The 144,179-nt window shown below is 41.9% G+C and overlaps 2 protein-coding genes across 11 annotated transcripts; both read left to right on the top strand.

Moving 5' to 3' along the window:
* Positions 1–46,243: 46,243 nt before the first annotated feature.
* On the top strand, positions 46,244–82,546 carry GCC2 (GRIP and coiled-coil domain containing 2). 4 transcript variants are annotated; one of them, XM_072135831.1, is made up of 23 exons: positions 46,244–46,431; positions 48,307–48,363; positions 49,860–49,944; positions 53,875–53,942; positions 55,035–55,139; positions 55,484–58,375; positions 59,302–59,362; positions 62,102–62,202; positions 62,697–62,795; positions 65,307–65,426; positions 67,115–67,279; positions 67,444–67,548; positions 67,995–68,157; positions 69,276–69,376; positions 69,468–69,545; positions 71,290–71,427; positions 72,519–72,640; positions 73,109–73,285; positions 73,949–74,166; positions 75,646–75,840; positions 77,849–77,994; positions 79,118–79,319; positions 79,582–82,546. In XM_072135831.1, exons 1-23 carry the CDS (start codon positions 46,426–46,428, stop codon positions 79,650–79,652), a joined length of 5,475 nt encoding a protein of 1,824 aa, XP_071991932.1. In that variant the 5' UTR covers positions 46,244–46,425; the 3' UTR covers positions 79,653–82,546. The 4 variants fall into 4 exon arrangements, with proteins under 4 accessions (XP_071991932.1, XP_071991933.1, XP_071991931.1 ...); XM_072135832.1 differs by lacking the exon at positions 46,244–46,431 and adding an exon at positions 46,479–46,514 and having other exon boundaries at positions 55,484–58,360; XM_072135830.1 differs by lacking the exon at positions 46,244–46,431 and adding an exon at positions 46,479–46,514.
* Positions 82,547–91,598: 9,052 nt separating this feature from the next.
* On the top strand, positions 91,599–143,390 carry LIMS1 (LIM zinc finger domain containing 1). Of its 7 annotated transcripts, none has more exons than XM_072135823.1 (11): positions 91,599–91,822; positions 129,521–129,680; positions 131,258–131,324; positions 132,529–132,649; positions 133,369–133,518; positions 133,620–133,770; positions 134,788–134,880; positions 135,113–135,161; positions 139,358–139,433; positions 140,604–140,773; positions 141,997–143,390. In XM_072135823.1, exons 1-10 carry the CDS (start codon positions 91,611–91,613, stop codon positions 140,743–140,745), a joined length of 1,221 nt encoding a protein of 406 aa, XP_071991924.1. In that variant the 5' UTR covers positions 91,599–91,610; the 3' UTR covers positions 140,746–140,773; positions 141,997–143,390. The 7 variants fall into 7 exon arrangements, with proteins under 7 accessions (XP_071991924.1, XP_071991925.1, XP_071991930.1 ...); XM_072135829.1 differs by lacking the exon at positions 91,599–91,822 and adding an exon at positions 111,099–111,158; XM_072135827.1 differs by lacking the exon at positions 91,599–91,822 and adding an exon at positions 116,504–116,672.
* Positions 143,391–144,179: the final 789 nt, after the last annotated feature.

Here is a 144,179-nt window from a genome sequence, read left to right as displayed (position 1 = left end):
CTGTAGCTTTCCAGGTTGTAATTGAACATTACTAATTACTAAGCCACAGTTAAATGCAAAAATATGTTAAAAAAAAAAGACAGTTTCTCTGAGGAGAAGCAGACAAACTTTTAAAACATTTTTAATAAGGTTCTGCTGTACATTGTTTCCTGCCTCTGTCTTTTCCCTAAGGAGCCCCATATTAAGCTCTAATACATGAGTGGTACAAGATTTTGATACCATCAAAACAAAATCTGGCATGTAGTCACAACAGAATCTATTTACTCACCAAGCCAGGCACCCTTTCTGCATTTCAGTTTTTTTCTCCCCTCCTTTCAAATTTCTACTTTTCTTTACTTTTTGTATGATGGCTTGTTTTCTGCTAAACAAATGGTATTCCTAGTGTCAGTATTTAGTATTCCATGCAACGAACTGGGAAGTTAAAAAAAATCCAAATGCGGCGACATTTTCTTGTAGCATTTTTCACTGTCCGTTCCTAATGTAGCATCTTGTTTATGCATTCATAGAGATACCAAATTTATATAAATTGTATTATATTTTTAAAAAAATGTAAATCTGAAAAATGTGCAATTTCTTTCCCTCAACAAAATAACTTTTCCATACTCCGATGTACGGAACTGTGTAAAGTGTACATTTTTTGCACAACAAGCAATATTTTTATTGCTACCATTTTGGGGACTATATGAACTTTTAATCCGTTTTTATTAAAAAAAAATTATGTGTCACAAAATAGTGAAAATTATGTGATTTAGATATTTTTTTTTCATTAGGTAGTTAAATGTCAGGAATAATTTTTTTATATTTTGATAGATCAAGCATTTTTGAACAGTAATAACTAGCATATTTATATTAGTTTTTAGGGTCTTTAATTTTTTTATGTTTTTTATTTTTTTGAAACATTTTTACAGTTTTTTATGCCCCCTAGGGTCTAATTTAGAGTGCACTATGACACACATGGGAGCTTCAGAAATGGATCTGTTCCCCCTATGACACCATGGGGGAGACGATATGAGCTAATATGGTGGTGTCCAAGCACTCCCAGCAGTGTATTTGAGGGGTGCGGATCTTTTTAAATAAAAAAGTAAGATACATTGATATAAATGCCCCCAAAGCCCTAATACATATAAAAGTATAAAAACTACAGGCAGTCCCCGGGTTACGTACAAGATAGGTTCTGTAGGTTTGTTCTCAAGTTGAATTTGTATGTACATCGTAACTATATATTTTATAATTGTAATCCCAGACAATTTTTTTTTGGTCTCTGTGACAATTGGATTTTAAAAATGTTGGATTGACATCAGAACCAGGATTAACAATGAAGCTTAATTACAGACACCTGTGATAACTTTTATTGATGTTTATTGTAGCCTGAGACTAAAGTACAGGAAATTATCCACATCCAGATGTCTGCTTGTGACTAGGGGTCCTCTGTAAGTCGAGTGTTCTTAAGTAGGGGACCGCCTGTATACATGTTAAAGTATCACCATATCCATAATGACCTGTACAATTAAATCATTATTGAACCTACACAATGTTATGCCACTTAAAAAATGGTGATGCAAAAATGATGATGTTTGTTTCCCCACATTTGGTTTTATTCTACAAAATTTGTAAAATTTAAGAAAAAATACAGAAATTTAGTATTACCATAATTGTACTGACCCATAGAATAAAGATAACATAACTTTGAGTATACAGTGACCACCAAAAAATGCCAAAAATCTATTACAGATTTTATGTTTTTTCTACTCCCTCCCACAAAAATAAGTTAATGCATTTTCATAGGCATAGACACCCCAATATAGTATCCCTATGCAGAGCACCGACTTAAATGGAAATTGGTGGTACCGGACCAGATCTGAGAGGATTTGTCCACTGACCGAGGATATGACCAAAGTTTTTCGAGAAGAACCACGGCTTTGTGAGACCGTGGCATCCACAAAGTTCCTTGCAGAACCAGGGTCCAAGAAAGCCGAGACCTAGATGTGAGTGCATGTGCCAGGAGCATGGGAATAGTCAGACGTGGAGAAGCTTTGCTTACACCTAGAGACGCTTCTTCCAAGAACCCTAGGTGTTGGCCTTTTCCGGATATTGGGGGCGAATAGGGAAAGTCCCAATGAAGTGCTCTGGGCTGGCACAGTACAGACAGATGATACACATCATCTGGAATGCTCCTGCATAGGTTCCTAAGCAGACGGTACAGGTGGAGTCCAGAGCGGCTTTTGGAGGGCAGATGCAAAGCGAGGAAAACGTCTAACATGGGCTTGAGGTTGCTTGAAGCATAGTTGTTCGGCACGCTCCATAACCCGTATGTCAATCCGAGTGGCCAGTGTGATGAGAGCACTCAGAGTAGACGGCAAGTCTCTGAACCACCGCGGATGATGACACAAGCCGACACCTGGGACTGGAGTCTAAGTGGTACCTGGTTTTCACCAGAGCCCGCCGCAAAGTGGGTTGGACTTGCTGCGGCGTGGTACCACCAGGTTGTTCCACAGGTGTGACTTGTCCGTGGGCAGGAGGGGCAGCACAGGATCAAAGTCGGGGACATACTAACAGGTCAGGGCATGCGTTAGAGGACCGTAGTCAGGAACAGAACCGGGGTCACAACGGGAAATCTCAATAACAGCACAAGGCATCAGACACAGCTTTCTCTAAGGCACAAAGCATGAAGATCTGGCAGGGTGTGATGGAAGAAGCAGGTTTAAATAGCTTTCTGGGAAAATGGGCAGCGCCAATTAACAAGCGCTGGCCCTTTAAATTTCCTGAAGCAGACGCACGTGCCCTAGGGGACGGGGATGCACGTGCACGGACCGTGGATGGGAATCTAGAACGGGGACAGGTGAGCCTACGATATGGGTCGTCGGGAGCACCCGTGACACTGAGCATACTGTGTATTCTCAGATACATACAGCTGGGTCCAGCCAAAAGGCGGAGCCCGATAAGAAGAGGAGCTGGTAGCCTCGGGGCACTTGCTGGACCCCAGGGCTGACGCAGAATGGATCCAATCCCCCGGGGGAGTCCGATACATGGGGGACACACTTACACGCCGCAGTCATGCTTGACACCCAGTATCGGAGATCGGAGATGTCACTGCCCGACACGGCACCATGGAGAACCGATTTCCCCGAAATCTTCTTCTGATGCGCCGCCATGGAAAGGCCTTAATGACCGTCGTAGAATCAATAGATCAATAGAATGATCAATGGAATGCTACACGGGGACTTATACCTTTTGAATAATGTGTAGGTGTTAAATCGTGTTCCTTCTATCATTTTATATATTATCAGATTAATTTTATTTTTAACTTACCGTATATACTCAAGTACAAGCCGAGACCCCTAATTTTAACACAAAAAAACTGGCAAAACCTATTGACTCAATTATAAGCATAGGGTGGGAAATGCATTGGTCACAGCCTCACCAGTATATAGCCAGCAAGCACATGACACCCCAAACATCATTCTGCAGGTTGTACCAAATATGGTAGTACCCCATAAGTGGCAATAATAGTCTGGACACACGGCAAGGCTCAGGCGGGAAGGAGGGAAATTTAGCTTTTAAAGCTCCGTTTTCACTAGTTTGGTTTTGGAGTGCCATTTCATGTTAGCAGTGTCCCCAAGGTACCAGTACAATAGAAACCCCCAAAGGGTGGCATCATTTTGGAAACTACATCCTTAAATATATTCATTTAGGGTTTTAGTGAGCATTTAAACCCCCGAGATACAGGCTCAAATTAAATTCAAAGTGAATGGCGCAGAGTAAAAATTAAATTTTTTCTCAAATATGCCAAATTAGTGCCAATGTATTTTGCCCAACTTATGCCACTGGAGACAAACACCCCAAAATAATGATTCAGGTTTCCTGGATACAGTAATACCCTATTTGTGGCAATAATCTACAGGATGCTCAGAAAGAACAACTGGAATTTTAAATTTTTTTGTACATCATGAAGCATTTGTAGATTCCCTTAAGGATCAGTACAGTAGAAACACCTGATAACTAACCCTTTTTGTAAACTACACAACTCCATGAATTAATCTAGGGATCTAGTGAGCATTTTAACCCCATAGGTGGACCCCAAGGATGATACATAATGAATAGTGCACAGTAAAAAATATCCATTATTTCATCTTGTGACCAGCTCCTGCCACGGGAGAGAAACTGCAGTGAAAATGATGCAGGTTCTCCCGGGTAGTCTATACCCCATATGTGGCAATAATCTGGGCTGGGCACATGGCAGGATTTAGAAGGGAAGGTGCGGCATAATGTTTAACCTGTGGAGAGTACATGAGGGTAAATCATCCAGGAAATTAAAAAATTACATATCCAGGGAGTGATAAATTGTCACACTGGTAAATGGTTTGCCTCCTTATACCTTTTTTGTGTCCATCCCTAGCTGGCAGTTTAGGGAACTTCTCCTGAAAACTGCTGCCCTGGTACAATACTTGTGGCCCTGCTTCCAGAACTGCTGGCACTCTGGTCTCCAAAAATCATATACTTGACTAGCACCTCTTGCAAATCTAGAAAAGTTCCCCTTTGGCCGTCACATCGATGTAACACGTATGCATTATATAGTGCTTTCTGAATGATGTGCACAGCCAACTTCTTGTACCACACTCTCGACTTTTGCATGGCGTTATATGGCTGAAGCACCTGGTCCAACAAGTCAACCCCTCCCATGTACATTTTGTAGTCCAAAATGCTGCCAGATTTTGGGGTTTCTTTACTAGTAACTCGTACTGGGACATGGGTGCTTGTGTGCCCATGAATTGTTGTTAATACAAGGACGTTTCTCTTGTACTTAACACACAATCAAGAGTTGCTGCATAGTGCTCGGCTCCCTGTGCCTTCTGAGTTTTTCCCCTAGCAGCGACTTAGGAGACCTCTTTGATTCCTTCTAACAGTATTGCATGCTCAATTTTTCTGGAAGTGAGGCTCTTGAACATTGTAGTGCTGGTGTAAAAATTTTCTACGTAGAGGTGGTAGCCCTGGTCCAGTAGTGGGTGCACTAAATCCCACACCACTTTTCAAGCTATTCCCAGGAAGGGGAGGCATTCTGTGGGCATTATTCTTGCGTCCTTCCCTTCATACACTCTTAACTTGTGTGTGTACCCTGATGTACCTTGACATCTTACAACTTATACATCTTCATCTTTAGTCATTTAAAAACAGAATATATTACTGATAGTACTGCAGCCAAAGGGGTCAGATACTGCATGGTTAAAAAAAGGATTGATTGTCTGTTACCACAGTCAGGGAAAGTGGCCTTGTGAACTGAATTATCTGTTGTAAGCAGACATACTGCATTCACTCTGGGGCACATTATATTTTTCAATAATGTTGTGAGGCGAGAGAAGTCTATTACCTATCATCAGATGATGTAATTGGTATGCATTGGGGCTTATCGCGTATCGCACTTTCGTTGGACTGTTCGCCGTTTTGGGGCATTGCACAGCTTTGACAGGTATTTAACAGGTGTCTGCACTGGGATTGTGTCGCACGCAATCTGTTTTTGTCGCAGCTGTGCTGGCTTTCATAGGACACATAATGGGGGCGTGCCATTGGACGATCCAACTGATTCTGACTGAGTGCGGGATTTAACTTTCAAATTGTGTTGCAAGACAATGCACTTACATGCACCACGAAGAAGAAGGTGAACTCATGCAGGATATTGGGCGCACAATCTTAGTGAATCATGGCAGAGTGCATTATCGTCAGACAATGCACTTTCGGTAAATACCGGGTACAGGTTAGTTAATGTGTCCCATTGTCTTGAAGCCACCCCATAAAGCAGTTAACAGGCAGTACTCCATTAAACCAAAGGAAACCTTGTGAAAAGACTGGGACCAGGAAGGTGTGCACTTGAGAAACTTTGAAAAGTTGTGCAACCTGAGCTGCTCTAAAGTATAGGGTACAAGATGTGAGATGTGGGAATGGATTCCTTTAAAGGTCGTGTGGGCCAAATATTATTTTAATTTCTCTGTAACAAAAGAATCATGATAATTGTCCAATATAAATATGTCTTTAATGGGTCTAGACCATTCAATATTCCAAGGAATCTACTAGGAATCTGGATATAAATTAAAAATTGTGCCTAAATTGATAAAAAAAAATTGCATTGTTATCTTATGGGCTTTATTTTATAGGTTGGTACAATTTTGAAGCTACTAATTTTTATAGCTTTGTTAAGTATTTACAACTTTAAAAAAAATTAAGGTCACTATTTCTCACCACACAAAGCTGTGTGAGGTACAATTTTTCTGAGGGACAACCTGATGTTTTCATTGAAACAGTTATGAGAATTGTACAATGGACAGCGCTCAATCTGTTAATGACCATGTGCCATTTTTCTTAAAAAGCAATGCATAATACTAAACCTCTTAGTAAAATTAGAAGCATGCAGAGGTGCAGTAAGGGTATAAATTATATGCTACAGAAAGAAAATACTTCATTTGCATTTCTACTAAATTGTTAAAAAAACATCACCAATTGTACTTATATTCTTTCCCATCCTACATATTGTATTAGTAACACTGCCACCTACTGGCTTTACTTATATATACCATCCAAAACAGAATTAACAATAACAATTATTTGTCTGGTCGAAACTCTGCATTATATTTTGTTGTCTGATCTGGTATTTGTATCATAGTATCATAGTATATAAGGCCAGAAAAAGACACAAGTCCATCAAGTCCAACCTTTAAGAATTAAATAAATGTTTTATCCTCATAACCCGTGATATTTTTTCTCTCCAGAAAGTCATCCAGGCCTCTCTTGAACATGTACATAGAGTCGGCCATAACAACCTCCTGCGGCAGAGAGTTCCATAGTCTCACTGCTCTTACAGTAAAGAACCTTTGTCTATGTTGATGGTAAAATCGCCTCTCCTCTAGACGTAGAGGATGCCCCCTTGTCCTGGTCACAGGCCTAGGTATAAAAAGATCTTTGGAGAGATCCTTGTACTGTCCGTTGGTATTTGTACATTTTTTGTAAGATCAGGGGTCTTTATTATTTGGAAGGTCAGGGATCTGTATTATTTACATTGTCTAATGGGGGTCTGTATCATTATTTATTGTCTGTTCTTGGGTCTGAATTAGTTGTTTTGATACCAGAATGAAAAAACACAACTTCTACTGAACTTTGGCTGATCATTGTCCCAGCATCCGAATACAATCCAAGCACAGAGGGGTATAAAATACAATAGAGATGTGTATATATAGCATGGCAGATGGATCAGAAGGGCTGGTCAATTTTGTCTAATGAAAAATCTGGACTTTGGTCAATTTTTTGTTGGTGTTGCCGTTGTTTATAGCACTGAAAATATAACAATGTAATCAATTCTTTTGCTTACATAAATAGCTTTACTTTGGAAGATACTGCTAGTTTATATGGGGAGGATGTGGATCAGGGACACATGTAAAAGTAATCATTGTATGCAGTCGTTATAGGACATCTACGACCAGGATCAAGCACATTTAAACAAAGCACACTGACATACTGGTGTGTGACCCCTCTGGTAGAAGCTAAAAGAAGAGCAGAACCTGCCAGAGGGGGCACATACCAGTATGTCAGTGTGCTTGGTTAAAATCCTTCTTCCTGGTGGTAGATGTCCTTTAAGTGAAAGTTCACTGGATGCCCAAAAAAAATAGAGGTAAATAATGTAAACAAGCAAATAATGATTTCACAGCCTAAGACCACATAAGCATTTGGGTTTGTGTATAACAAGTGGATATGGGTCATGTAAATATCTCAAATACAATATGTGACCGCACAGGATAAAAATAAATTGTACCATTCTACAATAGTTGTTATTTAATAAAGAAAATATATGCAAAATTATAGATTGTACTGCTGCTTTTAAACTTTTTACATAAACATATTCTACATGGTAAAAAAATATGTTAACAGATGCAGAAAATTTACTCTGCCCACTGGAGCATCATCTGGCTACAGTTTCACATCTTATAATTATATGCATGTACAACCACCATCTGTCATTGCTGGATCTAATAATTTCCACAGCTCAGAGCAATCCATATTTAAATGGTTAGTACATCTCTTATGGTCTTCATAAGAAACTTGCTTTACAGGACAAGCCCTTATGAAGCACAATTAGTTCACATCTCAATATTCTGCATGTTGGTGGTAGAACTTCAGCAATATTTTCCAATGTGTGTCTCTGTTGTTATTATATGGCCCAATGCACCCAGCATAAGCCAAAAGAGTGTATTATCAGCATACACTGGGCTTTTTTTAATCAGAAATTCCTATTACATTGTATAGGAGAGCATTTGTCAGCTGTAACGACATGTGTAGAAGGACACTGTAAAAATGTGTACTGAACATCCTTTGTTACAGGCTTAAAGAAAGGACCAGAGCCTAAAAGTAAAGCAGTACACATACCACTACATAAAATTAGGCAAGGAAAGTCAATGCAGGGACTGAATAGTTATTGTTTAATCCTTATTACTTTAGGTCAGGGCTCAGGAAAATTTGTTGAGATGAACGCCACATATTTTAAAATGTAGTTCCATTAAAGCCATAAAATATGCACATGCCCCCAATAGATAGGGAGCTACAGCACCTGCCCTAAGTAGACAGGGAGCTACAGCACATGTCCCCCAGTAGATAGGTAGCCACATCACATGCCCCCAAGTATATAGGTAGCTACAGCAGATTTCCCCCAGTAGATAGGTAACCAGAGCACATGCCCCCAGTAGATAGGTAGCCATAACACATGCCCCCGCAGTAGATAGGTAGCACATGCCCCCCAATAGATAGCCAGCTACAGCACATGCCCCCCAGTAGATTGGTAGCCACAGCACATGCCTCCCAATATATAGGAAGCTCAAGTACATGTCCTCCAGTAGATAGGTAGCCACAGTACATACCCACAGTAGATAAGTAGCCACAGCACATGCCTCCAGTAAATAGCGAGGCAAAGCAAAAAAAAACATTAAAGGGGTTGTCCACTTTAAGCACATTCTAGAAAATATGTTTAATGGCAGGTTATACATCTTTCTGTATCAATTCTTTATGGTTTCCAAGATCTCTGCTTGCTGTCATGCAGTAGAAAGCTTCATTATTTACTTCCTGTAGATAAACACCAGTCCATGGTCATGTAATGTCACACAGATGTATGGCTCCTCATAACACACAGTGTAATCAAAGCTGTTTGATGCCAACAGCAATACACCTGTGTGACATCAGATGACCAGGGATTTAATGAGGCCTGTACCTATGTGACATCACATGACCATGGACCGGTGTTTATCTATGGGAAGTAAACATAAAAACTTCCTATGGAAGACAACAAGCAGAGATCAAGGAAACCATGAGTAACCTACACAGAAAGAATGTGCTTTAATAATCACCTACCTGCGCTCACTGCTCTTTTGTGTGCAGTAAAAAAGGATGATTTACCAAATATACTCGAGTATAAGGCCGTGTCAGCAGGAGCACTTCCATGCAATCTGCTGACGCAAAAACTATGACATGGCAGTGTTGCCTCCTGCTGACGTCATAGTTTGTGAGCCGGCAGATCCTATAGATGTGCGTCTGGCGGGGCACTCTGCTAGACCTTTTATTAATGGGGGCACTCAGCCGTAACTTTAATTAATAAGGGCACTCTGCTGGACCTTTTATTAAGGGGGGAACTCTGCAGCACATTTTATTAATGAGGGCACTCTGTTGGACATTGTATTAATTGGAGGGGCTGCTGGGGACATATTATTCCTGGGGGGGAGACTACTGAGCATTTTATTAAAGAGTAGCTGCTTTGTTTCCCACCCTGGGCTTATATGCGAGTCAATATTTTTTCACAATTTCTTTGTGACAAAATTTGGTCTGCTTATATTCAAGTATATACAACATGCTATGTGGGTGTCACAAAGTTATCACTATGTGTGATATTATATACAGTATAACTGTACTCTACTGTATTATGCTACAATAAAACACTGTTAAAAGTCCAAACAGAATGGAAAATTTGTACCAGAGGGTAACCAGAGGGTAAGTGTCACACAAAGGTTTATACTCCAAAACATAAATCCATGTCGATGCTGCTTAAATTATCTTTTCTAAGGTCCCTTGCAAGCAGACGTTTTAATATGGCCACGTGCTACCAGTTTAAATGGGGGTAGCATATGGTCGCATCCATTTGAATCGGCAATAAGGTCATTAATTTGAATGTCTGTATAGCCAACCGCAGCGCTTTCTATGGACATAGGAGGGGTAAGGAGGGCCCCCTTGCACCTAGTTATGTGATACGCCAGGATAAGGTCCAGATGAGCACACAGCCATCTGCAAGGGGTCTTACATTTTACCTATGTACTTAAATACAAATGGTTAATTTATGCATTGATGTTTATACTGCACTAGACTGTACAATTTACTCATTATATACATAAAATGGTTTTCCATGAACAAAAGTTAGGTGCTGAGACCTCCACAGATCATGAAAACGAGGGGTCTGATGGGGTTCCATGCACCTCCGTCTGACCCCTCGTTGCTCCGTGTGACTAATGGAGAAGATGGACGTGCATGACCGTTCTGCTCCATTAATCTCTATGAAGCTGATGGAGCTGACGGTCATGTGCGGCCGTCTGCTCCATTAGTCTGACGGAGCGATGAGGGGTCCAACGGAGGTTCATGGGAACCCATCGGATCCCTCATTTTCGTGATCTGTGGGAGTCTCAGCACTGAGACCCCCACTGATCAGCAAGTTAGGCCCTATCCTGTGGATAAGGCCAAACTTTTCTTTGTGGGAAAACCCCTTTAAGTTGCATTATCATTTATTCAAGGTTAGTATGACATCCACAGTATCTAAAATGAAATTGTTATAATGCTTCTTGGTTGGTGGACTGCATCTTTATAGTAAATGAAGATTATATTATATATTTTACTCATTCCTGGGATTTATGATGCTTTTATTTTTTGAAATATTTATGCTATAATAGTACCACTATAGCATATGCATACAGCATGACTATACTGTACACAAAATCTACTGTACATGCCAGATTTATTTGGGCTTGTGCCCTAAAAACTACACTGTCAGTTTAATACTGTGGGCAACAAGCTATTAAAATAAATGCTGTGTAGACTATAGATCCGCTTTAACCATCTGCATGAAAAGACTATGTCCACCTTGTTAAGCATTTGTTTTTATAGATTAAAAGCAGCGATAATGAATAATAAGTAAACATTACGATCAGACAAAGGGGTCAATGAAAAGCTTATGACAAATTGGTTATGCACTGTGACAAGAATAGGTAAAGAAAGACTTTTTTTTATCATTAATGTAGCATTCATTCTTCATCTCTCTCTTGTGCACGGTATCTCTTTTTCATTTTCTTGGCATGTCATTTATGTTGACTTATAGATTTTTACCTTTCTTCCTCTTAACTTATGATTAGTTACATTGACAATATAACAATTATTTTAGCTTCTTGGTTTAATAATGACATTTCTTATTTATTTGCTGTTGCACAACCTGTTCAAATAGTAATTTTCAGCTGATGAAATGTCATTTACATAGACAAAAAACTGTAAAAGTCATTAGTGACCCAAAGGAAACGTATTGACTTCAATATGACAGAAGGTAATGAATTTCGGTCAACATTCCAAGCTATTGCTGTTGTCTGGTATTAAGAATAGGTTTTAGTTAAAACTGTGCTTCCAAAATGTCATAAAAAGTTGCATTGCTTAAGGGTCGCACTGGTTGAATTTGTAAATCTCCTGTAAGTCAAAAGCAACAACAAGCCCCACTTATAGCACTGTATCTCTTTTGATGTCTGGAAATTTAAGTACCGTATTTTTCGGCCTATAAGGCGCACCAAAAATCCTTTCATTTTCTCAGAAATCAAAGGTGCGCCTTATAGGCCAGTGCGCATTATATATGAACTTATACAGAAATGTACTACAGACAAAATGTACTGTACATTTACCAGTGTTTAATAGCTCCATCCCCAGAAATTTCCTGCACTTTCCCACACAGTATACAGGGTCCCTGGCTCCTGAAGTGCCCTGGCACCACAACTAGCATTGTGCCCATCCTGCCCTCCCCTAGCACGGAGAGACCAGAGCTGCCATAGTGCCGACCACGAGGCAATCATCATCATCATCAGTAAACAATCCCCCATACCTGACAGCCCCGTAACAGGGGGAAGAGAAGGAGCCACAGGGAACCCCACAGGAATAACACCCTGCCTGAGGAGGGAAGGAGAAGGGGCAGAGGGAGACCACTTAACCCCTGCTGCATCACCCTGCATTAACCCCCAGCAGCCCATACCTCTGAGATCGGAGCTCTCTGACACGCTGAAGACAAGTTTCCTGGGAAGTGTAGCTGGCTTGAACTGTGCACAGGTCTGCCACCTGCTGGTCATTTTTAGGTACTGCATTTGATCCTGCGCCTTATACTCCAGTGCGCCTTATATATGAACCTAGATGTCTTAGCAGGCATTTATTAGAGGTGCGCCTTATACTCCGGTGCGCCTTATAGGCCGGTGCGCGTTATATATGAACTTATACAGAAATGTACTACAGACAAGATGTACTGTACATTTACCAGTGTTTAATAGCTCCATCCTCAGAAATGTCCTGCACCTTCCCACATTGTACACAGGGTCCCTGGCTCCTGAAGTGCCCTGGCACCACAACTAACATTGTGCCCATCCTGCCCTCCCCTAGCACGGAGAGAGCGGAGCTGCCATAGTGCCGACCACGAGGCAATCATCATCATCAGTAAACAATCCCCCATACCTGACAGCCCTGTAACAGGGGGAAGAGAAGGAGCCACAGGGAACCCCACAGGAATAACACCCTGGCTGAGGAGGGAAGGAGAGGGGGCAGAGGGAGACCGCTTAACCCCTGCTGCATCACCCTGCATTAACGACCAGCAGCCCATACCTCTGAGCAGGGGCGAACTGGGAATTTAAAATGGCCCTGGAAAAAACTATAAAAGTGGCCCCATTTTATGGGCAGAGTCAAAACAAGTGGGTGTGGTCAGATAATGTGGGTGGGGTTATAACAGAAAAAGTGTTGGTAGATGGCCTTAATGCAAAACAAGAACATCTTTTGCTAGTAAGTGAATCTAATGTGCAAAGAATGTGACCTGTCGATCAGTAAATGATGCAAACACACGACCCGGTAAGCCTTAAATACCTTTCCCCTGTGCCATACATGTACAATTCAAAGAAAGAATATATTGATACTGCCTCCTATGTACAGGAATAATGCTACAATAACACATTAAATCCTGCCTTCTATATACAAAATAAAACTACTACAATACCTTCTCCCATATACAAGCCAATTACTATAATACTGCCCCCTATGTACAAGGATATAACTACCGTACTACAATACTGCCTCCTATGTACAAGAATATAACTATTATAATACTGCCCCCTATGTACAGGAATATAACTGCTATAATACTGCCCTTATATACAAGAATATAACTACTATAATACTGCCCCCTATGTACAAGAATATAACTACTATAATACTGCCTCCCATGTACAGGAATATAACTACTATAATACTGCCCACTATGTACAAGAATATAACTACTATAATACTGCCCCCTATGTACAGGAATATAACTACTATAATACTGCCTCCTATGTACAGGAATATAACTACTATAATACTGCCCCCTATGTACAGGAATATAACTACTATAATAATACATATATACACAGAAGAAAACATGAAAAAAAAATCAGTATTTATCATATACAGCTATAGAAAACACATGAGAGATCCTCACCTATTGCATCCACTGACATCAGGTGACGTCTCCTCGGATTAGACTCGTTCCTCATCTTCTCCATTAGTTCCACGATCACCTTGTCTCTTCCTCCAGGTACACAGCATTCCTGCAGAGTTTACCACACAGACGTCTTTCCCATTGTCCCTTCTTCTGCTACCACCAATACTGTGTCCCAAATACTGTAATAGAGCCCCCTACAATATTAGTACCACACAAATAGCGCCCCATAATGTAACATACTGTAATGGTAAGGATAATTTATTTCTTCTTTCTCTCCTTTCACCAACCCCAGTATTGATAGAGCTCCTATTATGACCCAGGTGTAATAATAATTGCCCCAGCCTACCCCAGACATAGAATTAATGGCCCCAGCCTACCCCGGGCATAGAATTAATGGCCCCAGCCTACCCAGGGCATAGAATTAATGGCCCCAGCCTACCCCAGACATAGAATTAATTGCCCCAGCCTACCCCAGGCATAGAATTAATGGCCCCAGCCTACCCAGGGCATAGAATTAATGGCCCAGCCTACCCAGGGCATAGAATTAATGGCCCCAACCTACCCCAGGCATAGAATTAATGGCCCCAGCCTACCCCAGACATAGAATTAATGGCCCCAGCCTACCCAAGACATAGAATTAATGACCCCAGCCTACCCCAGACATAGAATTAATGACCCCAGCCTACCACAGACATAGAATTAATGACCCCAGCCTGCCCCAGACATAGAATTAATGACCCCAGCCTATCCCAGATATAGAATAATGCCCCCCCACCCCAGACACATAATTAATGCCCCCCGCCAGACATATAATTTAAGGCCCCCCGCCAGACATATAATTAATGCCCCCTGCAGCCCCAGATATAGAATAATGCCCCCCCCCGACATATAATTAATGCCCCCCGTCTGACATGTAATTAATGCCTCCTGCCCCAGACATATAATTAATGCCCCATGCAGCCCCACATGTAGAATAATGCCCCCCCCCAGACATATAATTAATGCCCCCCGGCCAGACATATAATTAATGCCCCCCGCCTGACGTATAATTAATGCCTCCTGCGCCAGGCATATAATTAATGCCCCCTGCCAGCCCCACATGTAGAATAATGCCCCCCCAGACATATAATTAATGCCCCCTGCCAGCCCCAGATAGATAGAACAATAACCCCCCCCCCTCCCCCGCGATTAATGTCCCCCATTCTATAATTAAAAATAAAAACAATACTCACCTCTTTGTAGGTTTCTTCCCGTCCTCGGTCCTCGGTAGCTTGGTGTAGAGGCGCGGGATAGTGACGTCACTGCTCCGCGCCTCTTACACCAAGCCGCGGAGCTACATGAAGGCAGGTGACAGCTGACACGGTAAGTGCCAGCCTCCTCCACGCTACACAGGTCGCGCAATGACGTTAATTGCGTGACCTGTGTAGCTGAATGTATACACAGACGCAGAAGCAGCGCAGCACCACTGTGTGCAAATTAATAGTACCTGCATCGTACGATCGTACGATGCAGGTACTATACATTAAATGAAAAGTTGTAGGGAGTACGGCCGGCCCCGGACTAGCTCCGGACCGGCCCCAGACCGGCCCAGGACTGACCGGCCCACCGGGAAAATTCCCGGTGGGTACAATGGCCAGTCCGCCCCTGCCTCTGAGATCGGAGCTCTCTGACACGCTGAAGACAAGTTTCCTGGGAAGTATAGCTGGCTTGAACTGTGCACAGGTCTGCCACCTGCAGATCCTGCACCTTATACTCCAGTGAGCCTTATATATGACCCTAAATGTCTTTGCAGGCATTTATTAGAGGTGCGCCTTATAGTCCGGTGCGCCTTATAGGCCGAAAAATACGGTATTTTAATTCTTCTCCCTGCTCTCTGAACTGTAATACACAACCACTCAATTATATTTTGTCTGTATACAATACACAGACAAAAAGGATAAACTCAACCACTCAATTATAAACATTTTAATGGCAAAAGCAAAACATAAAAGTAAGTAATTGTACAGCCAAGTAAGGATGGCGTTGGAGGAAAACAATAATATATATATACTCGAGTATAAGCTGAGGCCCCTAATTTTGCCACAATTTTGCCCTTCCCCCAAGTATATAGCCAGCCAGCCCCAGTAGTTAGCCAGCCCCCTCCCCTGCCCCTGTAGTTAGCCAGCCCGCTGACCCTGTAGTTAGTCAGAGCCCTGAGCCTGTAGTTAGCCAGAGCCTTGACCCTGTAGTTAGCAAGGCCCCTGTCCCATTAGTTAGCCAGACCTCTTCCCCAGTAGTTAGCCAGCAGCAGTAGTTAGCCAGCCCCCTGCCCCAGTAGTTAGCCAGGCCCCAGTAGTTAGCCAGCCCCCTCCCTCAGTGGTTAGTCATCCCCCTGCCTCAGTATTTATCCAGTCCCAGTAGTTAGGCAAACCCCTGCCCCTGTAGTTAGCAATCCCCTGTTTGCCCTATTCCTAAATAAATCAAATCAAAATAAAATCAAAACTCACCTTTCCGGTGTCTTCTACAGGTCTTCTCTTATACGGTACGGCAGCGGCATGTCCAGATTATGCGCAGACTATGAAGTTAGCCGCGGCTATCATCCTATTGTGTGTGCAGGCCGGACTGCCAAACCAAAGAAGAGAAGACCTGCGGGGGGGAGGGGGGGCCGGAAAGGTGAGTTTTGACTTGAGTTGAGTTTGAGTTTTTATACTCCGCTTATACTAAGGTATATACGGTAAGTATTCTCCTAGCATATATCTACATTAAAGAGACTGCGGAGACTTTATTTTCCCACTACATTCAGAAAAAGAGATGTAATTGTATTATAATCACATATCTATGTAGAATTGGTACCTGCATGCTGTTATTGCACTATACATGGATATCTACAATATATACAACCAATGTTTGAAAATCTGTCTTACAGATATGCTGACTGTGATATTTATGTATTTTTTGGGAGGGAGAGATGGGCAAAAACATATCTTGGGGCTTATATCCTTAACTGCACCCCTATTCTCAAACAATATGGGGCACATTCACTAAGGGGTGCTTGCCAGTTTTCTGTCTGACTTTGTATGTTCTTTTAGGAGCAAACTGCTTGAAAAGGTATAAAGCCTGCGCCATATTTGTGTCGCACATGACTGTTTCGTGGCGCTGCTGCACTATGCTTACTTAGACACAAATTTCTGCACTGAAGGGGGTGTTCCGGTGCTCAGTTGGACCCCGCGCCAGATTTAACAAGCAAAAACGGACAAAATTGTGTTTCATGCCCTATGTTAAAGGAGCACCAAAAAAAAAGTGGTGCACTCTGTCGGAGCAGTGCAGAGGGCACCAGATTCACGCAGAATGTGCACCAGAAATCCTGAATCTGGCGCTTTACACGGGCAAACTGTACATACTGCAGTTTGCACTGTTCTTAGTAAATGTGCCCCTATGACATTCTAGCTGTAAAATAATTTAAAAACCGCCTCAGCAGTGTAAACAATAAGTTTTAGCTAATGTAGTCCAATGTGTCCTGCAGTGGCAAAATTTGCAGAAATATGTACTTTTTCCAAAAAGCAAAACAGGAAAAGCCATTCAAGACGTTGCTTCTAGCGTGTGCAGATTATTATAGTTATTATTATTTACAGTATACATAGTAGATACTACTGTGTACCATACTCCTATATGGTGGGTGAAAGAAGACAATGAATCATACACCAATCCCGCCACCAGGAAGAGCCAGCAAATATCTACTATGTAGTCATTTTTTAAGCCTTAGTAATATCAGCTCTCGCACTAGATAGACATGAAAGGTAATTCATGTCAGAGCAATATCGTGCCTGTTTTCATCATGATTTATGGATCTGTCCCTGCTTTTATTCCTCAGCTCTCATACTCCATGCTGCCATTTATAACCAGTTTCCTTAGGCTTTACAAAAACACATGTAAGCACTTAATCTTAGTATCTGTCTTGTTTTCTGCTTCATAAATTAGAATGAAACTGTCTAGACATAAGTTCACAAGATGCCACACATACAATGCTATTTGTTATTATTTAAGAACAGTGTAAATGTCTTACGAAAACATTTATTGGGTTTTGTATACGATGGAATCTAGAATACTAACCTGCACAATGGGGCAGATTTAGCAATCAATTATTCAATGTATCATCTGCAGAACTGCTGTAAGGACACATTTTGAAGCTGCTTTGCCAACCACTGAATCACAAAAGTGAGCAGCAAATTCCTTTTATAGAGCAATGGCTTCCATGTATTTATATAGTGTCTGTTATGATTTTTTTGATACCACATAAGGTGGATTCATTCAGGTGTTGCATTTTGTCTCATTGCCACAGGGATATAAAATCCAGGACCTAGACGTCTGCCTTCACATAAATACATCACAGATTGGGTCAGATTACATTTTTACAATAAAATTTATTCCCTCAAAATGTTCAAGTTTGAAAAATAACCCTGGAAGAGCAGAATTTGAGGTTAAGTAGAAAAAAACAGTTTTACTGTTTTACCCATCTAAAATGCTCCCGGCAGGCCACCGTGATGGTGTCACATGTATTGTGAATGTGACATCCAGCCCAATCCCTAGCCTCAGCACTCAGCCAGGAATTGCTCCAGATGTGATATGGACAACAATTGTAAAGTCATCACCAATGCCACATTTGAAGCAGAGGAACTAAATGTAGAGGAAAGGTGGTTGCTGCAGAAGTAATAGTTGTAATGGTTTCAATAACTTACTCCTAAATGCTGCCCCTTCAAAGGCTTTCTGCATAGGGTGAAAAACACCTCTGAATGTGGCCCATTACAAAAAAAAAACATATTCCATAAGGGCATGGTTGGTTGAATTTGCATTGAAGAACTTGACCTCAGAGAACACCTTTGAAGTGAAAGGGAATGGAAATTGTGTGCCAAGCTCAATATAAGCTGTCCAATATAAGTGCCTGCTTGCTTTAATGTGTTTCATCTACAACATGTTTAAAGGGGTATTGTCAGTACCTGTCCAGCAACCACGCACTAGGTAAGTGGTGGCAAACTCACCCTGCAATGTCCCTGCGGGCTAAGGCCCGCTATCAGGAACCTAACTGACGGTCCCTGAGTGACCCTACAAGATGACAGGGAAGACTTACTTCGTCTGGCAGCTGCTGGATGGTGGAGCAGACAGGTAACTGGAATACAGATATATGTCAGTAAAAAACAAGGATACCTGCGCTGGCTATAAAATTAGGACTATTAGGTTCGGATAAACGCTATACCACTAACGGATCTACAATGATTTAAACATCAGTGTGCACGATGCACTAACCTGTAAGTGGCACCCCTCCTGTGTGGGAAGTTCGATTCCTTCCGTTTAGTGAGGTTTTGTCCGGTAGGTCTCGTAAATCTCATGCAGAGCAATAATCTTTTCGTGAGGTGTATTTCACTTCGGATAGCGTGTCCAAGCCAAGTAGTAATCCACAAAATGCAGATCAGCACGCGAGCCCCGGCCGGTGGCTTCGCTGGATCTGACTAACAAGGTACCAGTGACGTCACCCTAGGTACGGTCCATCTGGTGAGACAAAAGGGTTTTCCACCGACGCGTTGTCGAGAGCTCCGGCTCTCTTCCTCAGGGTTGAATTCCTAATCTCACTGATGCGGGTACCTATAAGATTACCCGCATCAGTGAGATTAGGAATTCAACCCTGAGGAAGAGAGCCGGAGCTCTCGACAACGCGTCGGTGGAAAACCCTTTTGTCTCACCAGATGGACCGTACCTAGGGTGACATCACCGGTACCTTGTTAGTCAGATCCAGCGAAGCCACCGGCCGGGGCTCGCGTGCTGATCTGCATTTTGTGGATTACTACTTGGCTTGGAAACGCTATCCGAAGTGAAATACACCTCACGAAAAGATTATTGCTCTACATGAGATTTACGAGACCTACGGGACAAAACCTCACTAAACGGAAGGAATCGAACTTCCCACACAGGAGGGGTGCCACTTACAGGTTAGTGCATCGTGCACACTGATGTTTAAATCATTGTAGATCCGTTAGTGGTATAGCGTTTATCCGAACCTAATAGTCCTAATTTTATAGCCAGCGCAGGTATCCTTGTTTTTTACTTAAGTAGTGTTTGTAGCAGTGGAGAGGCACACTGTCCTTACCAGCGAAGGTTTTTTCCTTTCTATTTTTGCTTATTTAAGCACTTTGTCCAACCCATCTACATCTTTGCGCCAGTGTATATCAAAAATACCCCCCAGATATATGTCAGTGTTCACACTGGTAACAGAAACCGACACAAGACAGGAAGGTGGGGTCACACTAGGAGATAAACGATAATGAGGAAAAACAGATACTGATAGACAAGCGGAGTCAAATAAACCGGGTCAAAACCAAGATGGCGGCATAGGTACAGAATCATATAGCAAATAGAATGGTTAGTAGGCAAAGCAGAAGTCAATATACAGAATAGCAAGAACCGCAATGGCAAGAACACTAGATACATAGACACAAAGAGAAAAAGGTACCAGGCAACTACGTCTCTTCTTACATATACAATACACCTTGACAGTGGCTGGGTCTGCAAAATCACTCGGTGGTGCGCTCCGGGTGCAGCATGACAGTCAATAATATGAAGAACAATCCAAATAAAGAGGAGGAAACGGGTCACTCACCGAAAACGTGAAGATTTATTGAAGCCGGTTGAAGCAGGTAGAGAGGTGCCGGACACGCCACAAACGACGGACCGTTTCGCGCTAGGAGCGCTTTCTCAGGTCTGTGACATCATATGGTGGGCAGGACCTCTGCTTATAAGCAGGTTCCGGCTCAGTAACCATGGATACTGTGAACATAACTATCACCATATGTTTAAAAAACAAGTAACTGCATACACATAAGTAAGAATACATCAAAAAAGTTTTGGCTTTAGCTTAGTATAGGTTATAAGAATACATTTAGCTCGTTACGATCATTTAACCCTATCGGTCCCATGGCTTTTGTGAGCATGATCCATTTTGCTTCGCATCTAAGGAGCTCCTTATTTCTGTCTCCTCCTGCTGGGTTAGTATTAACCTTTTCAATGCCTGCGAATCTCAATGTCTCAGAACTACCTGAGTGAACACTTCTCATGTGTTCAATTAATCTCAGTGAGCCATGTCCCGTTCTAATGGAACTTAGGTGTTCACGGAAGCGAGTGTGTAAGTGCCGAATTGTTTTTCCTATATAGAATTTACGGCACGAACAGGTAATTACATATACAACATATTGTGATTTACAATTTATGAAATGTCTTAACGTATGAGCTATATCTCCCATGGTAACCCTTTTTGTACCAAGGTTAAAATTGCAATAGTTACATTGCCCACATTTAAAGTTACCATGTGGGATATATCGATCAAGCCAAGTGTTCTCTCTATCGTGGAATCTGCTATGTACCAATTCACTCCTCAGTGTTTTGCTACGTCTAAAGGAAACTAATGGTCTAGTTTCCATCGTATTTTGTAGTTGTGGATCTGTCGCTAATAGATGCCAATTTTTTAAAATAACAGATCTAATGATGTTTTCCTGTGAATTGTACGTAAAGGTAAATGCAAATCTCTGTTTTTGTATGTCTTTTCTATCTTGCACAATTGAAGCTTTACGTTTAAAAAGAAGATCTGATCTTTTTACTTTCATGACCTTTGAACGAGCCTTTTTTAATACATGTTGGGGATAACCTCGCATTCTCAGGCGGTTTTCAAGTTCATCTACCTGGGAGTTAAAGGTGTTTTCCTCACTATTAATTCTTCGTAAACGAAGCATTTGACTGTAGGGGATGCCATCCCTTGTATGGAGGGAATGAAAGCTATTATAGTGTAAGATTGAGTTAGTAGCTGTCTCTTTTCTATACCCCTCTGTGGATAATCCTTTTTCTCCGATCACTACTTTAACATCTAGAAATTCTAACGATTCTCTGCTAAATTTTGAAGTGAATTTCATATTCATGTTGTTCTCATTTAGGTATGTGACGAATTTATCAAATTCTACCTCGGAACCTTCCCAAATTAGGAAGACATCGTCCACATACCTAAAAAAAGATTTGATGGCCTGACATATGGGTTATTAATCGTGAAAACGTATCTCTCTTCGAAAACCGCTAGAAAAATATTTGCCAAAGTGCAGGCGACTGGTGTTCCCATCGCGGTTCCGACCAATTGTAGGAACCACTTGCCATTAAATTCAAAGGTATTATGTGACAGGATGAATGTTAAAGAATCACAGACAAAGTCTATGAACAACTCGCTATTTTCCGTATTAATTAATACATCTCGAACTGCCGATACTGCAGTGTTTTGAGGAATGCGAGTATATAGGCTTTCAACATCTATTGATGCAATACTGTAATTCTCCAACCATTCAACCGTCTCGAGACTCTTTAGGAAAGAATTTGTGTCTTTCAGATATGATGTGATATTTTGCAGTAGTGGGCGGAGAAGCCAATCAATATACTTGGACAGAGGTTCTGTAAGAGATCCAATACCGGCAACGATCGGACGACCGGGGGGATTTGTTAAAGATTTGTGTATCTTGGGGATGAAATACCAACTCGGTTTTCGAGGAAATTGGGGTAGGAGTTTAGTAGCACGTTGTTCAGACAGAACTCCCCTCTCTACATATCTCCTAAGGTGGGTCTGGAGCCTATCCTTAAATTTTTGTATGGGATTTTTATCCAAGGTCATGTAATAGTGAAACCTGCGGACAAGGGGGGAAACATAGTAATTATGGATAAAGATTACTATATCCAAGAAGCCCATCGACAATTGTCCGATCCAACCACATACATGACCTTGGATAAAAATCCCATACAAAAATTTAAGGATAGGCTCCAGACCCACCTTAGGAGATATGTAGAGAGGGGAGTTCTGTCTGAACAACGTGCTACTAAACTCCTACCCCAATTTCCTCGAAAACCGAGTTGGTATTTCATCCCCAAGATACACAAATCTTTAACAAATCCCCCCGGTCGTCCGATCGTTGCCGGTATTGGATCTCTTACAGAACCTCTGTCCAAGTATATTGATTGGCTTCTCCGCCCACTACTGCAAAATATCACATCATATCTGAAAGACACAAATTCTTTCCTAAAGAGTCTCGAGACGGTTGAATGGTTGGAGAATTACAGTATTGCATCAATAGATGTTGAAAGCCTATATACTCGCATTCCTCAAAACACTGCAGTATCGGCAGTTCGAGATGTATTAATTAATACGGAAAAAAGCGAGTTGTTCATAGACTTTGTCTGTGATTCTTTAACATTCATCCTGTCACATAATACCTTTGAATTTAATGGCAAGTGGTTCCTACAATTGGTCGGAACTGCGATGGGAACACCAGTCGCCTGCACTTTGGCAAATATTTTTCTAGCGGTTTTCGAAGAGAGATACGTTTTTACGATTAATAACCCATATGTCAGGTCCATCAAATCTTTTTTTAGGTATGTGGACGATGTCTTCCTAATTTGGGAAGGTTCCGAGGTAGAATTTGATAAATTCGTCACTTACCTAAATGAGAACAACATGAATATGAAATTCACTTCAAAATTTAGCAGAGAATCGTTAGAATTTCTAGATGTTAAAGTAGTGATCGGAGAAAAAGGATTATCCACAGAGGGGTATAGAAAAGAGACAGCTACTAACTCAATCTTACACTATAATAGCTTTCATTCCCTCCATACAAGGGATGGCATCCCCTACAGTCAAATGCTTCGTTTACGAAGAATTAATAGTGAGGAAAACACCTTTAACTCCCAGGTAGATGAACTTGAAAACCGCCTGAGAATGCGAGGTTATCCCCAACATGTATTAAAAAAGGCTCGTTCAAAGGTCATGAAAGTAAAAAGATCAGATCTTCTTTTTAAACGTAAAGCTTCAATTGTGCAAGATAGAAAAGACATACAAAAACAGAGATTTGCATTTACCTTTACGTACAATTCACAGGAAAACATCATTAGATCTGTTATTTTAAAAAATTGGCATCTATTAGCGACAGATCCACAACTACAAAATACGATGGAAACTAGACCATTAGTTTCCTTTAGACGTAGCAAAACACTGAGGAGTGAATTGGTACATAGCAGATTCCACGATAGAGAGAACACTTGGCTTGATCGATATATCCCACATGGTAACTTTAAATGTGGGCAATGTAACTATTGCAATTTTAACCTTGGTACAAAAAGGGTTACCATGGGAGATATAACTCATACGTTAAGACATTTCATAAATTGTAAATCACAATATGTTGTATATGTAATTACCTGTTCGTGCCGTAGATTCTATATAGGAAAAACAATCGGCACTTACACACTCGCTTCCGTGAACACCTAAGTTCCATTAGAACGGGACATGGCTCACCGAGATTAATTGAACACATGAGAAGTGTTCACTCAGGTAGTTCTGAGACATTGAGATTCGCAGGCATTGAAAAGGTTAATACTAACCCAGCAGGAGGAGACAGAAATAAGGAGCTCCTTAGATGCGAAGCAAAATGGATCATGCGCACAAAAGCCATGGGACCAATAGGGTTAAATGATCGTAACGAGCTAAATGTATTCTTATAACCTATACTAAGCTAAAGCCAAAACTTTTTTGATGTATTCTTACTTATGTGTATGCAGTTACTTGTTTTTTAAACATATGGTGGTAGTTATGTTCACAGTATCCATGGTTACTGAGCCGGAACCTGCTTATAAGCAGAGGTCCTGCCCACCATATGATGTCACAGACCTGAGAAAGCGCTCCTTGCGCGAAACGGTCCGTCGTTTGTGGCGTGTCCGGCACCTCTTCACGTTTTCGGTGAGTGACCCGTTTCCTCCTCTTTATTTGGACTAGATACATAGATTAGACTGCAATAACCAACACCAAATGAAGGGGCTGGGCAGAATATAAGGCAGTAATGGACACTACCTCCAGCACTGACTGGCTCAGCCGTCCATCACTCAAACCGCAACTGCAGGCAAAACAATTACAGAGACAGACCCAGCTTTCCCAGGATCAAAAATGGAGCTGTCAATCACAGGCAGCAACGGGTCTGATTTTCCAGCAAGAAGCCTGAAACCTGATCCCATCAGAACAATTTGTGAGTTCTGACAGGTATTCTCACGAAAACTAGTTTGTTAAATGTACTCACCTGCATCCTGATAATCTAATCACACTGTCAGCTCACAGAACTAAAGGGATCATAATGTGCCTGCTAGGAGAGTCTCCGCTACACCCTGGATTTTTGCACTGACCAGCCTAGGGAGTGATAGGAGCTAAAACAGCAATAAAGCTAAGTAAAATTGTGAAGTAAATGGTTACAAATATCTTTATTCTGTTCACATCAGTAGGGGGTTGAGATCTGAGATTTTCTTTAATGGGAAAACCCCTTTAAGTATATTAATTGAAAATAAGATACAATAAAAACTCCTGCAAATGTCCAAATATACAGGTATATGTCAATTTGGTGAATCTCTCTATCTTATGCTACAGAACACCAAGGTGAGGTTGCCCTTGAAAAATGACACAGTACAGCCTCCAAACACATATCATGGATTCATTTTTTATGGAGCTGTAATAAGGCTGCCAGGAGTGCATAGGACCATTGCTCATCTATGCCTGCCTCTTATTTATTACAGTTTTTGTTTATTACAGTTTCCAAAATAATCATAAAATAAAAAATCTTAGCTTGCTCAATTGAATGCTATAAAAATTTTAAAGCAGCACTGGCTGGTTATTATCCTCCAAAGAACAAAATCAGCACAGACATTGTACGATTTCTCTGTAATTGTTTGAATTTCCTCCCCCACTACAAATGATACTAAAAGGTTAATAGTTTTTTTGTTGTGTAGACTGCTCTGAAGGCAAGGAATAAATAGGGAACATGCTGATGCTGTATGTAAAATAGAAAGCAACATATACAGGTGGCCCCCTGCTTAAAGGGGTAATCCAGGAATATGAACCTCTGATAAAAAAAAATAATAATGCTATAAATATGTAACTACAATAATACCAAGTGTCAAAATAGAGGTTACATAGTTTGTTTTTATGTTCTGAGAACCTTTATAGGGTTTGGAAAGTAGGTGGAGTCATATCCAAGATGGCCGACACACAGTACTACAAGTCCCATGAGCCTTTGGTATGAGACATGTCTTCCTGACCTTTTGCTTATCTTGACAGAGATGTCAGTTATAGCCCCTCCCTCTCTTGCTCCCAGTGGTTTCCCAGGTGATTATCTCACAGAAGGGCCTGCTCTATTCCTCCAGTAATAATAACTAATAAATCACATTTTTCTAAAATCTAGATTTTTATTCTTAAAAGTAATACTCACAAGAGCATATTAAAAATGCGCATAAAACAGTGTACAGACAGGACGCCAGCTCCATACGCTCGCCCGACCCTGGGTTTTGCCGTTATCAGCTTCTTCCAGGGCGTTTGCTGACATACAATTTCAGTCCCGTATTTAAATACTTAATATCCACAGTAAACATATGTGATATATATATATATATATATGTGTTTATATTTAACATCCCTAGTGATCTATCTGACCATGTTATTAATCAGCAATGTCTTTGTAGTGTAGGGTCTGGGAACAGACAAGAACAGTAGACAAAGAGAGTGGGTCCTAATGCTAAATCCACTTTCTACCTTTCCCTACCTAATTGCCTTGCAAACCCTAGCAATAAGGGACATTGAGGAGACATTCCTTCCCTGCAACCCACGGAGATGAAGACAAGATGAAACAAACAAAGCCAGGTAACAACTACAGGCGGTCCCCTACTTAAGAACAGTCGACTTACATACAACCCCTAGTTACAAATGGACCTCTGGATATTGGTAATTTATTGTACTTTAGTCCTAGGCTACAATGATCAGCTGTAACAGTTATCACAGGTGTCTGTAATGAAGCTTTTTGTTAATCTTGATTCTTATGACAACCCAACATTTTTAAAATCCAATTGTCACAGAGACCAAAAAAGTTCTGGCTGGGGTTACAATGATAAAATATACAGTTCCGACTTGCCTACAAATTCAACCTAAGAACAAACCTACAGTCCCTATCTTGTATGTAGCCCGGGGACTGTCTGTATAAGAGCAGCAAAGTACAAAATTGTAACAATAGACTGGATTAGGGCAGAAGGTCAGACTACCATAATACAGAGATCAGAGAAAACAACACCTAGAAGCCAGGAGTTCACTACAGCTAGGTCTATAGCAAAGACAGATGATTAATCAGGAGGAGCTTATATAAGATTCATGGTTCTGATCCGAAGAGTGTTTGGATAAGAACACAGTCAATAACTGCAGTAGACTACCTGGCATGATGAAAATTCAAGGCAGCTCGCAAAGCATAAACCAGTGTTCACACAAGAAATGTCAGAGTGAAACAAAATAACACAATCAGCACATCTTCAGCCGTACACAATGGACAGAGGATGACTCCGATACAGATCTTATTCCTATTGTACTTGTATATGTACACCATGATCTGTAAAGCACTAGATAATTTATTGGCATTATAAGATTTATTATTGTTATATGTTTCCTGAATAGAAAAGAAAAAAAAGCAGATATGTTAGCAAAACAAATACATTTTTGTTGATTCACAAAAAGGTTAATTAAAAACATCTAAAAACCCCTAATGAAGGGGATAAGAATAAAAAGGTCTTCTCACAGTTTAGTAATACTAAATGTACAAGGAATATGAAGAATATCATTATAATAAGTGATGGAGATACATGCAATTTCTATAATAATAATAATGCATAATAAAGCAATATACACTCACCGGCCACTTTATTAGGTACACCATGCTAGTAACGAGTTGGACCCCCTTTTGCCTTCAGAACTGCCTCAATTCTTCGTGGCATAGATTCAACAAGGTGCTGGAAGCATTCCTCAGAGATTTTGGTCCATATTGACATGATGTCATCACACAGTTGCCGCAGATTTGTCGGCTGCACACCCATGTTGCGAATCTCCCGTTCCACCACATCCCAAAGATGCTCTATTGGATTGAGATCTGGTGACTGTGGAGGCCATTTGAGTACAGTGAACTCATTGTCATGTTCAAGAAACCAGTCTGAGATGATTGCAGCTTTATGACATGGTGCATTATCCTGCTGGAAGTAGCCATCAGATGTTGGGTACATTGTGGTCATAAAGGGATGGACATGGTCAGCAACAATACTCAGGTAGGCTGTGGCGTTGCAACGAAGCACAATTGGTACCAAGGGGCCCAAAGAGTGCCAAGAAAATATTCCCCACACCATGACACCACCACCTCCAGCCTGAACCGTTGATACAAGGCAGGATGGATCCATGCTTTCATGTTGTTGACACCAAATTCTGAGCCTACCATCCGAATGTTGCAGCAGAAATCGAGACTCATCAGACCTGGCAACGTTTTTCCAATCTTCTACTGTCCAATTTCGATGAGCTTGTGCAAATTGTAGCCTCAGTTTCCTGTTCTTAGCTGAAAGGAGAGGCACCCAGTGTGGTCTTCTGCTGCTGTATCCCATCTGCCTCAAAGTTCGACGTACTGTGCGTTCAGAGATGCTCTTCTGCCTACCTTGGTTGTAACGGGTGGCGATTTGAGTCACTGTTGCCTTTCTATCAGCTCGAACCAGTCTGCCCATTCTCCTCTGACCTCTGGCATCAACAAGGCATTTCCGCCCACAGAACTGCCGCTCACTGGATGTTTTTTCTTTTTCGGACCATTCTCTGGAAACCCTAGAGATGGTTGTGCGTGAAAATCCCAGTAGATCAGCAGTTTCTGAAATACTCAGACCAGCCCTTCTGGCACCAACAACCATGCCACGTTCAAAGGCACTCAAATCACCTTTCTTGCCATACTGATGCTCGTTTTAACTGCAGGAGCTTGTCTTGACCATGTCTACATGCCTAAATGCACTGAGTTGCCGCCATGTGATTGGCTGATTAGAAATTAAGTGTTAACGAGCAGTTGGACAGGTGTACCTAATAAAGTGGCCGTTGAGTGTATATATATATATTGCTATATATAACAATATATAAATATGATATGGTGTAGTAAAAATAAAGTGCAAAGTGCAGTGATGTAGCCACCAAGTAAATAAATAAATATAAGGACACAGATTTTTCCATCTTGGGAAGTAGATTTGGTTAAAAAAAAAACAATTGGGAAAAGGGTCTTTCTCAGTGTTCACTCATGCTTGTTAATTTGCTCCTTGACCACGACCATGGATTGCTTAATCAACAACTAGAACTGATCAAACAACTAGAGTCCCGTTTGGTGTCATTTGATACTGCATCTCTAGTAGAACCCTTCCGCAAAATACTCAAGGAGACGATTTAGGGCAGTGGTGGCGAACCTATGGCACAGGTGCCAGAAGTGGCACTCTGAGCCAATTCTGTGGGCACTCAGACCATTGCCCAGGGCAAAGTTCACCAAGTATGACCAAATCCACCAAATGTTCCTGCAGTCCCAGGCAACTTAAGAGTTGCTGCTCTCAGTGCTATTTTAAAGTCACATTTAATTGGCTGTTAGGAACTGCAGGAAAAGTGAGAAGGTGTTGACAGAACTGCAATATCTTTAGAGGTATTCCTGCTGGAACCACCATTCATCCTCTACAGAGAGGGCCTGGAGAGAATCTATAATGTGTATGAATTTGTCCTCCTTCTTTCAACTGTATTGGTGGCCTCAGGGGGCTGATACGTTTGAAAGATGTGGAAGAACAGGTAGCAAGAAGTTACTGCTTAAAAAGCCATGTTGGCACTTCACGTCAAAAAAGTGGATTTTGCCTGTAGTTTGGGCACTCTGTCTCCAAAAGGTTCGCCATCACTGATTTAGGGGTATGATAAAAAAATCATTCTTACCAAACAGAACAAATTACAAAGGGACAAAAGAGATTATAGGCAAGGCCTATCACTGGTCCCACAGGGGTAACAAAAGGCGCTCTCGTCTCCAGGTGCCACATGTCCAATCGACGGGTGGAGCTAGGCCAGAAGATTCACAATCCTCTGAGCAAAGTGAATCTGAGAGCTCACAAGATGATACTTTGGTGTCCAACCATAACACAAGGAAAAGAGGTCCCAGACACCGGGACTGGTCTCTCAGTTACAAACGGGACAAGACGAAAAGAGGAGAGAAGGACTCCAAAGATGATAAGACTGTCAGCTTACAAATTATTAACTTGTCTACATATCAACTCTTTGAAAGTAAGTTATCTGTTTTAGAAAAGGGTCTGCCCTTTTCACCTATGAACAGACTTAACAAGATTGAAATTGCCAAAGATGTCTACTTATTTTGCAGGCAATTAGCATTCAAGCTGCTATACCATCAACCAGACCGTGTGTACGCTCACTCTCCCTGAGGGGGATAGACAGACCTTCAGGGACCTTTTAGACTTTTAAACGAAGCATCTGACAGCTCAGGTATGAGAAAATTTACTACACGTACCCCTTCGTAAAGTACTCCCAGCCTCAGACTATTTCCAGCTTTAACATCTTTTATGAACATACTCTCCGGGATATCAGAGCATTAAAGGGAACCTACCACCACAAATCTACCTACAAAGGTAGATTGGGTGGTAGGTGGATCAATGGGACGTGAGGATAGCCCTTTTAAGGGCTAATCCTCACGTCCTCACACTTTTTTGATAACTTTTATTAGATATATATTCAAATTTACTTATGCTGCTACTGGGGCGTGGAGTAGCCGCATCTGAGGTTACACGAGGCGGCTACTCCATGCCCCGGTAGCCACTTTACCCCTCCTACTCACCCATCTTCGGCGCGCAGCTCCGTGTAGCTGCGCGCCCTCGTCCGGCGATCCTGCCGTCTGCGCATGCGCAGAAGAGCAGGCCCGCGCCTGCGCGGTCACTGCTCCGAAACAGGCGCGGGCCTGCTCTTCTGCGCATGCGCAGACGGCAGGATCGCCGGACGAGGGCGCGCAGCTACGCGGAGTTGCGCACCAAAGATGGGTGAGTAGGATGGGTAAAGTGGCTACCGGGGCGTGGAGTAGCCGCCTCGTGTAACCTCAGATGCGGCTACTCCACGCCCCAGTAGCTGGATAAGTAAATTTGAATATATATCTAATAAAAGTTATCAAAAAAGTGCGGGGTCCACCTACCACCTACCACCCAATCTACCTTTATAGGTAGATTTGTGGTGGTAGGTGCCCTTTAAAAACTGACAATAATAAAAGAGAAAATCTTTCTCATGCAGAACGCTCTGCTCTCTCCAATTTGAAGAAACAGAAAGGGATTTTGATCAAGGAAGCGGATAAAAGGGGGAATATTGTAATCTGGCCAGTCAAACTTTATCTTGGGGAAGCAAAAAGACAGCTGAACAACTGTAACTTTTACACCACTTTACCTTCTGATCCCATCCAGATTTCCAAGGAAAAAATAGATTGCCTATTGACAGCAGCTCTTCGGGTAGGTATCCTGAATAAGGGTGAGTTGAAATTTCTAACCACTGATAAACCCACCATTCCCACTTTTTACATGCTTCCCAAAGTTCATAAATCTTTGGAGAAACCACTGGGACGACCAATCGCCTCAGGGATGGGTGGATTCAATGAGAAGCTTTGTTCCTACCTTTTTTTATCTGAAACCGTTGGCTTATAGGCTGGAATCCTATGTTCGGGATACAACACACCTGATTCACCAACTGGAAAATTTCAAGACCTCTGTTCCTATTCTATTGGTCACTCTGGACGTGGAAGCATTGTATACTATCATTGAAGGTAGGCCTAGAGGCGATAACCTATTTCTTGTATAAACAATGTCTTTGGACAGAAGGCATGATTCCTTCCTCCTTGACATTCTTTTCTTGGTCCTACACCAAAATTATTTCGTGTTCGACCGCACGTATTACAAACAAGTGTCGGACACAGCTATGGGGGCTAAATGCGCCCCCTCCTATGCCAAATTATTTTTGGGATGGTGGGAGGAGAATGTCGCCTAGATACCTTCAAGAACATAGTGTCTGGATGGTTCCGGTATAAAGATGACATTCTCCTCCCCTGGACCGGTTCTAGGGAGGAATGTCAGAATTTTATTTTCGACTTGACCAACACTCTCTGGAACATTAAACTTACATCCCACATATCAGCCTCATCAGTTGATTTTTTTGGACATTACCATCACTTACAATCATCCGGTTTTGACAACTTATCTCTTCTTTAAGGAAACAGTGACTAATAATCTTTTGCATTTCTCCAGTTTTCACCCTCAACACTTAAAGAAAGAAATACCCACCGGACAATTCCTGGGACTTAAACGGAATTGCAGCAGCAACACGGATTTCAAAGACATGCACGGGATCTAACCTCTCGGTTCAAAGACCGAGGATATCCACAGAAAATAATTTCTGGAGCTTGAGTAAACGCAGAGACCTTCTTCAAACAAAGTCCCATATGACAGACGCTGAACCAAGGTTAGTCACAGTGTTTAACAATCAGTAGGGCGACCTATATGACATCTTGAATAAGAATTGGGGGATCCTTAAAAGTGATGCTAGATTGATTTTTGATACACCTTTTTACATGTCTCATGTTCACATGATTAATTCACATAGCCACCAACCCACTATTTTGTTCACTTATTGGACCCCTTATCTTTTGTTGTGCTACTGGGCCCCCTACAATTGGTTCAATTTTGTTGTTTTTAGTCACTAATCTGTTTTTCGCTTTATCTAGGAGGCACTTTCTCTCATTTTTTGAATACTTACACAGAATTACTGGAGGAATTAGATCCGCTCTAGCATCTGGGTCCAGCTATTACATGTATCTGGATGTTCTTTTGGGCTCAACTTGATGGATGACTTTAACTTTCCCAGTTCTATATACCTCAACCTTTCAGTGTATCACTTAACATATGCTAGAGTTATATCCCCTGTGGTTACTTTTTGTCCATTGTCACTTCCTATTGTCTTGTTCTCCAATAATTATTAGTGACCAAGTTATTTACCCTTTTATTTAATATGGGTAATTCTATTCTGCTTTCTAGATTATTATTATTCTTTATACTCTCCACTCTGTTTGGGGAGTGAATTGCCTTGCCATGCTGCCCCACCCCACTTTGAAGATGCGATTACAAAGCTTTTTCTGTGCTGTTTTGGTTTATACATATGTTCATACACACTCTCTATCATAAGTGACTGATTTTAGCAGGACCACATATTCACAATTGCCTACAACTGTTTATTTCCATTGCTTGGCTCTAGGAGGATTTCAAGATTTATTTATATCTACAATTGTGATGGTATATTCCATTCTTTGTGCACTGCCACTCATGGGAGGCTGATACACTTTTTACTCTGTTTTTTTCATTGTACTTCTTTATCCCTTAGTAGGTTATACCATGGCCAAATAATGGATTCTTTCTGGTTTTAGGCTATATAGATTCGTCATTTCTTCATTATTCCTGGTAATTGACAGCCGGGATCTCGGTACTGTTAATTTGGGTTCAGTGGGTTTCTTACTGATGTCATTGACATTCATGCTTTGTCGTAAATGCCCCCTTTTTTTCTTGACTCCTGTTACAGTCTCTAGAGCAGACACATGATCCTATATTATGGTATTTCGTCGACTTTGGTATGTTATGGTATGTTTATATGCTCTATATAGGCAGGTATTGTAAAGATTCATTGTTCTACTCATGCAGAATACATCAAATATTTGGTTTGATTTATTCATATGGAGCCAATTTTGGTCGCATTACTTATGTGCGTGTGAGTTTTTATGTTATGGTCCAGCTTGTGTCTCTTCACTGTCTATTCATATATTTTTTACACAGGATGTTTATATATACCTCTCGCACTATTTTGTCATTATTTTGGATAGTAAATTTTGCCGCACGAAAGATACTATATTGTTCTTAGTTTAGATCGTAAGTTCAGGCATTATGAGCTCCGTAACTATTCACATTGGATGCTAACCGTCTTTTCCAGTATTCTTTTCATTCTCATGTATTTTCTTAGTAGATTGACTGTAGTTCTATATAGACCGGGGCTGTTTTCGGGATATTCTAACTCTCATTTGCTGGTCCCTGCATGACTAACAGGGTCAGACCTGGTTGCCTAGAAAAACAAACTTTCTCATGTTCTACACTTTTTGATTTTTTGATCCGGAAGCAGTTCCGCGTTTGTTTTTGTGAAACACATCTTTGACACGCACTATTCCCGGAAGGGGCGGCATAGCATCAGCATTCGTGCCTCAATGGGGATGGGAAACATAATTTAAAAAGCGACGAAGGCCGCTCTCCTGATAACCCCTGAGGAAGCACGTTTATCGGGCGATATGCGCGGGGCATTCCTGGTCTCTCCTGCTCTTCCTGGACTTGATCTTTCTGGTAATATGATGAATTATTAATATTTATGTATATTTATTTATTTATTAACTTGGTGACTACATCACTGCACTTTATTTTGATACACCATATCGGGACATAGCTATCCCATCTTAAGTGACAGTTGATATATATATATATATATTTTTTGCTGTATTATGCATTATTATTATAGAAATTGCATGTAGATCCATCACTTATTATAATAATACTCTTTATATTCCTTGTACGCTTAGTATTACTGAACTGTGGGAAGACCCCTTTGTTCTTATCCCCTTCATAAGGGGTTTTTAGATGTTTTTAATTAACCTTTTTGTGAATCAATAAAAATGTATTTGTTTTGCTAGCACATCTGCTTTTTTTTCTATTCTATTCATGGACATTTGTTACGGATGTGAGTACACAATTACTTGATTTCACCCCCTTTTTTTTGACTGTTATATGATTTCCAGATTCATCTGATTTCAACCTATAGCAGAGAGTTCTTCAGGGCATGACGTATTCTCAGAATACTACAATTAGAGAATAAACTGTAAATTGTACTTGTTTTCCTCATTCAATGTGTGGTTATTTAGAGCTGTGTGGTGGCTTCCATCTGATTATCTGCTTCTGGAGCTATGTAATTAACTTATTATGTGAAGCCCAGATGGAACACAGACCAGTAAGACAGCAATCTTCTTACAACTCCCATGCATCAGATGAGAGAATGGAAACACTACATCATGTCAGGCATACTTCTTAAGATACATCTGCAGCTGTTCTTTTCTTTAGCAGTCTGGTACATGAAGCAGTTTATCTATTCTGTGTATCACACGGGAGTCGTCATTTCCTCAGTAGAGCTGAGTAATGATGTATAGTAAAAGATAGTCGTACACACAGAAGAGTCTGGAGTCATCTTGCCTTTTCTGCTTTTCTACATACTCTAGGCTGCTGTACTTGTGGATGCCTTGCTCTAGAATAAAAAACAATAACTTATCACTGTCATGAAGCACTTTATGTATGATATATGCAGATGAAATAGATAACATCTGATGTGATGAACCTAGTCTTTTTAAAAACTTCTGGCGTGGCTATGCCTTATTTGCCATGTCTGGATATGTTTACAGACATCAGAATCTTTACATCAGTATAAACGTCTTTATTCATTTTTTATGTCTAGATATCCAGCATAAAAGATTTATTGCACAAAATAAAGCAATCTTACCATGAGATGAGATGACATTCATCAGATGTTTGAAAGGAAGCTTATAGCTGATCACATGTCCATCATTTCCAGCGCTTTGGTTTTTTTATGACAAGAATATAATTAGCCTCTTCTTCTGCGAATGTAAATGTTTTAATGATATAGTTCCTTTTTCTCTGCCATCTACAAACTATGGGGATCATTTCTCTTAATTTTTACTTTATTTTCTCTTACATTTCTTTGGCAGATTTGCACAATAATTTGCAACTTGTCTATTGACCCAGTAAAGTTTGCACATTTTTGTGTAATTAAACTCCACTTCCTAACAGGCATAGAAAAAAGTTTACAAGGATTTACAGAAGGAAAAAAAGTAGCATAAAGTCCAACACACCCCATGCCATATTTATCTCCCTCTAAGATAAATGAAGTAAGACCATCCCCCACCAAAAAAAGCAGATTCCAGACTTAAGATAAATGATACCCTACATTTTTTTTTTATTTGTATGACATTGTATAGGTTTAAAAAATCAATTCCAAACTTAGTGCCACCAAGAAAATAATAATAAAGTCCAAAAAAGCTATATACTATGTCAAGGAGAGATTCCAGTTCATAATATAAGTGAAAGTGCAGCAAATATCTAGGTGCTGTACTGCAGAAAGGGGTCATCGTCATCCTGTTTTCAAGATTGATGTGGGCTCTAGAGGTTAGACCTGCATCTATATTTTATTTTTTAACATATCCTGTGGACATGCCATAAATACTGTATATGAGAATACCCCTTTAAGATGTCAAGTATGCTTGGCTACATGAAAACACACATTCTGCTCTATAATAGATTTTCTAGCAATCTGTCACTTGCTCTATGTCACTGGAGTAGTAGCAGCCATCATTTTTAAAATTAGTTATATTAATAAGTTACAGTGGTAATGTAGAATGTAGAACAAAATTGTTATTTTTGCAAGATAAATGTTGCCATTAGATGAAGAAGTGAATGTGGTGGTAGGGCACTAATTATGTATGCAGCGCATGATATGCTGTAAAAATTAATTCCAGGGTGACATTACAGTAACGGGAAATTATGAGAATTAAATATGTAACGTTAGTCATTGCTCAGAACTGAGGAATAAAGTTGTCTTTGAAAGAAAATATCACTGTGTGATGCTGGGTTATCTCAGGTTGTTTAAACTGAGGATTACCTTCCACAGTATTTTAACATGTTCAATATTGGTGAAATGAAAATAATATAACCATTTACAAATTTCTTTATTAACTTTATTAATTATTTATTTATTATTACTAATACATTTATTGGGAGGAATTAAATGTAAGCATGAGCATGAGGCAAGAAATGCCACTGTCCATACTGGCTAATGATAATTAGAAATAGAAGGTTTCATTCTTTAATTGGAAAAAAAAAAGAAAATAGTTTTAACCCCTAAATGACAAGGCCTGAAAAGGCTTTAAAAATGGGCAATTTATAGGAAACCAACCATTTGAAAATGGTCATTCTGCCACAGAAACCAGCCATTTTGTTGTTGTCATATCAAATCTTATATTATGCCAAGTACCCATTCAGCACTTCTGTGTGCGTCACGTAGCGTAGTACGCCTGGGTACTTGGCATAATATAAGATTTTACAACAAAACGTACGCTTTCTGTGGTTAAAGAAGAGATGTTTCTGCATCATCTCATCTAGAGCTATGTACAGGTATGTGTGGGTCAGAATGACCATTTTCACCATAGTACTTTTTAAGTTTTATCAACATTATAAATTATATTTTGTGTAGTGTATAAATATTAAAGTGTATTTATATATTTTTATTTACATATTGTGTGTTTGTTTTCTTTTCTTTATATATCCCCCATGTGGTCACAAAAGACACCTGAAAGACATTTAATTTTTTAAATCTTTATTCATTCAGTTATTGATCTATTTGTACAATGCAGTATATTTAAAAAGAATGCCTGGGCCCCTTGGGAGGAATAACAGCTGCCCCCTTGTCACAGGTGCTCCCGCGATCCCTGTCTCGGATCGCGGGCACATCCGTGCTCCTCCGTGTGCCCCCGCTGCTGCCCGGTCTCACTCACCTCTCCCGGCTCCTGCTCTTGCCCGGACTGCCGTGCGCGCGTGTCCCCGCCTCCTAGGGCGCGCGCGGCTCCTTCCGAAAATTTAAAGGGCCAGCGCACCGCTAATTGGTGCACTGGCTGAACACCTCACCTTTAAGAATCCTGCCTCTTCCTGTGTTCCCTGCCGGATCTTTGTGCCTCACAGCCTAAGAGAAAGCTTCCTGGTGATTATCTGCGTTCCTGTGTATTCCTGCGTTCCTGTGTTTTCCTGCGTTCCTGTGTTTTCCTGCGTTCCTGTGTTTTCCTGCGTTCCTGTGTATTCCTGCGTTCCTGTGTGTCTCCGCTCCCAAGTCCTGTGTTCCCGTGTTACCCGAGTTCCTCCGTGTTGCTGTGTTCCGTGTGCCTGTGTTCCCGTTCCCACCTGCCTGGACCTCCCGTTGCTGACCCCGGATTTGGATTTGACCTCGCATCTCTGCCGCCTGCTCTGACCCTGACCCTGGACCTGACTACGACACTGTCTTCTGCTAAGGTACCTCGACCTCGGCTACCACCGCGGGCTGGTCACGCCTGGGAACGACCTGGTGGTATCCTGCCGCAGCAAGTCCAACCCGCTTTGCGGCGGGCTCTGGTGAAAACCAGGTGCCACTTGGATTCCGGTCCCAGGTGTCGGCTAGTTCCATCTCCCGCGGTGGTCCAGAGGATCCACTGATCCTGACACCCCTCCATTTGAGTACCTCTTCCTCTAAGAACTTCTGTAAGCACAACCCTTCCCAAATAGGCAGCCTATATGGAAAGAAGATCTGGGAGACAACCCCATACCACCACCTCCCCGTTCTGATTGTCTAGCACAGTGGTCAGGAACCTTTTTGGCTGATAGAGCCATAAACACCACATATTTTAAAATGTTATTCCGTAAGAGCCCTAACATATGTGTATGCCCCCCAGTAGATAGGTAGTCTCAGTGTCACGGGTGCCCCTGCGATCTAGGTCTCGGATCACAGGCACACCCGTGCCCCTCTGTGGTGGCGCCCCTTTCCAAGCTCACTCAACTCACCATTTTCCGTCTCCCGTCCCGGCTGGCCAGCGTGCACATGCCGGCACTCACAGATTTAAAGGGCCAGTGGGCCGCTGATTGGCATGCCCACTTCCCGGGTTCCTATAAAGACCTGTAGCTCCCAGCATTCCCCATTGGATCTTAGTGCTAGATGCCTATGCGGAAGATGTCCACAGTGTTTCCTTCCCAAGTGTTGACCTCCCAGTGTGACCCCGGACCTGTTCCTTATTCTGCTCCTTTGCTGCCAGCCTCGATCTCTTGCTCCGTCCCCGACCTTGCATCGTTGCCACCTACCTTGACTGTCTTCCTGTTCTGGACCACGAGACTGCCTAGAGATCCTGTACCTCGACCTTGGCTGACACCGTGGACAAGTCGCGCCTGTGGAATGACCTGGTTGTACCACGCTGTAGGAAGACCATCCTGCTTTGCAGCGGACTCTGGTGAAGACTGGGTGCCACTTAGATTCCGGTCCCGGGTGTCGGCTAGTACCATCTACATCCTCCCGCGGTGGTCCAGAGGGTTCACAGACTCCTCCCTTCCGGACTCTTTCCACAGAGACTTTCCTCCCTGGTACTAACTAGTACCTTCCATTGTCTGTGTACCGTTACACTGAGATACCAAATTTATAGTTATTGTTTTTAGAATGACTGTCCTTTGAATAGTGAAATATTTTTTGGAGAAAAAATTTTTGCATCAAAACCTTCCAAGAGCTTTTCACATTTTTTGGCAATGTGGCACCTTATTTTGTGTGGAGTGTGGGTGTGGAGTAATAAAATTTGTGTGTTTTTACTTTTTTTTTAAACAAGTGGGTGCTTTTTGTGTTGTTTTTTTTACACTTTATTATTTACATTAACCCCTAAAGGACTTGGCCATTTTGCACCTTTCTGACACAGCCCTTTTGAAATCTGACAGGTGTCTGTCAACAGCTGTCCAGCAACCGCACAACCACAACCAGGCTTGGCGCTAGCTGTCAGACTAGGTAACTGGTGGCGAACTCACCCTGCGTCCTTGCGGGCTAAGGCCTTGCCTACAGCAAGAACCTAACTGACGGTCCCTGAGTGACCCTACAAGATGACAGGGAAAACTTACTTCGTATGGCAGCTGCTGGATGGTGGAGAGGACAGGTAACCGGAATACAGGAATAGACCAGTGTCCACACTGGTGCACAGAATACTAACACAGGTCTGAGACAGGGAAAGCGGAATAACACTAGGAGGTAAACGATACTGAGGATCAAACAACAGATACAGAAAGACAGGCGGGTTACAAAAAGGTCAGGTCAAGATCAAGCAGTTTATATACAGGTCAGGTCCAAATACAGCCAGACAAATGGAGACAAACAAACCGGGTCAAAACCAAGAGGCCTGCAAAGGTACAGAATCAAATACAAAACACAGAATACACAAGATAGCAAGAGCACTAGATACACAGGTAAGATAGAGGTATGATGGGAACAGTCAGGTATACACTTACCGGCCACTTTATTAGGTACACCTGTCCAACTGCTCGTTAACACTTAATTTCTAATCAGCCAATCACATGGCAGCAACTCAGTGCACTTAGGCATGTAGACATGGTCAAGACAATCTCCTGCAGTTAAAACCGAGCATCAGTATGGGGAAGAAAGGTGATTTGAGTGCCTTTAACGTGGCATGGTTGTTGGTGCCAGAAGGGCTGGTCTGAGTATTTCAGAAACTGCTGATCTACTGGGATTTTAACGCACAACCATCTCTAGGGTTTACAGAGAATGGTCCGAAAAAGAAAAAACATCCAGTGAGCGGCAGTTCTGTGGGCGGAAATGCCTTGTTGATGCCAGAGGTCAGAGGAGAATGGGCAGACTGGTTCGAGCTGATAGAAAGGCAACAGTGACTCAAATCGCCACCCGTTACAACCAAGGTAGGCAGAAGAGCATCTCTGAACGCACAGTACGTCCAACTTTGAGGCAGATGGGCTACAGCAGCAGAAGACAACACCGGGTACCACTCCTTTCAGCTTAGAACAGGAAACTGAGGCTACAATTTGCACAAGCTCATCGAAATTGGACAGTAGAAGATTGGAAAAACGTTGCCAGGTCTGATGAGTCTCGATTTCTGCTGCGACATTCGGATGGTAGGCTCAGAATTTGGCATCAACAACATGAAAGCATGGATCCATCCTGCCTTGTATCAATGGTTCAGGCTGGTGGTGGTGGTGTCATGGGGTGGGGAATATTTTCTTGGCACTCTTTGGGCCCCTTGGTACCAATTGAGCATCGTTGCAACGCCACAGCCTACCTGAGTATTGTTGCTGACCATGTCCATCCCTTTATGACCACAATGTACCCAACATCTGATGGCTACTTTCAGCAAGATAATGCGCCATGTCATAAAGCTGGAATCATCTCAGACTGGTTTCTTGAACATGACAATGAGTTCACTGTACTCAAATGGCCTCCACAGTCACCAGATCTCAATCCAATAGAGCATCTTTGGGATGTGGTGGAACGGGAGATTCGCATCATGGATGTGCAGCCAACAAATCTGCGGCAACTGTGTGATGCCATCATGTCAATATGGACCAAAATCTCTGAGGAATGCTTCCAGCACCTTGTTGAATCTATGCCACAAAGAATTGAGGAAGTTCTGAAGGCAAAAGGGGGTCCAACCCGTTACTAGCATGGTGTACCTAATAAAGTGGCCGGTGAGTGTATAACGCAGTTCCCAGTTCCCGGACACGCCTCCAGCAGCACACTGGGGGAACTGTCCATCAGGCTAGTAACCCTTGCTGGCAGGACTGAAATGCAAGGAGCAGGGTGTGGCTCAGTTAATCCAAACACAAACACTAAGCCACAGTTCACACACAAATTAACGCCATCTGTTCTGCCAATTGCGGATAGAGCGACGTTCAGGCACGGACGTTACAGTGTCACTATAAGTGTTCATAACTTTGGAATGCCTTAAAATATCCAGGTGATTTTGAGATAATTTTTCATGACTTATTGTATTTCATGTTGGATGAGAAATTGAAGCAATTTGTTTAGTATTGCTTTATTAAAAAACAGAAATTTGGAAAAAATTTGGAAAAAATGTATGTTTTCCAAATGCAAAATTTTCTACTTTTGGAAAGTTAGTCATATCAACAAAATAACTTGATAACTAACATTTTACATATGTTTGCTTTAACTTGGTATCATTCTTCAAACATCCTTTCTTTCTGTTAAGAGACTTATAACTTTAGGTGTATTCTTCTGATCGCTTGTTCAAGCTCATATTTAGCTAACAGTGCAATACAGAAGTAGTGCATTGAGCTATGTAATAGCCCCTAATGTTACCACAAAAAACTGGGAAAACCTATTGACTTGAGTATAAGCCGAGGGTGGAAAATGCATTGGTCACAGCCTCCCCAGTATATAGCAGCCACCCCCCACAGTAAAAAAGCAGCCAGCATCCTTCACAGTATATAGCAGTCACCAGCCCCCACCGTATATAGCAGCCAGCAGCCCCCACAGTATATAGCAGCCACCAACCCCCACTGTATTTAGCAGCCAGCAGCCCCCACAGTATATAGCAGTATAGCAGCCAGCATCCCTCACAGTATATAGCAGCACCAGCCCCCAATGTATATAGCAGCCAGCAGCCCCCACAGTATATAGAAGCCAGCAGCCCCCACAGTATATAGCAGTATAGCAGCCAGCATCCCTCACAGTATATAGCAGCCAGCATCCCTCATAGTATATAGCAGCCACCATGATCCCTCACAGTATATAGCAGCCACCATCCCTCACAGTATATAGCAGCCAGCAGCCCCCACAGTATATAGCAGCCACCAACCCCCACTGTATATAGCAGCCACCAACCCCCACTGTATATAGCAGCCAGCAGCCCCCAATGTATATAGCAGCCAGCAGCCCCCACAGTATATAGAAGCCATCAGCCCTCACAGTATATAGAAGCCAGCAGCCCCCACAGTATATAGCAGTATAGCAGCCAGCATCCCTCAGAGTATATAGCAGCCACCAGCCCCCAACGTATATAGCAGCCCCCAGCCCCCACCATATATAGCAGCCAGCATCCCTCACAGTAAATAGAAGTATAGCAGCCAGCATCCCTCACAGTATATAGCAGCCAGCAGCCCTCACAGTATATAGAAGTATAGCAGCCAGCATCCCTCACAGTATATAGCAGCCAGCAGCCCTCACAGTATATAGAAGTATAGCAGCCAGCATCCCTCACAGTATATAGCAGCCAGCATCCCTCACAGTATATAGCAGCCACCAACCCCCACTTTATATAGCAGCCAGCAGCCCCCACAGTATATAGCAGTATAGCAGCCAGCATCCCTCACAGTATATAGCAGCCACCAGCCCCCAATGTATACAGCAGCCAGCAGCCCCCACAGTATATAGAAGCCAGCAGCCCCCACTGTATATAGCAGTATAGCAGCCAGCATCCCTCACAGTATATAGCAGCCAGCATCCCTCACAGTATATAGCAGCCACCAGCCCCCACTGTATATAGCAGCCAGCAGCCCCCACAGTATATAGCAGCCACCATCCCTCACAGTATATAGAAGTATAGCAGCCAGCATCCCTCACAGTATATAGCAGCCAGCATCCCTCACAGTATATAGCAGCCACCAGCCCCCACTGTATATAGCAGCCACCAGCCCCCACCGTATATAGCAGCCACCAGCCCCCACTGTATATAGCAGCCACCAGCCCCCACAGTATATAGCAGCCAGCAGCCCTCACAGTATATAGAAGTATAGCAGCCAGCATCCCTCACAGTATATAGCAGCCAGCATCCCTCACAGTATATAGCAGCCACCAGCCCCCACTGTATATAGAAGCCAGCAGCCCCCACAGTATATAGAAGCCAGCAGCCCCCACAGTATATAGCAGCCAGCAGCCCTCACAGTATATAGCAGTATAGCAGCCAGCATCCCCCACAGTATATAGCAGCCAGCATCCCTCACAGTATATAGCAGCCACTAGCCCCCACCTTATATAGGAGCCACCAGCCCCCACCGTATATAGCAGCCAGCATCCCTCAGTATATAGCAGCCACAATCCCCCACAGTATATAGCAGCCAGCATCCCTCACAGTATATAGCAGCCAGCAGCCCCCACAGTATATAGCAGCCAGCAGCCCTCACGGTATATAGCAGTATAGCAGCCAGCATCCCCCACAGTATATAGCAGCCAGCATCCCCCACAATATATAGCAGCCAGCATCCCTCACAGTATATGGCAGCCACCAGCCCCCACCATATATAACAGCCAGCAGCCCCCACAGTATATAGTAGCCAGCAGCCCCCACAGTATATAGACGCCAGCAGCCCCCACAGTATATAGAAGCCAGCAGCCCTCACAGTATATAGCAGCCAGCATCCCCCACAGTATATAGCAGCCAGCATCCCCCACAGTATATAGCAGCCAGCATCCCTCACAGTATATAGCAGCCACCAGCCCCCACTGTATATAGCAGCCAGCAACCCCCACAGTATATAGCAGCCAGCAACCCCCACAGTATATAGCAGCCAGCAACCCCCACAGTATATAGCAGCCAGCAGCCCTCACAGTATATAGCAGTATAGCAGCCAGCATCCCCCACAGTATATAGCAGCCACCAGCCCCCAACGTATATAGCAGACCCCAGCCCCCACCGTATATAGCAGCCAGCATCCCTCACAGTATATAGCAGCCACCATCCTCCACAGTATATAGCAGCCACCATCCCTCACAGTATATAGCAGCCAGCATCCCTCACAGTATATAGCAGCCAGCATCCCTCACAGTATATAGCAGCCAGCATCCCCCAATGTATATAGCAGCCAGCATCCCCCAATGTATATAGCAGCCAGCATCCCTCACAGTATATAGCAGCCACCAGCCCCCACAGTATATAGCAGCCAGCATCCCTCACAGTATATAGTAGCCACCAACCCCCACTGTATATAGTAGCCACCAGCCCCCACCGTATATAGCAGTATAGCAGCCAGCATCCGTCACAGTATATAGCAGCCACCAGCCCCCAGCGTATATAGCAGCCAGCAGCCCCCAGAGTATATAGCAGCCAGCATCCCTCACAGTACATAGCAGTATAGCAGCCAGCATCCCCCGCAGTATATAGCAGCCAGCATCCCTCACAGTATATAGCAGCCAGCATCCCTCACAGTATATAGTAGCCACCAACCCCCACTGTATATAGTAGCCACCAGCCCCCACCGTATATAGCAGTATAGCAGCCAGCATCCGTCACAGTATATAGCAGCCACCAGCCCCCAGCGTATATAGCAGCCAGCAGCCCCCAGAGTATATAGCAGCCAGCATCCCTCACAGTACATAGCAGTATAGCAGCCAGCATCCCCCGCAGTATATAGCAGCCAGCATCCCTCACAGTATATAGCAGCCAGCATCCCTCACAGTATATAGCAGCCACCAGCCCCCACCGTATATAGTAGCCAGCATCCCCCACAGTATATAGCAGCCAGCATCCCTCACAGTATATAGCAGCCACCAGCCCCCACGGTATATAGCAGCCAGCAGCCCTCACAGTATATAGCATCCCTCACAGTATATAGAAGTATAACAGCCAGCATCCCTCACAGTATATAGCAGCCACCAGCCCCCACTGTATATAGCAGCCAGCAGCCCCCACAGTATATAGCAGTATAGCAGCCAGCATCCCTCACAGTATATAGCAGCCAGCATCCCTCACAGTATATAGCAGCCAGCAACCCCCACAGTATATTGCGGCCACCAGCCCCCACCGTATATAGCAGCCAGCAGCCCCCACCGTATATAGCAGCCAGCAGCCCCCACAGTATATAGCAGTATAGCAGCAAGCATCCCCCACAATATATAGCAGCCAGCATACCACACCGTCTCCTCTTAACAGTTGTTCTTGAGGCTGCTGTTAACCTGCAATTTCTGAGTCTGGGGACTTGGATGAACTCATCCTCCACAGCAGTGGTGACTCTTGGTCTTCCTTTCCTGGGGTGGTCCTCATGTGAGCCAGTTTATTCGTAGCGATTGATGGTTTTTGCAACTGCACTTGGAGACACTTTCAATTTTACGGAATGACTGACCTTCATTTCTTAACCCCCAGTGACTGACCATACGGATTTCTCCGTTGGTCACTAAGGGCTCTTAGGATAACTCCCCCATGCAGGGAGGAGCAGTGCCCCGGCTGTCTCATGACAGCTGGGACCCTGCTCTAACAGTCCAGATCAGAACGGCTGTTAACCCATTAGATCTTGCGGTCAATAGAGTGACCGCAGGATCTACATACCTGCAAAGGGAGGGGGTCTCTCCCTCCCAGCACACCGAGATGCGATCGCAGGGTGCGGTCTTCGTATGCGGGCAGCCGTTGACATAATGAAGGTCCCCGGGTCTGCCTACGGCACATTCCTGCTCGGTCCAGCCAGGGGCTGATGCAAAGGCTGACACTTCTAATGCACCGCAATACACTGCCCTTGTAATCGAACCGGTACACAGATCAGATGGACCACGGGACATCGGCAGTGCCGGAGGAAGTCAGTACAAATTTTTTATTTTTAAATAGCCCGGCCCTAAATTATTAGTAAACTCAAGTAACCCCTTTGAAATACAGAAGACTCTTTGAATGAAAAGGTGTGTCCAAACTTTTGGTCCGTACTGTACATGTCCAGCTGCAGGAGTTACATAATGGAGCAGCAGCTACCTGTCTATCCCTGGAAAGCTCTGCTGCAGGAGTTACATGATAGAACAGCATTTCCCTGCTGCAGGAGTCACGTGATATATAGACAGGGAGCTGCTGCTTTGTCATGTGACGCCTGCAGCAGGGATGAGCAGAGAACTGCTGCTTTATCAGCTCTGCCATAGCAGGAACCAGTCTTTCCGGGGTACGGCTTCTTACACTGTAAGAACCTGTTCCACGGCGGACACCTCACACTTTCCACCTCGGCACAAAGCTTTACCCCTCCCATACATGTGACTGATCACATGACCGTGACGTCATCTAAGGTCCTCCAGCTTACCAGGATATAGCTTTATTGTGGCAATAGTTGCGGAAATGGAGGTGAGAATGTGGGGGGCATGAGAGGGAGCCGGCTCAGGCACTTGGGCACCTAGCCCGGGGTCATGGCGGGTCCTTGGGGTGATGTAGGATATGGATTGTGCACTGGTTATACTCCTGTCCTACTCCTAGCTGTGTGTGATACTGGATCAGGGGGAGGGCGACAGATCCACTCACAGTGTGACCTGCTGAGCTGCTGTATCTAAGCTTATAGTGTTACATATTCTGTGCTGCACAACACCACATTCCTTGTATAAGGGTAAATGTTTCCCTATAGTGATCAGCTGGTGTATCTAAGCCTATAATGTGGGATACCCTGTGAGGGGGGCACAACACTGTGGTGCTGAGCTGGTGTATCTAAGCTTATAATGTGGGATACCCTGTGAGGGTGGAAACAACACTATGGTGCTGAGCTGGTGTATCTAAGCTTATAATGTGGGATACCCTGTGAGGGGGGCACAACACTATGGTGCTGAGCTGGTGTATCTAAGCTTATAATGTGGGATACCCTGTGAGGGTGGAAACAACACTATGGTGCTGAGCTGGTGTATCTAAGCTTATAATGTGGGATACCCTGTGAGGGGGGGGGGCAACCCTATGGTGCTTAGCTGGTGTATCTAAGCTTATAATGTGGGATTCCCTGTGAGGGGGACACAACACTATGGTGCTGAGCTGGTGTATCTAAGCTTATAATGTGGGATACCCTGTGAGGGGGGGGGGGCAACCCTATGGTGCTTAGCTGGTGTATCTAAGCTTATAATGTGGGATACCCTGTGAGGGTGGAAACAACACTATGGTGCTGAGCTGGTGTATCTAAGCTTATAATGTGGGATACCCTGTGAGGGGGGGGGCAACCCTATGGTGCTTAGCTGGTGTATCTAAGCTTATAATGTGGGATACCCTGTGAGGGGGACACAACACTATGGTGCTGAGCTGGTGTATCTAAGCTTATAATGTGGGATACCCTGTGAGGGGGGGGGGACAACCCTATGGTGCTTAGCTGGTGTATCTAAGCTTATAATGTGGGATACCCTGTGAGGGGGACACAACACTATGGTGCTGAGCTGGTGTATCTAAGCTTATAATGTGGGATACCCTGTGAGGGGGAGAAACAACCCTATGGTGCTGAGCTGGTGTATCTAAGCTTATAATGTGGGATACCCTGTGAGGGGGGGCACAACACTTTGGTGCTGAGCTGGTGTATCCAAGCTTATAATGTGGAATACCCTGTGAGGGGGGACACAACGCTGTGGTGCTGAGCTGGTGTATCCAAGCTAATGATGTGGGATACCATGTGAGGGGGGACACAACTCTATAGTGCTGAGCTGGTGTATCTAAGCTTATAATGTGGGATACCCTGTGAGGGGGGGCACAACACTATGGTGCTGAGCTGGTGTATCTAAGCTTATAATGTGGGATACCCTGTGAGGGTGGAAACAACACTATGTTGCTGAGCTGGTGTATCTAAGCTTATAATGTGGGATACCCTGTGAGGGGGGGACACAACACTGGTACTGAGCTGGTGTATCTAAGCTTACCCTGTGAGGGGGGACACAACGCTGTGGTGCTGAGCTGGTGTATCTAAGCTTATAATGTGGGATACCCTGTGAGGGGGGACACAACGCTATGGTGCTGAGCTGGTGTATCTAAGCTTATAATGTGGGATACCCTGTGAGGGGGGGACACAACGCTATGGTGCTGAGCTGGTGTATCTAAGCTTACCCTGTGAGGGGGACACAACGTCGTGGTGCTGAGCTGGTGTATCTAAGCTTATAATGTTAGAGATACTCTGTGTGGGGGAAGAAATAAGTAAAAGCAGTGTATTTTAATGGAATGGTAGTTGATGTATAATCTGTACTTGGTTCCTACTTTATTTAGGACACTGGACAGGATGTCGTCTCATCGCCAGCCACCCCTGGAGCAGGAAAGTCCAAGGTAAATAGATAAATGTATAATGTATATTTAATGGAGTGTGCAACCTGCGTCTGACAACTATCTGACTCATTCTTACTTTTGTACTTCCTGTAAGGTGTTAGGAATCGCTGTAGCTGTAATTTTTCTCTAACTCTATTAGTTAAAAACTTGGCATCCAAACATCCAAGATAAATGAAAAGATGCTGATGTTAAACTATAATTTTAGGGTGCTCTAAAGAGTAAATTTCTCAGCAACTGCACTCTAAATATTTAATTGACTGAATGTATTAGAATGGATTTCTAGAGGTAAAAGTTACATTTTAACTTTGACAATGTGTAGTGGTCATGTGATGATCTCATGGATGCAGTACAGTGTAACAGTGATCTCTCCTCTAACAAGCCATACACATGTCCACGGCATAACCAGGAGAAACGTTTACTTCCAGGATGGAAGCAATGAAGGTATCCAGTGTGTGTCAGCAAGCACCAATCTTAAAGGGGTTGTCCAGGATTAAAAAATAATGTTCTATATGGCTAAATTGCTTATACTTCCGTTCTCCCGTGGTACCTCCCATCACTGCCAGTCTCTGTTATACCAAAGCTGATGGTACCGTCCCAGCCACAGCATTAGTTTCAGGTTGTAGCAGGAGCACTGGAGAAGGCAAATATAAGTGGTTTATTGTTTTTATAGCCCACAAAGCCATACCTAATGTACTTCAAAATCGAGGACAATCACTTTAAAGGAAATCTACCATCAAATTCAGGCATGATAAACCAGGGACAATCTTATATTTGTTTTTCATTGCCTCCTTACTCCTAAAATCAAAAAATTTTGCTAAATAGGCAGAAGAGCTCTTGGGTTTGTTACCGGCCCCTCTGTGCTCTGGCTTCACAGGCTGTTACAGTGTGCAAGGAGCACTTCTGCCTCCCACTGTGTGCTGAAACTTCCTCTGCTGTCATGATACTGCAGGCGGAGGTAGGATGAAAATGTTGAGGCAGCAGGGAGGAGACGGGGCAGCACAGTGGCTTAGTGGTAAGCATTACAGCCTTGCAGTGCTGGGGACCAGGGTTCAAGTCCCAGGGTCAACATCTGCAAAGAGTTTGTATGTTCTATCCATGTTTGCGTGGGTTTCCTCTGGGTCCCTTGGTTTCCTCCAACACTCCAAAAATATACATTTTTTTTTATAACATTTTAATTCTTATCAACTTTTTTGTTTGTGGTCTTCCAAGTTTTATCCTAATACTAATGAGGCAGTTGTTACCAGAGCAATGCTATGTTCTCCTAAACCACTTTTTTATGTCAGTGTTTCACCATGAGGATTACAGCCATATACAGTCATTACCAAAACTCCTGACCTGGTGGTTGGGAAGGGAAGCCTTATATAATGTTTTGCAAAGTTGGGAATATCCCTTAGATCTGACTATACACAGGGAAATGTTACAGAATAGAAATATATATGTTATATTTATTTTCACAGCTGTGCATTCAGAGATTTTTCATTTGACATGTCTTATAGCTGGACACCCTGCCTAAAGAAGATCTCATCAAATTTGCCAAAAAGCAGATGATGCTCATTCAGAAAGTAAAGTCAAGATGTACAGGTATATATGGGTCATACTTAGATTAATGATATTTTTGTGTGGGTTTACTCTTTGTGTTGGTTTCTGTTTTTAATAGTCTGCTGGTGGCTTTGCAAGGCAGAAGTTTGGAACTGTGATTTGTTCTGAGCTTGTACATATAAGCCATTAGAGATGATGAAGGTAATTGCTGTAGTTAAAGTGGAGAGCATGACGGAGGCAGTATTGAGTTCAATGGAAGCTTTGTATTGCACTGCAATGCTGAGGAGGCCCTGCTGCAAGGAAAACACTCGGCTTGAGCTTACCTAACCAGTAACTCTAAGTCCTTGTGCCAGTTACATACTGACAAAATCTATATTGCATATGTAAATTTTACATTTTTTGCAATAACTTATATTCTCATGAATGTATGTTTACCCCTTCTTGCTCATACCTAGTAAATAAGTGGGCTGTGCTGGAAGAATGTATGCCTTCATATGAGCTGATATGGTCTGTTACTATTCATCTGTATATGAGGACAGTAAGGGTGTCTATACGAAGTATTTTGGATTGGATTTAAAAAGGACAGCTCCCTAAAATTATGCTTAAAAGGAACCAGTCACATTTGCATATATACAGCTAGTGACAGGTTCCTATAGAGCTCTATTAACTGACTGACACCCTTCTTTTAGCTAAAAATTGTTTCGGTGACATCCACATAAATCAACATCTTTGATCTCATATTACCTGACATCAGAGGGGGCGTGTCCTGCTCATCTGGCCCCGTGCCTTTTGCCTCCATATTGGTCACGGTTCATGTCATGTGACCAGAGTGACATCATCTCAGGTACTTTAGCCTCTTAATAATAGCAAACTGTACCCCATGAATGTATCTGACCACATGAAGTCACAGCAGCCTCCATGGACTTCTACTCCTCTCCATCCTCCGTGGAGGCTGCTTTGATTTCATGAGATCGCATACATGGGGTACAGTTTGCTATTTTTAAAAGGCTGAAGGACCTGCAATGATGTCACATGTCATGAATGTAACACAAGGCACTGTGTGAAAAAATGTATAAGGAGGCAGAGCAGTGATTTGAAGAGACACAGAGTTGTCAGTCAGTTTAATGGGGCTTGGTTCGCTGACAGCCTGAGAGAGAAGAGTCACAAAGATCAGACATGAGTCAGAAAAGCTAATTTGCATATCAGAAAAACATCTGTCATTAAGGTACAGCCCCCACTGGCAGCTAGTCTTAGGTGATAGGACTTGTAACCCTTTATCAGCAGCCATTGTTACTCAGGATGGTGACAGGTCCTCTTTAAGGACCTTGTGAGATGCTCAGGTTTCAGCCTCAGGATTGCATGGGGATTAGCTTAATAAAATTGGGCTCATCTCTCTACATGCTACCCACAACGGTTTCAGCAGTTTTTTCGTCCCAAGATAGTGATTGTCTGAATCTCTTCTTCCTATTGAGTAGAATTCTTTGCAGGCGGTTTTAAGGTAAAAACAGCTCCTCAAACTGCTACCCAAGATCCCCTGTGAAAAGGGCAGGGTAAATGCAGGGCATGTGATGTGTTAAAAACTGCACCTCCTGCAGGAATAAGATTTAAATGATTAGGTTTGTGGCACAAATGTATTTTTTCGTGGTCACAAATAATGGAGGTCATTTATGTGTAGTATCCAAAGCCAAGAAAGATAGTTTCAGTTTTACACATACAGTATCTGTCCCCAGTAATACAGCAACGTCATAATGCTATGCAATAGACAATTCGAGGGTTCATTAACTTAGAAGGCAGCTTTACAAAAGGTCAGGTTTAGTTTTGCCCTAGGCAAGTAGAAACATCACATCCCCAGCCATGAAAGGGTTCATGTAAATGTCAGATTAGAAGTGAAAAGCTGGTGAAGCAATGTTGTAGATCAACATATTCATGTACTGTGTGCAATACCCAGCTTTTTGAATGTGCTCTTTTGTCTTACAACAAACTATCTTATGTCTGTCTATGTATATACACTGTCCATGCATTTACTCTCCTCTGACACCTAGCCATGTATGTATTCGGATACAGTAGCATAGTGTGTGCATGGAGATATGTACTATGCATAGTAAATTAGAGTGCTGAACCCATATGGTGGGTCTAATTTAGAAGCTCATTTTCATGTACCCCATTAAACAAATCTTGGCTCGTTTAAGTAGGGTCTTTGTTCTCGCCTCTCAGATCTAATATATAAAGCTGAATGTAAGTGTGTATGTCTGCTAAAGGAATCTGCACCGTCGCAGTTACAATCACAACATTTTGAACAGACACCTCATATGACTCAGGGAATGTTATAGACTATGTTTTGAGTGAGAATTTTCACCCCCTGGTTTCAAAAATACACTTCGTAACCTACAGTATACAGGAGCCATTGTATGTTGGCTGCTGTGGCAGTTAGCAACCAATCACATCTCGGCTTCTATTTTGCTACAGGTCATTAATATGAGTTCTGAGCTCTGATTCGTTGCTAAAGGGAATGAAGGACATTCTCAGTAAAAGGCAGTTTATGTTTAAAGGGAACCTGTCACCAGGAGACCCGTTTTTAGAACTCCCTCAGTCTCCACATAGCATAGTACATAGACTGACAAAGTGTTGACTGCTGTGTGACTAGGCAGTTGCCTTTTGGGAGGGGCTGGGAAGGAGCAGTTCCCCCCCCACCCTTGGGAAACATGTGACCTTTTCAAATATATGAATAACTCCCCACACTCAGGATTGGCTGTAGAGGAGCAGGGGGCGTCGCTAAGCCCAGTGATGGGTGTTTTCATATATTTGGAAAGGTCGCATGGAGTAGCTGTTCCCCCAAGGGTGGGGGGGACTGCTCCTTTCCAGACCCTCCCATTTGGCAACTGCCTAGTCACACAGCACATGCTAATGAAAGGTACAATATAACATATCTTTTTTACTGTAAAACCAATTTCTAATACAAAAACACTTTGGCAGCGTATGTACTATGCGCTATGGGGACTGGGGGAGTGCTAAAAATGGCTCTCCTGGTGACAGGTTCCCTTTAAGTTAATATAATTGTGTTTGCAACACTTAGCCAACAATGTTGTAGAGGCATTAGATCATCTCTGATACTACAGTCACATCCAGACCAGGAGTCTCCTATCTATTTTTCTATAACTTCTGATGCTCCAGTCACATCTATAGCTGCAATCATCTAATTATCGTTATAGCTTCTCAGATGACTGCAGCACTGGATGTGACTGGAGTATCAATCTGTCGTTCTATGAACTGTGAGACTCTAGTCACATCCAAAGCTGCAGTCTTATATCTGCAAGTTCTTCTTGAATTCTCCACCACAATCCCTTGCTTTAAGGAATGAGAAGAAGACAGTGACTATTTATTCCAACCTTGGTAATTAACCAATAGAATACCAGAACTATAGCAAGGACTGACTGAGCAGTGGGAGAGGGGGAGCTAAACGCACCTATGGGTGAGACACAAAGATGTCACTCCTCTGCACAGGGATGTGTTCAGTAACACCCCTCCCCTCTCCCAGGCTGAGGACACATTCCTGGATCAGTTCTGGGGAAAGGGGCTGAAATGTGAACAGATGGAGTAATACACATTGCGCCACTGCAGGACCGCCCTCTAATGACCCCAATTCTTATGGGGGCCCCGCCAGGAGATACACCCTGCTACAGGACTGTGTGAACACTGGCGGATAGAGAATCATAGCAAATTTCTGTCTTTGCTTTATGATTTTATGTGCTAAATATTTTTTGTTAACCCATTTTATGCTAACAGCAGTTATTTAATATTCTGGGCAATACCAGGTACTAACGCTACTTCACGTGCCCTATTGTGGATAGGATTTACAGAAACCATTTACAGCTTAAAGTGTGACCCTGGAAAGTAGGCAAGAGTCAAGTCTTTGGCCCCCACAGTTTAACACCACTGTTGTAGGTATGACTTGTTACTATTTTTATTTTGCAGAATTAGAAAAAGAAGTGGAAGAACTTAAATCAAAACCAATTGCAGGAGGCAATGATGATGTTGTACAGGTAAATCTATTATAAACTCTTGTAGAAGTGCATGAGAATGGCTTCTGCATTGTGGCAAAGGCAGCAGTTATACGAGCTGTCTGCTTTGTGGTTCGACCATAGGGTAGTGATAACGCAGGTACAGCTGCACCACACGTCATAGCCCCACTGTTTAGCTACTTAAAGGGAACCTGTCAGCAAAAATTTACCTAATAAACCCTTACCAGTATGTTGTCAAATGGCTTAAACCCTCACTGATCATGGCCCAGTTTGGTGCCATCATCTAGAAAACCAACTTTGAAGTTAGATGTAAACTGGAAATCGCAGGAAAAATCGGCACAGCTAGCGGAGACAGCAACTACAGGAATAGGCTAAACTGGTGAGAATCGCAAAGAAACTGCTGCACATGGATATTCAAGTTAACAGGCAAAGTAGTTTACCATCCCAAGAACTTTTGGTTTGTGGAAAAAAAAATATTGGAGTTGAAATCTACCATCAAAATCAAGCATGATAAGCCAGAGGCATTTAATAATGGATCGAGACACCGTGACTGTGGTTAATTAAGCTCTGTTACCAGAGCCCCTCAGTGCAGCAGATTCACAGGCTGTTAAAATGAGCAGAACATGTCTTGTCCTCGCCCTGCTCTTTCCCTCTGCTTGTGTAATCTAGCAGAAGCAAGAAGTGCAGGGGGAGGGGAGACCTGCTCTGCTCATTGTAATGAGCTGTGAAGCTACAGTACAAATTCCTTATGCGAAACTGTGTCACTGCCTCTGTAAAGGTACATGACAAGTTCAAATAATGCTGGGAACTTATTAAAGCATCCTGGTGGCTAAGTTGCTGACCTAATTTCCCAAATGTAAAATGTTAAATCGGTGGTTGATCGCAATTTTTCAATCTATGGTTCCCCTCAATTAGGATGCACAGAACAGCATATCCTCACAGATTTTGGGCTTTGTTTTAGTACCCTGGGAACTCTGCATAGTTTTAGTGATTCTTACAATGAAGGATGTTTTTTTTTTTTTTTTTTTTTTTATCACTTTTCAATTACTGTTAAACAATTTCATAGGCTAGCTGTGTACATTAAAATATTCATATTTCTTTGGTTTCCTTTAGGCTCTTACTGAAAGACTGGATTCCGTTCTTCTAGAAAAAGCTGAGGTCCATCAACAGGTGGTTTCTATGAAGAAAGAATTACATAAAACAAAAGAAGAATTTGAGGTAATAAACAAATAGAATTTTAAGCAAGTTAGTTGTCCCCGCACCCCAAAAAAGTGTTCTATCAAAATATAAAATCGGTTATTCCCAGCAGTGAACCCTGTAGCGGAAAATAGTGCCCAAATGTCAGCCACTTTTTCACTATTATTTAAAACATGAAAATTTTAAAGTGATTAAAAAGGTCATGTAGTTCTCAGAATAACAATGAAAACATCAGCTCTTCCAACAAAAAAATTACACCTTACACAGGTCTGTACATCAGAGTATGAAAACGTTATTATTGTCCTAATATGGCGAAAATAATATTTTTTCTTTATAGTAAATATGTTGGTGATTGTGTTTTACAGGCAGCTGCCACTAAAGCTAACGAGTTACAACAACATCTGGAGCAGTCAAACAAGAATCTTTTAGAAGATATAGCAGTATTAAACAGTGACTTGTTGCAGTCCCAAAACAACCACAAAGAAGATGTACATACTGTAAAGAAAGAACTGCAAGAAGCACTGATGAAACAGAAAGAGTTAATTGATAAACTGAGTCAACAAGAAGAGCAAGATCAACATCTAAAAAGGATGGAGCAAGAGCGTGAAGTCTATGAGGAAAGGTTATCTAAGCTGAAGAAAGATTTAGATTCTAGTACAGAAGAGAAAGATAACGGAATCACTAAACTTAAAGATGCTCAAACTGTTTCGGAACAGTACTTTTGTGAGATCCAAGGTCTTCATGCAAAGATTTTGGAGTTGCAGGCTCTGCATCAAGAGGAAGCATCAAACCTTATGCATGAGCTTGAAACTTCCACCAAAGAATTTGAGAAAGAGAAAAGTAAATTGCAAGACGTGATCAATCAATATATTGAGAAAGAGAAAATGTGCTTGGAGCATAATAAACCAAAACAAATTAATAGTGATGAGTCCAATGTCCCATCTAAAAATGAAGAAGATGAAGTTCAGCGATTAAAATGTATTGTTAACGATTTGGAATCTCGACAAAGTCTCTTAATAGATGAACTCACCTACACTAACAATTTAAAGGTTGGTTTAGAAAGAGAAGTTGAGCATTTAAAGAGTGAATATTTCCATGAACGAGAAGAATTAGAATTTAAAATAAATGAACTTCAACTTGCTATAGAGGAGTATAATAGTCTAATAGAGAAGTTAAAGACAGAACTAGAGTCCACTAAAACACACTATAAGCAGCAGACCCAGCAAAATGCCAAAGATATGCAAAGTATGAGAGATCAGCACAAGAAAGAAATGACTGAGCTGAAACAATCAATAACATCTGCTTATGAGAATGAAAAATTATCTTTTATCCATGAAATCCAGATTTTGAAAGAGCAGTGTGAAAGACTTCATCAAGAAAAAGAAGAAGCCACAAGCAGTTATGAGAGCTTGCGGGAGACATTTGTCAGCCTCCAAGCAGAACTTGAGGAGTCTGCAGGTAAGATCAGCCGGGAGTTTGAAACCATGAAGCACCAACAAGCTTCTGATGTCCAGGAACTCCAGCAGAAGCTGAGAACTGCTTACAAGGACAAAAATGACCTTCTTGAAACTGTGAATCAGCTCCAAAGTAAGGTGGCAACGTTGTCATCAAAGGAAAGTGAATGTGAAGAACTCCAACTTCAGATCACAACACTGCAACGTAATAATGAAGAATACATATCGTCTCTGCATCAGAAGGACAAATTTATTAAAGAGCTTCAACTTAAAGTAAATGAATCCTGTGAAAAAGCTGAGCTGTCTGTCCTCCATGAAGAGATACAGAAACTACAACAACTGTACCAAAGTGAGCAGGTCAATGTGGAGGCATTGCAGCAAAAGGCTGAGAGCCAGGCTGCTCTTATTGCACAACTGAAGAATACTGTGGAAGAATTGACACAAAAACTACAAGATTCTGGGCTATCCCAACAGAGTGATGGTGAAGATACGCTCCTCCAAATTACTAGGTGGCAACAGCAGAATGAAGAGATCACTGCTACTTTACATGAGAAGGAAGAACAGGTAAAAGATCTCCAGATGAAAATAGAAGAGACTAACAAGCAAAACGCAGAGATATCTTCTAAGATGCAACAGCAGAATGAAGAGGTCACTGCTACTTTACATGAGAAGGAAGAACAAGTAAAAGATCTCCAGATGAAAATGGAAGAGACTAACAAGCAAAACGCTGAGATATCTTCTAAGATGCAACAGCAGAATGAAGAGATCACTGCTACTTTACATGAGAAGGAAGAACAAGTAAAAGATCTCCAGATGAAAATAGAAGAGACTAACAAGCAAAACGCTGAAGTAACTTCTAAGATGGAGCATGTAAGTAAAGAACTTTTTGAACTTCAGGAAATGTTTAAGAGTGAACAGGGAAAAGCTTTAAACTTTCAGCAGGAAGCAGAAAGTCATCTCAAGCTCATTGCACAGTTGGAGCATATGATTGAGGAGTTGACACAGAAATTGAGCACTACTGAGCAGAGTTTACAGGAGATTAAAAATCTCCAACAGCAAGTAGACACCTTGTTGCTTGACAAACAAAACATAGAAACAGACTCCAGAAGGTGGCAAGATGAAGTGTTACATCTTCGTGATGAGAAGGATCTTCTTTCTAAAGACTTTGATAGACTTCATTCTGAACACAGTCACTGTCTTGCCTCTGTTGAGGAGCTAGGTGACTTGAGAATGAAAGTACAACTGATCATCAGCGAAAAGGATGAAGTCACTAAGCTTGTTCTAAGCAAAGAGGAGAAAATAGAAAGGTTTCAACAACAGCTTTGTGTTCTTCAGGACATATTGGCAATTGAATGCAAAGATCAAGATTTTGTTCCACTTTGTGAAAATATTAACAAAGCTGTTCTCCAACTAAAGGATGATAAAGAAAATGTGCTTGCACAGAAAGAGGAGACATCTGTTGAGCTTGAGAGGCTTCGTGAAGAGTATGAAATGCAGTGCTCAGATCTAAGAGCCTTGTTAAGTGACTACTCTAAAGAAAAGGTACTATTGAAGGAAGAACTGGAGGAAACACTTCAAGACAAAGAAGCTCTCCAAAGAGATCTGCTAGAGATGAAGAATGCTCTTGAAAAATCTAAACTGGATAACCAGGACTCTATTTCTCGTATAGATGGTTTAAATTCAGCTCTTAATGCTTTACAGAAGGAAAAACCTATTGAAGTGGAGTCTAGTGACCAAACTCAAAAAGATGTGAAGATAGAAAGCAAAGAGGACACTTGTAAGCAGGAAGTGAGTAATATTGAGGTAAGACATGTTCCCAAATAACTTCTAGATTTCTTATGAGATTCTATAATTTAAGGTTGCTGATAGATAATTTATTTGCAGAGAGAGAGAAGAAAGTAACTGTCAGACTTGCCTGATCCTTATCTCGCCTGACACTTACTTTCTGATTGGAGAGCCCAAACCCTATAAACGCATGAACTGGTGTTGCAAGAATTTTCAAAATAATTCACTGCATCTACACCAGAAAACTGTCATGGAATCTGTGATAAATCCCCCCCTATGTCTCCATAAAAATGAAACCACAGAGCAGAATAGGATTGGCTCTATAACATCTGTTAACATCTTAAACACAAACATCCCCACCCACTTCATCAAAAATGCGGAAGCCCCTTTGATCCTCAATACAAACAGCCCTATCTTCTCATTGACCAATAAGCATGAGTGCCTGTATCTAGGGAGCTGGAGAGGAGAAGGAGGTAAAGTAAGGAATGATATTTATTTATTGCCACCTTAGACGATGTCATTTAAACTGAAGCACAATAAAATTAATTTAATGAAATGTGGTTGCTTTATCAGTGTCAGAATATCCTCCATGATGCTGGAGGAGCCCTTTAATGTTTATGTAAGCTGTAAGTAGATGCAAACATTATATTTTATTATGCAGAATGTTCTGTACAAAATAAAGGACAGGAGAATTTCCTTCATTTAGAATAAGGTGTTTCTACATTAATGATTAAAATTATGAGCTCAGGATGAATGCATTAGCATTTACTGGAATGTGAATTCTAAGATATTAAAAGCTGGAGAAGTAATGTTTACTGTGCATCTCCCAGTCTATGTGTTAATTGGTCTTCAGGTTTTATTTATGGGGGTAAAAAGCTAGAAACTTGCATTCACTTTAACACCTGGATCAACCTCTTCAAATTAATTTTTTATTCTCTCTTTAGGATTTGCTTTCATTGGATCTTGAACAGAAGTCACTTATAGCTGATCTTCAAGATAAAATAGGTAGAGAACTGCACTTGGCGATATTGAATCAATTTATAGTGGTAAAAGTTATGTAATGCTATGGATTTGCAGGAATTAAGGCAAAGTAAAATGTTTAATTGCTGCAGTTTTGTCCATTAAATATCTTCTACTTCTGAGATGTGCTGCAGTTTATAGCAGTAAAAAATTGCGTGGTGCTGCACCTTCCCTCTTATGAGCTGTCCTTAACGGTCCTAGATGGATCCAGGAAACATCCACTATTCAATAATCCAGTAGAAGAAACTCTTTTGTGACCGGAGCTCAAAAACGAAAAAGATGGGCAAGGATTGGCGTCCTCGTGGAGTTATTTGTGATATGCGCATTTTTTATCTACATATGTGAGTAGAACTGGAAATAAAAGTTTTAAAAGTTTGAAACTGTCTACACTATGTCTGGATATGTCTCTTATATGCAGTGAGTGGAGGAGACTAGGACAGGAGTGAAAATATTGACGGTTTCTGGTCTGAATGGTGACTTATCCCTGAAAGTGATCCCTTGTGTTTGGTGCACAAATAAGGAGGAAACCTGCATGGATCGTCTTTTTCGTTTTTGAGCTCCGGTCACAAAAGAGTTTCTTCTACTAGTTTATAGCAGTGTAACATTTGCTGCCATCATAGATAGTTGCCTTGTGCTTCAGTTTTGCCAGATTCAACACTGTTTTGGGTAGATTCATGTTGGTGTTTTTTGGATTTTTTTACATCCATGATTTTTCACTAAACCCATTTTGGCTTCTGGACACAAATAGTTTGGTTTTCTCTTCCTGGCTTCAGTTATTTGTCACTGTTGCCTTACTGTCCCATTCTTTTTAACCCTTTCACGCTGTGCGATGGATATACCTGCTGCAGAGCTACGATGGGTGTATGGTGTCATACAGAGATTGGCTTTGCTGCATATTATCGCTAACACCAGCGGTCAGTGCCGGCAACACTTAAAACATGAACGGTTGTCATGATAGGCTGCATGGCTTCAGAAGATTCGTTACAATGAGCCAGTGGCGCATTGTAATAAATCCTATGCAAAAACGCCATTTCCTGCAATAGAGTAGTATTGCATTAATATGGTAGGAACGATCAGACCATCTAGGGTTAAAGTACCCTAGATGGTCTAAGAAATAGTGAAAAGAAAAATTAAAAGTTTAAAAAGGTCAAAAATAATAGTAAAATTCACAGTAGAAATCACAAACCTGTTTGGTATCGCCGTGTCCCAAAATGCCTGATCTATCAAAATATAATAACGGTTATAGATAGCGATGACCTCCATAACGGAAAATGGCGCCCAAATGTCCGAAGCGCAACTTTAACACCATTTTACATGACATAAAAAATGTAATAAAAAGTGATTAAAATGTCGCGCAGTCCTCAAAATGATACCGTCGGCTCATTTCGCAAAAAATGACACATCAAACAGCTCCATGCACCAAAGTATGAAAAAGTTATTAGGGTCAGAAGATGGCAAAAATAATTTTTCCACATTTTAGAATTTTTTTTTCCAGCTTCCCAGTACACGGCATGGAATAATAAATAACATCATGGAAAAGTAAAATTTGTTACGCACAAAGGCGGTTTTTGAAGGTGAACCATGAGAAATGAGCAAAAAACCCTGCGCCCTTAAGGGGTTAATGGGTGGTTTCACACTTAAGTTTTTTTCCACTGATTTAAAGTTGCCAGTGAAAACAAACAGGAAAGGTTCTAAATTGATCACTGTTCAGTAAAAAAACAAACAAAAAGAAACTAGTAAGCAAATTCTAGTAAGCAAATGTCATACCCAGAGGTCGCACTAACATTTTTCCAGAAGGGTAAAAATACTCCTCTCACCATTTTTGAGGAGTATTTTTACCCGAGGAGGAGTATGAAGATTTCAGTAATACACAGCGCACACGACACGACACTCACCCGGCCTTAAGTCCCGTCGGGATCACATAAATGCAGGCAGCTGCGGGCAGGTAGGGAGATGCAGCAGGACAGGGAGCAGCAGCCCTGCTGTCCACAGGTATCCCGGGGCCTGCGCTGTCGCTCTCGAGCGCTGATGACACAGATCACTGTGTCACGTGTCCCACTGAGCAGCCCGACGCGCGCTGTGATCGCGCTACAGACACTTACCTCTTTTGCAGCGCGCGCCGGTCCGCTCAGCCTGCGCGCTACAGGGAATAATTGCCAAGCGTAACTTTACCCATGGCAATTATTTTGGGGGGTAATGGCGCCTCATCACGCGTCTATGACGCGTGGTGAGGCGTTAATGCGACCTCTGGTCATACCCTACCTGATGGGGCTATTAGTTAAATGATGTAAAGCTGGTAACGGGGTCTCTATAACACTGTCTAGTCTAACTTTGCACTATGCCAGAAAAAGTGCCCAAATGATTGTGTTTTTTGCATAATTTTTATACAGTACACTTGGTTTAAAATTTTACTGGATATATATCCATTATTTTTTGATACCCTTACTCTACCAGAGTTGTGCATAAATATTTCTATCAACAGCATTTCAATTAAAGTTGTGGGTTCCGCAGCAGAATACTGGCACTAATTACCCAATTGTGTAGCGTCTACATAATGGCACTATTCGCAGCTTTATTACCTGTTGTTATTACTATCCATATTGTATCTCAATGTGATGTGTTTTATTCAGAAGTTGGTGATTTAGGTCATTTCACTGCTACCAATTTCTTAGAGTCTGACATTTGGCAAACTTAACATATAAAAATTGTGTTCCCTTAATGCAGAAAAACTAGAACGAAATTGTAAAGAAAAAGAAGAGAAGTGTAATAAGATTAAAGCAGTTGCTGTTAAAGCAAAGAAGGAGCTGGATGCCAATAGAAAGGAGGTAATGAATCTGTATCCACAGACTAGTACGTGGGTGCCAACAATGCCACTATGACTTCCTTTATATTTAGAGATTTGTTTCTATGCCCTCTAACTATGCCTCATGATTTCTCTTTTTCCTATATTGACGTTTATGCAAGTACTGTATACAGGTATATGGGTAGTGGACTTTTTCTTATGACTTCAGGTCTGTTGTACAATCTGTCACACTACTATACACTGTCTTATGTAAGCAGTTTTCCATATTTCATTGTTTATTCTGCTCAGTTGTGAGCTAGATTGCATGGCAAGCTGCCCTCTTCAGGTTGATCTATGGCTGTAAGAAATATCCCATTAGAGATTAGATCTATATTTTTTGAATATGTTGTAGTATTGTATTCTTTTTCTCCTTCATAGTGGAATATTATTTTAATTAAAATGAAATCCAGGTTAAGCATTGCTTCCAAACCCCTTCTGATCTTCTGTTAATGTAGTCTCTCTACCATTTTCCTAAAGGTCCAGTCAGTGAAAGAAGAGCTAGAGCGAGTAAGGGCAGAAAAGCAGCAACTAACCTCTTCTATGAAGGATGTTGTTCAGTCTGCAGAAAGTTATCAGGTATGAAATATATATTTTAGCTATGTTATTTCACCGTACAATGATATAAAATTAAAAACTTATAGTATGGTTGCAGATTGGTCTGTCTTCAATAAGTAGAAACTGCTGTAAACATTCATTCTGCAATGGATTAACACGTTCATGTCACTCAGTTTCTAACATTCCTTCCTTAAAGTGGATGTCCGGAGGCTAAAATACATGTCAGCTTTCTTCCAAAAACGCCAAAGGGGAGTAACTGGCTGCAAAGCTGACTAAAACGGTCTTTCCCCTGTGGTACTTGTACATTTTGCAAGTGTGTCTGAAAAATTAAAACCTTCATAAACCCTCCAGACAATGAATTATATGAGATTAGAAAATTCATAAATTGCAAGATTACAAATCTAGTCTATGTAGCAAAATGTAGCTGTCCTAAACTCTATGTGTGCAAGCCAATACAAGAATTTAGGAGAAGAATCTCCTCACATCTTAGTACCACTCAAACATAATGGTGACATGGAATATCTTAAACTCTTGGGGATTGCCACTCTGAAAACTGGCCCTAGAAAGGGAAATATAGATCGCCAACTAATGCAGTTAGACGCAAGGTGGATATACCGACTAAAAAGTTTAAGCCCTCATGGACTCAATGAAGGCTTCAAATTCACACCTATTATATAGTGGAGCAAGATGCAACTCTAAAATCCCAATAATAAGGTTCAAGGGTAGAACCTTATTGGATGTTCGCATATAGAAGGACTAATACTAGACAATAACTGTTTAGTGTGATATATTGACGATCCCATACCTCATCACATCATGCCTTTTTAGTAATCATATAGCCATCATCTTACTATAATATTGGAATTATTATTATAACATCATAATATAACCCTAATATGACCCTTTACTCACTAGGATTATATGGTAGATTCCAGAGGATTCCAGATTATGATAAGTCATTAACCAATTTAGCATTAAACGAGTATTGAGACCAATGCGGTAGAGATCATTGGCATTGTTAAAACACTTCTGAAAAGTGCCAATACATATATTCCTTTCATGATGCATACATACTCACCTTATGAAGTTAATCCTCTGTCTTCTTCATCAGGCATTTACACACATCTTGTGAGACTAGAAGCCAGGAATTATGTATGCACATCTTGTGTCTGTTCTGTCAATATAGACACAATACAAATCATCTGAAAATTGCCCACATAGGTCCTATCGAAAAAACTAAAGCTCTTAACTAGCCTGCTATTGTGAATAGTTTCTTATTAATAACCCTAAATTCAGAATCAAATAAATAGTTGATCGGCTCTCAGTTTTTAAGTCGTAGCGCATGCGCCAACTATTATCAACCACCGCCGTAACTATAGTAACGGCGGACTAAAAAATATTCTAAATGATAAATCTCCGCAGGGACCATTTGCATCTAGAGAAGAGGAAGGCTGGTCAACAAGCTGATACATTGGGGAGGCATACTCACTGATGACTGGCTAATCGCGAACATACACCTACTGAGGGAGTCTCCACACAAAGTTTTAAAAGAGGATGGAAACACGTTTAGCGTATTAGATCAGCCCCGTTATCCCCTGAGGACGCCATCTCATGGCGAAACATGTCAGTGGGGCTGTTTGAATGTCTGGAATTTTAATTTGTGGTGTTGAGGTATAGAGCTAACCAAGTAGACTAGATGACTGAACTGCAGCGGCATCTAGATCTAGGAGTGTCTATGGAGAAAGTATAGGAACAATAGAGAGTGTAGTGTGTGCCCACAATCAGGAATCCGACGTATAGAAAAATAAATCGATTACATGTGTGTGTGTGTAAAATCTTAAGCCGAGCAGGCTAATAAATTACTGCAAGCCTATTGTCCTAGAGTAAAGAACTGCAGAGCGAGTAATGTGTGCTCATAATCAGCTACCCAACATATAGGGAGTTATCAATGATGAGTGTATGTTAATCTTATACCGAATTGGCCAAAACTCATTCTCAAACGTTTCGCTCTGAAACAACAGAACTGCTAATAGGGTTCGTTGTGAAGTGGCAAGTGTCCTACTTTAAACTATATTATAAATAAAGAATAATCGGAGCAGCTAGCAGAACTGTGAAAACGCACCAATGTGAATACACATCAGCATCAACTCTCTCGAGTGTTGTTCCCTCTCCCATAGTATCAGAAATCTATTCCCACCACAGAGAATTTTAATAGTTATTTTGTACAATGCTAATTGAACACAGTTCCGTATGTTGATTTAGTTTTGCAGACTAACATTAATAAAAGTTATATTTTACTTGGGCAAAAGACCTCTAGTTTGCAGAAATGCAAAATTTGTGTGAATTGATATTTTTCCAAAAACGGCACCACACCTGGCCATGGTTTGTGTCGGTATAGAGGTGAATAGAGCTGAATGTTAATATCGGCACAAACCATGGTCAGGTGTGGCATTGTTTTTGAGAGAAAGCAGCCATGTTTCTAAGTCTCCGGGCAACCCCTTCAAGTATTAATTATTGTCTATATTCTTGTAGAATCTGTTGGGCGAGTATGACAAACAAGTGGAGCTGCTGGAACTTGAGAGGGAGAAAGTCAGATCAGTGGAGCACCAGCTGGAAGAGCTGTCACGTCAGCTGAGATCTGCTGCTGTAGAGGTGAATCCCTTTTAAAATGTACCTTGAATTATACACAACTTGTAATAGTTGAGGGCTTACAATTCTTTTTTTTTTTTTTTTTTTTCAAATCCTTTGACATTTTTGCATGGTAACCCACAGCCTTTGCCAAAGTCTGTGCTGCCAGAGAAAGGTCTAATCTGGTTTCTGGGTTATGTTCTTCAACATGGCAGCCAGTGCTCTTATGCCACCCACCGCTTGTGCTGTTCCTCATGAAAAATGAATAAATTGAAGACCAGTATAACCTCTCCCTTGTGTAATAACACTCTCATTGTGTTAGTACAATGTCATATTGTATACGGAAACCCCATTTTTAATTTATTTGTAATTTTAAAGTACTATCAGGTCCTCTTTAAGTGGTTTGACGGAAAACAAACATATTTTTAAAGTTTGGAGTTTCACTATGTGGATGCTATTAAAATTAAAACCATTTATACTTTCCTCATTCCAGTGCAGTGAAGGCGTACTAAACCCCGTGTTCACTGTGCACGTGCTGTAGTTGCAGCGCTTGCACAGTGAAGCCTGTGTGTACTGCTCTGGCTTCTTTGAATTACTGCTGAGGCTGATGGAGCACATGAGGTGGGTCCAATGTGCTTCATCGCACCCATCTCTAGGTGAGTATACTTTTTTTTTTTTTTCTCCTATGGAGGGACTTGGTAAAGGGTGACACTAAACCATCAGTTCATAAGTGACCCTGACAGTTAATGTTTGATATTAGTGGCTTCCTCTTTTAATTCTGGCACAATAATGTGGCTGTTACCATGAAAAAGTAAATTGCATTAGTCATAATCAAACTTGTTTTTATTGATTTTATAAACAATTACATACAAAAACTTTCATTACAGTACGTTATAAGGAGACATGTACAAAGTTGGCCAGGCCATTATTCAAACCATGAATCATTAAGCAAAATACAGTAACAAAGAAAAATAGCCCCCCAGAGTCGGCTAAATTGCATTAGTCTTAAACAAGAATACATTTGGAAAGTTTCATTTTTATCATGTGATTATCCTATTCTAAAATATTGTAACAGTTTGGAAGCAATCCAGCCACAAATACCTAAGCCTACATTTCACAGAGCCGCCTTGTGTAATTTGGCTATACTTTTGTCTGGGTCTTGGGTATAGAAGCAGAAGTGGCCCCTCTTATAAGTAGTTAAAAAAATTACAAAGGTTAAGAGGAGTCAAATATGTGAAAAGATTATTGTTCAGTATTACAAACCGTTAAAACTGAGATTTAAAATGGGCTGCATAGTCCTACCATGAGAAAAGTCATTTGAGTTGTGGTCACCTGAGTCAGAGACATTGCCCTGCGGCAGCATGTATAGATGAGGAGAACCATAGCCAGCAGTGTTTACTTATTGTATGACTATTCCTGCTAACAGCAAACAATTGGTGGTAGCTGCAACACTATTTTTTCAATCTCATGTAATGAAAGTGGTGCAAACAGACACTAACAGAAGCCATTAAAAGTCCATTGAAAAAAATGGACATTTCTAAGGATCCATTAGACCTCCTTTATGTTAATTTTTGTTTTTGTGACAGAAAACGGTAACAAAGGTCTAACTGTGTGTGAACTGTGCCTTACAAATATATTAACACTTTGTGCAGTACAGGTTGGTCAGATATCCAGGGACATAAATATGTAATTAAATTGCCATTGTATTTTAGCAAGAAAAGATGAACTCTGTCCATGAAGATCTAGTGACACGGTGTGAAACTTTGCAGTCCAACAACAAGTTACTTGAAGTTCAGATACTGGAAACTCAGAAAACTAAAGCTGCATTAGAGAAGGATCTGGAAGCTGAAAGGTTAATACGAGAACAGAAAGTAAAGGTAAAGTTGCACACAAATGTGGTTTGGTATCTATAGAGGGAATGGTGAGGCCAAGTGTTAAGTTTATGATAAGGTGATATGTAATATACCTTAGAACTGAGATTAATTTACGAAAAGCAATGTCAGAAGCTTGATTAAAAACTATATTGTATCTCTACTTTCAGGATCATAACTGTACCCTGAAACAGATTGAAGAGCTTCAACTGCAGCTGGAGAAAGAGAAAAAACTGCTTCAGAAAGTCTCTCAAGACTTTGAACTTGTGAGAAAGGTACTTCCCACTGCCTTCACAAGTAGTAGAGTTTCTTTATCTTTAATATTCTCAAATAAATAAAAACTTCCTCAATTAGACATGATTAGAATAATGCAAATCTGGCATTTACAGAAATTACAGAACTAGAATTGTGTAATAGTCAATAGGGTAGCCCTTGTAGATACCCCAGAATATAAAATAATTTTGATGTAAAAGGTAAATACTATGATGAGAACTGTGGGAGGGAGAAGGAAGCAATAACAATGTGGACATAGGGAAGATACGAATTGTGTGTAAATGCATGAGGATAAGAAATATCCCTCCTTTGTAATTGGTTTGTACATTGCATCAGCATATTTGGACAGGAATCACTGGGGATGTGGAACGCATTGTAGTGAAATGTTATGAAGGAATAACTTTTCTGTAAGTGGATTTATAAGAATTTATTTCTGCGTTTACTCCAGGATGCACAGAAGAGCACACTGATGGACATGGAAATTGCTGACTATGAACGCTTGGTGAAAGAGCTCAACCAAAAGATCACCAACAAGAACATCCAGCTGGAGGACCTGGAGCAGGAGGCCCGTGTGCAGAAGCAACAACAGGAAATTCTTCAACAAGAAATATGTAAGAAGGCATATTCTTTATATTCTGTGTGACCTGCTTACATTCAATATAATGACATCCTGTTATGACATCCCACCCTCTATACCCTGTATACAATTACACTCTGGCCTTCACATATTATATGTAAAGCTTGTCTGCGCTAATGGCTCTATTAATGATTTCTGTATGAAGTCTCCTATCGTGGATTGTATGCTGTTCTTTGCCTTTCTTTCCAGACAATACTCATTCAGTAGCTATTTGTTGTGGACTGTATCTATTCACCTAAGGCGGTCCCCCATAGACGGCATTGGCCACATGTCGGGAAGAGATAAAACATGTCCTATCTTTCCTCGTGTTGCGGCCCGTACACCGTTCAGTGCTATGAAGAGGGGGCGGGACACCCCTCATCCTCTCCATGACTCCGGGCGTATGCCTGCTTGGCTGTGGCCCGGCGGGCATGCATTTGTGTGCATGCAGACTAAGACCTCCTATAGACTGGCATGCTTAATTCTATACAAAACTGCACCAATTTTACCTGGCACCTCTATAGCCTGGCATGTTAAATTCTGTACAAAACTGCAGCTATTTCACTTGGCAACCTCTACTTTCTGGAATAGAAATACTAGTTTGGTTTTAATCCCGCATCATGTCAAGACTTTTTTGTAGGTCTTGCTTGATTTCAAGGGAGCTGCCTTACTCAGTAGCTAATAGAGGCACGGTTTTCCTCACCCCATCCTGGAAAAGTATTTGCATATTTTCCCAGAATCCTCTAGTGGAGCATCAATGGCTTTGAGACTTCACACACCTACACTGTGGCTTTAATTGGCAGTCTCCGTAAGGAGAACTTTCTTCCCTACCTCTATAGACTAGCATGCTTAATTCAGTGGAAGACTGCAACTATTTTACCTGGGGCCTCTATACTATTGCCTGGCATGCTTAATTCTGTTCAAAACTGCAGCTATTTTAACTGCCACCTCTATAGCCTGGCATGCTTAATTTTGTACAAAACTGCAACTTTTTCACCTGGCACCTCTAAATGCTTTTCTTTTAGGTTAGGGGTGCAAAGGATGACATTAGTTGGAGACATTTAGTCTAACTATATAAGTTTAATTTCTCATCTATTGTATTTCTTTAACCAGCATCTCTTCAGGCAACCTTGGAACAGCAAGAGGAGCGCAGTACGAAGATGAAGCAATTGCTGGTTAAGACTAAGAAAGAACTTGCTGATTCTAAGCAGATAGTAAGTGCACACAGTAATGTCACAACCTCTCCAAATAGTTTTACTGGTATATCTCCTGTAATATTAATACTCATTTTACTTTTTGTTCAAGGAGTCAGATCATCTGATACTACAAGCCTCCCTAAAAGGAGAACTGGAGGCAAGTCAGCAACATGTGGAAGCTTATAAGGTAAAAATGTAAACTAGTCGTAATGTCCTCTTATGGCTAAGAAATTGCATATTTTGTATATTTTTTTCTGTTCTACACCAGTGTTGAAGTCTTGTGTATTTATGGTTACAAACCGCCACCACTTATGGTGACAGGATCACAATGATGTCCTTCTTTTGTCATGCCGAATCAACCAAAAATACAGAACCTTGAACACTGTATTTAAATGGCCTGAAAGGCTGTAAGAATTAATGGGGGAGTGAATGGGGGATGTCTGATTCTGCCTTTATTTGGGGTTGGTACATCATCACAAGTCAGCCGCAGGGTAGCAGCTGCTGAAGTAACCTTATGATAGGAAAGCAGTAGGTAGCATCATAGTGTGGCTCTTCTAGCAGTTAGTTTTCTGTGTAATGTTGATAGAGGTACATCATTGTGAACCTGTTACAGCGGATCTTAATGACCGAGACCTGTTCATATTGGCACTTTGGTTCAGACCAGGAGTGCTGAAGTCACATACAATGTGCCTTCAGTGGTCACATGTGAATAAACTGCATGTGCCTGCTGAATCCACGGTTTAATGGGAAGACGGACATAACACTTCCAGTCCAACTGCATTGAATTCAGTGGCACCCCTTAAAGGTTAAAAAAAGGTTGTTGTTTTTTTAAGCACCCATAGCTCTTCCAGAATGATAAAACGCCTAAATAAATCATAAAAAATGGTTCCAAAATGTTTAAATGACCCCTTTCTCCATAACACAAACAAATATAACATTATCAAAACATATTAAAAACTATATAAATATTTTCGTGATCGTACTGAACCAAAGAAAGGTAAAAACCATAAAACAGAGCCCCTGAAAGTGCAGCCAGGTATTTTTCATTTATCATTTTTACATTTGGAATTTATTTCAGCTTCCAAGTACATTGTATGAAATAATAAATTGTGCCATTAATGTACAACATGTCCCACAGAAAAACAATCCCTTGTACATCTCAACAGACAAATGTTGTGACAATTGAGAGAGAAATGGAAATGAAAAAGTGAAAGGAGTTCTGTGTTGTTGCTGTATATAACAATTGAATAAAGATTGTGTTTTGATATTTGTCATTTGATGCATCGCTTTCTCCTTTCAAAAAATTGAGTTAGTTGTTGTCCAGAGTAAAAAAAATTCTTAGAAAGGGCTGGTATGAAACAAAAAAATAACTTGTACCTCTCTTCTCCAGTCCTACACAGCAGCTCCTCTCACCACAGCTTCCTGTATACAGAGGCTGCGGCGCTTATGTTGCCTCCACTTGGCTTCATGATGCTAGATACTGGCCATTGCAGTAGCCTCTGTAGAAACAGACTAAAAAGGCAGCACAGTGGCTTAGTGGTTAGCATTACAGCCTTGCAGCGCTGGGGAGCTCGGTCCAAGTCCCAGGGTCAACCTCTGCAAAGAGTTTGCATGTTCTCTCCGTGTTTGCGTGGGTTTCCTCCCACACTCCAAAACATACTAGTAGTTTGGGGACAGGGACCGATTTGGCAAGTTCTTTGCAGGAGTTACTATTATTATTAGTTAACACAATAAACTGGTGGGAAGGTGAGATGTATAGTCATATGATCTGTAAAGCAGTGTGGATTATGATGGTGCTACATAAAAAATTATTATTGTTCATAAAATTGTCAAGATGATGATCAGTATTTCTAGATGTGAAGCACATATCTTCTGTTATAGTATTTATTGCACATTCTTTACTTTTTCCCTCATTTTACATTTTCTCTTAGATTCAAGTTGCTGAACTTACATCTGAGAAACATAAGGTTCAAGAGCAACTTCGGGCACTTACAGAGCAGCATCAACGCGCAGCTAATACATACCAACAAAAACTACTCTCTCTCCAAGAGGAGTGCACTGCTGCAAAGGTATGAGGCTCTGTATATAATAAAACCCATGGGAAAAGACCTACATATAAGGAAAACCTGGTTATGTGGATCTAGATTTATAAAGAGAATGCGTCTTGGTTGTTTTGCCTAACACCTTCAGCATAGCACCCTTGGCAGAGTACCTGTAGCAGGGGTCCCGGTCTGTTCTGTGAATTTGGGTGCATGTGTCCCTATCATCAGCTGTGCAATGACGTCCTTTGACATGATGTCTTGCATCCTTGAGGCATGAAGCCAGTGCTTGAGTATGGAACTTTACTGCTCAAATCGTTGACCTGCTGTAGAGATAACGTGCCACCACCATCATAACAAAGGCCAGGAGTTATTACAAATCAAATTTTGTTATGTATTATTATATTCCATGAAATTTAAGAAATCTATTCCTCTCCCCCTGCTTTCTACTATATTTTTTTTCCATTTTTTTTTTTAATTACAGATACAGGGGAAAAGATCATTAAAACTGTTGCATTTTAATATTTCTGTATTTACACAGAACATTAGGTTAGCAATTTATTCATAATTTTTGAGAAGAACAAATGAATGGCACAATGCAGCATCCTAAGAAAATAAACAAATCATTTTAAGATGGTGCATATAACTAGAAGTATTCTTTTCCGCTGGCACTCGGCCTGGCGCGCTGAATTAAGCAAGTTGTGCTTGCTGTTTCCCACTGCTCACATCTGTTACCCATTGACCTTCTGCTTCCTGTTGTATGGGGCTTTGTTTGAACCAGTGACACTTCCTGTCTTCCACTCCCATCTGTAAGAATATGAACTCCTACCAAGACACATTATTATACATCCCATTCATTCACTGCTATTGAACTGTGAAGATATGAGCACAATACATGGCACAGTAATCCATTGGAATAACAGGTCAAATAGGCCAGTTAGGCACAGAGCAAATCATCCATGATGAGGAATCCATTCTGCACCATAAACTTGTAAGGGCCACTGATACAGCTTAGATTTCTCTGTGTGCAGATTGTGGTTGTAGAGGTTTGGGGCTAGTCTTATTAGGATGGTTAGAAAAAGAGTAATGACAAAGTACCAATACATCCATTTATGTCTCAGGCTGAACAGGCTGCAGTTACTGCTGAATTTGAGAGCTATAAAGTCCGCGTTCATAATGTGTTAAAACAACAAAAGAATAAATCTGCATCCCAAGCTGAACAAGAGGCCTTCAAAAAAGAAAGGTACCTGATCTCTCGTCTTCTGATTCATTGCATTTTACACTGCTGAGGACTCTTGGTCCAAAACACAGATTTTTGGTATTAGTTGAATATCCATTACTAGTTCACATTCTTTCTATTTTTTAACTTCAAGGATCAGGACATCCATATGAATGGAAGTATATCAGTCTCAAAACTGAGTAGAGAAAAAGAGGAAAGGCTCAGCTTAATGTCTAAAAAATAAAAGTAGGCTTAAAGTGAACTTGTGGCCAGGAATGTTATGATTAGCTAATGACAGGTTCCAATAGCGTTTGCTATGCTGATTTTAAGAATGCCTTTGTCAGCATTCTGAATCATTTCAGTAGTGTATAATAGTTTTTCACATTACCTGGTTCCCGACCAGCAGTATGTAGTTAGTCCTGTGGGAGGGGCATCTGCAGCAGCCTGTGTCTCCACATGCATTTATCCTCTACTTCACACAATCTCCTTCAGGGAGCACCTGCAGGCCATGCTGGATCAAGTGAAAACCAAGCTCCAGGAGACCCAGCACTCATTGCAGATGAACACAGCGGAGCTACAGACCCTGCAGTCAGACCATGACCTGCTGCTGGAGAGACATAATAAGATGTTGCAGGAGACTGTTACAAAAGAGGCAGAACTGAGGGAAAAGTAAGTCTTTCTTTTACAAAACGTTTTTGTTTTAGTTACTGTTCTGTTGAGCTCCATAGTTTCCATTTGTTTTTATTTTCAACCGATTTGGCGAAGTCTGTGCAGCGCTGTGTAATCAGTGTGCGCTATATAAATAAAGATTATTATTATTATTTTTATTAATATTATTTACAGCTCTATTATTGCATGTCAAAATAATATTCATTGGTGGCCTTTGTATGGGACACAGGTCCCCATTGGGGCCTTTGGGGTCTTCGTGTGAAGATTTCACTATTGTTCAGTAAAGTTGTTTTGCATATATCCACATTGCCTCCCTGATACCACTGTTACATATGTAATGTAGGCTAGGGAAGTAAGAAGACTCATTATGGAGACTTTGCCATTAAAGGCCGCTTCTGCAAGCATGTGGTGATATCAAAGGTGCATGTCCCCTACACAAAGACTGTCATATCTCATTAGACAATATAATATATATAATTCTATAATAAGAATAGATAACTGTGATACAGATATGCTATAACATGTGTTCTTTTTGAGCCACTCTCTTACAAGGCCATTTTACTGTGTGAGCTAAGTTGAGACTACTCATTTTCTGTACTTTTTGTAATTTTAGGCTTAATCCTCTCTCTAGGCACTTTCTCTAACATGACTTCTGTTTTTCAGACTGTGCACACTGCAGTCAGAGAACATGGTCCTAAAGACTGAGCATTCTCAAGTGGTCAGCCAGCTGAGTGCCCAAAATGAGGCCCAGAGGAACAGCTTCAGGGACCAAGTGAGACATTTGCAGGATGACCATAGAAAGACTGTGGAGACGTTACAGCAGCAGCTGACTAAAGTGGAAGCGCAACTTTTCCAAGTTAAAAATGAAATTGCTCTTACAAGTAGGTTTCAAACAAAATACTGATAGCTCGTATTAATTCCATCTATGGAGTAGCATTGATGCCAGATTGAAGGAACTATAGTGTACTTAATGATTGTAAAGTAGAATAACTGAGATGCATGATCACCAAGAAGCTTTAAATTAGCCAAATTTTGATAAATTGGTTCCTAAAAGGACATTGGGGTTCTAACGTTTGGCACCTTTTATAAGGGGGAATGGCTCCTTGACGATTGCTGCATTGTTCAACCTCAGTCTTCAAGTGAAAGATACAAAGCTATAAGATTCAAAAAGTATTGTGTACGGCAGAATGAAGACACTTCATCCGCCTCAGTGGACTCAATAATCCCATGAAGTCCCTACCATTGAAATGGTGTAAATCTATTAATTAATCTTCTTCTCCATGTTTTATTTTCTGTATTGTCGCAAAGAGAATTCTAAGGCTACATACACATGACCGTAGGGAGAGGTATGTAGACTGCAAGCTTGTGGCCGTACATGTGTCCCTCATAGACTGCAATGGGCGCAGGGAGCAATATGGTACATGAACTATTACATCAAGCATTCCAATGGAGAGGGGAGGGGTCACCCCTCCTCCTCTCCATGCAGTTGACGTGTGCATGCGGCCTTAGCTTGTCATTACAGTGTGTTAATTGATTATTCTTGTAACATGTATTCAGCTGGAACCTGTGTGGGAGACAAATGAGAACAAACATGATTTTGGTTATGCAGATTAGGCTGCTTTCACATTGTGGTTCGAATATACTTCCCCATAGTAGGCTATTGCACCCGGCAGCAGTACAGTGGGCACACACGGCACCGTAACGTGCACATGGATAAGATGGAGCATGCTCTATGTTTTCCCATGTTAACGGCCGGGTGCCATGCCTCGCTATGGACAGGGGAGGGGTGAGCAGCTCCTCTCCAGCGTGCTGCCATATGCTCGTCTGGGCAAGCATACGGCAGTGTAAAACTAGCCTAACAAGTAAATGCACAATGTTTCCGACATGTCGCTATCACATGATAACTTGTGCTCCAGATAGAATAGCTTAGAGTGCCATAAATAACATCTGCTAGTAGAACATTTTCATAGGTGGCCTTTTTCCTTCTAAGATTCTGTTATCTTGCAGTTTCTGATAGCTGGGAATCCAACCAATGTGACCCCTATTGATGCGGTTAAAAAATGTCCACAAGATGCATGTTGAGCAGTGGGACACATGCTTATGTCTGGAGGACAGATAAAGGTTGGAATAGTGATGTCCATATTTGTGTACTGTGAGGGTCCAAGTGGTCAAATCCCCAGCAGTCAGATAATTATTCACAAAATAGGGTAGACCACCCCTAATGTGGCGTTTGTGTATTCTGCACCTAAAATGCAGAGGAGGGGTGTAGGAAGGAAATGCATTTCCCTTCCCTACATTCTCATGTGTTCATTATTATTAGCGATACATTCCTGCATTATTTTTTATTTTCTTTCCCTTAGGTCCCTCAGGTACCCAGCAGCCTCTGAAAAGCTCACGGGAAAGGAGACCAGCTGATCTTCATATCCTGGATTTATATTCAAGTGCCAGGGAGGAAGGAGAAGGAATGGAAACCACGGATAATGAATCTGTGTCCTCTGCCAGCACACATGTAGCAACTTTAGAACAGCTCCTCACCTCTCCTGAATTGAAAACCGGTAAATATTGGGGATATTTATCAGCCGCTTAGGGTTTGTTACTTTTTAGGCTTCATTTGTGCAAAACTGTTAAAAACCCAGAAGGGGTATACCAATAGCATGTAGTGGGAAGGGCTACTACCAGCTTTCAATCAGCCTGAGTAGATTTACAAGGCACATGACAGAGAATATAACTAATTTTTTTAAATGATTTTACAGTCAGCACTTCTATAAATTCCTTGTGCTTGAGTTTCAAAATCCAAATCCATAGTCCTATGTGAGATCAAGACTGTGCACTGCTAAGTTGTAATGCAAATCAATTATTGTGCCACACATTACTTCTGTGTTGTGACATTTCTGCCCTCTGGGCCTTTGAAAAAGTATTGTGGAGCATACAGGCACCTGTGTTGAGTTTGTCTGCACACTTTGTTTGAAGGTGATTTTATATAGGGTTATATAGGTTTATAAGCACAATTTCATATGCAAATGAGCAGAGAAGAGTCACATTTTTGTCTGAGACAAATTACTTTTAGAGGCTAGAATACTAAGTACACAAAGTACATTCATAAATATTTCTTTTGAAGATAAGACTCTCATTAAATTGCATCAGAATTATGGTTCTTAGAGCTACATAACCAGAGATACAGGCAGTTGTATACTTGGTTAAAAACTCCAGTCTTTATATATTTCTCTAAGGGACTCAGGCTTTTTATTATTTGTTGATGGGAGCTCTGCTGGTGTAGGGAATCTCTGCCAGGTTAGGGTGAAGACACACATGGCGTTTTTGGGCCGTTTTTAGTTAGTGCATTTTCAGATCGTTAAAAACGCATGCGTTTTTTGAAAACGCATGCGTTTTTGACCAGTTTGAATTAAGATAATTGCTCAAACCAGTCAAAAACGCATGCGTTTTTAACGATCTGAAAACACACTAACTAAAAACGGCCTAAAAACGCCATGTGTGTCTTCTCCCTTAGACCTTTTCTAGTGGAGACAATAATAAGTTAAAGTATAAATACCGTATACATGCGCGAGTATAAGCCGAGTTGGGCTGGCAGGCCATGTACTCCAGGTGGGCCTTGACCAATGCATTACCCATCCTCGGCTTATGCTCAAGTCAATAGATTATTCCAGTTTTTTGTGTTTTAAATTAGGGGTCTCGGCTTATACTCGATTATATATACGGTAAATAAAGTATAGCATTTCATTTAAAAAATGTCAATCATAAAACTGACAGGGATGTGGTTTTTCGGATTGACAGGTAAAAATACAATACCTGCCTTTTTATTTAACTGTCCATATGTCTGGTTCTATAGATCACAGAACCCCAAGTCTGATGCGATTTGAAAGATGAGATTCTTATTTTTTTTCATTGTTCTATTCCAAGTCCAAGATAAGACTTTGGAGGTAATTTTTGATTATAAGTAAATAGGCAAGATTTCAAATAAAGTATACATGAATATACAATTGCTTATCATTTTGTTTGTATAAGTTTTCTATATTTGTGACTACGGTAATTTCATGTACACTTGCACACTATTGGAACTTAGAAATTTGCTCCTGGTGTTTTCATTAAGTATTCTAGTACATTAAGCAGGGTCGTGGCAATAGGACGTTTTTCATGGTTGGTGGCAATAGGATGGTTTGGGAAACATCTATTTAATGTGTTGACCACATTTAGTTCTGAGGTTCAATGTTTAGACCGTTTTTTCTTGCTGTCTGGGATAACTCATTACCATTATTCAATTCAATTATTAGTATCTTTGAAATATTTGATAAAAACACAGTCAAAATCATAGCTATTATTAAAATGGTAATTAAGACAAGACAAGAAAGATCCATAGACTCCTCTCCAACAATCTGTGTAAAGTCCAGTTTTGGAAAATAACATTGTACTTGAGAACACAACATTACACTTGAGAACACAACATTACATGATTGGTGTACTGTTGTGCCTGGCAGCTCTGAATACTACCTTATCTAATGGTTTAATGCTTTTTTTATAATATAACTTATTTGTGCCTATTTGTAGCTGTAGACATCACCCAGTGGCAACCAGAACTTTCTAAGGAAGAATTAACAGAGAAGCTCAACACCACATTAAAGAGCGTAGAGCATCTGAGTGGTCTTTTACATGAAACAGAAGCAACCAACGCCATGCTCATGGAGCAAATAACAGTACGTCACTTTATCAATTCATAACAACTATGTATTTTATTCTGATTCTGTCCAAAGTCTGGCATTAATGCTGCAAAGCAAAAAATGGCAACTTGGCTAATCTGCTTATCGTCCAAGGGACTTTTCAGTAATAGGCAATTATGTTTGATTGTGGGGGGAGCTCGGCCTTTTCAGTGATCAGCTGTCCAGCCCTAATAAACACAGCAGAGGGCTGTAAGCATTTACCTCTGTTCTCTTTAGTGGGCAGAAGCTGTAATTGCAGCTATGGCTCCCATTCATTTCCTAAGGATAGGCCATCAATGTTAATTCCTAATCTGATTCCAATTATAGAACTGTTCAAGTGTTCTACTGTTCTGAAGTAGCCAGAACTGTTATAAAATCCTGGTCTAGCCAGGTAGGTCATGGTCACCGACAACTTTCAAAGGAAATCTACTATACAAATCAAGCATGATAAACCAGGGACAGTAACTCATGGATCCAGGCACTGTGACTGTGGTAATCTTCTTATATTTGTTATCCATGACATCCATCCTTCAGAAATAAACTTTTTAAAATTATGCTAATGAGCCTAAAGGGCTACTGTGGTTGTTTCCAGAGCCCCTTTGTGCTGTAGCTTCACAGGCTGTTACACTGTGCCAGAGCACTTCCCCCTCCCACTGTGTGCTGAAACTTCACTAATTTCTGCTGCAGTGAGATTACTTTAGGCAGAGAGAAGTTGAAGTGCTTGGAGAGCAGAGGGGAGGGCCAGGCAGTGTAACAGACTCTGAACCTGCAGCATGAGCCCTTCTAGCTCATTGGTATAATTTTAAAAATTGATCTCAGAGGGAAGGTCATGGATAACAAATCTAAGAAGATGTCCACAATCACAGTACCTGGGTTTATGAGTAAGTGCCCCAGGTTTATCCATGCTTGATTTTGATGGTAGATTTCCTTTAAACGGATACCATGTATTACTATATTACGTTAAACACACATTTTTGCTGCAGTGACTACCTAGATCTTCCCTGCACCCATTTTGAGTATCCTCCTCGCCATGTAGCTGTGTTTTGAAAACAGATTGTTCAGTCTGTGTCATTTACATGTATGTCATTTTCATTTTTGTGACCACATTTTCTTGTCTTAGCTCCTTAAGAATGAAATTCGTCGTCTAGAAAGGAATCAGGAAAGAGAAAAATCTGTAGCAAACTTGGAATATCTGAAAAACGTCCTGTTGCAGTTCATTTTTCTCAAGGCGGGCAGTGAACGACAGCGCCTTCTTCCAGTTATAGATACTATGTTGCAACTAAGTCCTGAAGAGAAAGGAAAACTGTTTGCCATTGCTCAGGGTAGGATATTATTGTAATACATACACTGTGTTGCATTGACATGTTTGAGAAATATGGGGGAGATATTTTTTTTTTATGATGCTAATAATTTATTGTAAAAGTCATTTAAAATGCTTTTTTAGACACAATTTATTGCCTGCCATGCATTCTAATTTTGATGCTGGCACTTTAATATTCATAAATTTCCATTTTTGTGCTTATCAGTATTTTTACACACAAAAATAAAATATTGTAGTAATGTTTTTATGTATTTTTTTTGTAGGGGAAGAAGAGTCTGCAGCACAGCCACCTGGTTGGGCCTCTTACCTCCACAGCTGGTCGGGGCTTCGGTAGTTCTAAAGTTCTCAATCGATCTACTACAAACTTTCCAGATTTGCACTATCAGTTCCCCCTTTGTTTCTGTTTTTTTTTTTTTTAATAGCCTTGATTGTAAAACTGGAACCTACATGTCTACACAAACAAGAAAAAAACTGAGTGCCTATTTAAATTTTCAGTGATTAATATTTTGAAGGAAATCAATGTGCACATCACACTTTCTGATAATTGTTCACTTTGTACTTTTTTAATTTATAAGTTACTTTATCAAAGATGATATTTCTGGTTTATTGCAAGTAAATGCCATGTACAAGTTACTTCAATTTCAGATATTTTTCTAAGTCAGCAGAGAGAAGTCTCGTGTTACTCCGCATATTCCGATGGAAACCAAAGAATGGATATGGGTGATAATTGAGCACTTGAGTACCTTTTTAGTATATCTTAAGATAGTGTTTAATTTGAAACATGGGGAAAGGGGTCCTAAACACGCCATTGTTATAAATGACATCTGGGTAGTTCACTTATTGTTGGAGAGCAACTTGGAAATCATTGTAGCTTGGTATAGAATGGTAGGCATTTTTGCAAGGTTCAACTCTTGTTCCTACATATGTTTGTGGTCATCACTCCAGCTTTTGTGATTTAAGCTTTGATAATTCTGATAGTCTTGTACAAAGTCTAATTACAAGATAATACAGACATCTTTGATTGTGAAAAATGTGCACATTTAAGTTACAGCTTGGTAGTTTCTTACAATAAGGCTACATTCACACTGCTGTTGCCCGCCGTACCATAGCACGGCGGGCACCTGCAACGCACGGGGAGAGGAGGAGGAGGTGAACGCAGCTCATCCCGCCCCTCTTCATAGGAACATATGGCGCACTGCGCCGGACTATGGAGAAAGATAGGACATGTCCAATCTTTTTCCGGAGTACGGAGCGGTGTGTTGGTGCCGCACGTGTGCTGCACCGTACCGCTCCCGTAGGGCGCCGTGTGCCCATTGCCATCTATGGGGGACGTATATTGGCCGTATATACGTTCCCCTTGCAGCAGTGTGAATGCAGGCTAAGTGGGGTGATCTGCACAACCTTTGTTTGTCTGTGTTTGTTTGTTTTTTTGTTTACAAATGTGAAATCTAATGTAAATAGCTGCTGAAACTGTGCAATGAAAGCGTAGCGGAAGAGAGGGATGTCATTTTTACTCTTAATGCTAAGTTGCAATATTTAATGTTACTCTATTGACTTGACATTGACATTAATTAAAACTAGGTACCAAAACATCGCAGCCAATGTAGTGATAGAAATGTAGACGGCGGATGTTTGTACTCTCTCCCATGTGAAGAAAAATTTGCATGGGAAGTGCTGCAGAAATATATAGCTGCACATTGAGGTTATTTTATTATTAGACATTTTCATTAAATTATTCACTTTAGTCTTCCTATTATGAGTTGCTTAAATTGGCTTTTCTGTCGTAGAAATTTATGGCAAATCCACAGAATAGCTGTTCGTACAGATGCATGTCCCACCTCTCTCCAGAATGTGGGCCCGGGGTCACCCACCACTCTCAAATGAAGAGTTGGCCATGTATACATTTGCCTCTAAGATGTGATCTAAATGTTTGATTTGGTAATTCCCCTTTTGTCTACCAGCAGTTTAGATCATACAAAGCTGCAGGCATGGTTAGATAGATAGAAGCCCTGGAAATCTGTGAAACCATGATTTTTATGTGCGGTGTGAAAAAATTTATTTATATTTCAGGATTGTAGCTGGACTTGGAGCACAAGGGTAATGTCCTTGTACTGCTCTGCACTGAACTGCTCCACGGCCCCTCCCCTCTTTGAAGCTGAACAATGCAGATACTTACAGCACTGCAGTATAAGAACACTCTCCCGGTGCACCAAATCCAGCTACAATCCTGAAATAAGGATTTATTTTCACTGCCTTACTGCTTCTTACAACACACAGGAAGGTATGATGACACTGTTTTTCAAGGCTGCAACAACACTTTCTAAAACAGCTTTTTTTTTTGTCTTCTTAATGTTCAAGAATGTGCTTTTATGGGAAATGACTAACTTTATCAACATAAGACGGTTTATACTTTTGTCAGTAATAGATGTAGTGCATGTACAGTCATGGTAATATTACTCCTCCAAGTATTGCAGCTTTTCTCCAGATCTGCATTCAGAAAATAATGAAAACTATATTGGCACAGAAATATTGATGGGGAGATTTATCATAAGTGTCCAAGAGTAGAACTGCTCTAGTTGCTCATGAAAACCAATCAGAGATCATCTTTCATTTTCCCACAGCTGTTTATATAATTAAAGCTTGAACACTGATTGGTTGCCATGGGCAGCTAGATCCGTTTTACTGTACTTCAGACACTTCTGTTAAATCTCCCCCTATGTTGTCCGCATGCTGAGAAGGATCAATAGATTTTTCTACTCTTTGATTTTCTATTTGGGTGATGAAGGTAATTTGAATAAATGTATTGTGTCTGGATGGAATGAATGGATGTTTTTTTTCCTTCTGTGAGAGGCTTCATCTGATTATCTCAAAGGTGGAGATCTCTGTTTATCTGCAGATAAATCAGATTGATGTTATGTATACGAGTATATTCAAAAAACAAACCAGAACACACACAACTGACTAATTGGGCTAATTGGGATATATAAAGCTTATATAAAATGTTGATTGTATTGAAGTATGTAAAGAATTCTTGTACACGAAAGAGCATACCCTTGTTATAGCTCGGGAAGCGAGGTTCAGCTAGAGGTCCAAGAAGTCTTTTTTAGAAATGCACAGAATCGTAAAATACCAATGTGATATCTTTCTGAAGCTAAGAAAACTGTGAATAAAAATTGTGATTCCGGCACACTGTAATATCTCTTGTATTAAAGACACTTTGATTCCTCATCAGTTCCTATTCTCTTCATTTGTAGGATCATACACTTCTCATGTGTATAATCTGATTTCTCTCCACATCCTGAATGGCTGATCTTGTGTTTTATGGCATTTCCGTAGGAACGGAGCTGTTTGAAAGTGTAATTAAAGGGAACCTATCACCATATTTTGACAAATACAGATAGTGACAGGTTTCCATAGAGCCCTATTAACTAACTGAAACCTTTCTTTTAGCTAAAAATAGTTTTCAACGTCTACCCCATGTATGTATCTGGTCACATGGCAGTATCATGGCTTAATCACTGGACGCCCCCATGGACTTCTCCTCTCCATTCCCAATGCATGTTGCGGTGATTTCATGTGATAAGATAAATACATGGGGAAGAGTTTGCAAATGTAACGGAGTTAAACGACCTTGGATGACTTCACCCTGGTCACATGACATTAAGTGCCCAATGATGATGTATTAGAGCTCTCTCAATGTTCCACATAGCAGCATGTTCTGTGGCAGTAAGGGTATATTCACACGCGGTATGCCCGCCATGCGGGCATACTGCCGTGTGCTGGAGAGGAGGAGGTGACCCCTCCTCCCTCCATAGAGAATAGCGGCGCACAGCCACACACACCGAAAGATAGAGCATATTCTATCTTTTTGCGGTGTGCGGCCTGTATGGGCACCGTATGTGCGCCGCCCCGCTATTGCCGTCTATGGGGACGTACATGCAACCACAAATTTGCGGCCGCATGTACGTCCCCACTGACGGCCATGTGAATGAGCCCTAAGACCTGTCAATCAGGAACAAGGAGGGTGGGCAATGCAGTAACTAGTGAATATGCCGTGCCTCATTGGACTCACAAAACTGATTTTGTTAACCTTGCAGCCATGGTAAGGAATAATTTAGGGATAAGGGCAATGCTTTTTAATTATGGCTTTTAATGAAGTATTTATTTTGGGTGGGTTAATTTACATGACAGGTTTTTAACTTTTCTTACCATCTGCTCCTGCAAGACTCTTGTAATTTTGTCATCTTCATCTCTAAAAAGCCAAAACACTTTTTAATTTTGTGTAAACATTGCCCTATAGGGGCTTGTTTTATATTTTTGTGAAATGACATATACATTTTTCTAATGACACCATTTAATAGTCTATGTAATACATTGAGAACATTTTAACATCTTCTGGGAGTGGAAATGAATATTAAATACAATTCTGCCCTTAGATTTTGTATTTTCTAACTAGAACCATTAAACTTATTCTGCAGGTAAATACATGATTTACAGTTTTTACTGCAATTTACTTCAAACTTTGTGTGAAATGTTTATACCTTAACAAAACAAAAAAAAAAATTATAAAAGTGTTTGAATTTAATGACATTATTCATGTTATGTAGCTCTGTTGTGGAAAAAAAATGCAATGTATTTTCTTTTTCCTTTGATTCTTTTTTTTACTGTTTGCAAATCTAAAAAAACAAATGTTATTTATCCCAATCTCCTATTCTGATGACTGAGGAAAGAGGGTCCAACAGTTGATCCCCTGTGGATAGGGGATAAATATTTCTGCACCCGTTTAATGAATGTCCCATGTTACCAAGGTGTTAGTTACAAAAATCTGACATTTGATTGGAATAAAATATAGATCCGCTTTAAAAAGCTGTTGATACTCTTTCTTACAACTGTATCTTTGTCAGTTTTATGTTTCCTATTCCTATCTACATATCAAACCAGTCTGCTGGCTTTTGAGGTCAAAGTCTGATTTCTGCACCCTGTTAATCAAAAGGTAACATTGTACTTGGAAGAGATCCCAACATAGTTACAATACAGACACCCACATGATAAAGCAGCTTTTAAGTTATTTAATGGAGCATACAGGAACTCGTTGATCACCATGTGAACTGGTGTAATGTTTAGGTAATGTTTAGTTTTCCTTTAATACATTAGGAAAAACGCATAGTTTTGCCGTGTAAAACCAGTGAATTAAAATTTTAATGAGGTATTCCCATCTTAACTATTCATGACCTGTCATAAGTAGATGATAGATGCGGGTCCTAATGTAGTATTGCAGTACCTTATAGGGTACTCATGATTTTAACTATTTATACTTGCAGGGTGGGCTTTAGTACTATGTAAAGAAATATGTTATTAAGCTTTAGCAGCATCCTGGAGAAAAACTACTTTCAAAAGTATGCTAATTCATAATTCATCTAGCAATTATGCACACCTCAATTCTTTCAAGTACTCCCACTTTCTCCCACCCAGCAAATGCGGCTGCTTGATGGGGATGTACACTGCGCATGTGTAAGACTTCCCAAGAGCCGGATGATGTCACCGGCTCTGGAGAAGATGGGTGGGAGTAAATGAAAGAATTTAGGTGTGCAAAATTACTAGATGAAGTATAAATAGTTAAAATCATGACTACCTAAGTGGTAGCTTTCCTTTAAAGAACAACTGAATAGGTATTTTTCCCCACAAATCAATAGCTCTTGAGATGTAGGACAACTTTTCCTATTATCTTTGTGACCTATATCCAGCAGTTTTTTTGCTATACCCCTCAGATTATCTCAGTGCTGAAGTAGCTGCTTCCTCTGCCTGTGCTAATAAACCCTGTGAATCCGACAGATAAAAAACAAATCTATGGACTCCTGGGAAGGGAAGGGGCTGCTGCTCCCTGTTCACAGTGGAGCTCTTTCGGTGTATGTAACAGATGACTCCCACAGAACTTTCTGTCTCTCTCCTCACCTCAACCTCAACCTTCCCCCAATCTTTTACTCACATCTCCCCTCACATCTAAAATAGCTCCCCCCCCCCCCCCCCCCGGCAGTTGCTTCTCACCTCACTAAAATCTTCAATACCTCTGTCTCTTCTGGTGTTGTTCCCTTTTCTTTCAAGTATGCTGCTGTTACCCCATTACTAGAAACCTTCTCTGCACCCGTCCAGTGCTGTCAACTACCGACCAGTCTATAATCTTCCTTTAATCTCCAAACTCCTGTAACACCTGTTCTATTCTTGACTAACCCGCTATCTCTCAGAACTCCCTCCAGCTAAAACCCTGTCTGGTTTTCGGACCATACATTCCACTGAAACGGCTCTTTCTAAAGTCTCCAATGATCTCCTTGCTGCTATGTCTGAAGGTAACTATTCTCTCCTCATTCTTATGGCTCTCTCAGCAGTATTTAATACTGTGGACAACAGCTTCTCCTCAGGAGGCTTCGCTCTATTGGCCTGAAGGACACTGCACTCTATTGGTTTTCTTCCTATCTCTCTGACCGCACTTTCAGTGTCTCCTTTTCTGACTCTTTCTCTTCTCATCTTCCTCTCAGTGTCGGGATTCCTCAGGGCTCAGCCCTAGGTCCTCTTCTCTTTTTCCCTCCTACACTGCCCCCATTTTAAAAACCATCAGCAGATTGGGTTTCCAGTATCATTTCTATGCTGATGACACCCAATTATATACTTCTGCAAGTAGCATCACCCCTGCTCTATTTCAGAACGACATGCCATCATGTCTTCTCTCTTCTTAAAACTTAATCTTTCTAAGACTGAACTTCTTGTTGTTTCACCATCTATTAATCAACCCGACCGTCACCATAAAGCAGCAGATCCGCTATCTTGGGGTTGTGCTCTATGCTTTGCACTGTATATTCAATCTCTTAATTGCTCTTGCTGCATGCATCTCAGAAACATCTCTACAGTTGAAACTTCTAAAATGCTAATTGATGAACTGATTCACTCTCAACTAGACTACTGCAACTCCCTACCATTCTGTCTTACACTCACTAAACCGCTCTCCTCTCCAATCTATTCTTAATGCAGTAGCCAGGCTTGTCTTTCAGACGAAAAGCTACACGGATGCTTCTGTGACAGTCATTGTACTGGTTGCCTGTCTATTTCCGCATACTGATTTAAATAATCACCCTCATCCACAAAGCTCTGAATATTGCTGCACATCTCTACCTCTCCTCTCTTATCTCAGTCTATTGCCCAACCCATGCTCTTCAGACTTGCCAGTGATATTAGATTATTCTATACCTTAATTGGAACCTCTCTCACTCATGTCTTGAGGACTTCACACAAGCTGCACCAATTCTCTGGAATGCCCTTCTCTGGACTATCGGACTAATAGCCAACCTCCAAAGTTTTAACTGTGCTCTTAAAACCCCTGTCTTTTGGCAGGCCTATCACTCTCGCTAATTGCATGAAATTTCAACTTTCTCTTTATTATCCCAATCTGTGTTCTCCCGTCTGTTATCTGTCAAATACCATATACCAGTGATGGCAAACCTTTTAGAGACCAAGTGCCCAAACAACAACCAAAATCCTCTTATTTACCATGAAGTGCCAACATGCCATTTTAAGCAATAACTTATTGTTACCTGTTCTTCCACATCTTTTAATTGTATCGGCCGCCCGAGGCGGCAAAGGAGGGCAAATTCAGACTATGGTTCCAGCTTCCCTCCAGGGTCTCTCTGTACAGGAAGAATGGTGGGTCCAACAGGAAGAGCTCCAAAGATCTTCTGTGAAAACCTTTTCATTTTTCCTGCAGTTCCAAACAGTCAATGAAGTGCACTTTAAAATAGCGCTGAGGGCAGCATCTCTTAAGTTGCCTGGGACTGCAGGAAGATTTGGTGGATTTGGTCCAGTTTTGTGAACTCTGTCCTGAGGCGATGGCCTAAGTGCCCACAAAAAGGGCTCTGAGTGCCACCTCTGGCACCCGTGCCATAGGTTCGCCACCGCTGCCATATACCAAGCTCCAGGCTTCTCAGCAGTCCCACTGAACTTGGACTTTTGCTGCTGCTTGAACCAGTCATATATACATTTTTATTTATTAAATTACTGAATTCTGTTCCCTTATAAAGAATACCTCATGTGTCACTCCCTTCATCCTCATAGACTGTAAGCTCTTGTGATTAGGGCCCTTACTCCGATTGTTCCATATGACTGTACTCTGTAATGTGATATTATATTTGTATATGTCCCAAATGAGTAGCAAAGCGTTACAGAATATGATGGAGCTATATAAATAAAGATTATTGTTAATACCTGCAATAATAAATTGACTGATTATCAGGGTAGGGGTTTCATGTCAGAAAGCAATGATACAATAGATTGATGTAGCACTACTACATTGTGACTAGTGAATTGGGGGTGACTGACTATACATTTTAGTGACTGGTACAATGATATTTAGGATTGTACAGTTGCCCTGCAACACTAGCCTTAGTTTCAGCAAGATTAATATACGATATTAATAGATAATGGAGTCCCACACTCACTGTTTTCATCTATCCATGGAAATAGTCATAAATGTTTGTCTAAGATCACACTGCTGAGACTTCTTATTCTCCAAAGCACGTTAATGCTTTATACCGGGGACTGTGAACCATTTAGATGCCAAGTGCCCAAACTACAGCCAAAAACCTACTTATTTACTATAAAGTGCCAACATAGCAACTTAAGCAGTAACTTGTTGTTCCCTGCTCTGCCATAGCTTTCAATAGTTTTTCCTCCTTGGGTACACCATTGGCGTTTAAAGGTAGAGGGGTAATTTGGATTATCATTGTAGATTCCCTCCAGGGTCCCCTTGAACAGAAAGAATTGCAGGGCAGAAGCTCCAATGATAAACCCTGTCCTCACCACCTTGTTTCTCCTGCAGTCCCGGGAAATAACACTTAAAATTAGCGCTGCCCACACCACATTCTGGGAGACACAATCCAAATTTCATTTTTAAATGTTATTGGTGTCCTGAGGACAAAATTACTGTTTTAGACTGTTGGAAGAACATGTTGCAATAAGTTACTGCTTAAATTGCCATGTTGGTACTTTGCGATAAATATGTGAGTTTTGGGTTGCCATTTGGGCACTTGATCTGCTCTATACCAACACTGATGATATTGGGCAGAAAGGGCTGCTATCATTTGCAGCACACCATGAAAGTCGTAAAAACTGTACACGAAAGCAATGGCGCATATGAGCCTATTTTTTTTCCCTTTGCCTAGTATAGTGCACTGACACTAGGAAGTACAAGCCTCATACAAATTTGTAAACAAAAATAAAGTTATGGCTTTTGAGAAGAGGAGCGCAAAAAAAAAATGCAAAATGGAAAAGGGTTAATCTGTGTAGCATTAGTATAAGGAATATTATAGTAAACTCACTACACTATAATATCATAGTAAGATCATTCTGCAGAGCAAGAAAATATTCATTTTTTTCACCATAAAACTTCTGCCCCTTCCTCATTTGGGCTGAATGTTGTAGTTAAAAAAAAAATGATATGGGTGATGTCATCCTCGAGCAGTCTTGCTTGAGCTGTCCTACAGGAACGTCTTCTGGTAAACTGATGCACATTTTTGTCTATTTAACAATCTTATACATAAAGCATTTCCACCATTGATAACAAGGCACAGTTGTGTGCTGTTTTCCATATGTACAGGTTTGATGGATGTAGACTTTATTTTTATACTTTTAATTTGCTCTACAGAACATTTGATTGACAATGCCATGAAAGTCTACAGATAACCCATTTCACGTGAACTGACCCATTATGACCCACCAATGTAAAAAATCGCCACCCACTGCGATTTATCAGCCCAAAGTCTCTTGATCAATCCGCTGCGGCAAGGGCAGAAGGGATTTTGTCACTGTATGCTGGCGCACATACCCCTTTAAATCTTTTGTCTGACTAGAAGTCTATGGACATTTTACAAAATGACATGTGATCCTAGTTTTAGGCTAGAAGCACATAACTGTGGTCAGTGTGTGAATCGCAAACCAGCCAGAGTGCAGAGGACAGCACTTTCTACCAAGTCCTTGGCTAAATAATGTTAGGAAAGATTCCTAAGATCTCCACTCCACTTTTAACCCTTTTTTTTTGGGGGGGGGGGGGGGTTAAAAGCCCTTGCATGGCTGTGTGTCTCTGGCCTTTGTCTGTCCTTCAATCTGGAAGTTGTTCAGATATAAAAATACCAGCCTCTTATGAAACTGCTGAAAAGAAATATTGGTCTAACAGTAAACGTATTAACCATGTGCCACACATTGTCAGCAAGAAGTAGGTGGCATGTTATGGTACACAGTTCCAGTAATCAGAGGTTGACTAACATAAAGAAACTTTGGCTTGAATTTAAAATGCACTTTACCCTTTAAAGGAAACCTACCACCCCGATTCTACCTATAAAGGGGTGGTAGGTGGATGGATGGATAGCTCTTTTTTGGGCTAATCCTCACGTCCCGGGTGTCTTTTACAAAACTTTATTACATGTATATGCAAATTTTTTTATGCGGCTACTGGGGCGTGGAGTAGCCGGACATGAGGCTACTAGTTGCGGCTACTCCACGCCTCAGTAGCCACGTTACTCCGCCTACCAGGGAATCTTCGTCGCGCAGCTCCTGGTAGCTGCGTGCCCTCGTCCGGGTCCCCTGCGTTCTGTGCATGCGCAGAACGCAGGCCTACGGCTGCGCAGCCCGGCTCCGGGGGCTGGAACTACTGTGCAGTAGCCGGGGGACTCGGACGAGGGCGCGCAGCTACCAGGAGCTGCGCGCCGAAAATTCCCTGGTAGGCGGCGTAACGCGATTACTGGGGCGTGGAGTAGCCGCGACTAGTAGCCTCAAGTCCGGCTACTCCACGCCCCAGTAGCCGCATAAAAAAGGGCTATCCTCACGTCCCATCCATCCACCTACCACCCCTTCTATCTTTATAGGGAGAATCGGGGTGGTAGGTGCCCTTTAAAGGTGAACTTAAAGGGAACCTGTCATCAGAGGGCTGTTTTTAGTAGTGCCCGGGTTCCTACAGATTTTTAGCACAAAAAATGGACCAATTGTCCCGGCAGGTATTTATTAAACCTTTAATTTATTTACAAAACTGCCTGAGGCAGACAAAATCTACCCGTATCCGGACAAAAGTAATGTGATAAAACTTCACTTTTATTTATCTGATATCTTAAAATAAGATGGCTTAACCACTAAGGTTCTCTGGGGAGAATGTGCATAAAAACAGTCTATAGTGATGCCACCGAACAGGATCAGCTGACTAATAGTCTTTGACAGTCACAGTAATTGTTGCTCAGGGTGGTAGTGAATGGATAGCCAGGGAGCAAGTGTGAAAGATGATAGTACTCTTTAGGGACTAGAGATATCGGTAGACGCAGGTAATTGTCGCATGTCAGTCACACTCCATAATTCTCACAGGGGGTATCCAATCACACTGATTATTGTGCACACATAGATGTTATTGTTATGGAGATTCTCTGGGCAGGTTTGCCCTAATGAGGGCTGCCACCGTGATCCACAGTTCGGGACCGCTATGATGGTACGGCAGCTCAAGGGGTGAAACTGTGATTATTTTTCATTCTCCTGACCCTATAATGAGGCTAGATAATGGCTGACTTCCCTGGGGGAAATATCCCTCGACCACCCTATATTGAGCTAACCATATGCGTATATTCAGCTATCTCGCTCACTAGACACACACACACTGCTAATTAAAAAGTGCAATTTTTAGTCCCCCAACATGTTTCACCAGTAGGACTGGCTTCATCATATTAAAGCTCTGACATTTATGGATTTGAAGATAAATTAGATTAAACTTCCCTGACTCCCTTCCAGCTTTCATCCTTGAATCCCAGGGGTGTGTGGTAAAAGGACAACACTCATGGTCCTCCACATTCCAATGCACCCTCCCTGCTCCTTCGCCTACTCCTGCTGACTGCAGAAAGCAGCTCTCACACTTACAATATATGTACACACATAAATGTTCATCATGTAAAGGATGACATGTAGGTACACATATGACCACTATGTAGAGGTGATATGTAGATACAGATATGATCAGCATGTAAAGGATGACGTGTAGGTACACATATAACCACTATGTAGAGGTGATATGTAGATACAGATATGACCAGCATGTATGCGATGCACGTTGGCGCGGAAATGCCTCATATGACATCACCGTTTTGGGCTGGAAAGCATTTAGCAGGACTAGTGGGCGTGTCTCCCGCCAGTCCCCGGATGTAGTAATCGGCTGCTCTTCTAATGACCTGTGGAGTAAATAGGGGGCGTGTCCTACATCCTGCCTCCTCCCGTCACCATGGCAACCCCTCCTCCGTGGGTGATTGGCAGCCCAGGGTGGGCGGAGGTGAGTCAGAGCCGGGCGTGGAGCCGCCTGCTGGGGGAGGAGGGAGTGCGCGCTCCCGGGATCCTGCCCATCCCGCTGCGAGTAGTGGCGGTCTCCTGCCCCATCCTTCTGCACGGAACCGACCGAGGGGCCCTCATGCTGGGCGTCGTGGAGATGACAAACAGGTGAGGACACCGGGGATGGGGCGGCGCCGGGGCCAGTTTGTGTGTGAGTGTAGTGCTCGGGGGAGCAGAAGTTCCGGCCCGGGTCTGGTCCATGCAGTCTCTGCTGTAATCCTCTGTGCTGCTGGGGCTCTGGCAGCTCCTATCCCTCCAGGCTCTGGATTTTGTGACTCAAGCTCTTTCTGTAGTGCATGTGTCCCTGGGGTGCCAGCTGTGCCTCCGCTGATACCTGAGGTGGGCAGAGTTGGCTGATACCACACCCTGTAGTGGTGCCCGGGCGGCTCTGGAATAATCCGAGGAGACATTAAAGCTTTGGAAAGTATTGTCCTTACAAGGAGTTTCTGGTAACAGGAACATAGGATGAATGTGAGGAATGTCCCTGAATTCTCTGAGTTGAGCAGTAATGGTTCCACCATATGGTTCCTGATGTGTTCATCTGGACGGATCCTCTAAGTGTCTGCCGGATGTGGCCTTCCCATAATATCTATCCTAGTAATTGATTCAGGGCTGTCACTAAATATTTGTATAAACATAAAATATGATATCTACCTCTTCTCTTCTTCTAACTCTAAGTTATGCCATTCATCCTAGGAATATTTAATATTTTGGGGGTGTGTCCTTATACATTGTGTGTACAACACAACCCCAAATGTTAATGTCTGGGTGTCAATCTAGAAATAATAGAGGGACTACACTTGCAGATTTATACATGGAGAATCCAGATCTAATATATAAGTGAGGTCCTCTTTACCATCCGCAGTCCCCCAGAATGCTAGTTGGCTTAAAGGTCAATAACAACACTTGTACCCCATCCATAGATTAATGGGGGTCCGATTACTAGGGTTGCCCCTGTACACCCTAGGGTATCAGAGGGTTTGGACTGCATTTATAAGATGAGTGCTTGTCCAAATCCATACATACAATTCCAGGGATCATGGCGGGTTTTTTTCTTCTTAGTCTAAAACGTGGCCCAATTGATTTTAAGGGGTAATACTCTAATCCAGTGGTTCTCAACCTGTGGGTCGGGACCCCAGCGGGGGTCGAACGACCAAAACCGGGGGTCACCTAAAGCCATCGGAGCCGAAATTTTACTATGTTTTTACTGCAAGTTGCATGGTTTGGGGTCACCACAGCATGAGGACCTGTATTGCGGGGTCACAGCATTAAAAAGGTTGAGAACCACTGCTCTAATCTATATGATACTTATTTCTCACCATGCTTTGAACTGGCCATTTTTTATTTTTATTTTTTGGATACAGCTTGCATAGGCCTCATGCACAAGAACATTATAGGGGCTGTGATCTGGCTGCAAAATATGTGGCCAGATCACGGCCGCCCGTAGAGGTTTTTGCCACCCATCATGTTGTGGTGAGCATACAGTAGTCACCCCTCTTCCACTCAGCCATGTACTTGCCTGGGTTACGGGACAGGCGAGCACACGGCCATCTTCGTGAGGACTTGCGGTGGAATACAGGTGACGGACAGTTTTTGGCAGCCAAAAACAGGTGCATAAACCGGACCGCAAAATGCATATGGGCATATGCATGAGGCCTATTAATATGCTATATAAAAATCCGGTATGGTGTATCATGGGTATGAGGAAGCTCAATAAAACGATCTTAATTTGAGTGACTGAATACAGTATTTCTGATCAGGAGAGTCCCTTATATAATAATTTCACATAAGTCCTCTGCTTTATATTTAATGCAAAACATCTTGGCGTTCTGTAGTCTCTGCTTGTCATCCAGTGCCCGGCGCTGGCATAAGCTTCCCAGAGACGGCTCATTAGCTGTAATATATGACTCCTTACAGCAGATGTTTTACAGGGAGTGTTTCATTGACTCTGCTCCAATGTGAAAATGACCTGGCTTTTCCTAAGATGACTTAAAGCAGTATGAGCAAAGATTAAGAATGAGCCTTTCCAGGAGGGACTGAATATTTGGGTAAAATCCAGTAAAAACGCCTTTCCACGGCTTAGTAACACATTTGACACATTTCGTGGTAGAACAGGGAAGATTCTGACACCAAAGGTATACAGAGGTATGAAAGCCTCTACCTGGCTTGTATACTATTATGCTAAACCCCTAATTGTAGATATTGACGACAATAGGACCTGTTAAAAATGTAAACTGATGGTTTATATTTATTACTATTCCAATGGGTGATATATGCAACTGTATGGCATTTTTAAAGACATCTATACATTAAACTTCAGCTATGAGCACAATGAGAACAGTTCTCAACAACTTTTGATTTTTCTTAGAATTTTTTTTTACTGTAAAAATCATCAAAAGTCACTGAAACAATACTAGTAGGGCAGATTTACCATTTATAAAGTGTCTTGCTTCAGTTAGTAGGATTACCTTAAGAGCTCTTTAGATGTCACTTGCAGGTCAGATTTATTATAATGGCTTAGACAGTTGATAAATGTGGATTAGATAAGGACTGTAGTAAAATTGTTACTTTTTAACTAAAAAGTCTACCACTGCCCTGATTCTTTCAAGCCTCATTAAAGGGAAAGATAAGGAGCAGGGAGGCAGCAGACATGTCTACACTGCTTGTAGTTTCCAAATAGAAAAGTTTGGGATAACACAAAGCAAAGAAAAAAAAATGAGAGCACGTCTGTGGTTCATACATAAAAATAAAGATGCAATATGACATAATGTTACACACAATAACCAGCCAGCTCTCAATCAAAGCACAAACATAAAAGAGGGAAAAAAAATCTATTTTCTTATTTACGTAATGGGCAGGGCTGTGGAGTCAGTAAGCCAAACCTCAGACTGTTCAATTTCCCAAACTTCAACTCCAGCTTGTATATAAATAAGGCCATTCCTTCTCAGTGTCTTATTCCTCTAATCCATGGCAGAGGAGCTTCACTCCTGAGCATGTACATAAAGTGCAGCCACATTCATCACTACTAAAAGAGGGATCGGATGCACATGCTGCACCGATAGGCCACATTCAGCGTGACAAGCCATGAGTTGTGGTCCGCCTCCTGCTTATTAGTCCATTAAGCACTAACATAATTGATGAAAAATACCTGATGGAAGCGTTCATTGGTGCAGGAGGTCGGATAGCGGTGAGTGCAGATAAGTTCTCACTGTTCCCTGAAGAGGATCCAGGAAAGGAGAGGATTTATTTTATTTTTTTCCGTCTCTAGTATTATTGTCAGCTCGGGGCGTCTTCCATATCAGTATATGTCTGATTGGGGGCTCTCCAGTGCTGATTTTAGTTTGCCTATGCCACAGGGAGAATGGATTGGATATGAGTCTTAGGGTAGCTTCACACTTGTTGAGATCAGTCCCTGAACCACAAACCTTGCAGGAACTCTGTGCATCACATATTAATATGGTGCTCACATTTCTGAGGTTTGGTTTGGTTCATGAAGCAGGACCCTGAACGGTCAGTGGTTCAGGGACTGCATGTGGCAAGTTTGAATCCTCCCTAAATTTTGAGGTGCACACTTGTCGTTAGCACATGTGTTTTGAAACACATTACAAGAGCCGAGAAGAGGACATTTGCCTAAACCGCGGCTGAACAGGAGCACCAGAGGAGGTGAGTATAAGCTCCTTTCTTATTCACAGCTTGGAATAATCGCAATTACGAGGGAACAGCCAGTAGTTCTTTCCCCCTCTATGCCCAGTTACAGTTGAAGTGGCGTAAAGGGGCTTCTATGTGCGATTCCCCAGCTTATCTCTAACCAATATTTTGTGAGTTGGCACAGTGCTATTCAAAATATGGCACTTATAATGAGTGTGTGTGACCATTTACCGTACTACTTGTCTTTGGTGTTATTAAGCACTTTAATACATGGCAGTGTGCAGGGTTTCCTCAGTGTTCATATACTCGCAGTACGGTTTTGCTGCTACTCTGAGTAGAAGTTGTGTTTTTGCTGGACAAGCAGTTGTTATCTTTTGAGTGCTCCACCGCCGCATCTTATTGAGTGAATAAATTTAATTAGTGGAAAGAGCAGCTCCTGATGATTCTGCTGCTGTTTTATGTTTTACCCAAGGACGTCCTGTGGTTTTTGAGAAAAAAATTTATATTTTCTTTTTTTTGTTTTAAAGATGAAAACGTTGACTTAACGGACATCTACCACCAGGATGAATGATTGTAAGCCAAGCATACTTACCTGCTGGTGTGTGTATAATCCTTCATCCTGGAGATAGCTTTGCTTTAACTATATATATATATATATATATATATATATATATATATATATGAAAGCTTGAACTGTGTTGGGGTGTACTTGGGCAGAGCTCCAGTCTGTACTGATATTCTGGCCGGTAGTAAAGTATTGGATGGAGTGTTGTGTAGTGTAGATATCTGACATTTTTAGGTTAGGCCATGTGAAAAATCCACTTCTTGTCTTCTAGAATTGTAGGTTTACCTGACTAGGTCTGTACTGGACTAAATTGGTAAAAGACTTTGTCATTCAGGCTAATAAAGCAATTCTGGAGTAATTTTACTTTTTGATCACTTTTTATGCAGTCAGATGTGAAAATGTAATTATTTTTTTGAGGTTTTTTTTGGTGTTTTTTTTCTTTTACGGCGTTCCCCGCACTGGTTCAGTGACCTTTTTATTTTATTGTACGGGTTGTTACCGACTTTGATACCCTATATGTTGTGTTTTTTTGGTGATTTTCACTTTTTTTTGTTTTATTTGATTACTACATGGGATGGGACTTGGGGTACATTCACACAGTGGTATGCCCGCCGTGCGGGCATACCGCCGTGTGCTGGTGAGGAGGAGGCGGCAGCCCCTCCTCCCTCCATAGAGAATAGCAGTGCACGGCCGCACACACGCCGAAAGATAGAGCATGCTCTATCTTTTTGCGGTGTGTGGGCCGGATCGGTGCCACACATGTGTGGCACCGTATCTGCACCGCACCGCTATTGCCTCTATGGGGACGTACATGCGGCCGCATGTACGTTCCCGCATACGGCCATGTAAATGTGCCCTTAAGGGGACTTTTATTCTTTTTAAAGAATTTTTTTTAGTTGCACTTTTTTTTTACTGTTTTATTTTGTCCCAGGGTGGGACATGGACAAGTGATCATTTGATCACTTGTTCATTGTAATATACTGCAATACTAATGTATTTCAGCATATTACATAGTCGCCTATACTTCTCTGCATAGGCTGACAGCTGCACTGTTAGATCGTGCACAGTGCACGATCCTAACAGGCAGCTACTACAGGCAGCCCTGGGGTCCTTATCGGAACTCCGGGTTGCCATGGTAACGATCGGCACCTCTGGGCCCTGTGCTGATGACTATGAGCGTGGCGTCTATAGGGTTAAACAGTCGGGATCCCGGCTGTTACTGCGGGCTACCTCTTACCGCCAGGATCCAGTGGCGATTGCCCGGGCTTAGCTCCTGAGCCCGAGCGATTGCCATGACGTGATTCTACGTCAAGGTGTGGGAACGACCTGCATCCTATGATGTAGAATCACGTCTAGGTGTGGAAAGGGGTTAACTAAACCAACTAATAACTGGACTCCACAGTTCCACAAAAACAGCAGAGCTACTATAAAGACGGCCTATAACTGTGTTCAGCTGTTTACTCTACTCCTACCACCTCGGTGCGGCAGAGACGAGGCCGTTCTCATGCAAACAACTTCCGACTCCTGATTTCTTTTATATTTCCTTGAGTGGAATGGAGTGAAGATGTGGTTTAAGCAGATCTGCTTAGGATTATTGTGGCAGTGACACAAATCTATCTATACTCTTTTGCTGACTGTGAAAATTAAGCTGCCAACAAATAAATTGTCTTAAGTAGAACTATGTGAGATTGTGGTTGGCAGAATGAGTCACCCGGCCATAGGTGGGTTGTGTCCAACATTCAGCACAGAAAGGATTAGTGAAGAGGAGAGCATTGGGCGTTTTAAAATTACTACTTTTGTATCCATCGGCAGCACATTCTGCTGTGAGAAGTACCGTAATAATATGGTATGGGCATGGATCCTGGTGATCAGGCTGTGAACGTGGCAGTCGCAGCACTAGATAAAATGTTATGATGATAATATGAAACTACTAATGAGATGTAGTTTTTTGGGGTTACAAATCAGTTAAAGGGGTTTTCTGTGATTTAAAATATTGCTGACTAATATTTAAATATTTAATTAGAATTCATATTTTTTTTTTAAACTCAGTTTTATTAATGAGTGCATAAATCAGGCTACATACATACAATATTCATAAAAGATGTAAAATATAACAGCATTCCACTGTACAAGCAGCCTGATATGCAAAAATACTTGACATTATCATTCAAATAGAACAATTAAACATACTAACACTAACTAGACAAAACACGCTTGCTTCTCTTAGTATTTAATGTTTGGGTTATCAGGTTTTAATGAGTGGTTAGGTCAGATTAAGATAGAGAGGGTATAAGAATCAGACTTCGCGCCTCAGGTCAGTGAGAGATATATTGGGGGTTCAGGCTCCTAGATATGCAGTTGGGATTTATGCCAAGTTTCTGATGGCTTCAGAAAGGTCCCGCGCATCAGGGGCCGTGGCAGCTGAGTCACACCATCTATCCCATATTTTATGAAATTTAACAGGGCACTTCCTGTGTTTGAAGACTACCTTTTCATATGGAATGACAGTATTAATCAAGTTTTCCCACATGCTTCTGGTAGGGGGTCTAGCATCCATCCATCTTAGAACAATGGATTTCCTGGCTAAGAATAAGGTCTGCCGAAGAAAAATTCTCTCATAGTGTGTCCAGAGCTCCTCATCTAGCAGCCCAAATAGACATACCTCTGGGGAATGCGGTATGGGCCTCTCTAATACCAAGGCTAATAAGGCAGTTACCTCCTCCCAAAATTTCTGGATGGTGGGGCATTCCCACACCATGTGATGAAATGCCGCCGGCGTCTGCCTACATCTATGACACTCTGGAGCAGACATACGCCCCATCTTGAATAGTCTCAGGGGGGTCAGATAACTTTGGTGAATGATGTGCAGTTGTATCATCTTATTATTCACCGCCGGCGACACATGTAGGTGTGACTGACAGACTTCTTCCAATTGCTCTGCATCCAAGTTAGGCATTAGAGTGTGCCATCTCTCAATCGCCTGCAGTGGCGTAGAGGTTGCCTTTGCATTAATCAAGTGTGAGTAGATAAGGGATACAAGCCCAGCTGGACCCTGAGATCGGATTACCCCTATCAAAGGATACCTGGAAATACGCAGGCCTGCATTGGGAAACTGCGCCGATATGGCGTGCCTGAGTTGTAAATACCTGTAAAATTGCCTATGAGACAAATCACAACGTTCCCGCAGGGAATCAAAGGTAACAAATGTGTCATTTACATATAGATCCGCTATTGTGTGTATCCCCAACCCAGACCAAAAATGGCTCTCCTGTAATTCTCCTAGGTGTGGGAGGGAGGGGTTATCCCATAACGGTGTTTGGGCTATGGTGCCATCTATCGGGTCAATATTCTTGGCCGCTCTCCATACTTTCCGCGCCGTGCGGTGTACTGGAAGGAGCCTCCCATCAAACGCGTTAGTGGTCTCCAACACTCCCCATAAGGATCGCTGATTCAGGTGCGTTGCCAGATGTAGCTCCGGAGGGTTTGGGCATTCATGTCCTAACCATGGACCCAGGAATTTAAGTTGGCCCGCTAAATAATATAAGAAAATGTTCGGCATTGCCATGCCTGCTAAATCCTTGGGGCGTTGTAATTTGCCCAACTGCAACTTGGCTCTGGAAGACCCCCATATAAATTTTATGAACAGGGAATCTAAGGCTTTAAAAAAGGAATGTGGAACGGGGGTAAATATGTGCTGCAGAACATAAAGGCATTTTGGCAAGACCACCATCTTAACCAGATTGATCCTGCCCGGTACTGATAGTGGAAGGCTAGACCAAGTCTTGAATTTGTCTTTGAATAAATTTAAGAGAGGGTTAACATTTAAATCTAGTGCTCTGGCAGACTCTTTGGTTATGACAATTCCTAAGTATTTAAATCTCTCAGACACCTCCAAATTGCAGACATATTGTGAAGTGTTAATTCTCTCAGGCGATATAAACATGACATTGGACTTGGACCAGTTGATGAGAAGTCCAGAAAATGCTCCAAAGTCATCTATCAATTGGATAGCTCTTGGAAGGGATATGTCTGGTTCAGACATCAACAACAGAAGGTCATCGGCATATAACGCTAGTCTCTCCTCCCTCTCTGCCAATACCATACCCTTGTATATGGGGTCATTACGAATGCGTATAGCCAAAGGCTCTATGGCCAGGGCAAAAAGAAGGGGCGACAGGGGACATCCCTGACGAGTGCCCCTCCCAAGTTCAAAGCTGGGGGATGTCTGTCCATTAAGTGATATGGAAGCACTAGGGGACTCATACAGCAGCGAGACCCACTTGATAAAAGTCTGTCCAATACCAAAACATTCAAGTGCCGCTAGTAGGAATGGCCACTCTACCGAGTCAAAGGCCTTTGCGGCGTCAAGAGACGCCAAGGCCCAATCGTTTTTCCCAGCTACTCCAATTTGTGTCAGTTGCTGGGCCCGTCTTAGGTTGTCTGACGTGCTTCGTCCCGGCATAAAGCCAGCCTGATCGGTATGTATGAGGTTTGTGATAACTCGGTTCAACCTAGAGGCTAATACTTTAGTGAGGAGTTTATAATCAGAATTTAGGAGAGATATGGGTCTGTAGGACCCACACTCTGTTGGATCCTTATCTGGTTTAAGGATTAGGACGATATTGGCGTTATAAAAGGAGGCCGGGAGACTACCCCTATCTAGAGAGCATTGTAGTACCTCTAGTAGGGCGGGTAGCAGCTGTTCTTGGTACTGAACCAGGACTTCCACTGGGAGGCCATCCGGGCCGGCTGCTTTCCCCTTAGCCATAGTCGTTAGGGCCTCTTGTAATTCAGTCAGTGTGATCGGGGCATCTAGTCCCTGTCTTTGCTCGTCCGACAGTCGCGGGAATGTTAGGTCTTTCAGATATTCCTTAAGTTCTAATTGAGTCTTATCACACCGTGTGCTGTACAGGTCTCTATAAAAGTCGGTGAATGTTGTCAGTATAGCGGGGTTGTCCGTGTGTATTGTCCCGTCTAGGCTCCTGACCCTTAAAATCGTCGGGGAGGCATTATTCTGGTGTATAAGGTGGGCCAACAAGCTGCTGGACTGATTACCATGCTCAAAGTACTTCTGTTGTGTGAAAAATGTGCGTCTCTTCTGTTTCTCATACAAGCAGAGCATATATTTCCTCCCTGCATTCAACCATTCATTCCTGTTGGTATCAGAGGGGTCCGCTATGTATGTTGCCTCCAGGTTCGTGCACCTATTAGCCAATTCCTTCTCCTCTAATGTTGTGGCCCGCTTGACCTTTTTAATGGCGTGTTGTAGGCAATCTCTAAGGCATCCCTTAAGCGCCTCCCAATATGATGAAGGACTAAATGATGAGTCATTGGTCTCAATAAACTCCGCTAGGCGACTCGGGGTTTGGTCTCCCTCTGTAATCAGCGAGAGCCAAAAAGGGTGCACCTTCCTCATGCTGTTGTTCGGGGGTTGGGGAGTGCATTGTATAGTGGCCAAGATCGGGGAGTGATCAGAAATGCCCCTAGGGAGATGGACTATCGAGGTAGCCCAGACATGAGCTAAGTTGTTACCAATTATATAGTCGATCCGCGAGAGAGAGTTTCTGCCCGGAGTATAACAGGTAAATTCTTTAGTGTGAGGATGGCGAATGCGCCACAAATCATGCCATCCCATTTCAAGGAGAAGACGTTGGAGCGGGGTGACACTTGAGTCAGGGAGTTGCGTACCAGGGGGCCAGAGCTTATCCTGTCTAGGATCCAATAAAAGATTTAGGTCTCCCATACACAATACTGTCGCATTGGGGTAAGCTGCAGCAAAATGAGCTGCCTCGCATAAGATCTCCAGAGAGGAGGCTGGCGGGTTATAGATAGCTATTATTACTACAGGCACACAGTTAACCCAGGCATGAATGAAAAGGTATCTGCCTTCTGTATCTGCTCTTATTGTCCCCAGTTCCCACCGAACCGCCCGGTGGACAAGGACAGACACCCCTCTAGAGTGTGATGTGTAAGTCGAATGGGCAGCCCATTGTATCCAGGGCTTTTGCAATGTGTGGTTTGGGGGGTGAGATGGGTTTCTTGAAGACATATAATTTTAGGGGAATGACTCCTAACATAAGCAAATATCATATTACGTCTCCTGGTCTCTCCCATCCCTCTCACATTCCAAGACAATATATCTAGCGCCATTGGACAATAATATACATTATAGTAGCAAGCAACTTACATAAAACAAAACAGTTAACCGTGTGTAACACCTGGAAAGGTGACATTATCGTACCCTTTACGGGTTAACCAGAACTAAAACGTACGTGGCAGGTAAGCAAGGGGGTAGTCTGTACTAGATAAAACAGTATCAGACTGGTGCTCCAGCATTTGGGTTCATTATTGTTATTGCGTTAACTAAGGCAGCAGCCAATATATAGCGGATATCAGTAAATAGAATTATATATGGAGCTATACCACATGAATTTGTAATAAAGGTCAACTTGTCATATTACCAGAGTCTCAAGTAGCAGTCCTTGGTGTGAGAGGGGCAACCTCTCCAGATTTTCCTCAGGACTTTGTGTGAGACAGTCCAGGGACTCAGCGGCGTGGTGACCTCCGCAGCGTATTAACCCATGCATCGGCCTCCTCCGCAGATGTAAAGAAGTGAGAATTGTCCTCATATAACACTCTGTCTTGCTGGGAAGATCATGCTGTATTGGATGTTTAAGTCACGGAGGCGTTTTTTAACGCTCAGGAACGATGCCCTGGATTTCTGCAGTGCTGCAGAGAAGTCAGGGAAAATGGAAATGGCAGAGTTCTGGTACTGGAAAGGGCCCTTGCGTCTGGCAGCTTGTAACATGGCGTCTCGATCTCTGCTACTAATCAGTCGTGCAAGCATCGGCCTTGGTCTGGAGCCCGGAGGAGGGGGACGAGCCGGGACTCTGTGGGCACGCTCGATGGCATACAATGTTGACACTGAGGCCTCCGGTAGGACTTCTTTGAGCCAGGATTCCATGAAGGCCACGGGATCTCTGCCCTCAGCGCGTTCCGGGAGGCCCAAAATTCTCAAGTTATTGCGCCTCAGCCGATTTTCGGTGTCCTCTGCTCTTTGCATCCACTGGTTAGCCAGCTGCTCCAGTGCTCGTATGCGTCCGGGCACCGGAGCTGAAGCGTCCTCTGTCTGGGAGATTCGGGTCTCCGTTTCTGTGACCCGTTCCCTTAACTTCTGCATATCATTCCTAATGAGGCCCACATCGATTTTAACCTCCTCGATTCTAGTTGTCAGGGCAGTTGTGGACTCCTGTATGGCTGTGAGGAGCTGTGCAGTGACCTCTCTCAGTGTGGGTTCTCTGTCACTGTCCTCCATGTCATCGGCTTGTTCCTCTCGTGGAGGAGTGAAGGCGCGCCTTTCGGCGGGAACAGGGCCGCGTTGTGGATCCGTGCGGGCGAACGCTTTCAGGCGCTCCGCTGCCGCTGGCGGGGTCAGATTTTTCGAGCCGCCCGACGCCCCTCTCACCGGGGCCCCCTTGGATCTTGCTCCAGGCATGGCTGCAGGCAATTTCGGCAGGATAATTGAAGAAACCCCTGAGTTGCTGACGGAGCTCAGTTACATGCGTCCGCTCATGTCGGCTGCAGGCCACGCCCCCATTAGAATTCATATTTAATTAAATATTTTGATTAAAATATTGATGACCCAAAATGGCAGTGCTTCTTTGATGGTGCGAAAATCTTCTTTTGAATTGCAACATTCAACATAATATCAACATAAAGCAGATCAGAAGCAAGGTACTGGTTGCAATGGTCACCCACCCCCGCCAGTCATTTCCAGGGTGCCAGGAGAGAACAGGAAATTGCCAGCAGTTGGTAGCCGGGGTGAATGAAAGAAATGTGGGCTCTCCTATGTTTCTAGAATGTCCAAGGCGCTAAGTGTAGTGCTGCATGAATTATTATTTCTCGTCAGCATTGTATACTTATATACTTAGCATGTATTTGCAGAGACTGTGGCTATGCTTTGTTTTCCATGTAATGATTGCTGACCTGAGGTGCTGTTTGTTGGATTAAGCCGCATCTGTCTACACTCATGTACATTGTGGTTTTGTCTAGACTGAAGATCAGAGTTTTATTTTAACAGAGAAATTGGTACATTCAGCTTGGGACATTTCAGAAGCAAAATCTGGGTAAAGAATACATACTTCTCAGGACAAAACATGTCATCAGGAATAACCACTCCCTGTTGCATTTGAATTTTAAAAACACAGCAACTGGAATTACTAAGCAAGGTGTGTGTTCACTGGTTTGGCCAAAAAAAATAAATATAAAATTGCTCAAACTGCCTCAGCAAATCAGTGTGAATGCTCCTTACTAGGAAATGGAGAATTGTACATTACATATGTAGAGTTCCCTCTAGTGGTCATATTACACCTTATCATAAATTCTTTTCTCGAAATATAGAGATTTATTTTTCTGTTCAGACTTCTCCATGTAGTATAAAAAATTGAATGTGCGCATTAGAACACCTTTTTCATGGGGAGAGTAGAGATGTATTTCTTTTCTTTGTACCTTTCTTTGCAGTCTCACAGGCTTCTGTAGCACTTCCTGTAACACATCCCCCCAGTCCCTTGTAAAGCTGTGGGGGTCCTCTTGGCATGCCAGTTACAGACGGTTATGGTTTGGATATAATATCACATGCCCTCATTTCTCCATTGCACTTTTCGCAACCAACAAATGGCTCCTTTGTGTAGATTTCATAACGCACATAGTTCAGCTGTGGCTTTTGTCAATTCTTCACATTGCCCCCAGGGCATATGTAGACTGCAAGAACTATTGTAACTTTATATAGCTGAATACATAATAAGCCCATGAAATGAGCGTCCCTCATAAAGACACAAATACTGGCAGAAGATGAACATACAAAATGGGGCAGATTTGTCAGGCGTCTCAAAATAAGGCTCATTCAGAAGGGTGTGTTGTTGCTGGTCTGCAAAACATGCCTATGTGTGATATCTGTGTGTAGTCCTTATTGTATCTGCATCTGTTTTTTGGGGGTTTTTTATGTCTCGCCAAAAAAAATGGTGGGTTTCTACTCTGCTTCCTGTCCTGCCCACTTGTTGCCTAGAAACATTTGAGAAAAAATGGACTGTGTACGGATATCATTGTTTGTGGATCCATTTGACTTCGTGGTCCGCGGTCTGCATGTGAGAAAATTTTTTTAATTAATTTTTTTCTCACTGTCCGCACATGTGAAAATCAATCAATGGTCAGTAAGCTGAAAAATAATGGATAGTAAACTGATGTTAAAAAAACGTCTGTCTGAATGAGCCGTAATACAGCAATCACAAAAACGGCTGTACCCCCCTTTTCGTGGCATTCATATGTATGTCTCACTTTTTTTCTTACGGTCTTCACATGATCTAGGTGATAAAAACAGACATGTGAGCTTACCCATAGACATCAATGGGTCCATATACTATCGGCGAAAAAACGGATATCGTAAAAGAGTAAAAATAAGCCGCATAATGTTGTAAAGGCAGTCTTAACCTACATGGCTACAGTTAGGAATTTAGGATGTGTGTTAGCCAGATTTTTTACAGATGGCACATGTCCACATTTATTTCTATGGGCTTATGTTCCACAGCCTGGTGAATGAGCTGACTGGCCCAGACCTGGTGGTGTAAGGTGTTATAGACAATTTTTTGCACAAATTACAACAGAATTCTGTTGTAAAAAGATTGACTGTATTATGATACTACATGTGCACTCCTAATTTGGCCATATTCAGATATAGGGCAAATTGAGCCATGTATCTCTATGGAGAGGGTCGGGGCGAGCAGTGCTCACCCCCTCCTTCTCTCCCGTGCGCCATAACACATGTCTGTGTGAAATCCCCACTTTCTTATCAGATGCATCAAATGTCAGGAGCAAGAGGATGAGCATGCACTGTATTCAAAGTCCAGGAAACTTCCAAAAATGGATAGATTACTACGCTCATCTCCAGTAATAGAGAATGAATAGAGCAGCCACTGTTACTCCATTCATTAAAGGGAACCAAATTGCGCTTTTCCAATTGTTGGATTTCCCAGTGGTCAGACCCTCACTGGTCAGCATGTGGATTGAGGATATGATGGCATCTTGAGCTTACCCCTTTAAAAACAACCAGCCATTTTACCCAGCTGATCACATGCTGCCATTGTCTGGAAAGGAGTGTGAATATGTTATCTGAATCTGGTAATTCTGGAAGATTTTTTTATTTTAGTCAAGGCAGAATTTTGCTAAGAATTTTATGTGAAGTAACCACACCACTAATCTTAGATGAAGTACCTAACCAAATCAACATGGAAAGGGAAAAGGAGTTGTCACATTTTTGGATTTTCAGTGTGGAATTCTAGCATATTCACTTTCTGATTTTTGAGGTAAATTGACCAAACACAAATCCAGTTTAAATCCGTAGAAAGAAATTGACAATGTGGGGATCAAAAAAAAGATCTGCACTGCATGGGAAGTCACTCTGGGAACAAATGTGCACCTATAAGCAGGGCCGGATGCAGGTTAGCCTCTGGGTGCAAAATCTGGTGAGGGGCCTCATCGAATGTGGTCCAGGAAGGGAACAGCAATCTTGAGTGTCAGCTTACCTGGTCCATAGATTGAAAGTACAGGCTGTGCAGTGATGGTAGACCCGGTCCGATCCTGGGGATATGCAGTAAATGTTTGGCAGAAAAAGGGAAGGTACCATCAGCATGATGCAAAATGGTATCCAGCAACCTCTGGATGCGGCTCCCCCAGCAACCTCTGGATGCGGCTCCCCCAGCAACCTCTGGATGCGGCTCCCCCAGCAACCTCTGGATGCGGCTCCCCCAGCAACCTCTGGATGCGGCTCCCCCAGCAACCTCTGGATGCGGCTCCCCCAGCAACCTCTGGATGCGGCTCCCCCAGCAACCTCTGGATGCGGCTCCCGTACACCCCAGCGACACCGCCACCCCCCCCCTCGCGCTACCACTGGATAAGGCTCGTCCACACAACAACACCCCCCCCCCCACCGCGCTACCACTATATACCGCTGCTGCCCCCCCAGGTACCACTAGATACAGCTTCCCCAGCCCCCCCCCCCCAGCAACCACTAGATACAGCCTCCTATTATAAATATATACAGTCCTGTTGCGCGCGGACCTCCATCCCTTCCCTCGAGGTGTAAGGGTAGTGGATATCGGAGATGTACCTCCGATGATCGTCTATGGCAGAGCAGGGAACTTGCAGTTCCCTCGCTCTGCTAATGACTGAAGTCGGGACACAGCTGCAGGATACGGCCGGAGGAGCCCCGACCCAAATACACTGTGGGCGATTCGCCCACATTTGGCTGGGGCTTTGGGGCGGGTGCCCCCCTATAATATGGCCCTGCCTATATGTAGTACTGAATGTAAAAAAAATTCATGCGTGTTAAAGAAAATCTACCATCAAAATCGAGCATTATAAACCAAAGACACTTGCTTATAGATTCAGCAACTGTGACTGTGGTAATCCTCTAAAATGCGCTGAAAAACCTAACTCTTCTTCTATAATAAAAAACAAACCCTGTACTCACTTTTCCGATGCCCTCCCAGGTCCTTTTCTTTTTTCAGAGATTCTCCGGTACCGAGTCCCTGCACGGTGCCGCTTGCTGTCATCATAGTGTATGTGCCGATGTCAGCAGTGAGCCGGAGCATCTCTGAAGAAAGAAGAGGACCTGCGAGGCGTCGGAAAGGTGAGTACAGCGTTTGTTTTTAAAGGTTGGGCACAGAACATGGTTGTCAGACCAAACTTGCTATGGGCAAAAGGCTTTAAACCTTTTTTTTTTATATATGGTAACTTATTCCTCATGTAACATCTTAGTTTTCTGGGAAAAATATTGGAATTAACTATGGTTGACCAAAAGTGGGGATAGACAAATTCAAGAATCTAGGTAGCCTATAGGCCATCAGTTCTGGCGTCTAATTTTGGGATATTTCCTGATGAGATAATGAAAAATCTGAAATGAAGTTGGCTGTTAAAAGTGGCATAACTATCTGCTGAAGACTACAGTCATTTCTCCATCACTGGTCTACGTGGAATTGGACATCTCTAAATTCTCTCCATTTTTGAGAGGTCTCCAGATTATGCAGTGGCGAGACCAAGCTTCCTTTCTTGCCAATAGTAGCTGATTATAAGATTTCCTTTTAAGGATGCTGACATTGCTGTGTTCTCCTCAGCACAACCTGACACAATGCTCAATGTCCTGTAGAGGGCAGCACTGCCTCAGTGAAAACCTTTTCACTGTCAATATCAATAGTATGGGAGAAAAGACAGATGACACATGCTAAACGGACAAAATACAGGACATGCCTGATGTCTGGAATCTGTCTACCCTGTACATCTTGGCCATAAGAGATTAGTACATTTTAAGAGTGTAATGATCAAAAAAAGACAAATCTTTGCCCAATTTTAAACACTGAATAAAAATGTTAAGGAGATAATTCTAAAAGAACACTGATCAAAATTAGAGAACACTTTCCGATACCTGCAAGTTATTGGTGTTAATCTGGCACCTTGTGTTAATTGCCTTAATTATGTCACACACTCTGTAACTTTCGAGTTTTCACTGACTTTGCAAAAATCGTGTGCTGTTCCAAAGTGCCTGAAACCCTCCAGCAGTAGGTTGTCTGTATGAAAACCAAAGATCAGCCATAGCAAGAGAAGTTGATCATTCCAAGTATTATAGAATAGTCCATCTTTACTACATCACAAACTCATTCAAGTCTCCCTTGAAGAATGGTCGCCCTTGAAGGACAAATGCAAGAGAGGACAGGATAATACAGAGAATCTCCATGGGATATTGTTTTAACACAGCAGCTGGTATTGCTCACTAGTTCAGCACTGAAGAGGGTAGGGATCTGTATCATCATACAGTGCAGTGACCAATCCTCTCCATAGCAGAAATAATCGAAAGCCTAGTGTTCACCTTGCTGAGGAGCATGTTTTGTGCAAAGAGAAGAAGTGGTCCACAGTTGATTTTACTGATGAAAGCAAGTTTCATTTATTAAGGTCTGGTCATAAATGTTATATTCGTTGACAAACTGAGGAAAGACTGATTCCAAAGTGTGTAAAGTCAGTGAAAGTTGGTGGAGGAAGTGTCATGGTTTGGGTAATGTTTTCTACAGCAAGAGTTGTATTCAATCTGCCATATAGCTGTATGAGAGGCCCAAGAGTATATCAGACAACCTTCAACAACACGATTCCTTCCATGTGTTCTTCACACGATCATGCCCTGTTACACAGGTAGTTTCTTGAAACAAAAACATTGAAACAAACCTTCAACTGTCGATCAATGGAGATTACATTATTTCAATTTTATTATCCTGAAAAAAAATCAAGGGATCATACATTGTTCTCTAATTCTTCAGTGAAGTTAGGTCTTCTAAAACAACCAACTGGCCAAATAACCACTGCTGCTACCAGCCTAGCATATACCCATGAGTGTATGTGGAAAAACCCTTTAACCTGATTATGACTGTCCATCATCTTTAGATGGCGAGCAATGTGTATCTTATTGCTGCAGTAGCATCTTTTGGTGATGCTGCAGTTTCTTCTGCTCCTGCACAGATAGCTGTCAGACTTGAGTGATGTGACTAGAGGTTGTCTTACATTTAACCACAGTTGCTGGGTCTTGTCTTGGACCCAGTACAGTTCAGCTCAAGACCTTCTGAGGCTCTTCTAGATGCCCCAATTAGACTTCACTGTGTGCCACACCACCAATTTTCACATGTATGCATCTGCCTTTACATTGGGATAATTGTCGGAGAAGGGATTATCCACCCACCACCACCACCATTCATTACTGTAATGACCACTTTTGCTCAAGCCTAACATATAATAAATAAACGACTATAACACAATTGGTTTTCTGTATGCGTTAGGATGGTTTCACATTGGCGTGTGTGCTCTGTTTCCATTGTGCCTCAGTTGTGTTGTGTCTCCATTTTGCTTCTATTTATCTCTGCGTCCAAAAAAGTGAAGATTTAAAATTGGTTAGAAAACATAACACCTGGTTTCTCAGCCTCATCGGTGAAAAAAAATGTAAAAAAATTGTGTCATCAGTGTTGTAGTTTGAACATAGAAAGATCAAACAAAAAAAAAGTGAACCGTTCACTAGCCATATGTCTCAAATAAAGCCAGCTTCCCCCCCCCCCCCCCCAAAAAAAAAGTTTGTGGCTGTTAATTCACTGGGTTGATGAAAACATTAACAATTACTTAGTCATTAAAGTCATTACAATTCCCTGTTCCCATACAGCACAAAGGTGCATGCTTGTCCTGCTGCTCCACCCGTTAGTGAGAACGGTAATCCCATATTCCAGAGAGAAGTCAAGCCCTCACCATTCAATTAGTTATCGCCTATTCTATGGATAGGAAATAACTTATAGGGGTTTTCCCCACGAAGGAAGGTTTGGCCCTATCCACAGGATAGGGGCTAACTTGCTGATCTGTGGGGGTCTCTGTGCTGCAGATCGCAAAAAAATCAGTCGGAGCCCTCGTCGCTCCTCAGACTAATGGAGCAGACTGCAGCACATGACCGTTCTGCTCCATTAATCTCTATGGAGCTGACAGAGATCGATGAGCATCGGCAATTTCCGTCAGATCTATAGTGATGAATGGAGCAGAACGGTCATGGCGGCCGCCTGCTCCATTAGTCTGACTGAGAGACGAGGGGTCTGTTATATTGAGAAATATACTTTATAAAACAAAAGTTTAAGAAAACAAAAAAATGGGTACACTGACCCCCCCTAAGGTAACAAACATGTCAGTGAGGACAGTCTAGCATCAGTAAATCAGTAGATGTCCTTTAAATACTTTGGACTAACCCCGTTATAGACTTTTAAGGGGTTAAGTTATGCTTTATTGAGGTTTATTATTTTTTTTAGGAGGTCAATTAATTTTGGCATGATATGTTCATAGTGTGGATTAAGTAAGGATAACTTGTAGTTATGAAGAAAGTCGCTGTCCATGATGTGAAGCGCTGTATGTCAGTCTCGCCATGGGTGCTGGGTGTCTAACCCTGTTACTGAATAATCCAGAGCTTGCCTTGTCTTAACCGCACATCATTGTCATCTCTTTATGGCCTTTATAATGTACGTGGCTCACAGGAGGAAGCACTGCCCAGGAAACAGATGGATGTGGCAATAGCAGTTTAGTAAATGTATAGCTAGGAAGTGCAGAGTCCCATCCCATGGTGAATGTGAAACTCATTATTGTGGTGGAGGCTTTCCCGTCACACTGAAGGTATGTGCTCTGTGTAGAAAAGACATGTGATAGGATTCCCACGGAGGAGTTACTACATGTCACAATATGTGTATCTAAGTATTGGATTGTATGTCATGTATTTCAGATACTGATGCTATATGTTGTCCTTGTGCTGTACTGGGGTTGGGTGTACATCAGCTATAGAGGGTGCATTTTTTAAGTTTACATTGAGGGGGTTCAAAGGCCTCATTGCCACATGGTGTTAGGTGGAGGCTGATATAGGCTTGTTTTTGTATATATTCATTTCTGCCAGGATAGGTAGGTCACATACACTGTACCCATACCAATTTTTGTATCTCTACCATATTTTGTTAACTGTAAGTAGGAATGGTATTATAAAAAAAAAGTATAGCAGTAGCGAAGCAGAATGTTTCCCCACACAACAATAAACGGGGCAAAAATATATGATATGATTTGTTGTTTATTTGGCATTTAATGTAGATTGTAAGGACTTTCAGTGGTACAGCATTCAGTGATACTTTGGCGCACATTTCAAGGATAAATGTCTGTTGTTTTCATGATCTAAGGATTTTGGCCAGGGGGGGATTACACTTATTGGTCCGCGGGCCATACAGTCATAGTGGTGAACTTTAAGAGGCTGCATCAGTAACCATCATCCTAGATGCACCAACAACCACAATAGAGCTCCATATGCCACCACAGTACAGCAATAAATGCCACCCCAGCAATGTCCTGGGATAGCACCCACCATTCCTATAGCTGTGCTGCTTTTTAGCAATTTTAAGATAATACTGGAGACCCCAGTAGCAGACAAATACTGGAGAAATAAAAAGAAAAATACAAAATAAATCCTCTATAAATAAAATAATCCTCTTTTTTTTAAAGGGCATGTTACATCACCCAGCTTTTTCTGTGGTTGCTGTAATAGGGCTCAAAGAAGTTAATGGATCCTCCAAAAAAAAAAAAACAGACAGAACACTGATGACATCCGTATGCAATCCATTTTTTCTTAAATGTGGCTAGGCAACACACTGGGCAGGGCAAAACATTGATGGAAAAACCATCCTTTTTTTACGACCATGAAAAAATCATAACAAATCTGTATGTCTTGCGGACTTGCCCACCTAAATGAGCCCTTATCCTGTATGTCTATCATTGGTCCTTTAGCACCAACAACAGGCTTGAGGGTTCTGCAATGAACATTTCCCATTACAACACCACAGAGAAAAAAAATTACTTTTTTTCTAGGAATTTGTTCTGTGAAACTGTGCTGTCAAGTCATCCACTGATATACACAGACCATATTCATGGCAAGTTCTCACATGCTAATTTAGTGGGTATATACCGTAAAACGCCTCACCCTTCACAACAATGGGACTGGTCATATGATAACTGATCACCAAGTACTGCTGATAATAGAAGGAAGTTGGTCATAGCCTCTGAGTAACCAGAACAGAACCATCTATAACATCTATGTATTGCTTTGTTTCCATTATCTCCAGCAATAAAAAAAGTATTTTTCTTTCTGATCATACATTTATTAGATTTCCTGATGTAGATGATGCACTACAATCACATGCACCGAAGGAGAATCCTAAAGAATTATTATCATTATTATTACGGTATTATTAGTAATCCTGAAATCAAGACAATTGTTGTAGCCAGTCATGTCCTGGGGTAGCGAAGTATCAAGCATGTTAAAAATGACCAAGCCATATTGTTCCTTTCCCTGAAATAATGTGCAGTTAGTGGGACCCAAACACATTAGATGGTCACCCAGTCAATAGAAGCTATTGGATAAACTTTTTTAAACATGGCTGACTTCTTACCGGTCAATGACGATCTGTCATTAGTCCACCAAAGGAAACCTTGGTTTTCAATGGCTAGCATTAAGAAGGGCACTATTGAGGCGATCCTTCTATTAAATTTGCAGCCAGTCATGCTACTGGTCGGAGATCAAAATACCCGGTATAGGACTGTGTGGTGGTGCTCAGACAACAAGCTAAAGAATCTAAAGCAAAGTAATAGAGAAAGTAATGGCACTTGCCCACAGGTTCAAGAAGTGAAATCGTCCTTAATGAATACATGCAGGGTGCAGTCACACGTTGCAGTTAAAACTGCATCGCAATTAGTTTTGAGGTGGTTTTAGGTGCAGTTTTGTCAATTTCACAGCTGAAAGACATGAACGGGTGAATATGATTTTGAAAGAGAAAAGCTGTTCCGCAAATGTCATTCACCTGTTGATTTGATGTCTTTCACTTCTTAAAATAAGTAATACCACCTAAAACCACCCCAAAACTAATTGCGATGCAGTTTTAACTGTAACGTGTGACCGCACCCTCAGGTAAGGGAAAGAGCAAGCCTCGGCTAAAAAGGGGAAAATGCCTTGTTAATTTTTAGGCTATACCATAGCTTTGTACGTTTGAACATCACTATGAGGAATGGTTTGTGTTTGACATAGTTTGAACCATGGTAGACCATTAACTGTGGTACGAGACACTCTGTCCCTCCTGCCATTCATTTATCCAGTGGTAGTAAATGGTTGGCGCTATTTACTCTTAGCAGAGTAGTGTGCCCTTCCTGTCATTCTTTGATGGATACAGAAAGGTATGTACAACAAATGGAAATATTCTGCTCTGGTGTAGCCTCTTGCCGGTTGATGAGTCATAGTGGTAGTGTGCCGGATGCGGGTACGTGGGAGGTTTGTGAGTACTGGACAAGAGTAGATGAGATTTTGTGCGAATTGAGGCGTGATTTCTGGGTCAGTTGCGGAAATTGTGGTAGTTATGTCAATTAAACCACTAAACTTTTTTTTTTTTTTTTTTTTTTAATTCCTAGATTGGTAAAGTGATATAGCCTTCCCTTTATATTATCAAATTCAATGCATATGGATACAAACAAAATTTTGTTGCATGTTGGTTGAAAGTAGGGGCATAGGTCGATTTCTGAATGTTACTGCCTGGGAGTAGATGGTGTTTGGTTAAGAGGAGAACATTAATGCCATTGGGAGCTGAGTGGTTGTTAGAGCCGAGTGGCAAAGTCGGGTAATCCAGTTCCTATGGAGATTGGAGGGGTGAGGAGCCATTTCCAATGCAACTACATTGGTTTACAATGTCAACCAATTTAACTACTCCTTAAAGAGGACTTGTCAAACTAGGAACTGCTTACTTTAGTGCTACCTCAGAAGTAGCAGTGTTAACTGCTAGCTTTATCAGAACCCTCCGATAAAGCTAGCAAACAATGCAGCGCCATATCCTCAGAATGCCAGGCCAGGCTTACAGCGGTCTGGCGTATTCATGAGGGGGCGGGACTAGGAGGCGGTGACTGCTGCATGAAGCCTGGCAGTCACCACTGGCGTATGGCTTGGGAGGGGTGGTCCGGGGAAGTGCTGGGTTCCGAAAAAACTAGCAGTGTAAGTGTGAAGACACACGTGGCGTTTTTGGGCTGTTTTTAGTTAGTGCGTTTTCAGATCGTAAAAAACGCATGTGTTAAAAAACGCATTCGTTTTTGACAGGTTTGACCAATTATCTTAATTCAAACTGGTCAAAAACGCATGCGTTTTTTACAATCTGAAACTAAAAACGGCCCAAAAACTGCCTAAAAACGCCACGTGTCTTCACCCTTCACCCCACACGTGGCGCTTTGTCTGCGTTAAATTAACGCAAAACTCCGGCGGCTGGTTCCCGATCGCAGGCGTTTCCATAGAAACGCCGATGCGATCGGGCCGAGGCCCGCCCCGGTGGGCGCGACTTTGTTTGCGTTTGCAAGCGCAGACAAAGCGCCACGTGTGGCGCTGGCCTAAGGCTACATTCACACTGCCACATGGTGGGCGTATATACGGCCGCTATACGTCCCTCATAGACGGCAATGGGCGCACAGCGCCCTACCGGAGCGATGCGGTGCTGCACACGTGCGGCACCATACCGCTCCGTACCCCGGAAAAAGATAGGACATGTCCTATCTTTACCCATATTACGGCGCCATGCACCATACATCCCTATGGAGAGGGGCAGGGGTGAGCAGGGCTCACCTCCTCTCCTGGCGCGCTGCCGTGTGCCCGCCGTGCTACGGTACAGCAGGCAACGGCAGTGTGAATCTAGCCTAACACTGCTAAAAATTAGGTAGCATTAGGAGCTCCTTACTTTAGTAGGCAGGTCCTCTTTAACTGTTAAGATATAGTTACATATTTACATTATTAGTATTAGGGTGCATTAGGCTTTACAGGGCACTGTCTGATGCATAGAATAGGATTTTGCTGCAACGGGGGCGGATCTTGAAAAGTGCTTTTAGTCTTGTTATCAGTGTGCAGTGTAAAATATTGACATATTGCTTGAAAAGAACACTTTCTAAGACTTCCTTAGATGATCTAGATTGACCTCCATGCTGCAGTCTAAATGAAGTGCGGTTGTAGTGAATAGCGCCCTATGCATCTCAAGGACTGTCTGACTAAACCATAAGTTTTAACAGAATGTTCCCTCTGTGATTTAACATTTTGGATTGTAGTGGGTGCTATCCATGATTACTATGGAGGTCACTGGGTGGAATTTATCATTAAAGAGGCTTCTCGCCTGTATGTCCGATCATAGTCGCATTGACTGGTACATGAATGTGGCACATGAGGTTATCTGCATTGGATTTGAGATTTTTGGGGCATATTTCGTATGCCTGGAGTGTACTGGGGTGAATTAAATGTGCAAGACTGTATACATTTGTCTACCTCTAAAGGATTGACTTGATAAATTTGTAGACTGAAGTGAAAAGTGGAGTAGGTTGGCAAATTTTGCACAAAAAAAAAAAAAGTTGCAGATTTTGAGTAAATCGGTAGTTGAGAAAATTGTTGAGACCAGAAAACTACAGTGGTAAATTCCCTCCAGTATTTCTGTAAAACTTCTTTGGATAATCGTGCCTCTAATATCCTCCACAGCACTGCAATGTATGAAGCTTTATTTTGGTACCCTACAGTACAGATATCATGGCTGTAAGCAGCTATGTACATTGCCAGGTCTCCATAGTGTGGTATAGAGCAGTGATGTAACACGTCTTTGTGTCACCATAGGGATGGATTAGTGTGTACAGTGTCCTTTCATACATAAATCTGACATTCTGGTGTGTGGGTGACTGTCCACTTAGCACAACAATGACATTGTGTGCACAGAGGCTAGGAGGACAATAGAGGAGCCATGGGGCCGCCTCCAGCCAGCGTTACATATAGCATGCACTTGTGGAGCGTCCCATAGGTGTGTAGGTGATAAGGGGAGCATACCGGAGTGGCCTCCATGAAGGGTGTGTACTAGAGAGAAACAGGAAGCGACTATTACTGCTTCTGGCAAAGAATTCTCCGCCTGTGATAGTGCAGGTATATCTCTGCAGGCTCTTTCCTGGATTCTCTTACATTTTTGTGTTCTTACAAAAAAAAAAAAAAAAAATGAGTGCATTGCAACTGAAAGCCTTGACACAGTCAGACCTGTACCGGAGGAGGAAGGAGCGTCCTGATAGTTTTGGGCTCAATGGATTCAATGGAGATAAACTAAGGTGAGTCCTAGGTGCATTGCTGCCTCCGTTACCCTTGTATATTGTATATGACTTGACTGTAAAATACTACAAATTCCAAAACTTTTTACTGCTTTGACTTTGTATGGCTCAGGGTCAGTTGTGGAGGAAATCTGCATTTGTATGTGAGGGGTTAAACCTCAGCACCAGTATGGTTGTACATGATGTGTCCAGCACTGAGGTGTTAGTAGGAGGCAGAGAAGGTGATGTGGCTGTGTCCGCAGCGCTGCCCTGCTATCCTGGAGCATGTTGGATCCTGTTTATGTCTGCAGCCCCTTCAGTCAGCACTGGCAGCAGAGACAAGAATGTGGTAGAACTACTTGTGACCTCCCAGGGCAGATCCTGGAGCAGGAATGTCTGCTGGGTGCTCTATGGGGCACTAATGCTATGGTAATAGTCATATTGTCATGCGCCCTACAACACAATAGTGCAAGGTGAGCTGGATTTTAGGCTTCAGGGGTTGCTTTTTCTGTTTCATGATTTACTATACAATCTGATAAATGGCACTGAGCCTTCAGCGTGATATTGTAAAAACTGGTCCAACCTTCATACAAAGCTGTACGTCATTGGTCTTCTGACCGGACTAGTCCGTCACAGGCCCTGGAATACTTATTGTCTTATTCTGATAATTTACAACCTAGTGAAAAATCCTATCAATAGGAGTTTTAAAACTTCTCTGACATCTGTATGCCCCCCCTCCCCTTTTTAACACTGTAGTGTAAGTTTACTGTATTGGAACAGCTTCTGGTACATGCTTTACATGAACTAATAGACCTTCATTATACTGACAGAACAACAATTCTGCTCTTTCACAACTCTGTTATTTGCCAGGATTTTGTTTTTTGTGTTACTTTTAATACTGGCAGGTTCCACTAGCAGATTTACAGGACACTTTCCAAGCATTAAACTGTAAAACACATACCACATGGTCTATGGTTTTTAGAAGGGGCATTCTGGAGTAATGCATGCCAGTCTGTGGTTTTAGTTGGGGACTTTTTACACTGCTTGAGTAGGTTTTTCTACTAGAAGAAATGGAAATAAATTGTGGTGCGTCTATTAAATCAGTCGTGTCCGCCTTGGGTGTTTGTGTTTTCCTTTAATCTATTGCACAGGTAATACCCTGCACACACATATCTAGTTGACATTCCCTGTTCCTGCGGTTGGTTGCCAAGATGCGGGTGGGTTTGCAGCTACCCCTTCTCACCTTCTCCTTGTCCCCAACATATCGTCCTTGTGGGGGGTTTTTTCAGACCAACGTCTCCTTTTGGTCACCATTCAAACTCTCTTCTTTTGCAATGGTCGTTCCCAAAAGCAAAAAAAAAAATCCCCTGACAATTGCGCTTATAAATGAGGGCTTATGTACTGGGAGCATACACATGATGGCCCCCTGGTGCCATTCTTCCATGTTTCTGCTCCCTCTGATCGGCAGAGATGACAGACTTGTAAGTTGTAAGTAAGTGGCACAGATTCCATAAAGACCATTTTGGATCTTATTGTAGCAAGTCTTTATGAAGCCTGTGTGAACAGAGCTGTACTAAGGCAGTTTGAGAGTTAGACATATTTTCCAGCAGCTGCGCAATATGTAAATAATTCTGGATGAGAAACAGGATATTGAGTAGGTTGTGTACGTGATAGTATGTTTAATCATACCTTACATGTACTGATGTGGGTGTATGCCTTCCTTCTACCCCGCTTATTGAGGGCAAATGCCAGAATGACAATGACTTCCCAATTTTAACACTCAATAAAGGATTACAGTTGAGTTTGTATGTAAGTCGGAGCCGTATATTTTATTATTGTAACCCCAGTCAAAAAAATTTTGGTCTCTTTGACAATTGGATTTTAAAAATTCTGGATTGTCATAAGAACCAGGATTAGCAATAAAGCTTAATTACAGGCGCCATTGATAACTGTTAAAGCTGTTTATTGTAGCCTAGGACTAAAGTACAATAAATTACCAAAATCCAGAGGTCCGTTTGTAACTAGGGGTCGTATGTAAGTCAGGTGTTCTAAAGTTTTGAGATTTTAGCTTTGATTCTTTTTATTTTTCTGCCTAAGCAATTGAAATTTGTATCTCTTTGCCATCTCAATGTTCCCCCTATTGCTTTTCTTATCTTTCTATGCCCCCTCCTCTACAATGAACCCTCTGATCTGTGTTGACCCCCCTCTCATCTTTAAGCCTGCTTCTCACTACACAGAGTTGGAACCATTATTGCCTGGCTCCAATGTTGGATTTACCTCTGGGGCAAAAACGACATCTATTTCACAATTCTGAATAAAATCACAATATTACTCTAAATGGATGAAAAAATAAATTCAGCCCAACATATAGCTCATGTTTTTTGGAAATGTTGTTCTTTTGTTTTTGAAAATGCACTGACTTCCTTGTGTTCATATTAGTGTGGACAGTTGGAGCTGCAGTGAAAAGCATAAAGGGAGAAAGAAAAAGACTGATCGGTGTGGTCACAGTGGGGACTTTAGGAAGGGTCCGAACCACTGGCGAACTTCCACCAGTCCAAAAAATAAGTTGTTTGCTGCTACAACACTGCAGCACTTACAATCTATTTTTCCTCAAACATTTACCTTGCAGTGTTCGAGTGGAGCCATGATAAAGGGACAGAAATGTCCATCTCACCTGGTGTGCCAAACTCTATCCACTCCATCACAGGTGCACGTTGATTACTCAGAGATTAGAGGAGTCGACTGGGGTAGGAATGGAAGATCCCGTCATGCATGTGTAGAGAAGGACAATGGCCAAGTAAAAATCTTCTTTATTTGATATGCATTATAATACACAAAGCGTCCACCTAGTAGAAATGACCTACGTGTTTCGGCAGCAGGCCTTATTCATGGTCTAGACCTACGCGTTTTGGCAGCAAGCCTTCCTCATGGTCTAGACCTATGCATTTTGGCTGCAAGCCTTCTCCATGGTCTAGACCTATGCGTTTCGGCAGCAAGCTTTCTGCATGGTCTAGACCAGTGATGGCGAAACTTTTGGAGACAGAGTGCCCAAACTACAACCAATACCCATTTATATGTCGCAAAGTGCCAACCTGACAATTTAAGCAGTAACTTATTGGACCATGCTGTATCACAGGTTTTAATCGTATTGGCCTCCTGAGTTCATCAATACAATAGAAAGATGATGGGGAAATTTGGATTGTAACTTCCCTCCAGGGTCCCTTGAAGAGGAAGGATCAGGTAACCCAGAGCAGGAGCTCCAACGTTAATCCATCTGTATCCACACCTTGCCGCTCCTCCTGTAGTCCTGGGAGCCAAGGATGTTGCTTTAAAATGGTGCTGAGCGTGGCATGTAGTCTGGGACCACAGGAGGAAGCTTTGAGTCCTGTCTGGCAAACTCTCTGTTGGTGTGGGTGCCCACAGAAAGGGCTTTGAGTGCCACCTCTGGCACCCGTGCCATAGGTTCGCCACCACTGGTCTAGACCTATGCTTTCGGTAGCAAGCCTTCTTCATGGTCTAGACCTATGCGTTTCGGCAGCAAGCCTTCTTCATGGTCTAGACCTATGCGTTTCGGCAGCAAGCCTTCTTCATGGTCTAGACCTATGCGTTTTGGCAGCAAGCCTTCTTCATGGTCTAGACCTATGCGTTTCGGCAGCAAGCCTTCTTCATGGTCTAGACCTATGCGTTTCGGCAGCAAGCCTTCTTCATGGTCTAGACCTATGCGTTTCGGCAGCAAGCCTTCTCCATGGTCTAGACCAGGGGTCAGGAACCTTTTTGGCTGAGAGAGCCACATATTTTGAAATGTTATTCCGTAAGAGCCGTACAATATGCACTTGCCTCCCAGTAGATAGGTAGCCCCAGCACATGCCTCCCAGTAGATAGGTAGCCTTAGCACACGCCTCCCAGTAGATAGTTAGCCCCAGAACACACTTACAGTAGATAGCTAGCCCCAGCACATGCCTCCCAGTAGATAGGTAGCCCCAGCACACGCCCCCAGTAGATAGGTAGCCACAGAACACGCCTCCCAAGTAAATAGGCATCCTCAGCTCATGCCTCCAAGTAGATAGGTAGCCCCAGCACATGCCTCCCAGTAGATAGGTAGCCCCAGCACATGCCTCCCAGTAGATATGTAGCCCCAGTAATACCTTCCAGTAGATAGGTAGCCACAGCACATGCTTCCCAGAAGATAAGTAGCCCCAGCACATGCCTCCCAGTATATAGGTAGCCCCCGAACATGCCTCCCAGTAGATAGGTAGCCACAGCAGATGCCCCCAAGTAGATGGGTATCCCCAGCACATGCACCCCCAGTATATAGGTAGCCACAGCACATTCTTCCCAGAAGATAGGTAGTCACAGAAAAAAAAAAAGAATATTCATCTACCTGCGCTCCCTGCAGCCAGCTCCTCATCAATCCCACGCTCTTCTTTTTGACCGAGGCTTAGACAATGGTGGCAATGGTGCCTTGGTTGGTCAAAAGACTTAGGCAGCGGTAACATCGCTGCCTGTGTCCTGTGATCAGTCTAAGACACACTAGAGCCATTACTATTTATTAAAAATCTGTCTGAGAGCCAGGTACAGCCAACAAAAGAGCCATATATGGCTCCCGAGCCATAGGTTCCCTACCCCTGGTCTAGACCTATGCGTTTCGGCAGCAAGCCTTCTCCATGGTCTAGACCTATGCGTTTCGGCAGCAAGCCTTCTTCATGGTCTAGACCTATGCGTTTCGGTAGCAAGCCTTCTTCATGGTCTAGACCTGCGCGTTTCGGCAGCTAGCCTAATTCATGGTCTAGCTTGCTGGTGAAACTGGTAGGTAATTTCTACTATGTGGACGCTTTGTATTTTAATGCATATTGAATAAAAAAGATTTTTACTTGGCCATCGTCCTTCTCTACACATGCATGCCGCATTTCTACCACAATGATAAAGGGACAACTTATAAATGCAATACTGCATTACATTTATGCTTAGGTTAATACACTTAAAATGTGAATAAACCCTTGACACTTACTTATAAAATTAACGTAAATATATAATAATTATTAAAAATGAACATAACTAAGAAAGTTACAGGTGGTAGAATCCTTGCTACATGAAAACTTCTGTAGCCCCTCTCCAAAATGTATTATTCAAGCGTTTGTAAGGAGTGGCATTTTCGTATTGTCTGAAGAAGTTTTGAACTGGTATAAACCCACCCCAATTATCATTTCTATAATATATTGAGTCAGGGAAGAGAAGCTTAATGTGTAGAACAGCTTGTTTGCCAACATTTAGAGAATACATTTGCTAGTGCAGAGGTTGGTTAGTGTTGTATCTATGTGTCATCCTGGCTATAGGAGAAAATAACGTACTTGCTGTGTACCAGGTACAGAGCTGCAGCTAGATTAGCTGTCGGAAGTGTTACACATGCTGCAATGGTTTTCCTGTAGCCTTAGGGTGCCAGTATGTGAAGAATCTCATCTCCTCCCACGGGCCATGCCTTACTGCACAACAGCTATTTTTTTTCCATGACATGTAGCGTGTGACTGATATCATGAACAGCTTGCTATATCATTTACTTTTCACAGGTAAAAGAATGTTAACAAAATTGAAGATTGTTATGATGGATGACAGCATCATAGCTGTGCAACTAACCAGAATTGAGGCCAAGCTTTACCAGCGCACATTCACTTGTTACCGGTTTGTATCCACTTCAAAAAGTGGATATCTATCAACAATTAATTTAATGTAATTGTAAAAAATATTACTGGTACCCATTTAAAAAAAAATTGCTGTAGATCTGTAAATTGCTGCTGGTTTTACTGCGGCTAACCTACAGTGATCAGGCTTCTCTTGTCCCGATCTAGGTGGCTTTATTAATACTGGAAAGTCTCAAAAAGGCTGGGGAGACTCGCTGCTATTTACATCTCATGATAGAAATCTTGTTTTCCTGTGTAAATGGCAGCAGAATTCCTCCAGTTTTCAGGGTTGAAAGAGGGGGATAAACAATCATCAATTATTGACATGCTGCAGGCTAAAACCCCTCTAGAAGATCACTGTTTAATACAATTTTTACTTTTTTTTTTTTCCCAAAAAGTTTTTGTGTGCATTTGTGGACCTCCGTGTTTACCTTTAGCACATTTTAATCCTCATTAAGGGCTTCTTTTGTATACAATTCAGCAAAGTGGTTCCCACCTTCCTCTCCTATTTCCCATTTTCTATAAAGGTCAGACTCGAGGGTGAGTTGGATATGCGGTCATTTCTATAATAAGCAATGCAACCCAATGCCAGAGAGTCTAGCTCTGAAAGAGAATAGAGCCCTATAAGGATTTCAGGCATGTAAGAGGATCTCCAGCAGAGGATGCCGCTTTATTACACTGTTAATCATGGCTTCTGTTTTCCTTCTACTTGTCACATAGTAATAACACTAGTACCACATGTCTGTTAACCCTAGTAGATCACATGGATGTACTTGGTGTGTATGGTTTTATTCTACAATACTAGAGGAATAAAATTTACAGGATAGCTTAAAATTGTAGAGCCAGTGTAGGCCAGTGATCAGAGTTAAAGCAGCCTTTATGTCAGTTGTACAAATTCCTAGGCCAAAAGACGTTAAGAATATAAAGATAGTAATTGATCGCTACCAAATTTCAACAAAATCGCGCAGTTTTTGATTCTGGAGAATTGTCATGTTGCTGTAGCGCTAGTGTTGTCTGTTTTTAGGGGTTCCATCTCACTAATCGATGGAGCGATTGGTCAAGCATGCTTACTGCCGGCCTGCTAAATACTAAAGGAGTGTGGGAAATTGTTGAGCACAGCTATTTCCAGCACCATCATAGAAAGTGAATGGAAGTGCTGGTAAATAGCTATGTTGTGTGCTCAATTTTTTGAAGATCCCATAGTATTGAATCCACCAATTACTGAGAATAAGACCCATTTCTCATGATTAGTGAATCCGTTCTCTTGTTTAGATTGTAAGAACAGGCAAACTTGGTACAACCACTATAGGGCTGCATTCACACGACCATATGGGGGATGTATGTACAGCCGCAAGTATGTCCCCCATAGACTGCAATGGGTGCTTGGAGTGATGTGGTGCCCCACATGTGCGGCACAGGGGGAAAAGATAGGATATGTCCTCTCTTACCATGTGTGCACGGCCAAAGGCCGTGCATCTCTATTGAGAGGGGCGGGGTCACCGCACTGTGACCGGGTGCCATAGAGGTCAATGGGGACCTATATGCGTCCGTAAATGGTGCAGCCACATATTTGTCCCCGTTACATTCCTTACTCATAGATCCAGGCACTGTGACTGTGGTAATCTTAAATTTGTCATCAATGGCCTCTTTCCTTCTTAAATAAACTTTTTAATTATGCTAATGAGCCTCAAGTGCTTTGGGGTCATTACCAGAGCCCTTCCTTGCTGTAGCCCCACGGACTGCTACACTGTCTCCCCCTTCCCATCTGATCCCTTCAACCTCCCATTGTGTGCTGAAACTTCCTCTGCTGCAGTGAGATTAGTGTTGAGGGATCAGATTGGGAGAAGGGAGACGGTGTAACAGCCTGTGAGGCTACAGCATCGAGGGGCTCTGGTAACCCCCTCCACCAGTGCTCTTGAGATGCATTACCATAATTTTAACCATTGATTTTAGAAGGAAGGAGGCCATGGATAACAAATATAAGAAGATTACCACAGTCACGGTGACTGGATCTATAAAGTGTCCCTGGTTCCTTTCTTGTTTTATGGTAGATTTCCTTTAATGATCAGCCTTTACATTGAAAAAAAAGTATGTCCGTGGTTATTAAGGTTTTAATAAGACTCACTTTCAGAACTTTATGTAATATTGAACATGTGTTTTCATGTGTTTTATTATATTTTTTTTATGTCAGATATTAGTAGAAACTTCAGAAGCTAAATGAAAATGTAGATAAACCTTGTACCATGGTAATGCAAGCACATTGTCCGCACACAGTATCTCTTGCATTAGCATAGCACAGAGAAAGTAGGGCTCATTTACTAAGGGCTCCGTGGCCGCACTTTCGTCAGGTTTCTCGACTTTTTTGCTGGGTTTCACGCGACAGAAATCGGGGGCGGGGCCATCTGAAAACCCGACTGATTCGGAAAAGCCGCGGAATTTAAAAAACGAAGTGTGTCGCAAAATCAAGCACTCACATGCGCCGAGAAGAACCAGGTGAACTCTGGTGGACCTAGGCGCAGCAGCGACACCTGGTGGACATCGGGTGCACAACCTTAGTGAATAGCCAGAAGACCCGAATCCTCGTCGGAGGACGCGCCGCTGGATCGCAATAGGACCGGGTAAGTAAATCTGCTCTAGTGTCTACTACCCACCCCCAGGGCTGAATTATACACTGAGCAGCTAATGCAGCAGAATCGGCACTAAACTGAGTAAAATTGCAATAGTAAGGGGTTAAATTATCTTTATCATGTTGGCATCACTAGGGAATAAAGATCTGAGAATTTCCTTTAATGGGCAAACCCCTTTAAGACACTCTTACATTGATCCTGAAATACATCAATCACATTTTTCTGCCGGTGATGGCCTCCGCAGACTTCATTGTATGCCTGATGTAGTTCCAGGGGATCGATTTAGGCCGCACAGCTTAAATATTTAGTCATAGAACACATTTCCTGTAAAGTAATGAAATGTTTGTAGAAGATTTCAGAAGAGATGTCACCAGTAATTATCAACATTGTTTTGTTGTCGTATACGCTGAAGATGGACAGGGAGATTCCAGAGACCGAGATGTCTCTGCTGAGGATCCATAAACCATGCTGAGCTCTGCTGTTACTGTCAGGTTTCCACCCTTTGGGGGGGATGGAATTTTTAACATCAACAGCCGTGGAGCAGCCGAGTCCCACCTATCGAGTGACGTGCTTTCTACTCCACATCCTTACTAGGAATCTGTGTTCTGGAATGTGGGCAGCGCTGTAATGGATCTGCCTGGGAGTCAGCCTGACACTGCCGGAGTACAGCTTGGAACACTTGTTCCTGCTCCGGCCGTCCTATACCAACTCCGACATCTACTTCAGACCCTTTAGAAAATCTAGCAGAAACAAAAAAAATGGAAGTTCAGTCCAGGATGCACCCTGACATCCCGGAAAATGGAGAACTGCCTCCTATGGAGGTCACCGCCGATTTTCTACCACAGGAAGGTGGAGGAGAGGATGAGAAGCCGGTGTCAAACCTACAGAGGAGGCGCAGCGATGTCAAAGTCTACAAAGAGATCTGTGACTTCTATGCCAGATTGTAAGTGAAGATGAGCCTTTACCTGGATTATTGGCTGGAGTGCCTATTTCAGGCTGGGGAAAAAAGCTAAATTCTTTGGTTCTAACCAGGAAGGCTAATGGGTGGATCGCGTCCGCAGAATGCCTGCATTGTGGTTACTAATGTACTATACGACTACACATATTATTCATGGAAAACTGTTTGAATGCCAGTGATTTTAAAGCAAATATATTTTGAGCCAGACCAGGTGGTGGCTTTGGCAGTGTTTTCCTTGACAATAGGAGGATGATTCTTTTCTGGATTAGATTATAATGCATGAACCTATATTGACAGATATGCCCAAAACTTGAGTTCAGTGAATTTATATATGAAAACATCATAAATAAGCTTTTCTATAACTTTTCAACTACCAGATTAAGGGACAGGAAGAGTTATCATAGGCTCCCAATCTCATCTGTCTGGAGCCTGTGACTTCAACTATTTATATACAACATGGGAACAAGACATTTACTTGTTTCATTAATGTACACAATGTACTTTTACTGTTATGACAGATGTTATGTGCTTGCCAAACATTTTATCTGCCACGTCTGGTCTTGTAATGTGTGTGGTGGGTCCCATAAATCTCCCCTAATGGCAGATGTCGGGGAAGTTAAGGATTGGTCTGTTGAATTGTAGATGTCCAATTCTTCTGCTGTCAGGAGTGAGACTACCCCAGAGGAGTCTGGCAGCGCCAGTTTCCCTGCATGTGTCCAGGGAGTCCATGGAGACTTCTGTATAAAGAGTGTGGCCAGCTTTAGTAGAGTAATCTTGGATTTTTTTTCTTCTTGTATAACTAGATAGTTTGTAAGGAAAGTTGACATGTCATACAGCCTGTGATCAGCACCCACCAGCTGGTGTAGCCGCATATGTGGTGCCCTCCTTTTCCTTTGTTCCAGTTATTTTTAGGTTTTTGTGGTTTAGCAAATACTTAGGAATTTATGTCTGTTCCGTTTTAATCACATTCCACGGAGCAGCGTCTGTCCAGGCAATGTGCACATATAGGCCATTCCTTAGACCACAGGACTAGGTATTGGGTATTATGGTGAGCATGGCTTAGTGAGGACTTTACAGTAATTTATTGGAAGTTGCTGGATTCAGTTGATATATGGGAGAAGTTCAAGCCACTGATGGTGGTGTTTAAAGAAAATCTACCTTCAAAACCAAGCATGATAAACCAACACTTACTTGTAGATCCATGCACTGTGACTGTGGTAATCTTTTATTTGTAATCTGTAACTCCTTGCTTCTAAAATCAACTTTTTATAATAATACTACTCTTACCAGAGCTTCTCAGTGCTGCAGATTCACAGGCTGTTACAATGAACAGGGACAACACGGTAGTTTAGTGGTTAGTACTACAGAATTGCAGCGCTGGGGTCAAGTCCCATCCAGGTCAACATCTGCAATTTGTAATAATTCTTTATTTATATAGCGCACACAGATTACGCAATGATGCACAGAGCTTGCCAAATCAGTCCCTGTCCACAAAGGGGCTCACAATCTAATCAACCTACCAGTGTGGGAGAAAAACACGGAGAGAACATACAAACTCTTTGTATGTTCTCTCTGTGTTTGTGTGGGTTTCCTCTGGGTCCTCCATTTTCCTCCCTCCAAAAACATACTGGTAGGTGGATTAGATTGTGAGCCCCATGGGGACAGGGACCGATCTGGCAAGCTCTGTGTGTGCTATATAAATAAAGAAATTATTTTTATCAACAGAGAAGGTCTCTTAATCTACAGCACTGAGGTGCTTTGGATTTTAGAAGGAAGGAAGTCATGGATAACAAATATAAGATGACCACAGTCGAAAGGCCTGGATCTATCAGTAAGTCTCCCTGGTTTATTAGGCTTGATTTTGATAGTAGATTTCCTTTAGGCATAAGTCCCCATGCCTGATATGTATGCTTTTAGTAAATGGTTGTATTCTGCAACCACTTTTTTCACAGAGCTATGTTGTGTTGTTACTCAGGGCTGCCAATAGGGGTTTTCCAGACGCGGTGTACACATCAGTGTAGGGAGACACCCCTGTGACTAGGAGAATGGTAACGCCTAGTTGTCAATTGAACCAGATTCGGGTAGTGCCAACCTTTAGCTATCCATCATACAATAATTACATAATTTTATGTACCCAACAAGATAAATCCAAGACTGCATACATTGTCAGTAAAAGTATATGTTTAGTAAATGGGAAATTTAAAGCCACATAAAAAAGAGGAACAAAACTTAGTATACATTGTGACCTTATGTGGGCCCTTTAATTTCTAAGAAAATATATGTGGAGACTCACTCCTGCTACACTGAATCCAATAGCCAAATCCCCTATCAGCAGAAATCCTGCTAGATGGAAAAAGTCAAACAGGGCAGAGCAAGAGGGCAGTATGAAAATGTATGTATACAGACCAAAGGAGCCGATCCCCGACATGTAGGACACTTTGTCAAGGGTATGCTCTTGGTGAATTAAACCCAGTATAATATTATGCCCATAAGTATTAGAAAGTCTACTCTTATAAGGCTGGGAGAAGTGGGTTTTTAAATCTTTCAGCACTGTGTCTTAAAAACAGTATTTTCATCAGTAAAATTTTGGGCCCTAATCATGTATTTTCCCTCTGGGGAAATCCTCTACAACAGTGGTGGTGAACCTATGGCACGGGTGCCAGAGGTGGCACTCAGAGCTCTCTCTCTGGGCACCCAGGCCATCACCAAAGAGGACTCAATTAGCCACTTGCACTCCCAGGAGCCCAGGACTTGTCATGCTCAATGTTATTATAAAGCAACAGAGCTGCCTCGGACTAAAGGAGGATTGGGAAGGTGTGGACAGATCAGAATTATCATTGTTGCTCCTTCTCCAGGCAAAATATTTCTTCCTGTTCTGGGGAACAGGAATAATTGGTCCTCATTCTATCTTCTGTATTGGTGTCATTAGAACACTGTTACAAGTGAAAGTTACAACCGAGCGGGGAGCAATAAGTTGGGGAGTAAATTGCCATGCTGGCACTTTGTGATAAACAGGTGGGTATGGGTTGTAGTTTGGGCACTTGGTCTCTAAAAGGTTCCCCATCACTGCTCTACAATCTTAGACTAACTATTCAATACAGGCGGTCCCCTACTTAAGAACACTCGACTTACATACGACCCCTATATTGGTAATTTATTGTACTTTAGTCCTAGGCTACAATAAACAGCTGTAACAGTGTAGCTTTTTTTTTCTGGAGCTACAATTCTAAAATATACAGAACCTATCTTGTACGTTACCCGGGATTGTCTGTAAAGAGAAGTGCTCTAGGAATCAGTGCTGTAAAACTATTCAGTGGTTGTATTCAGTTTACGTGAGTGAATGCATATTTTTGTCTACTAGTGATTCTTTGAGTGCTGATTTTTTTTTTTTCTCCTTGGACTGTGTTTGGCATCTCATGTAAAAAAAATCTAATCTGTTTAACAGTTTACTTGCCTGCTGGCCCAGTTTGAGTGATTAGTGCATTTAATACAGGAACATTGATTTTTATCTTTTCTATATTCCAACATCATACATTTATAAGACACAGCATATTTACTTATTAAAGAAAAATCTGATTTTGAATGTCTCCTCTTTCTCCTCTCTTATAGCAACATGGCGAATGCCCTGGCGAACGCGATGTGTGAGCGCTGTAGGTCTGGCTTCGCCCCTGCAGAGAAGATTGTGAACAGTAACGGAGAGCTCTACCATGAGCAATGCTTTGTCTGCGCGCAGTGCTTCCAACAGTTTCCAGAAGGGCTCTTCTATGAGGTAATACCATCTTCACTTCCAAAAGTATCCGGCTTGTTGAACCAGCATTTAGCAGTTACTATGTCGGCACCTTGTTATAACCCAGTGACCTTGTTATAAAAAAGTATAACTAGTAAAAAACCTCTTGTAGACCGCCACCCAAATTACAGATATGCTTTGCATTAGGCCGCCCAATTCTGGGAGTTTTAGGTGCCTGCGGTGTCGGCCTACATGAACACAAACTTTGAAAATGCATCTTGAAAGTGCAGATGAATTTGATTTTAAAGTTTTTAGAATTGTATCTATAGAATTTTCATAAGGCTTCAGGTTGGTAGTTTATTCAAGGTCGTTTCCCTCAAACTTTACCAACTGGAATCAGATTTTTAACAGACCACATAGAGTTAACAATTCAGGGTGTTGCCCCATTTTTACACTTTGGTTACTTCTGCTTTTTGTAATTCTCTGCATATACTGTTACAGATCTGAGCATCAAAGGAGAAATACAAAAATGTGCCACATGTATTATTTATTTAATTATTTGCTTAGTGACTGCCTGATAGTTGCGTTAAAAATTGTTGATAGAGGATCGATTGTTGGATGGATAGATAATAAATAGACAAAAAGTTAGATAGGCAGATATATAAATAGATGATAAGGATTTTCAACCAAGGGATATTAAAAGAGAAATACATCCTCCACATGCAGGGGGCCCTGGGCAAATGCCCAGTTTGACGCCCCCCTAACTCTGGCCCTTGACAGTGTAACATAACAAGAAAAACTGATTTGGTGTTTCTGGGCCCATTCAGATAGCAGTGATTCCCATCGATGTTCTGTCATAGTTTCTAATGAATAGTGCAGTGACGGAGTGCCGACGTATTAAATGTGCATATTCATGTTTGAGAGATTCTTATTATCTGCACTACTTTGTTGCGATTCTCAACAAAGTAGACATCTCACCTGATATCTCTCTTCCCTTTTGGAATGCAGATATAAGTGTAATAAGCATTCTTTATTAAAAAAAAATATATATACAACTCTTCAGATCAATTTGATACCCTGTTCTTTTACTTCTTAATGTCTTATTAGGGTTTATTGTGTCTGTATACTCCTCTTTTTTAATTACTGATGTCTAAAATCTTTGCAAATCAATAATCTGTTTAAAAAAGAAAGCGGGTGACCTACGGTTTCAGTTTGGTTATCTTAGAATAACTGTGGTCATCTTCCCCATTTAGATCGTGTACTAGGCCAGGCGCTAAAAACACATGGCTGTCCTCGGTTCAGTCCGTGAAATCCGGTCACGGCATATCCGTGATTCATGTACTGGGCTTGGCAGTGTACCTGTTTTTTCTGTACTGGTTTGTATTGGTATTTCCATCTTTCAGTGGTCTAACCAGTGCCACTTGCTATATTGCGGCACCATACCCCATGAGGTAAGTATCTGTAGTCCTTAGTTATGAAATTTCTAACTGACACGACCTGAAAATATTACATTATTCCCATAATAGTTTACCGTCCAAAACAAGAATATTACTACATCCTTACTGAACTGTGCACCATATGTATAGTTACTTATGACTTGCGTGTATTCTGTATTTTAGTTTGAGGGCCGGAAGTACTGTGAACATGACTTCCAGATGCTCTTCGCGCCATGCTGCCATCAGTGCGGTAAGACCAGTTTCTATTGTGTTTTCATTTTGGCCTGCTGTCCAGTATGCAGTGGTAATCTAAATGCTTGTAAATTGGACATGACTCCAGAAAATTTCAGTTCTTCTCACTGAGCTCTCTAGATCCAAACTTTCTTGTTTGAACAAATGCTTTCTGTTCCGGATATAGCAGAATTTCAGACTTTGTAGAAAGTCTTTGGCGGCCTTTCCTTTGGTGCATTACAGAAAGCAGTAGTCCTACAGGAACTTGTACTATGATGCTGACAGTGTTCAGTGCGGGAAACATGTCCATATTTCACAAACTGAAACATTTGAGATAATGGAAAAATAAAGCTGTAGCTTGTTAGACTCGCGGCCGGAAGGAACGAGAAGGTTGTTGTTCAGGCTGAAGTTTTTACTGTACATGCAATGACAGAGACATGAAATTGAAGGAATAAACCCCCTTTGAAGCTTTTGACATTCACAAAGATACAAATGCTTCTTTTTATCTCATAACTATACTATTCCTAGACTATGGGCCTTTATATTGTATTCTCAAGGGGTCTAACTAGGAGTGTGCTGCCAAGCTGGGTCTCTGCTTAGCTTCACATAGCAGTCATCTGTATGTGCTTTATAAGACTTCATTGTACAATCTTAATCCCAACAAGGTCTGAGTGATATACTGATATATTAGCAATACGTTGACTTGCCTGACTAAAATTATTTCTTTAGGATGAATCACTTGGAAAAAGCACCATATAGCTCCTATATGTACTTGGCCACTTGACATAGGTCACTGGGGGTAACATTAACAAGATGATATGTTCCACACTTATTGCCAGCACTATGACTGCTATATGAACAGGTAGCTGTGCACTAGTTATAGGTCATCAGAAAATAGTGTGTGTGTATATGTATGTGTGTATATATATATATATATATATATATCTCACACACATACATTCATATACTGGTAAATAGAGGCCGATAGCAAGCAGGAATAAAAGCAACATATCTATAACAAACTACATCCATTTATATATCACTGGTGAGGGTTAGTTGTGTCTTTATAGCAATCCCATTTGCTGGATGTGATTATGCTTTTATGAACACACTATAACACCATATTATCTTTGACATTGTGTTTTATTGATCCTTCCAGTGTGTGCTGTTTGTGTTTCTGCCACATAAATAGAGGTAGAAGTTAACCTTTCATCAATCTCTAGGTGAATTCATAATTGGCCGTGTTATCAAGGCAATGAATAATAGCTGGCACCCCGAGTGTTTCCGCTGTGATATCTGTCAGCAAGTCCTGGCAGACATTGGCTTTGTGAAGAACGCAGGCAGGTGAGTGACCGTACCCAGACACTGGCTTGTAGGTGACCGCATGGGATGTGGCTTCTTGGCATGGGCATATACTATCCAATTAATTTTTTGGACATGGCAATGTTTGCTGATTTCTTGCACAATATTAATGTTATATATTTAATATAACTCAAAAAGATCAATTTCTGATGTGATATCTGACCACAGAAAATGCTCTTTATAATATAGTCTGAGTTATTCCATACAGAGGTAACAAGTGATGGTTTCAGGACAATTAATAATAGCAGAATATATAACAAACATTTTGGTAACTTGAATGGGCAATGTATGGAATTGGGGCATCCCGTAGTATATACAGTAATAAACCCAAATATAACAGACATGTTATGGAGTTGCCAATTCTAGAATGTGATCATGAATTATGTAAAAAGATCATACATAAAACCCAATAAGTTGTGAAATTTTAAATATCAGCCTGAGCGCCTCCGGCTCTTATACTAAGTTATTATTTAGGCAATAAAGAAGCCAAAATACATGCAGAATCCCCGAACCCCCCCCCCCCTGACTCCCATCCACTAGACATAACAAGCAGCTTTAGTAATCTGGTGGTAGATGTCCATTAACATGTCACATGGGGACCACCTCAGTTTTCAGTCTCTCAGGAAATAACCCTTGATGATGCACACAACAGGAAGATTTACTCCAGCATTAATAATTTAAACCTGATATTTCTTTTCCAGACACCTGTGTCGTCCATGTCACAATCGGGAGAAAGCCAGGGGCCTAGGGAAATACATCTGCCAGAAGTGCCACGCCATAATTGATGAGCAGCCACTGATATTCAAGAATGATCCTTACCATCCTGATCACTTCAACTGTGCCAATTGCGGGTATGACACATAATGCAATATCATTAGTGTAGCTTTTCTCTTCTAGGTGGAAGCATAAGGAAATGTACCATAATATATCTTATCATTGCCTGTGTCTTTAGCAAGGAGCTCACAGCGGATGCCCGGGAATTGAAAGGAGAACTCTACTGCCTGCCCTGCCATGACAAGATGGGTGTTCCTATCTGTGGAGCCTGCAGGAGACCAATTGAGGGTCGGGTGGTGAATGCTATGGGAAAGCAATGGCATGTGGAGGTAAGAAGAATCAGTTAGAAGCTAACAAACCCACCTCAGTTCTGCAGTAATCTGTCTGTCTTTTTTTCATTTCAAAATTTAAATACTTTCTCATATAAGAACACCTCCCCAGCGGGTAACCCCATACACAGTAGGATATGTTATATATTATTGGAAGGGTCATGTGTCTTGATATATTTGTGATAGGAATGAGTCGTACATATTTGTGAAAAGCAAAAGTGCTATATGCATCTAAGTATACAGTACAGGCAGTCCCCGGGTTACATACAAGATAGGGACTGTAGGTTTGTTCTTAAGTTGAATTTGTATGTAAGTCGGAACTGTATACTTTACCATTGTAACCCCCAGCCAAATTTTTTTTTGGTCTCTGTGACAATTGGATTTTAAAAATGTTGGATTGTCATAAGAACCAGAATTAACAATAAAGCTTCATTGCAGACGCCTGTGATAACTGTTATAGCTGTTTATTATAGCCTAGTACTAAAGTACAGTAATTTAACAATATCCAGAGGTCTGTTTGTAACTAGGGGTCGTATGTAAGTCAGGTGTTCTTACAGGGACCGCCTGTATATAATTTAGTCTATTATCTATTGATTTATTATCCTGTGTTTATTTTTCATCCCAAAATGCTTGAACTAAGAGGGCTCTACTATTTTCAAAATGAATTTTGTGGGTAGTTCTGTTGGTTAGTAATCTCAAGCCAATTGCTTTATAACTTGTAGATTTGTTGATGTTTTTTTCTACTTTGACTAAGGTCTCTTGCAGAAGAACATGTACATTTCACAGGCTGCAAATAAGGGGCCCTAGGCCCCTAGCTCATGGCTCTTGTCATTGGAACTTACACGCCAATGACCAGAGAAGAGAATGTGTAAGCTGCAGGAACAGCACAAGGTTTCAGTTTTGTGGCTTTGGCAATTGGTTCATGAGTAAATCGGCAGATCTTAGGCCATAGTTACAAAATACATTATAAATGGTGGTAATTGGCACTTGACGTGATTTTCTTATGATTTTCTGCAGCACTTTGTATGTGCGAAGTGTGAAAAACCATTCCTGGGCCATCGTCATTATGAGAGGAAGGGACTGGCTTACTGCGAGACTCATTACAACCAGGTCAGTGACATTCTATGTCTGAGCACTTGTGTAAATTTATGTATGGAGATATTACACTACTGTATTTCATCAGTTTAATTGTAATATCATGGTGCTGTTTTCTTTGTGCCACTGGAGGTCACTACAATTCTATGATTTTATTATAATGTGACCTCTTAGTGTGACAGTCTGATATATCTCTTTATAAATGATCAACATAGATAGGTATTGAAATTCTTCTTTATTTCCATAGCTTTTTGGAGATGTTTGCTTCCACTGCAATCGTGTAATTGAAGGTGATGGTAAGTGTCATTCAAAGTTTCTTTCCAATTTTAATTCTATTAACCCCTTAACGCTCCCAGGTACAGGGAATGTATGAAGAGGACTCACTGGCTGAGTCCTCTTTATACAAGGGTGGGGGTTGTTGCATATTGCAGCAAACCCCCACCGCTAATAACTGCGGTCGGTGCTTGCAAAGTCGCCAGGGGCGTTTAAAAGACGGCGGCGCCGCCATCTTTATTACGATCGTCGCTCCCCCAAACGTCATTGGGGGACGGCGATCGGTATGCCATGGTAGCCTCGGGTCTTCGTTTGACCCGAGGCTACCTGGCTTCCTCAGATTCGTTACAATGAGCCAGTGGCTCATTGTAATGAATGAGCTGCAAAAATGCCATATACTGCAACAGAAGTTACCCAAATCTTGCTCCTTCCTCTTTTATTCTGCAGCCTTTCCCCCTGTTGTTAGTGACTCCTCATATGGCTGTTGCTAGGCAGATTCTGTCTTCACTGAGGAGCTGACTAGGAGCTAGAGACACGCCCCCATCTTCCTCCCTGCAATCAGCTGTTCACCTCATGGCTCAGTGCTCCAGCACTCGGCCATGTGCTGCCAGGAGCTCTAACCAATGTAGTGACAAAACACCTACACTTTTCTCTCCCTCAGCTTTCCCTGTACTTGTATATAAACAAATAATCCACACAGACACAATATGCAGAGCAATCACATTCCCCACTCCCACATCACCATATACTCCACAGCAGGAAGTGGCAGGAGAGACTCTCCAAGTCTTCGTGCTGTGTGCCCCCATGTGCTGTGTGCCCCCATGTGCTGTGTGCCCCCATGTGCTGTGTGCCCCCATGTGCTGTGTGCCCCCATGTGCTGTGCTGGAGTTTTACTTAGATAGGTAGATACATAGATAGATATGATTAGATAATAGATAGGATATAGATAGATAGATATGAGATAAAATTAGATGATAGAGAGATAGAGGATAGATGATACATAGATATGAGATGGATCCTAGATCGTTAGATATGGTGTCATTGGTCGGCATCAGGGAAAATACTTTGAGAAATGATTCCCAGGGACACCTGGAGCAGAATTATGTATTTTAGTTTTTTTTGCTCAGAATGATGGTTACACTTTAAAGTTAGCCAGTTAATAGGCGTTTAAGGCTGTCTGGTGTAAATCCTATCCTGCCCTGACTGTCCGCAGGCTATGTTTGCAGCAGAAATTAAAAAAAAATAATTTTGTAGATGATGCCATCACACTGGACCATGAAAGAAACAAAAACTAGAAGTTGTTACGCTGTTTGGTAATATACTGGCAGTGGTTTTTAGGCCAATTGGTGGTGAGGAGTTCCCTAACGTGGTCTGCTAATACTGGATGGGCCAGTCTGGCTGAATCGAGTACTATTCACAGGCGTGACAGGGGCTCCTGTGGGGAATGAGACCCTGCCAGCTATATACAGTCATGGCCATAAGATTTGAGAATGATAAAAATGTTAATTTTACAAAGTCTACTGCATCAGGTTTTATAATGGCAATTTGCATGTACTCCAGAATGTTATAAAGAGTGATCATCTTAACAGCAATTAATTGCAAAGTCAATATTTGTCTAGAAAATGAACTTTTTCCCCCAAAACACAATTCAACTTCATTGCAGGCCTGCCTTAAAAGGAGCAGCTAACAATGTTTCAGTGATTGCTCCAGTAATACAGGTGTGGGTGTTGATGAGGACAGAGCCGGAGATCAATCTGTCATGATTAAGTAAGAGTCACACCACTGGACACTTTAAAAGGAGGCTTGGCATCCTTGTTTTTTATTCTGTTAACCATGGTTATCTCTAAAGAAACACGTGCAGTCATCATTGCACTGCACAAAACTGGCCTAACAGGGAAGAGTATCACAGCTAGAAAGATTGCACCTCAGTCAACAATCTATCACATCAAGGAATTCAAGGAGAGAGGTTCCATTGTTGCCTAAAAGGCTCCAGGGCGCCCAAGAAGGACCAGCAAGCGCCAGGACCGTCTCTTAAAAGTGTTTCAGCTTCGGGATTGGGCTACCAGCAGTGCAGAGCTTGCTTAGGAATGACAGCAGGCAGGTGTGAGTGCATCTGCACGCACTGTGAGGCGGAGACTCTTGCAGCAAGGCCTGGTGTCAAGGAGGGCAGCAAAGAAGCCACTTCTCTCCAGAGAAAACATCAGGGACAGACTGATGTTCTGCAAAAGGTACAGGGAGTGGACTGCTGAGGACTGGGGTAAAGTCATTTTCTCTGATGAATCCCCTTTACGATTGTTTGGAACATCTGGAAAACAGCTTCTTCGGAGAAGACAAGGTGAGCCATACCACCAGTCTTGTCTCATGCCAACTGTAAAGCATCCTGCAACCATTCATGTGTGGGGTTGCTTCACAGCCAATGGAATCGGCTCTCTCACAGTCTTGCCTAAAAACACATCCATGAATAAAGAATGGTACCAGAATGTCCTCCAAGAGCAACTTCTTCCAACCGTCCAAGAGCAGTTTGGTGATCAACAATGCTTTATGGCAAGGTGCTCCATCCTGCTGGAAAAGGCAAAGGTGATAACTAAATGACTCAGGGAACAAAACAGATATGGCAATGGCCTGGAAACTCCCCAGATCTGAATCCCATTGAGAACTTGTGGTCAATCATCAAGAGACGGGAGGACAAACAAAAACCAACAAATTGTGACAAATGCAAGCATTGATTGTGCAAGAATGGACTGCTATTAGTCAGGATTTGGTCCAGAAGTTGATTGAGAGCTGCCAGGGAGAATTGCAGAGGTCCTGAAGAAGAAGGGTCAACACTGCAAATATTGACTTGCTGCATCAACTCATTCTAACTGTCAATAAAAGCTTTTGTTACTCATAATATGATTGCACTTGTATTTCTGTATGTGATAAAAACATCTGACAAGCACACATGAAAACCAGAGGGCAACAGATCATGTGAAAATATACCGTATATACTCGAGTATAAGCCGACCTGAGTATAAGCCGAGACCCCTAATTTTACCACCAAAAACTGGGAAAACATTGACTCGAGTATAAGCCGAGGGTGGGAAATGGATTGGTCACAGACCCCCCCCCCCCCTCCCCAGTATATAGCCAACCAGCCCCCTATAGTATACAGCCAGTCCAGCCTGCCCCCAGTATTATACAGCCAGCCCATTCTGCCCCCAGTAGTATACAGCAGCGCCCTCGGTAGTATGCAGCCCTGCCCCCGGTAGTATGCAGCCCTGCCCCCGGTAGTATGCAGCCCTGCCCCCGGCACTATACAGCACCCTAGCCTGCCCCGTGTGGTATACAGCCTGCCCCCACTAGTATACAGCCCAGCCTTCCCCCGGTAGTATACGCCTGCCCCCAGTAGTATACAGCTTGCCCCCAGTAGTATACAGCTTGCCCCCAGTAGTATACAGCTTGCCCCAGCATTAAAAAAAAAAAAACTTATATACTCACCCTCCAGTGGCCCCGATGTGCAGCGCTGCTCCCGCGATGTCCGCGCGGCTCATCTTCAGGCTTCCGCGCCCGTCTTCTTTCTTCTGCCGGGCGCCGCCATTGCTCTCTCTCTTGGCCGGCATCAGTATGCTGCTGACGTCATACTAGGCGCCGCCCGGGAGAAGAACAATGGCGGCGCCCTGCAGAAGAAAGAAACCGGGCGCGGAAGTCTGAAGACGAGCCGCGCGGACATCGGGGGAGCAGCGCTGCACATCGGGGCCACCGGAGGGTGAGTATATACGTTTATTATTTTTTAAGTATTTTTAACTCGTATATGACTCGTGTATAAGCCGAGGGGACGTTTTTCAGCACATTTTTTGTGCTGAAAAACTCGGCGTATATACGGTAATATTTGTGTCATTCTCAAAACTTATGGCCATGACTGTAGCTATGCTGCTGATGTGCTTGTCATACATGGTTTCCTGTGTGATCATACTGCCATCTCCTGGCAGTTGGGAATTGTAGTCCAGAGGTTTTGAATTACTGCAGATCTGTATCTCAGACATGTGGTGGGATATTCATGTGTGCTAAAATAATTTTCTCAAAAATGGAGTTCAGTTACATTTGTTTTGTTTTTTTTCCGTTCTTTGAATAAACAAATAGTGGTCATCCTGCAATGAGTGGGGACTTGTCATATATAGTTCAGATCATATATTTATGTTATACCTTTAAAAAGGCTAAAATCTTTTTTGTTATTTTACAGTTGTATCAGCTCTGAACAAGGCCTGGTGCGTGAACTGTTTTGCTTGTTCGACCTGCAACACAAAGCTAACCCTCAAGTAAGTTATAAATGGCATACACTTGTAGACATTTATTTCATCAATGGACTGAACAAATTATGGGCTAAAACCGTAGCATCTAAGGTTTTAATTTCCGCCATCACAATGCACTATTTCGGCTGTATAATATAGCAGACACCTGCTGTATCAGGGCTCAACAAACCTTAAAGGTTACCTCTTGCCTACGTTTACCCCACTAAACTAGCAGCTCCCTCAGGTAGGGTATGAAATGTCTAGAATTCACTATTTTTTGTGAACTCACACACACTGCACTGTTGGGTGCCCGCAGCTGCTCTGCATATGGAACACAGCGTGATAACGTGAGACCAGGCTGTATTCAGTGTGCCAAGAGGATCCATGCAGATGCGCGCACCCAGCAATGCCAAACTATTATGCTGAGCGCAGCAGGCAGAGTGTTCTCTGACACTGATTGCATGGGGAAAGAGAAGATTAACATATTGACACCCCCACCCGTGCTGCAACTCCTCCTCGCTGATGATGCCGAAAATTGACTGGTCAGACACCGGGGCTCATATCTCTGGAACAGAGGGGGCTTGGAGAAAAATTCAAATTGCCACCGAATCGGTGTGCAAGCCCCTATATTCTGGTATGTTAGATTTAATAAGTTTGGGGTGGTGAAAGGTCCTCCTTTAAGGGCAAGAAAAGTTGGAAATGTGTGCTTCAGATAAAGATACAATTTCTGCCTTTTTCTTTTAACTGTCCGGACATGAGGTTGTGTAGGTCGCAGACCTATTTAATCTGATAATAGAACCATGATTCTGGCTTCTATAGAACCCAAGATACAGGCGTCTGAGGTGATACTTCCCTCTAGGACGAACTCTTTTGCCAGATAAGGGGAATTTCACCTAAAAGAAGGAATACTGGAAAGCGTATTTCACACCATCGCTGTTGGGGCTGCTAGTTTAGAAAAAGCTGGTGACAGGTTCCCTTTGTATGCAACAGTCAATTGGCTGTAATATTTATGGTTCTGTCTAGGTAAATGAGATGCATCTGAAATTTTTCGTCTACTAGCTGACTGATGGGGAGCTGATTGTTTTACCCTTCAGCTGCAAACCTTTTATTATGTGGAAGTCTTGGCCTTTTAGTATCCGTATCTTCTGTTTCTTCTATTCTCTCCTTCTGTTCTTTCTCTTCCTTTGGCTCGCTAAGGAATAAGTTTGTAGAGATAGATTTAAAGCCCACTTGCAAGCCCTGTTATGAAAGGATGCCAGATGAATTTAAACGACGGCTTTCCAAGTTATCCAAAGATGCCAAAGATAAAGACAAAAAGAAAAAAGGATCTTGTCTGTGATCTCCCTCTATATTTCCTTGTCACATGGGTTAGTGGCCTGACTGTGTGTAAACGCTCACTCACTAATCTCTAGAGTGTACGCTGAGTTGGGATTGTGATATGTTTAATACTGCATGTCAATATGTTAGCTCCATTATTGCAGAATGACAATCAATTTGTCTACAGTACCCCTGCAGAAGTAGTTGTCTCCATGACCTTTAATTTGCATACATGTCTTTAGAAATTGATGGGGGATTTATCAAGGCTTGTACTAGTTGTACTAGCTATAGTCTGGACCCTTCCTGGCAGATTACTGCATATTGTATTTATCAAAAGGCTGGAGCAGGTGGCTTTATAAATCTCCTCCAATATCTGTCCCACATCAATAGAATGGGAGAATAATGGTTATTACCATACTAAATGCAATGGTAAATCACAGAGGAGGTGCCCCATGTCCATGCAGCGGGGAATACACATGGGCAGAGGATATAACTAGAGAGTTGTGCAGAAAATAAAACAAATGAGCCATTCACTGGAGCACATGGCTGAAGACAGACTCCCGATCACATGTGGACAGGACCTACTGGCCAAATTATGTGGGGCATAGTAAGTTTTTATCCAAGTGTGTGGTTGCTTATCACTTTGCATGCATTTTCTTATGATAACTTTTAATTGATTGCAAATGTTGTGCTGTGGATAACCCTCTCGGACCGCAAAGATTTCCTATAATTTTAAGAGCTTTCATCTTAATAAAAAATAAATAAATAAATAAAAATCATTTTACAGGCTAAAAATATGAGTGACCTAACTTTAGCATAGTCCCACCGATGCATTCAATGCACAGAGAAGGTAACAGGAAGCAGTAGGCTCCATCCAGAGTAGTAATTACAGATCTGAACTACAAGTATAGTTGACCTGTGGGGTACCAGGGGTCAGACCCCCAGTAATCTGATATAACCAGCTAGTCATCAATATTTTTACCCTGGAATTTTATCATTGGGGACATTTATCAATGGGGCGCCAGATTTTCTTCTTTTCAGGGCAGTATTATGATGTGAAGGCGCACTACAATGAACTCGACTTATTTGTATGACATGTTTTACTGTGAGAAATGCTTACTCTTCTCTTTTTTTAATTCTTTACTCTTTTTTTAATTGTTATATAGCTGTCTACACTTGAGAGGATAATTATTTGTCCAAATGTTTGATTGTAGGGGAAAACGCTTTCTGGCCTTTAGTGAATATTTATCACCATTTTATTTATTTTTTTAAGGAACAAGTTTGTGGAATTTGACATGAAGCCAGTCTGTAAGAAATGCTATGAGAAGTTCCCTCTGGAGTTGAAGAAACGACTCAAAAAGCTCTCGGAAACCTTAGCAAGAAAATAATCCTTTCCTGTGTGTGGGATAGAGTGTCGGCAGCGTGCAGCATGCTGGTCGAGCATTGATCATACCTTCTACTTGACTGTGTTCTAGTCACTGAGGCTGGTGCCTGCACTAACATTCACAGCAATATATATTTATCTGCATGATATTAAACTAAAATGCACAGGCCATTTATTCTTTCACCTCATTAATAACACAGCAGCTGGACCCAGTGCCATTTCTGTATTGCTATGTATAGTCTCATGTGCTCCATGTCACCATGTATAGAACAGTATTAATCCACTATAACACTGTGTATGTGACTGAAAAGCTCACGCTCTCTAGAGTAGACTGTCTGCTTAGAGTAAGCACATATGTGTCTGAGCAAGAACTGCCCTAAGACTACTTATCGCGTGACCTCTTGGTAGGTAAAATATGTCTTAACCCTGCTGTCTGACCTTTTCACAGCAGATAGGTAACATATGGATAGCATAAGCTACGCTATAGTTCATAGTATCATTTCTTATATTTCTACTCTAAGACTTAGATAGCATCTCAAGAGTATATGAAATAGACTATAGACTGCTGCCCACCAGGCTCCTAGCGGGGCTTGATGGCTGACTGCATCTTGGACTTACCTTGCACAACCAATGCATATCTAGTGCCTTTACCCGTGTGTGGTAGACAGCAAACCCATCTCTACTCACAGTTTAATATCAGAAAAGGGAATCATGGAATGTAAACTACGCAGAGCATTGAGAATTACTTGAATTTCATTTGAGCTCTGCATGTCACTGGCATTCATTGCTTTATATTATTTTGTGCCTTAACCCTCCATTATACTTTTAGTCGCTATGCTATTTGACCATATATGACAATTTGAGCTTTTTATGGTTTCTACTATGCAGTATACACTGTGCTGTTCATTCCCTGGCAGCATGCTTTTATCTTGAACATGTGAAGTATTTTTATTGCAGATTATCAACCTACATATTGTTATATAGTCCTGGCATTGTATGAAATGCCTATTCCTTACATTAATGTGTAATGATGCATACACCTTTTTTCACGCTCGTCGTTCTCCTTTATGGAGAAATGGCTGAATCCCATCCTGGGTCTCTGTATATAAAGGCTTAAGATAATCAGGAGCTATAGAAATAGGATTGTAGAGACCTGCTTAATAAGACATTACATCAAATACAGATAGTTATCTTGCCCTAAAAACATGCTCAGGTCCAGGTCCAACAATATTATCGAATATTTTTATATAACAGTTAATAAAATCTATACACTTAAAGTAAAATTGTGTTGTTGGGATTTCTTATCTATACATTGTTATTCAAATGTAAAGCATTTTACAGCTTGTACATAGATGTGATCAATTTCTTTACACATAAACTATACAACCTTGATCACCCATCCAGCAGTCCTGCTGAACAGATGCAGCAGTGTCCCTGCTTCCACATAACAGGACAGTGTTGTCGTCCGTATACCATCCATCACATGGCCCTTGTGCAGTTAAGTACTGTTTAGTTATAAAGCAAATACAATACTAAGTTATATATATGAATATGGGAAAGCCAGGTTTTTTCAGCATCTAGTACACAACACCATGTATTTCAGAGGGCTCGTTCACATGGCTTTGGTTTCCCTGGCTGTGTGTGTGAGCCGACTGACCAACCTGCAGATTATAGAAAAGGTCCTATTACTCAGGCAGTCTTTTCTCCTATCTTCGGCATATGAGCAGATCTTGCACCCCAATGGTACAAGTTTATTGTTTGCAATGTAGAGCTGTCTAGTTTTACTCTGCCCTGTCAAAGACTGACACATTTTATACATCTCCCCCAAATGTGTTCTTATGTTCAGCTTTTCAGATGCAGTTTGTAGCAAAAAGCAGGTGTGGAGCATAATGGGTGAGAATATATAATTTAGAGGTTCTACTACTTTTTTTTTTTTTTAACTCCATTCCTGGCTTGGACATTAAATACTGCATCTGTCTGTGCACGCACCCTGAAGCCGTGTCCGTCATGCCCTCCACCCTCACAACAATACAGCAATAATGGACCACTTCATGTGTCGTGTACTGTAAACA

Source organism: Engystomops pustulosus, chromosome 2, assembly GCF_040894005.1.
Source record: "Engystomops pustulosus chromosome 2, aEngPut4.maternal, whole genome shotgun sequence".
Lineage (NCBI taxonomy): Eukaryota > Metazoa > Chordata > Amphibia > Anura > Leptodactylidae > Engystomops > Engystomops pustulosus.
This window is presented reverse-complemented; position numbering and strand designations above follow the sequence as displayed.

What these genes read in the sequence shown, in the direction of transcription:
- LIMS1 (XM_072135823.1), top strand. Translation starts at nt 91,611, where the DNA reads ATGGCAACCCCTCCTCCGTGGGTGATTGGCAGCCCAGGGTGGGCGGAG. An exon ending in CAGAAGGGCTCTTCTATGAG is followed by an intron (nt 129,681 to 131,257) that starts GTAATACCATCT and finishes TCTGTATTTTAG; the next exon opens with TTTGAGGGCCGGAAGTACTG. An exon ending in AACACAAAGCTAACCCTCAA is followed by an intron (nt 139,434 to 140,603) that starts GTAAGTTATAAA and finishes TGGCTCGCTAAG; the next exon opens with GAATAAGTTTGTAGAGATAG.
- GCC2 (XM_072135830.1), top strand. Translation starts at nt 46,494, where the DNA reads ATGGCGGGTCCTTGGGGTGAT. An exon ending in TGGCGGGTCCTTGGGGTGAT is followed by an intron (nt 46,515 to 48,306) that starts GTAGGATATGGA and finishes TACTTTATTTAG; the next exon opens with GACACTGGACAGGATGTCGT. An exon ending in AGTCTGCAGAAAGTTATCAG is followed by an intron (nt 62,796 to 65,306) that starts GTATGAAATATA and finishes ATATTCTTGTAG; the next exon opens with AATCTGTTGGGCGAGTATGA.